This window comes from Oryx dammah, unplaced genomic scaffold, assembly GCF_014754425.2.
Source record: "Oryx dammah isolate SB20612 unplaced genomic scaffold, SCBI_Odam_1.1 HiC_scaffold_5, whole genome shotgun sequence".
NCBI classification, from domain to species: domain Eukaryota; kingdom Metazoa; phylum Chordata; class Mammalia; order Artiodactyla; family Bovidae; genus Oryx; species Oryx dammah.
The window spans coordinates 2,158,580-2,302,758 of NW_024070189.1; the positions used below are offsets into that span (position 1 = coordinate 2,158,580).

At 43.0% G+C, this 144,179-nt stretch overlaps 1 protein-coding gene and 1 pseudogene across 1 annotated transcript; both read left to right on the forward strand.

Annotated features, from left to right (window-relative positions):
• Nucleotides 1–4,991: 4,991 nt before the first annotated feature.
• LOC120864956 lies at nucleotides 4,992–5,143 on the forward strand (annotated as a pseudogene).
• Nucleotides 5,144–7,693: 2,550 nt separating this feature from the next.
• Nucleotides 7,694–87,803, forward strand: PJA2 (praja ring finger ubiquitin ligase 2). The gene is made up of 10 exons (XM_040239694.1): nucleotides 7,694–7,821; nucleotides 28,695–28,812; nucleotides 31,916–32,116; nucleotides 33,746–34,796; nucleotides 46,926–47,111; nucleotides 60,672–60,857; nucleotides 65,273–65,384; nucleotides 81,557–81,671; nucleotides 82,061–82,182; nucleotides 84,680–87,803. Exons 2-10 carry the CDS (start codon nucleotides 28,782–28,784, stop codon nucleotides 84,803–84,805), a joined length of 2,130 nt encoding a protein of 709 aa, XP_040095628.1. The 5' UTR covers nucleotides 7,694–7,821; nucleotides 28,695–28,781; the 3' UTR covers nucleotides 84,806–87,803.
• Nucleotides 87,804–144,179: the final 56,376 nt, after the last annotated feature.

A 144,179-nucleotide genomic window follows, 5' to 3' on the forward strand; every position in this document is an offset into this window, starting at 1 on the left:
ACTCTTAGGCTCCCAGAAGCTTTCTCAGATATGCGTGTGTGTGCTAAGTCTTTTCAGCCATGTCCAACTCTTTGGGACTCTGTGGACTACAGCCCACCAGGCTCCTCTGTCTGTGGGATCGTCCAGGCGAGAATACTGGAGAGGGTTGCCATGCCCTTCTCCAGGGATCTTCCTGACCCAGGGATCAAACCCGTATCTCTTACATCCCTGCACTGGCAGGCAGGTTCTTTACCAGTAGCGCCACCTGGGAAGCCCTTTCTCAGGTATAAGGAAGGTCAACTTCTAACAGGTGCCAGAATCTCAAGGTATTTCAGGACCTTCAGATGAGAAGAAGCCACTCGAATCTATCATCCAAATTTATAGATATCACAGGTGAAAACTGTAACACATCCCTGCTGTGACTTTCCTGGCCCTGAAAGGTTTTTTTGTGTGTGTGTTTTTTTTTTTTTAAGTTCAATCTGATCGCTTATGAAAAGCTTCAACACAACCAATTAAAAAGCCTATGTGATCAATTTACCACAGACTTATTTCACAAACAGATGAGTCTTAATTTGGCCATATTTGGTAGAAGTAAGGGTAATTTTAAAGAGAAAATAGATGTTTTAAGACTTTATGCTGGGAGGGATTCGGGGTAGGAGGAGAAGGGGACGACCGAGGATGAGACGGCTGGATGGCATCACTGACTCGATGGACGCGAGTCTGAGTGAACTCCGGGAGATGGTGACGGACAGGGAGGCCTGGCGTGCTGCGATTCATGGGGTTGCAAAGAGTCGGACACGACTGAGCGACTGAACTGAACTGAACTGAATTGAGTGAATATTAAATTCTAGTTTTATCCATGGAGGTCTGTATTTACTGGCTAAGACTCACTTTCTAGACAGTTACTTGTGAAGTTTAGTTTTTAAACAGACACTCTAAGTTTGTCTCTGAAGTTTATCAAAGTAATCTAACTTTGGATGAAGATCTGATTCACCATGACCTGCAATTGGGAGATGATGCGTCGTGGAAAAGATATCAGGTAAAAGACTCTTTATAGCCACCTTGGAAACCATGCCAGGCTTCTCCTGGATGAACTGCAACTCTTGTTTTTGACACCTGATTACAACTCAGGTGCAACCACACCAGGATGAGCAGACAGTGACATCTGAAACAGACAGATAACTCAAGATGCGGGACTAGGCCTGTATGCTGACCTTTGACAGTCGCTCACACTTGTGCTTATGAACCAAGTGTATTTTGTCTTTGTGCTCAATCTTAGACAAGTTTCAAAAATAAATCAAATGCTGTTTATGGCCAAATACCTATGTTCATTACTCCTCGATTGCCTTGTTGGATTTTTCCTCTCCAGGGCCCTAACTGGATGGCTCTCGGAAATTTTTAAAGAAAAGAAACTCTAGCACCACATAAGCTAATGTTATCACCAGTATAACTGAGACTTTCTGATCCAGCCGATTAATAACGCCTATTCTCAACCTGGCCATAAATACTCCTTTTAATGAGGTGTTATATTTTGGGTAGCTCCTAACAGGCCCCAATGGATTTTTTCAACAAGTTTATGACATTGACTCTCCCCAGGTTGTTTAGGAAGATATATAATTGGTTTCCCTTGGGCTCAAGGTCACCTACAAGTAACCTTGGAAACAGCCCCAGCCAGTCTGCCAATCTGCGTTTAATACAGCCACACTGAGCTCAATCAGTTTTCTAAAAGTATGATCATTTGGTCACAGTATTTGTTCCCTCACTTGGAACAGAAGATATTACTCATGTAGAGGCTTTAACAGAATTCACTCAGCAAGCTTTGAATGATAGTAATCAACCCATTAGGTTCTCAGTTTGGAAGTCTCCATGATGAGAAAAGCAGCCTCACAGAATTCACAGCCCTCAACACTTTAGCTGCTTCCCAAGGAGGGATTTGGCGCGCTGCCGTCCGTGGGGCCGCAAAGAGTCGGACATAACTGAGCGACTGAACTGAACTGAATGGAGAATTTGTGCTGTAATACGTACCGACTGCTGTGTCTTTATACCTGATGAGTCTTCAAATGTAACTAACCTTATAACCCACGTGAAGTGTCGCATCTCTGCTCGAAACGATTCTCTTCCCTTAGAGGAAGCACCAGGAAGATGCTTTGGTTTAGGAGGATCTTGGCTTAAGTTTTTGCTAATGATGTTGTTGATCCTACAGGCAATTTTAGTTACACTTTGTGGAACTTACAAGGTAATAGTTTCTTTTATGCTATGTGTCACTTGCTTATACTATGATAGTATGTTTATATTTTCAATCAAATGAAAATATAGATTATGCCAATAGTTCTCTATAAAATAATAGGCATACACAATGTACATGTGAGAAAAATTGGTTTAAGTCTTACTGGACAACCTAGAATTGACTGTCAGTCCTTGCCAAGCATTCTGCTTGTATAAATAACCCCATAAAAACAGAGAACCAACATGTTAGGACTTGGTGTCAAGGGATATGACAGACCCAGGGAAGGAAAGCAACTACCCTAGAAAATATTTGCTCACCTACTGCTTTCTGTCAAATGATGAATGATCAAAGGGGGGAAATTGTGAACTAAAATTCATATTTTATGACAAGACAAGAAACATTTAAATATAAAAATTTTTTGTTTACCGTTTGGTTTCCTCTCTCCCCTCTACTGCACATTACACAATGACCAAACCTCCTCCATCAGAAATACCTGCTCAACCATAAAAAGCAACATTTTCCTGGCATCAGTAAGACAGCTCCTTAAAAGATAACATTGCTTCTAGACTTGTAAGGGACCATGATGATGCTTAGATATGGATTATGTAAACTGTCAATAATATGTCATTTAATGCATATCCCTCTGCCTCAAAAAAACTTGTATTACTGTGCCTTGAATTCAAATGGGCAGAATAGTTCTCAGAGCTTTTTTTATCAATCAAAAATAAATGAGACTTTTTTTTTTTATCAACAGTGGTGTGTGGCCACTGAAATTCTGTTTGGTTAGCTTAGTGCTTATCTAATGATTAGACTGAGATTCCCTTAAATTTTCCTTGAATCAGTATGTCTCCCAGGGTTTGTTGAGTGTCTGGTATATGTGTTTGGGTCATGGTTCAACACGAAGCCAGGCAGTTGACAGTTTCCCCTTAGTCTTCATTTCTTACTTATTCAAAGCCTCAAGATCAGCCTTCGTTGTTGTTGTTCAATTGCTCAGTCGTGTCCCACTCTTTGAGACCCCATGGACTGCAGCACGCCAGGCTTCCCTGTCCTTCACCATCTCCCGGAGCCTGCACAAACTCATGTCCATTGAGTCGGTGATGCCATCCAACCATCTCCTACTCTGTCGTCCCCTTCTCCTCCTGCCTTCAGTCTTTCCCAGCATCAGGGTCTTTTCCAATGAGTCGGCTCCTCGCCTCAGGTGACCAAAGTATTGGAGCTTCGGCTTCAGCATCAGTCCTTCCAAAGAGTATTCAGGGTTGATTTCCTTTAGGATTGACTGGTTTGATCTCCCTGCAGTCCCAAGGACTCTCAAGAGTGAATATTTAGGGCCTTCTCAAGTCTTCCCCAAGTTTATGCACTGCTTAGCATAATCCTTGGCATGCGTGTTGGTTTCTGGATTCTTATGAATGTGTTGGAGCTTACAAAGCTTCTACAGGCATTCTCCAGCTTTTCCTTTTAGGCTTTCTGTTTAACCAATTTTGCTGCTCCAAACTGTTTCCACTGCCTAAGGTGTGGCAGAGTTAATCAATTCCCTCTCAGTGTTTGTTTGCTTGTTTTTTGACAAATGCTTCTGGGGAAAAAGTTTTTCCAGGCTTGCAAGTGAGATTTTCTGGGGAACCAGAAGATCGGTCAAATGATGACTCTTCTCTTGGAAATAGGCTCTGAAGGAGTTACAGCCTCATTCTGCCTTGTCTGGTATCTGCCACTATGCTCCTTTTCACCATGATTGTCAGCTATTATTTTCCAGTGCAACAGTGGAGCTGGAGTTGAGGAGATTGGATTAGAGTAAGCTATTTTCTTGAATAAATGCTTCCTAGGTTGCTGCAAGCCCTTGGTTGATTTCCAGAGTTCTGAAAAAGTTGACTCTGACAATTTTGCCAGCTTTCTCATCACTTTTATGGAGAAAATAATTTTCAGAGGTGCTGGCATATCCATTTTTGTGCTGTAACTCTAAGCGTATAATCCAAAGCCAGGTCCTCTCCCTTGTTGACCAATCCTCCACCTATTACATCTGTGGTTCTCAGACTTTACCTGCATCAGAATCACCTCAAAGGCTAAAATACAGATTGCTGGACTCCACACCTAGAGTTTCCAAGTCAGGTCTGAAGTTGGACCTACCTGAGAATTTGCATTTTAAAAACATTAATGCTGACTCGGTTGGTGTGGGGATCACACCTCAAGAACTACTGCATTACATCCTGTAGAAATCAGAAGTGGTGCCTTCATTTCATTGCCATAGGCAGTGCTTCCCCTCTCTGAAATCAACAATAATACATATAAATCATTAATACATATCTGAACTGAGGTGTTCAAGAAGACTCTTGAGAGTCCCTTGGACAGCAAGGAGATCCAACCAGTCCATCCTAAAGGAAATCAGTCCTGAATATTCACTGGAAGGACTGAGGCTGAAGCTGAAACTCCAATACTCTGGCCACCTGATTCGAAGAACTGACGCATTGGAAAAGACCCTGATGCTGGGAAAGATTGAAGGCGGAAGGAGAAGGGGACGACAGAGGATGAGATGGTTGGGTGGCATCACTGACTCAACAGACGTGAGTTTGAATAAGCTCCAGGAGCTGGTGATGGACAGGGAGGCCTGGTGTGCTTCAGTCCATGGGGTCACAAAGAGTCAGACACAACTAAGTGACTGACCTGAACTGATATACCTATATTTATCTATCTATCTATATTATACAATACATAAGTATTTAGTACTTACTACATGCTAGGTATTGAAACAGGGGGAAGGGGACATGGCACAACCTTTGAAAAAATGGCATAGCCCATATTTACCTGACAGGGGAGATACAACGATCCCGAAGGTAGTTTTTCCAAACTGGGGCTCGTCCATTGCACTCCGGCTGTGCTGATCTCTGCGATCTCCCTGAATGTGGGAAACACAGCTGCATGGTTTGTGGTAGTGGGGAACTCTCCCCCCAGGGGAAAAAAGGAATAACAGCCCAGGGATACAACATGAACAGATTATAACCAAATGGGTCCAAGTGTCAGATAAGTCAACTTCCAGTAGACCTTAATCCTCAATACATGCTCATTGTAACACATCAACAAGCTGAATGACAAACCCAGAGGCACCATGACAGTTCCACAGGAGCTAGTATATAGTGAGAGTGTAGCCTTTTGATTCTAGAATATATGGAGTGTTTTTCAAAGAGTAACATAGATCAATTCTGATGCCTTGGGACATGCATGCAGGATTTAAAAAAAAAGACTCACATAGTGAGAGTGATTCCTATTTTGGTTTTATTTTTCTCTCCTTTGATTACATCATGATAAAAATGCCATTTCTCTGCTTGCTTTTAAACTATGTTTCTAGTGCTTGGTAACCTTCCGTTTTTCACAGGCAGTAGGTTTTAGGCTTAGAGATTTTAGTAGAGAAAAATGCTCTTTAATTCTCAGAATTTAAAAACTTTGCTTTATGTTCACTTCTCCTTCAGTAGCTTTCAACTTGGGAGAGGTGATACAGGCTTTCAATTTACAGTAATTTACGAAGTCTCCCTCTTAAAGAAATTGAAGGAAAAACACATTTATTTAAAGAAAATAAATACTACTGTGAATGTATACACAGATACGATATGGAAGAGATTAAAACTTGGAAAACCCTGCCCCAACAAACAGGTTAGTGTATCCCATTGGATCGGTATAGTTAGTTCAGTCGCTCAGTCGTGTCCGACTCTGCGACCCCATGAATCGCAGCACGCCAGGCCTCCCTGTCCATCATCCTAAAAGGAGAGGAGGGAAATGTGACTAAAGTATCAGTTCTTCAAAGAGGAAGAGACTCAGATGGAGAAAGAGCAACACCTGTGAAACGGAGAAATCTCAAGCAGGAAATGGTTTTTTGGTAAGAAATGTACTACATCAGTGGGCTGAGAGTTTTGTTCCACAAACTGCCTAGCCAATTCTCATAGTCCAACTTTTATAGTAAATTTGGGATAATTTTGTTTTCATCAACAGCAAAAAAAAAAAAAAAAATTAGTCTGTGTTCACTGGCAGGAGATTTTGCAGTTGCCAGGGACAGCACAAGACGTGGGGTTCTTAACTCTTGGTGCAGGTGATAAGATAAATGCATAGTGGGCACTGGGCGTGTGTGGGGTGGGGGTGGGGGGGCTTGTGGAAGACGGGAGGAGAGAGGGACTGTAACAGAAAGACAGGTTCAGCATGGAAAGAGGACGTGCGCAGGGCCAAGAAACAATTCTGCACCAGGGACACGACCGACTAGACTGCTAGCCATGTTTAAATTAAGCAAGGTGTCCAAGGACTACAGCTGTTGTATTTATTTTGGTTTCAAGTGATGGGAGCTGATACTTACCAGCTCGACAACCCATCAGCCCCAAGGTGCAAACTGGAAGCCTCTGGTCAGGCCATGGCTATACAGAGGAAACGTAGGCATCCCCATATAACCCGCCCCCACCCCAAGAGAATCAGAAATGAGGGTACAGACGACTGCCTGCTGGACTGTGGGGTGGGAGGGGAGAAGGCCAAGGTGGGCAAGGAGGGAGAGCCGCCCTTCTTCTTTCTGCTATCTTCTCTTGGCCTCCCCATGACGCCGGGAGACCATAATCTTGTTAGTTAGGTCTAACAAGATTAAGAGTCAAATCCTAACAGTCAAATTAGGATTGACTTTGGAAACTGTGGTGTTGGAGAAGACTCTTGAGAGTCCGTTGGACAGCAAGGAGATCCAACCAGTCCATCCTAAAGGACATCAGTCCTGAATATTCATTGGAAGGACTAATGCTGAAGCTGACACTCCAATACTTTGGCCTCCTGATGCGAACAACCGACTGATTGGAAAAGACCCTGATGCTGGGAGAGATTGAAGGCGGGAGGAGAAGGGGACGACAGAGGACGAGATGGTTGGATGGCATCACCGACTAGCAAGCTCAGGGGGTTGGTGTTGGAGAGGGAGGCCTAGCGTGCTGCCGTCCAGGGGGTCGCAAAGAGTCGGACACGACTGAGCGCCTGGACTGACCGAGGACTGATTTTGACACCTCCCTCTCGCGTGCTGCGCCTTCATTTCTCAAAGCCTAACTGCGCCAGTCCTTCTCCAGATCTCGGCACTGCCTCCCTTCCCCTGAGACCCCGCCCTTGTCTCCCCGCTCAACCCACTGAAGGCCTAGCGGGCCCGGCCCGGCCCGGCGCCCCGCCCCCTCAAACGTCGCAGTGCTGCAGGGAAAGGGGGCGGGGCCGGGCGGGGGTGGGGTTTGTCCTTCCGCTCTAGGGCCAATCGGCGAGGCTCCCCCTTGCCGAGACAGGGGAGCGGGGGGCAAAGACAAGACGAGTGTTTTCCCCTTCTCCGCCACGTCCCAACTACTGACGCGGGCCCACTTCTCAGGTTCCGATTGGGCATGCGGCTTACCCCCCGCAGCGGTCTGTTAAGCCTATTGGTCGAGTCCGCTTTGGGGGCGGGGCTTGCGTGCTCCCCGCCCTCGCCTGCGCCGCGGCGCAAGGGGCGGGGCGCGCCGCCGCCGCCCGTGTTTCCGCCGCCGCCGGCTGCTGCGCGTTGGGCGGGGGAGGAGTCGGAGGCGGAGAAGAAGGCGGCGGCGGCGGCGGGTGGAGGACCGAGCGCCGTCCTCGCTCCGGAGCCGCTTCTCAGCTCGGTGAGGGGATTGCTTTCCTTTTCTTTAAATGAGGCTGGTCCCGGCGTCTGGCGTGCGAGGGTCACGGCCGGGAAGCTGCCGCCTCCGCCGCCGGCGCCGCTCCGTCCCGGCCCTCGAGCGGGGCCCGTCCGCGGCCCGCCGCGCCGGCCATGGTGGGTGGGGTCGCTGGCGGGGAGAGGCCGTCTTCGCCGCCTGGGCCCGGTCCTCCAGCGGCGGCCGCGGGGCCTCCGCAGGCCGCTCCGCCTCGCTGCCCTTGGCGGCTGGGCCCGCGAGCGCTGCCTGTCCCCGTCAGCGCGGCTGATGGGAGAGCGTCTCCCCCGGCGCGCCCGCCGCCCCCGGCGCCCCGTGGGGAGCCCCGCGCTCAGCCCGCTCCCCCACCGCGTGGGGCGCCCCCTCCCGCGCCCCCGGTCAGTCGCCCCGCGCGGAGAGCCCCCCCGGTCACCCCCCGGCCAGGCGCCCCGTTAGAGCCGAGCCGTCGGACGCCGCGGGCCTGCGGCAGCTCCGCGCCCCCGAAGGCCGCCCGCGGTCGTCCCCGAGGCTCGGGCGCGCAGCCCCGCGCCCCCGGCGCCCCCGTCAGCGCGCTGGGTCGGGGCCGGCCCGGGCCTGGCTCGGCGGGACGGCTCGTCGGGGGCTCTGCGCGCGTCCAGGCGCTGAGCGGCGCTCGGACCGAGGCCCGCAGGAGAGGGCCAGCCTTCTTCACTGCGAGGGAGAGCTGTTGAGAAGACTTCTCTCTCCAGGCCTTTTTTTTTTTCCCCTCTTTTTTCTTTTCTAACAGACGCATAGGCTCTGCGTTGAGTCGGCTGCTTCCGGAAAGTTGTTTTTTTAAAGGCCTAATATAGTCTTATTTTTTATCATGACCTGTTTGGTAAGTTAGATATCTTTGCATTGGCAGCCCCTTTTGGTGAAGACTATAGATAATTTGCAGAGTGTGTAAATAAACACGAAGATAAACATTTAAAAGATTTTTAACGAACGTTTGGACTTTTTTCCCGCATGTCTTCTGGAATTTATTATTTTATATGAAATAATTTCAATTTTTAAAATTCAGTTACAAACATGCAAACTAGATGTAAAATTTCAGCAATACAGAAAATGAACCATTAAACTACAATGTGAACATTCCTTTTTGTCCTCTAGTCTCATTCCAGAGTCTGGAACAGTACTGTACGTCTTCCTAATGTACACTTTTAAACACATATGCATACATGTAAAGTTGGGGGAGTTTGGTGGGAATATACTAAACACCTTGATATATCACTTGCTTTTTTCTCCAAATTATGTATTTTGGCCATCTTCCTTTGTAAATTATAAGTCCCCTTGGTACTTTTTAAAAGCTAAATAATATTTAAATAATTTCAATGGGCTTTAATTTACTTAACCGTTGCCTTACTGAAAGACATTTAAGTTAGTTTCTTTTTCTAATCACAAATAATGCTTTATTTGAATCCACGTTTTACAGTTACTTGTTTTTATTAATATCCTTTAAATTTTCTTTAATTTTAAAACTTCAAACAGCATGGGAAGACTGTAAGGTAAAAAGTGCACCTCCCACTTCCCCTTCTAGTTTTACCTTCATTCTAAGAGTCAGCTGTTCAGTAAACTTCCTCTTTATGTGATTGTTTCTGGAGCATGTATTCCTAGAAATTGAATTGCTAGATTAAAAACAGTATGCATTTAAATTTTGATAACCATTTCTCCCTGCTTAGTACTGTTTTCGAAGTTAATCTTATGCATTCTACAAATGAACTTTAGACTCAACTTGCAAATTAGATAAAAGATCCTTTAGGTGTTTTGAGTGAGGTTATATTGAAATTTTAGATTAATTTGGAACAAATTAACCTTTGTGATACTGAATCTCTCCCTTCTGATAGATATGTATGTATAGCATGTCTCTTAATTCACATCTTGCTTAAGGAAAGTTTTATAGTTTTATTCCATAAAACTCTATGTATGGCATACCATCTTGGTAGCTCTGCTGGATAGAAACTTTCAGTAACATTTATTTCTCATCCCCCAGTTATACCAAAGCTTTTGAATTTTTTCCTGCTTATCATGTGTCTAACCACTTAACTCAGAGAAGGCAATGGCACCCCACTCCAGTACTCTTGCCTGGAAAATCCCATGGATGGAGGAGCCTGGTGGTCTCCAGTCCATGGGGTCGCTAAGAGTCGGACACGACTGAGCAACTTTACTTTCCTTTTCACTCTCATGCATTGGAGAAGGAAATGGGAACCCACTCCAGTGTTCCTGCCTGGAGAATCCCAGGGACGGGGGAGCCTGGTGGGCTGCCGTCTGTGGGGTCGCACAGAGTCGGACACGACTGAAGTGACTTAGCAGCAGCAGCAACCACTTAACTGAGTTGATTTTCTGAAAATATTAACAGTTTTGTGGCTTTTAAATTTTATAATTTGTGTTTTCCTCATTACATTAGGACTTCCCTGGTGGCTCAGTTGGTAAAGAATCTGCCTGCAATGCAGGAGAGCTGGGCTCATTCCCAGCGTTGGGACAGTCCCCTGGAGAAGAGACTGGCAACTCACTCCAGTGTTCTTGCCCGGAGAATCCTCAAGGACAGGGGAGCCTGGTGGGCTGCAGTCCTTGGGGTCACAAAGAGTCGGACTGGACTGAGTGACTTAACACTTTGACTTTTCTTTCTCATTACTTTGGCTAGTAACATTTTTATACAGTGCTAAATAATAGCAGTGATAGTTGGCAACTTGGTGGAGGTTTAGACTTTAAGGGGATCTGATGTTGTAGCATCAATTACGATGTTTACTGAAGCTTTCTGATAAATGGAGAGCATAATAGGTTAAAATATTTTCTTGTATTCTTAACTTTCCAAGTGATTTTATTGTTGTTTTTAACTTCTGATGATATTTAAAAAAACCATAAATGGGTATTGAATTTTATTGATGTTTTTGATACCTTTTGAGTATTTGTATAGGGGCATCACCATTATTCCCTGGTTAGTATTTTCCCAAAAGAGCTGTTTTTTACAGAATCAATTTTATTGAGGATAATTTACTTATAATAAAATACATAGATTTAAAATGTACGGCTCCGTGTGTTTTGACAGATGTATACAGTCATGTCACCACTACCACAATCAAGAGTAGAATATTTTCTTTACTACAGTCAAGATATTGAATATTTCTCTCATCCCCAAAAGTTCCCTTCTACCCTTTTTCAGTAAGTCACTTTTTTCCCTCGGCTCTAGGAAACAGTTTGTCCTCTTTTTCTCACTCTAGATGGGTTTCATTTGTTCTAGAATTTTATGTAAATAAATTATGTAATGTATATTCTTCTGTGTCCATGTTTTTTTTTCACTGTGTTATTTTTAAGGAACATCCATGTGTTTGCATGTTAGCTGGTTCATGGCTTTCGTTGCTGAGTGGTAGTTTATGGGGTATTGATTCACCACAATAATGGACCATTTCACCTATGGATGGGTATTTGGATTGTCTCCAGTTTGGGATTCTTATGAATAAAGCTCTACAAACATTCATTCATGAATGTGTGAACACATATTTTCATTTCTCTTGGTTAAACACTTATAGATGGGCTTGTTGGGTTGTATTGTGACTGACTCTGTAATTGTAAGAACCAGACCGTCCCCCATTCCACAGTTCAGTGCCTCTGTGTTCTCATCAAACTGGGTTAATTTCAGCCCTTCTGGTGGGTAGGTAGCAGTGTGACACTATTTTAAATTTGTATTGATGTGATGTCTAATGATGCTGAAAACGTGTCGTTTATTATGGGTCATTTGTATGTCTTCCTTTGTAAAGTGTGTGTTCAGATCTTTTGCTGTCTTTGAACATTGAGTTGCTTGTCTTATTGGGTTGGAGGAATTCTTCATACAGTTTCCTGTAGAAGTCCTTTGCCCTGTACGGATGCACACACACTCAGTACAGTCTGAAGCTCACCTTTTAATTGTCCCAGAGGAGATTTTAATTTTGATTCAATTCATTGCATCAATTTCCCTTTTATAATTTGTGTCTCTGTGTCTAAGTTTGCTCAGTACAAAGTCAGGCGTACTTCCCCTTGCATCTTCTTCTTCAGATGTGACTGTTTGTATGTCAAGGGGCAGCAGTCTGTTTTGAGTGATTTTTGTATGTGGTGTGAAAGAAGGATCAAGTTTATTTTCCCAGTTCTAGCACCGCTTGCTCAGCAGTCTCCTGGGCCGTGTGTGTGGCTGTGCTTCTGGACTGTCCCCGTGCGCTCTGCTGTCTTCGTTTTGCTAGTGCCACTTGGTCGCTCATGATTGTTGTTGCTTTATAATAAGTTGTAAAGTCAGATACTGCAAGTTCTTCGACTTTATTTTCCAAAATCATTCTGGCTATTCTAGTTCCCTTTGCTTTCCCATAAAATTTTTCAGAAGTAACTTGTGGTTTCTCCAAAAAAGACTGAGGGGATATTAATTGAGATGACATTGAATACATTGATCAATTTGATAAGAATTGACATCTTAATATTGAATAATCATGTAGGCACATGCGATATCTCTGGTTTTAATCAGAGGTCTTCATTTTCCTTCATTTATATTCTATAGTTGCAGGACACAGAAGTTGTTGCTCTTGTCAGGTTTATATCCAGGTATTTCATCACTTCTGATAATATTGGAAATGATAATTTTCCAAAGTTTCCACGTCCGGTTGTTCACTGACAGTATGTAGAAATACAGTTGATTTTGTATACGGATCTTGAACCTCACAGCCTTGCTAAACTCACCTATCCTAGTAACTTTTTTTTCCTTTATAGATTCTTTCAGATTTTCTCATGTAGAAAGTTAGCCTCATTTGTGAATACAGAGCATTTTTGTTTCTTTTGTTTTCAGTTTGTATGTAGCCACCTCCCCTCTACCTTTTTTCCCCTTATTTCCCTGACGAGGACCTCCAGTATGATGTTGAATAGCAGTGGTAAGAACAGGTACCTTTGTCTTATTCGTAATCCTAGGGAAAGAAATCTTTCAGTCTTTCATTAGTAAGGCTACTAGGGCCTTTTATCAGGTTTTATTATATACTACATATTATAGTTAAGTAAAATAATCCTTTAATCAAGTTAAGGATGTCCCCATTCTGTTCTTAGATGAGAATTTTTTAATCATGCTTGGACATTGAGTGTGCTCAGATGTTTTAACTGTTATTTATTTAGGTGATCTTCTGATTTATCTTCCTTGGTGTGTTAATAAGAGGAATTACATTGATTTATTTTCAAATGTTGTGTCAACCTTGCATTCTCTAGATAGGCCTCACTTGGTTATGATGTATTATTTTCATAAGTTAGTAGGTTAGATTTGCTAATATTTTGTTGACTATTTTTTTGTATCTGTGTCCTTGAAAGATACATTTTTGTGTAATATTTTTGTATCAGGATAATGCTGGTCTCATAGACTTAAGTGTTTCTTCCTCTGTATTTCCTGAAAAATTTTGGATAGGATTACTATTTCTTTCATAAATGTTCATCAGAATTTGCAAGCTAACTTACCTGGGCCTAGGTTTCTCCGTTGAACAGGGATGGTTTGGTTGCCTTAATGGATATAGGATGGTAAGGATGCCCTAATTCTGTCTTTAAAACATAGTCAGCCTTTGACTATGAGTCACCCAACATGTGAGTTTTAGTAGTTTGGGTGTTTCAGGGATTTGTCTCTGTTAATTGTCGTGAAGGTGTTTCTTGCTGTCCCTTCAGTGGCTGTGGCATCCGGAATGATGGCCTTTCTTTCATTCCAGATGTTGTCAGTGTGACCTCTCTTTTGTCTTTATTAGTTCATTTCCAGGTTTATCAATTGTGTTAACTTTTCTAAAGGTCCAGCTTTTTATTTTATTAGTTTAAAAAAAGCTTTGAGATACCCTGATTTTAACTCTTTACTGTTTCTTCTTAAGTGCTTTGGATTTAAATCCACTCAGATTTTTCAGGTGTAAGCGTAAAAGGCTGTTGAGTTGAGACCTTTCTTCTTTTCCTTCTAAGTACTACATCACATGGTCTCACAGATTTTTATGTTGATATTTTCTGAGTTCTTTTGTGACTTTCACATTGACCCATGGGTTATTTAGATGTATGTTGTTTGATTCCCAATTATTTGGTGATTTTTGCCCATCTCTTTCTGTAACTGATTTCTAGGCTTAATTTTATTGTGATAGAAAACATACTTTGTATAATTTTGTTTGACTTCTTTGAACTTTTATAAATCAGAATATGGTCAGTCTTGGTAAATGTCTGTGCAATTCAAAATAATGTATGTCATGTTGCTTTGGGGCAGGATATTCTATAAAGTCTACATTCCATTTTAAATACTAAATTAATCATTTGTATTAAATATTCTGTAATTGTTAGGTCAAGTTGACTTGTGATGCTTGCTGAGGTTTTGTCTACTTGTTTTGTTGGTCACTGCAAGAAGAGTTGAAGCCTTCAAGTCTAATTGTGGGTTTGTCTATTTCTGCTTCATCTTCCAGCTGTTTTTACTTCATGTGTTTTGAACCTCTGTTAGGCACGTGTTTGTTTAGGAGTGTTGCATCTTCTTGGGGAATTGACCGCTTTATCATTATGTAGGACCCTTCTTTGTCTCTGGTACTATTTCTTCTGCAGACTACTTTTCTGATATTGATAGTGCTACTCCATCTTCCTTTTGGTTAGTGATTGCATGATTAAAACTTTCAAAGGCATTTATTTAAAAAAACACTTTGAAAACATGCATAATATGAAGATAAAAAGACTGAGTAAGTATCCAGTACCTTGGCCACCTCATGGGAAGAGTTGACTCATTGGAAAAGACTCTGATGCTGGGAGGGATTGCGGACAGGAGGAGAAGGGGACGACAGAGGATGAGATGGCTGGATGGCATCACTGACTCGATGGACGGGAGTCTGAGTGAACTCCGGGAGTTGGTGATGAACAGGGAGGCCTGGCGTGCTGTGATTCGTGGGGTCACAGGGTCGACACGACTGAGCGACTGAACTGAAGTATTGTTTGCAAGTACTCACCAAAAGTAAACTGATACGCCTGCATCAGCTGTAATGTTGTTCAAAATAGACATAAAGGAGGAAATATTGCAAGAAGTAAACAGGAAAATAGCATCAGAAGTAGGTCAGTTCATCAAGACAGCATGATCTTGTTGTGTTAATAATCCTAAGTGTATGTTTATCTGATAACATAGCCTCTGAATATGGAAGTTAATATAATTAGTAAAGGTAGGTATGCATTCATAACTGGAGATTTTAAATATGCATTTGGTATCACTGATAGAACAAATATATAAAAATGTCAGTAAGGAAATAGGAAATTTGAATGACATGATTAATCATCATCATATAATTGACATTAATAGAACATTTTATCTAAACCTGAAGGCTATGCTTTTCTGTTCAAGCACATGTGGGACATTTATCAAAATACTGTGGTCCTTAAAAAGTATCGTCAAATTTCACAGGATGGAAATTATATAGTACATGTTCTTTGAACCCTGTGGAATTAACTACAATTCAGTCTGGCCTGGGAAATCCCTTAGAGGAGCCTGGCAGGCTACAGTCCATGGAGTCGCAAAAGAGTTGGACATGACTTAGCAATTAAACACTTAAAAGACGCACATAATACAAAAGTAAAAAGCAGCTGAACACCAACAGCAACATAAAAATAACTAGCTAGGTCCATGGGGTTGCACAGAGTTGGGCACGACTGAAGCGACTTTGCATGCATGCATGCATTGGAGAAGGAAATGGCAACCCACTCCAGTATTCTTTCCTGGAGAATCCCAGGGACAGAGGAGCCTGGTGGGCTGCCATCTGTGAGGTCGCACAGAGTCAGACACGACTGAAGCAACTTAGCAGCAGCAGCAGCAGGCTCCAAATGTTTGAAAATTAACCAAGACATTTTAAATAGCGCATGAATCAAAATAAAGTCATGATGAAAATTAGAAAACATTTTTATCTGAAAAATAACAAAAAGATTACATCCGAGCTTATTAAGTGCAACTGAAGCAGTGCTCGGAGAGTACTCTATATACAGGCATTGCACTTCATGGATACTGTGTTTCTTTACAGATTGAGGAATTCATTAGTGCCACTTGTCCAGTAGCATTTTCTCACTGATAGAGTTAGCATATCCTTACCAATTGAGGAATAGAAGAAAACAGTGTTAATTTTCTGTATAGTATCAGCAACAACAAAAAATGCTACAGCTGATATAATACTCAGTGAAAAACCTTGTTTTATGTCCCCTATCTTTTTCTCTCTTTAACTACATTGGAATCCTAACCAGTGCCCTCAGGTTAGAAAAGGTTAATTTAAAAAAATGGAAAAAAATTTTAAAAGTGTTTGCCAGTAAAGTTTTAGAATATGTGAATTTAAAAAGATACAAGGGTATAAAGACAACTTGCAAAAATGTAAGTTGAGTACTAGCAACCAAAAGTACTTGTAGAAAAGCATCAGAATATGTAAGACACCTAAGAATAAATCTAATAAAAACTTTGGCAAAACTTCTACACTGAAAATTATAAAACAGTGCTAGGAGACATTTTGAAATACCTTAGTATGTGGTGAAATACTTCATCTTTATATCATAGGAACTCACTATTGTTAAAAAGTCAGTTTCCTCCAAGTTGAGCTGTAGGTTCAATATGATTTCACTTAAAGTCCCAGAATTTAAAGATTAGGATGAGATGGATTGCAAAATTCGTATCAAAATGTAAATCTCTCAAGACTTGCTATAAAGTTAGAGTAATTAACAAGTTAGAGTAATTAGAACAAGATGGACAAAAAGACCAGTGGAGGAATATGCGTGTTTACAAGTGGAACCTTCACGTATGTAGTATCTTGGATTATGGCAAAAGCTCCACTGAAGTTAAGAAACATGTTTAATAAATTGTGTTAGGTAAATTGGATATTGAATATTTTGGGAAAAACTGAACCTTGATTTCTACCTGATACTGTATTCATTTGAGTTGAATCTGTATAAGCTAAAATTATCAAGTTTCTAGAAGCAAACCTAGAATGTCTTCATCACCCTGGATTAGACAGAAATTTCTTAAACATAAAGTTGGTAAATTAGACTACACTAAGTTATGAATTTGTATTCATGAAGATGTAAAAAGAATAGGCAAGCCACAGACTACAAGAATATACTCACATTAAGTAAATCTGGTGAAAGACTTGTATCCAGAAAGTATAACCTAAAAATCAAAAAGAAAAAGGGAAGCAACACACTTTTTAAAATCTGCAAGAAAGCAGGCAGGTTCTTCACAGAAGACACCCAGAAGGTCAGTGTGCACAGGCAAAGGCACTCTGCATTATTACTCATCAGGGAAACGTCACAATGAGGCTCCATCCCATCACACCCCTGCCAAATGGCTGAAATTAGAGACCGACAATACCAGGTGTTGCCAAGGATATGAATCAATATCAGGTGTTGCCAAGGATATGAAACAACACTCTCATATATTGCTGGTGGGAATGTAAGTTGCTTCAGCTGCTTTACAAAGCTGTCAGGATCTGTTATGGCCAAACGTAGCTCTGTACTGTGACCCAGTAATTCCAGGTCATGGATACTCAAGAAAAGTTGGGGGAAAAAGCCCATACAAAGATGTTTATAACAACATGAATGAATCTCAGAAACGTTGTGTCAAGCAAAAGTAAATAGACACAGAAGAATTTATGATGCCTGATTCCACTTCTGTGAAGTTTAAAATCTGAAAAACTTAACTGGGGTAATGGAAGTCAGGAGACTGGTTGCCTTTGGGTTGAGAGGAGTCAGTGTCTTAGAAGGGATGAGAGAAAACCCTCTGAAGTGATGATAAATAATTTTCATCTAGGTGAGTAGCTAGATAAATATATGTAAAAATTCTTTGGATTGTAATGTATGCTTAAGAGTTTTGTATGTGAACAATTCTTCAATAAAACAAAGTTTTTATGGAAATTTCCAAACATGTCTATAGATTACAAGGAACCCCTATGTACATACCATCTTGCTTCAACATTTTGCCTTGCTAGTTTTTTGTATTTCCTCAACCTTCACTCACATTTTTTTTTTTTTGATAGTACACACATCTCAGTATCTATCACAGATACATTATTCTGAGCATATTTTGTGTTTTTTAGCATCAAATGACATTTGTTACCTTTTCGTATGCATAACATTGAATTTTTTATTTTCTTTGTTTCCTGTACCCTGGTTTTTTCTTTTTCTGGCTTATTGACATGAAAATAAATCTCTACAGCTTTTTTTTTTTAATTGAGGTGTAGTTGATTTACAGTGTTATGTTAGTTCTTTCCAGCTTTGCTGCTTAAAGCTGATTGATTTGTGTATCTCGAAGGAGGGTAGGTTGAGCAGCATTGTTGTTATTTGTGACACTTGAATCCGAGATCTTCCTATCTAAATGAGAGGTAAATTTGAGGAGTATTCTTCATCTCTTTTTAAAATGAATTAATATTTTATTCTATCATCTCAGTTTTCTTTTACTCTAATCTTTTCCTGCCTTAGCCAATTATACTTTAAGGTAAACCACAGAAATTATTTATTGTTCTAGTGTGTTGAGAGTTGTATTTCACTTCTTGCCTCAAAGATTGCTATTGATAGTCTTAAAAAATTTTTTTATAAGACTTTTCTTTAACAGAATGAGAAGTTTATAAAAACTTGGTGAGACACAAGCTTTACCAGAACAGAATTTGAAAATACAGTTTTTTGTCTATAAAAATTTTTAGGTTATTTGCTTCTGATCACTTACGTTTTGTGTTTCAGTTACATTTTGTAATGTGATTTTCACTGTACCAGTGCTCAGTCTTATTGTTCCTTTTTTACAATAGTTTGTAAAACTATCTTCAGAGAAGAGTAGTAGTTAAGAGTAGCAGGTAAGGGGGAGAAGGCAGTGGCACCCACTCCTGTACTCTTGCCTGGCAAATCCCATGGGCGGAGGAGCCTGGTGGGCTGCAGTCCATGGGGTGGCTAAGAGTCGGACACGACTGAGCGACTTCACTTTCACTTTTCACTTTCATGCCTTGGAGAAGGCAATGGCAGCCCACTCCAGTGTTCTTGCCTGGAGAGTCCCAGGGACGGTGGAGCCTGGTGGGCTGCCGTCTGTGGGGTCGCCCAGAGTCTTAGCAGCAGCAGCAGCAGCAGGTAAGGGAAGAGTAGTAGGTAATCAAGTATAGCCTTCTGTCTTATCTCTTGTTACTAGGGATAACAAACCCTTTTCATCTCAGAAGTTTTAACAGCTGTTCCTTAAAATTTCTCTCTGATTGAGGTATTATTATTGTTTCTAAAGTTGTTCATTTGCAGAGTTTGCTAGTCATACCTTGGCAGTTTTCTTGTGGTGGTGGTGGTCACTCACTTAGTCATGTCTGACTCTTGTGAGCCCATGGACTGCAGCACGCCAAGTTTCCCTGTGCTTCACTATCTCCCTGAGTTTGCTCAAACTCATGTCCATCAAGTCAAACTCCTGTCCATTTCATCCTGTCACCCCTTCTCCTCTTACCGTCAGTCTTTGCCAGCATCAGGGTCTTTCCCAGTGAGTCAGCTTTTCTCATCAGGTGGCCAAAGTATTGGAGCTTCAACTTCAGCACCATTCCTTCCGATGAATATTCAGGGTTGATTTCCTTTAGAATTGACTGGTTTGATCTCCCTGGTGTCCAGGGGACTCTCAAGAGTCTTCTCCAGCACCACAATTCAAAAGCATGAATTCTTTGGTGCTCGGCCTTCTTTATGGTCCAAGTCTCACATCCATACATGACTACTAGAAAAACCATAGCTTTAACTATACAGACCTTTGTCAGCAAAGTGATGTCTCTGCTTTTTAATACACTGTCTAGGTTTTTCATAACTTTTCTTCCAAAAAGCAAGTGTCTTTTAATTTGGTGGCTGCAGTCACCATCTGTATTTACTTTGGAGCTCAAGAAAATGAAATCTGAGACGGTTTCTACATTTTCCCCATCTATTTGCCATGAATTGATGGGACCGGATGCCAAGATGCTAGCTTTCTGGGTGCTGAGTTTTAAGCCAGCTTTTTCACGCTCCTTTTTCACCTTCATCAAGAGGCTCTTTAGTTCCTCTTTGCTTTCTGCCATAAGGGTGGTGTCATCTGCATATCCGAGGTTATTGACATTTCTTCCCACAGTCTTGATTTCAGCTGTGCTTCATCTAGCCGGGCATTTCACACGATGTACTCTGCAAATATGTTGAATGAGCAGAGTGGCAGTATACAGCTTTGATACACTTCTTTGCGAATTTTGAACCAGCTCATTGTTCCTGTTCAGTTCTGACTGTTGCTTCTTGTCCTGCATACAGGCTTCTCAGGAGGCAGGTAGTGGTCTGGTATTCCCATCTCATTAAGAATTTTCCACAATTTGTTGTGATCCATACAGTTAAAGGCTTTAGCATAATCAACGAAGCAGAAGTACATATTTTTATGGAATTCCTTGCTTTTTCTATGATCCAGCATATGTTGGCAATTTGATCTCTTGTTTAGCAGCCTGTAACTTTAAGTCTGTGGTTGGTTGCTTGATTTACTGCAGTTAGTTGAGGTAATATGTCCAGTTGCTTACAGTGATATATGGAATTAATATCACTTTAGTTCTCATTTATTGTGTGTATACTAGTTAGATGTACTAAATATTTTGCACTTGTAAATATGTATAAGCAATCATTGGTGCTTGTTGATAGAAAACATGAAAAATCTAGAGATACATTAAAAATAATACATAAGTGTCAGACGTAATGAAAGTATAAGCTTAAGTTGCTAATAGTGGATTCTTTATTAATCTCTTGGGATATTTACTTTGCCTTAGCAGCTGAAAATGGAAGGATGAGATAATGTTAGGGAGCTAGGTTTAAATGTAATTGGTTCCAGCATATATGAAATTGCTTTCTGGTGGCATTTGTCAGAGTTTGTCGTAAACCTATTTTGTCATGAAGTTTTTATTTTTGAATTTATAGCTTAAGTGTGGTAATAATTACAAAGCTTTGTGTGACTAAAAATTATTTTACTGAAAGGAAATATGGGCTAGGTAATTATAAAAGTTTGTTTTAAGAGAAATTTTAAGAACCGTTTCTAGGGCACTTTGATATATGTAAAGCTAAATATGAGAGAATACAAAATAAATATTTCAGAGAGCTTGGAAGAGTAATTAAGAATTCCCCCCCTTAAAATAGTTGGATCAAGCTGTATTTGTTTCTGAAATATTGTTTGTTCTTTTTTTTTTTTAATATATAATGTTATCTAAGCTTTAGATGTTCAACATTTGTGTTCATTACAAAGTGATCATCCCCAGAAGTCTGGTTACCATTCACCGTCATTTACTTGACCCCTTTCACCCCTTGTGCCCACCCCCTTAATTGACTTTTCTGTTTCTGCTGCTGCTGCTGCTGCTGTGTCACTTCAGTCACTTTAAAAGTAGATTATTTCTAGGCAATCTAATGAACGGGCTTCCCCGGTGGCTCAGATGGTAAAGAATCTGCCTGTAATGAGGGAAACCTGGACTCAATCCCTAGGTTGGGACGATCTCTTGGAGGAGGGCATGGCAACGCACTCCAGTATTGTCTGGAGAATCCCATGGACAGAGGAGCCTGGTGAGCTTTGGTTCATGGGGTCGCAGAGAGTCATTTCTCAAAGTGATCATGACCAAAAGTCTAGTTACCATTCATTACCACATACTTGACCCCCTTCACCCATTTTGCCCAACCCCTTAATTAACTTTTTTGTTTCTAAAAGGACACTTTTAAAGTAGATTATTTCTAGGCAATCTATTGAATAGGAGAAAATATTTGCAAATCATGTATTTGATAAGGGGTTAATATTCAAAGTGTATAAATAATTCATGCAACTCAATAGCAAAAAAGTAGCCGTTTTTCCAAAGAAGACATACAGGTGGCTCTCAGACACGTTGAAAGCATGCAGAGTCTAGGTGCTGCGCCACAGTGCAGGCACGGTCAGCAAGCGAATGGCGCAGATAATCCGTTCACACTGTCGTCCCCAACATGACACTCCCAGGTCTCTTACAGGGAGAAAATGCACTTTTGTGAGATGGTTTTAGAGAATCTTTGTGGTGGTAGATGGACGCATAAGAAAATTCAGAATCTAAGCACAGGTAATTTAAATCGGTTGTATTTATTATCTTATACAGGATAGTTTTGTGCAGTAATAGACGTAATAGCTCAGGATGTGTATTATATCATAGTTTCTGTGGGTCAGATGTTCAGGAGCAGCCTGACTGGATGGTTTTGGCTCAAGGCCTCATGAGGGTTACAATCAAGATGGAACTGAGTCATAAAAAGCCTTCAATGAGGCTGAAGAATCTGCTTCCTAGATGGTTTATTCGCATGGCTATTTCCAGAAGACCTTGGTTTCTTCTGCCTTTGGCAGAACCTGCCAGCTCCTCATCACATGGGCCATTCCTCAGGACTCCTGAGTGATCTCAGGGGACAGCAGCCCGCTTCTCTGAGAGCGCGTGAGCCGAGCGTGAGGGGGGAGCCACGGTGTCCTGTGCCTGGGTCTCGTACATCACGCAGTCACTGCTGTCAATTTCTCTTCATTAGAAACAAGTTACCAAGGATAGCCCACACTTAATGGGAACCAATGAGGTTCTGCTTTTTTAAGGAGAAGTATCAGAGGATTCGTGGACATGCTGTAAAACCACTACATTATCCTAACAGGTATGGTGATATTACACAAATGAGTAGCCTACATTGCAAAAATAACAGTAATGAATGTGAACTTTGAATATTACAGAGGCCGGAGCATTAGTTGACTACTCAGTGGTATGTGTGTGCGTGCATGCATGCGTGCTAAGTCACTTCGTTTGTGTCTGGCTCTTTCTGACCCCACGGACTGTAGCCTTCCAGTTTGCACAGAGTTGCCATGTGTAGGAGAACTGATTCTGAAGGCAGTTCAAGGTGTAGCTTGGTATGTGTGTATTCAACTTCAGTGTATACTGTGTTCATTTAGGTATATGAGCACTCATTATTCTGTTCACTTGAGTCTTTTGCTTTATTACTATTTTAGATTTTTAGTTTTCTGAATTACTTCTACTACTAGCTTTCATTTAATGTGTGTGAGTTGGAACTTGAATCTAAGTGTTCCCAACTCTTTGTTTCTTTTAACTATATTTCCGTATTTCCATCAGACAAAGGGGCACAGAGTTGTCATGCATTCATTCACCCCTTCATTGACAGCTGTTTAAATGTGTATCACTGTGTTACCCAGTACACTGGCACAGTTCATTTACCAGACGTAACACACTTACAGCAAGGTCTTTGTCTTTAGATTCACTCTTTCAGCTCTGCCGTGGGAGTGTAGAGCCCATGTTCAGCCTTTTCCTTGTGTTCTTTTGAAGATTGTTCTCATTACCTATCTATAACTGCTGGCATATTATCCTAGTTAAGGAGTAAAATGATGACACCTAAGTTAATAATTGGAAGATCTAGAATTAATACTTCCCTGATTAATTCCTTTAATTCTTAGACAACAGCACATTTGTATAGTTTTTTCTTTGTTTTGTTTTTGCAATTAGGAAGAAGTATGTGAACACTCTTAAGAATTTGAAATGAATATTTGTCACAAGTAGAGAGGAATCATATGTTATTATTAGATGAATAGTACTAGCAAAGGAAACATTTCTTTAGAGAAAAGAGACCAAATGTTCCCAATAAACTTTACGTACAAATCTGCCACTGATGAATTGTTTTAATCTTGATGTATAACTATGGTTTTTATTGTTCACCCTCTGCTCTGCTTTCTTTTCTCTTTTATACTTCAGAGATAGGAATGAGTAGCCCTGTTGTAGGACTTATCTATGGGAGAAGGCAATGGCACCCCACTCCAGCACTCTTGCCTGGAAAATCCTACAGACGGAGGAGCCCGGTGGGCTGCGGTCCATGGGGGTCTCGACTGAGCGACTTCACTTTCACTTTCCACTTTGATGCATTGGAGTAGGAAATGGCGACCCACCCCAGTGTTCTTGCCCGGAGAATCCCAGGGACGGCGAAGCCTGGTGGGCTGCCGTCTGTCTATGGGGTTGCACAGAGTTGGACACGACTGAAGTGACTTAGCGGCAGCAGCAGCAGAACGTATCTATATAGCTGTCCTGGATAAAATAGAGATAATTGATATCCACAGAGAGATTCTAGTTTACATTTTATTCATAAGACAAAAACTACTATTGAAAATGACAATGATGATAGAAGCAGCAGGGAACTAGAAACACAAGAAATCTGAAAAATTATTATAGAGAATATTAGAAAGCCAGAGATACAGAAGTGCATGAAGTCTATCATTCTGTACATTGAAAATGAGAAAGAAAAGTTTAGAGACAACGAATTAAACTCTGTGGGCCAAATACAGAGAAAAGAAGGAAAGAAAAATGAATAACTGAGAAAATGTTATGTGAGTCTTTAAAGCAACCCTTAGAACTTAGAACTGGACATGGAACAACAGACTGGTTCCAAATAGGAAAAGGAGTATGTCAAGGCTGTATATTGTCACCCTGCTTATTTAACTTCTATGCAGAGTACATCATGAGAAACGCTGGACTGGAAGAAACACAAGCTGGAATCAAGATTGCAGGGAGAAATATCAATAACCTCAGATATGCAGATGACACCACCCTTATGGCAGAAAGTGAAAAGGAACTAAAAAGCCTCTTGATGAAAGTGAAAGAGGAGAGTGAAAAAGTTGGCTTAAAGCTCAACATTCAGAAAACGAAGATCATGGCATCTGGTCCCATCGCTTGGGAAATAGATGGGGAAACAGTGGAAGCAGTGTCAGACTTTATTGTTTTGGGGGCTCCAAAATCACTGCAGATGGTGACTGCAGCCATGAAATTAAAAGACGCTTACTCTTTGGAAGAAAAGTTATGACCAACCTAGATAGCATATTCAAAAGCAGAGACGTTACTTTGCCGACTAAGGTCCATCTAGTCAAGGCTATGGTTTTTCCAGTAGTCATGTATGGATGTGAGAGTTGGACTGTGAAGAAGGCTGAGTGCCGAAGAATTGATGCTTTTGAACTGTGGTGTTGGAGAAGACCCTTGAGAGTCCCTTGGACTGCAAGGAGATCCAACCAGTCCATTCTGAAGGAGATTCAGTCCTGGAATTTCTTTGGAAGGAATGATGCTAAAGCTGAAACTTCAGTACTTTGACCACCTCATGCAAAGAGTTGACTCATTGGAAGAGACTTTGATGCTGGGAGAGATTGGGGGCAGGAGGAGAAGGGGACGACAGAGGATAAGATGGCTGCCTGGCATCACTGACTCAGTGGACATGAATCTGAGTGAACTCCAGGAGTTGGTGATGGACAGGGAGGCCTGGCGTGCTGCGATTCAAGAGGTCACACAAGAGTCGGACCCGACTGAGCGACTGAACTGAAAGCAACCCTACTAGTGCTATGTGATAGAAATTTTTTAAATGGCCAAAGAAAGTCTTTGTGAAATACAGAATACCATTTCATGAGAGAAAATCCTAGTTATTCTAGAAAGAAAAATTGCTTTACTTACAAAAGAACAAGAAATAAACTGGCAGGACAGTTTCTTAGCAGCAACATGGGACGCTTAGAAAGCAGTGCCTTTTAGAGGTTGGAAAAATGATTTTGTTTTGAACAGAAGTCAAGAGTGTGATGGAAAGGAAATATTTTGATATGTAAAGACTCAACTTTCACCTACTTACATAAAATTCCTGAAACAATTATTTGAGGATCTTCTAATAAAGACAAAAGGAACACACCCCTGTTCCTGAAACAAAGAAAAGAGGGGACATGGATTTCAAATCAGGGGACCTAACTCAGAACACAACCAGAAGATAGCCCAGAAGTGTAGGATCTTGACAGGAAGTAGACTTCGTTTTTATCGGGAAGTTGGAGGGCTCCAAAAAGAATCTTTTAGAAAGGAATGGATTTATGTTGAAGAAAAGCACGATTAAGAAAGGGGGATTCTAATGATTTCTGCACTCTTGCCACCTCTCTCTCTCAGCGGCATGGTCTGATGAGGCTTCTCTGTTCACCGTTCTACCTAAGACGCTGTTGTCAAGAGCCCCAGTCCCCTCCCTGTTGCTAGGCCCAGAGTCAGCTACAGATCCTTTCCACGTACTTCTTTTAGCAGCAGGCTGGCCCAGGGGATCGCTTCTCTCGTCTGAAGTGCTTTCTTCATTGGCATCCACACTCCTACTAGAGTTTTCTCTTTCTCTCACCTGCCTCTCTCACTGGTTGGTTTTCCAGGCAATTCTTTTTCCCTGACCTCTTAATTTTGGAGGGCATCTCTAACAAACCCTTTTTGAATATTAATCTATATCCTGCTAACTCCCAAATTATACTGGCAGTTCAGAATTCTCCAGTCAGCTCCAGCCTCTTATTGAACATTTCTACTTGGAGTGTTCTTGCCTGGAGAATCCCAGGGATGGGGGAGCCTGATGGGCTGCCATCTATGGGGTCGCACAGAGTCAGACACGACTGAAGCGACTCAGCAGTAGCATCGAGTAGATACCTCAGATTTAATACATCCAGAAGTAAACTCAGTATACTTTCTCCAAACCTGCTGCTTCCACAAATTTCCTACATCAGGTAATGGCCCATCTGTTTTTCTAGTTGCCTAGGCTGTAAAACTTAAGAATCAATCTCATATTCTGACCTTCCTTTATAACCTATATCAGAAAATTTTGTTGCCTCTGCTTTAAAAATATATCCACAATCTGGTAAATTCTCACTGCCTCTATTTTTACCCTGGCCCAAACCACTGTGATCTGGTGTCAGTATTTTCATAGCTTTCTAACCAGTCTTGCAACCTTTGACCATGTTCCCTTCAGTCTAAACACAGTAGCCAGAGTGTTCCTTTTAAAGAAGTGAGGTAATGTCTCTTCTGAAAACTATCTAGTGGTTTTCCATCTCACTCAGAATAACACCTGCATTTCTTACATTGGGCTTCCCTGGCAGCTCATCTGGTAAAGAATCCGCCTGCAGTGCGGAAGACCTGGGTTCAATCCTTGGGTTGGGGAGATCCCCTGGAGAAGGGAAAGGCTACGCACTCCAGGATTCTGGCCTGGAGAATTCCATGGACAGTCCATGGGGTTGCAAAGAGTCAGACATGACTGGGTGACTTTCAGTTTGACTTTCTCGTCTTGCCTTGTAAAGACTTATGTGATCAGTTCCATTTTACTCCCCCATCCGTAATTTACTTTGTGACCCCATCTGTTAACTTTCTTGCTCATTCCACCCCAGACTTCTTGCCATGGTCACTTCTGGGAATCCTCACTTCAAAGTCTCCTTCTGTACTGCTGAGGGTGTTCTTGCCCGCACGTGGAGCTCCCTCTCTCACGGGTGTTTGCCCAGTGATCCCTTCTTGGTGAGGCCTTCCCTAACTGTGCTGTTTTAAACTGCATAATCCCAGCAGCTCTTGAGTCCCTGCTCTGCTTTGCTCCATAGATGTTGTTTGTGGGCTTCCCAAGTGGCTCAGTGGTAAAAAATCTGCCTGCCAGTGCAGGAGACACAGGTTCAATCCCTGGATGGGAAAGATCTCCCTGGACAAGGAAATGGTGGCCTACTCCAGTGTTCTTGCCTGGGAAAGTCCCATGGACAGAGGAGCCTGGTGGGCTCCAAATCCCTGGGGTTGCAAGAAGACCGACTCCACTGAGCGGCTGAGTGCACACACACGCGTGTGTTGTCTAGCATCTGTTTCTTGTTGTGTTGCTTAGTGTCTGTACCCCATACTACAGATTTAGGAGGGCTTAAGATGGCAGGAGTATTTGTCTATTTTGTTCATTTTTATATCTTCAGCACTGAAGATATTGCCCGGAATATTGCCTTATCTCAAAGAAAAGGCTTTGGGTAGAATATCCACGAGCTTAAATCCATGGCCATGCTTTAAATCTGCCGTGTGTTGTGCTGTGAGTCTGTGGAGATGCCAGTTACTGCAGGGTATTTTTCTTATTATTAAAACAGTATTAATCAGAGCTTGTGTTTTTGCCAGTATGGCAGGATTATTGTTTTGATATTCCTTTCCCTTTTAGCTATTGTTAACAGTCTGACTTGACTCAGTAATATTAGAGCAGTAAACAGCCTATTGCTGGGTTTATAATTTATATGGGAGAGTGTGTATGTATACTTTTATATGTGTTCATTTATAGCTAGCTGTATGGCTAGACAGATAGCATATAGATTAAACTAATTTTCAGAGCTGCCATCTTCTGATAACTTTAAGTTGGTGGTGGGCAGTTAGCAGTAGCTCAGGTGTTAAGGTGTTTAAATAAAAAGCTGAGCTCTTGCCAAACTTCAAAAAGCACAGGTTGTAACTTTTAAAATACTAAATGATTAATTTCAAAACATGAAGTTTTTATATGTTACATGGTAAATTTTGTTTTCCTGATTTAGAATAGGTTCTTCTTTGGGATTAAAATATCTGGTCAATTGACTATTCTAAAGAATAGTCGATATATCATTTTTTACACTTACTGTCATAAGCCATTATACATTTTTCAAATGAAGTTTGTGTTCTTAGGGTTAACTTCTTTTAACAGTGGCAGGGCTAAGGGAACTTTAGTGTTTGATGGAGAAGCAAAGATAGCATAGTCTGTAATAGATGCCTGAAGTGCTGCACAACAGAAGTTTGCTCACATACCCCGTCCACACTCCTCCTGATATATTTGCTTATGTACTTATGAATTATTCATGTGTTATCATCACTGTCTTTCTTAAGGATGATATGTGCTTAAGGCAAGGTTTTCCAAGAGGATACTAAATGTTTTCCAATAGCCATCTTCATAGTGTTGAGATTTTTTTGATTGCCTTCTCAAATCCAGTGTACATTTCTGTGTTGTTATGGGCAAGCTAAGAACTTCACTAGAAGTGTTAGTTTTGCCATTTTGTTTTGTGCTTCTGTTTTTATTAATGTTGTGTTTAATCTGTGGTTTCTTTGTAGGAATCTTTTGCAGCTTATCCATTGTGTGAGTAAAAACTAAATCACATCCATAATTCCACTGAACTGGGTACACGGAAACTGCCGTCTATGTCACAGTATATTGAGAAAGAGCCAGCAGGTAAGCAGAGTCTGTGTTAGTTACTCTAGATGGAGGACTTCGTGTTTTCCCCTCTGGGTTCCTTGTGAACTGTATATGATGTTTAATCTTGGTCTTATTTAAGGCCAGTTTCAGTCCATGTACTGAATATTTATAAACCTTAATTTCTAATTTTTGATACAAAAATGAGTATAAATAGAAACTGTTATATTTTCTTTTCCTACCCCCTTGGCATCTATTGTGGTTTACACTTTGGCGACTATTTTTTTGGAGGTGTTGTTAAAGGTACTGGTTCTGGAATCACCAGTTCAGTCCAGTCGCTCAGTCGTGTCCGACTCTTTGTGACCATGAATCGCAGCGCGCCAGGCCTCCCTGTCCATCACCAACTCCCGGAGTTCACTCAGACTCACGTCCATCGAGTCAGTGATGCCATCCAGCCATCTCATCCTCGGTCATCCCCTTCTCCTCCCGCCTTCCATCTTTCCCAGCATCAGGGTCTTAGTCAGCTCTTCACATCAGGTGGCCAAAGTATGGGAGTTTCAGCTTCAGCACCAGTCTTCGAATGAACACTCAAGACTGATTTCCTTTAGGATGGACTGGTTGGATCTCCTTGCAGTCCAAGGGACTCTCGAGTCTTCTCCAACATCACAATTCAAAAGCATCAGTTCTTTGGTGCTCAGCTTTCTTTATAGTCCAACTCTCACATCCATACATGACCACTGGAAAAACCATAGCCTTGACTAGACAGACCTTTGTTGGCAAAGTAATGTCTCTACTTTTTAACATGCTGTCTAGGTTGGTGATAGCTTTTCTTCCAAGGAGAGTGTCTTTTAATTTCATGGCTGCAGTCATCTGCAGTGATTTTGGAGCCCAGAAAAATAAAGTCAGCCACTGTTTCCACTGTTTCCCCATCTATTTGCCATGAAGTGATGGGACTGGATGCCATGATCTTAGTTTTCTGAATATTGAGCTTTAAGGCAACTTTTTCACTCTCATCTTTTCACTTTCATCAAGAGGCTCTTTAGTTCTTCTTCACTTTCTGCCATAAGGGTGGTGTCATCTGCATATCTGAGGTTATTGATATTTCTCCCGGCAGTCTTGATTCCAGCTTGTGTTTCTTCCAGCCCAGCGTTTCTCATGATGTACTCTGCATATAAGTGTGACAATATACAGCCTTGATGTACTTCTTTCCCGATTTGGAACCAGTCTGTTGTTCCATGTCCAGTTCTAACTGTTGCTTCCTGACCTGCATACAGATTTCTCAGGAGGCAGGTCAGGTGGTCTGGTATTCCCATCTCTTTAAGAGTTTTCCACAGTTTGTTGTGATCCACACAGTCAAAGGCTTTGGCATAGTCAGTTAAGCAGAAGTAGATGTTTTTCTGGAACTCCCTTGCTTTTTCTGTGATCAGGCAGATGTTGGCAATTTGATCTCTGGTTCCTCTGCCTTTTCTAAATCCAGCTTGACCATCTGGAAGTTCACGGTTCACGTATTGCTAAAGCCTGGCTTGGAAAATTTTGAGCATTACTTTACTAGCATGTGAGATGAGTGCAATTGTGCAGTAGTTTGAGCATTCTTTGGCATTGCCTTTCTTTGGGATTGGAATTTGTGCTTAGAAGCAATTACATTTTTTGTTTTAATACCCTTAAACAGAAATATGTACCTTTCATTTACTGACTATTCCATATTCTGTGAGGAAATATTTTATTAGTTCCTGCATAGTATATGTAAATCCCCCTTGACTAAGCAAACTTATTCTATGTGTAGATGTGAGATAATGTCCTACTTAGTAAAAGATGTTAATCTTTGCTGTTATATATCGCTTAGGCTCAGAACTTAGTACTTACGTTCTTCAGATATTTTTGATTTTTCTTACCATGCATATAACATTGGTAGTTTTGAAAAGTTTGATTTGGCTCACCACTGTTTTCTTTTGGAGAGTTTTACTTGACCCTAATCTTTGGGGTATAGTTTATTGTGGTCCAGTTGGTTCTTTGTAGTACAGATAGCATTAAATAAATTACTTGTGAGAAACGTAGACAGCATATTAAAAAGCAGAGACATTACTTTCCTGACAAAGGTCCGTATAGTCAAAGCTGTGGTTTTTGCAGTAATCATGTGTGGATGTGAGAGTTGGACTATAAAGAAGGCTGAGCGCCGAAGAATTGGTGCTGCTTTTGACCAGTCCCTCAATCAGCCCTGAATATTCATTGGAAGGACTGATGCTCAAACTGAATCTCCAGTACTTTGACCAGTTGATGTGAAGAGCCATTAGAAAAGACCCTGACGCTGGGAAAGATTGAAGGTGGGAAGAGAAGGGGACGACAGAGGACGAGATGGTTGGATGGCATCACCGACTTGATGGACATGGGTTTGAGTAAACTCTGAGAAATAGTGAAGGACAGGGAGGTCTGGTGTGCTGCAGTCCATGAGGTCACAGAGTCGGACACGGCTGAACAACTGAACAGCAATTTGAGTGGAATTTATTCACTTTTAATGTAATTGAAACCATTATATTATATGCGAGTAATTGACTCAACAAATTTGTATTGAGCAGTTATACATAAGGTACTTAGATAATTTGAAGGATCGTTCTCCAATCCTTTAGCAGCTTTTACAGTATAGTAATTTGGCATGTGTAAAAAATTGGGGGTAGGTTATGTTATAAAAAGCTGCAATACCTTAAAGGAACCAAGAAAAGATATTTGGAGGAGGGATGAATGGGGTCACATAACTCTCAGAAAGTAATATTTCATGCTTACTTTTCAAGTTAGTTTTATATTGCTAGTAAGGGGCACTTGGTGTTCAGTAGCATATGATTTGACAGACAATAGCATCTGTGTCCATTGGCAGGCAGGCAAGCTGGCCCCTCAGGATGTCATTCTCAGTGAAGAAGAGTCCCACCAGAGTCACCATTTGTTGCAGGAAGGCGGACCCCTTCCAGGGCCCAAAACCGGGCTCTTGTCTAACACTCGGAAATGAATTGTCTGCGGAGACACATGTGCTGACAAAGCAAGAGATTTTATTGGGAAAGGGCACCCGGGTGGAGAGCAGCAGGGTAAGGGACCCCAGGAGAGTGTCACAACGAAAGCCATTGCTGTGCCTCTTTCTAACTCTGTTTTTCAGTGATGGATCAAGACTCTAGCAAGGCTGCCTGGCCGAAACCAGCAGGAGGGTATCAGACCATTACCGGCAGGAGATACGGCAGAAGACATGCGTATGTCAGCTTCAAGCCATGCATGACCAGGCACGAAAGAAGCTTAGGGCGGGCTGGTGACGACTATGAAGTGCTGGAACTGGATGACGCTCTGAAGGAAAATTCCTCAGGTATGCAGCCTGGAATTACTTAAAAGCTGTTAATGGCGATGTAAAAATTGATCTTGTGATGCTTGAAATAGTGAGTGGATTTTGTGTGTGTCTTGAGTATAAATGCTGTATATTTCCTATCAAGAATTTCTATTTTAAAGTTTTCTATTGAACTTAATAGTATATACATAGAAGAAAATAGAATACAGCCGGTCGTTACTCTGTAACTGCACGGCCATCGCAGTGATTACATTGTCACATTTCGCCAGAGGAAATGTTCAAGGAAAAGAAGTTTTTTTAATGTGCACTGAGTATATTCTCCCCTGCATATTACATTTAAATAGCTTTTTTTGTTGTTTGGTTTTATTTGTATCTCTAAATAATGTAACTTGGTTAATTTGATATTCTTAGAATCATATAAAATACAAAGGTCAAGTAATAGCTATTTATTTAAAATTCGTTGGTTACTCATTACTCACACAGTATTCTTCAGGTGTCCATGTACTGTGGCCCGCCAGACGGCTCAGTGGTAAAGAGTCTGCCTGCCAGTGTGGGGAGGCGGGCTCGGTCTCTGGGTCGGGAGGATCTGGAGGAGGAAGTGGCAGCCCACTCCAGTACTCAGGCCTGGGAAATCCCGTGGGCAGAGGAGCCTGGTGGGCTGCAGTGCACGGGGCGCAGAGGTGGTCACACTTTGCAACTAAAGAGCAACAACAGCGCACGTACTGTGACTGCACATCTTTAACGTCAGTTTCCTCTTATCCTGAGCAAACTGGACAATTCCAGGGTTCGTTTTTTTTTTTTCCTGTCATTTATGTACAAGAATATGAATTATTAGCTAAGGTCATTCTGCTAAAGAAGCCTTTTTGTGATATGACAAGACTTACCTTTAGTTATAATTTATAAAATTTTGTCTCAACAGGTCTTGGTGTCTTTATTTTTTTTTTTAAGTTATACATTACTGTAAAAGATAGTTGTGCTGAAAGTAATTTGTAGGGTATATAGCATTTTACTCTTGTCTCATAGTTCTTAGAAACTGTGACAGAGAATATCAATATATTGACTTTTTTGTTGTATGTTACAGCTGTAACATAACTGAAGTTAACTCATTGTAGATATATTATAACAGTTCATTTGGGGGATAGAAATTTAATATTATGTATCTGGTGACTGAGATATAATCTTCTGAATTGACATAGAACACAGTCTCACTTCTGTTAGCTCTGTTACCTGTTCTTATAGCTATTATAAACCCTTTAAAGAGATCTACGTGTGATAAAATAATTGAAGTTTGAATCGCCCGTTCCAGCCGCTGGAAGAGCGGATTGGTTACCCTAGGCCTTCTCTCAGCTCTCTCATCAGTCTCCCTTAAATATCTTGTATAGAACGCTTTAAGTATTAGGGTTTGGGTGAAAAACCTACAGAAGACGTCCGAGAGAGAGGATATTGAGAGGCTATACAATGGCATAAAAGAACTCATAGGGTAACCGGTCTGCCCCTCCCAGTTAAGTTAGGGAGTATAGAAGCACCAGTCAGAGAAATTCACTCATATTCTCAAATAGGTAATAAGTGGTATGGTTTCTAGTTAAAGAGTCATTATTAAATGTTATCTAAATTAGCCCCTCTAAATATGTTTTCTTTTGTTCTGTGAAGGTTCCAGTCCACTGGATCAAGTTCATTCTTCTGTACCCAGTGATCCTTTATTAGGAAAAAGTGAAGCAGAAATTCCCATTTGTGATACAGCATTGAACCAAACCATTGAGAGCACTCCATCCTTTGCTGCATTGCATCATAGCGAGGAAGGCAGGGAGCCCTTAGGAAGCAGCACGGATCTGCACAGTCACTCTGAGGGAGAATGTACTCCAGGAGTTTGTAATGCTTCAGGTGTCCAACATGGAGTTACATTGGCTCATACTGACTCTTACGATCCAGACGGCAGACGTGGAGAAGATAATGGCCATCTTCAGCTCTCTGCAGGCGTTGTGGAAGGTGGCAGCTGTCAGGCAGCAGTGGGTGATACGGTATTTGAGTTGGAAAATGGAGAGGCAGAGGCATACACTGGTCTTTCACCAACAGCTCCCTCTTTCAACTGTGAATTAAGAGATGAGTTTGGAGAGGTAGATTCAGCACCTTTAGCAGAAAGGTCTACTGATAATACTGAGTTTGTCAGTCAGAACAATCAGGAATTTCAGACAGCCTCTTCTGAAGATGAAGTGGTTAGAAAGAAACAACAAAATAATGCCAGCCAGGAGCGACAAAGAGAAAATTCAACTGAAGATTCAGCCTGTGCTCCCAGGCATATTTGCCGTGAACAAAACACCAGTGATAGGGGCAAAAACCAGGGAAGTTCTGTTGAGCAGGTGGTGAGGCCCAAAGTGAGGAAAGTGATAAGTTCAAGCCAGGTGGACCAAGAAACAGGTTTTAATAGGCATGAGGCCAAACAAAGAAGTGTTCAGAGGTGGAGAGAGGCTTTGGAAGTTGAGGAAAATGGCTCAGATGACCTCTTAATAAAATGTGATGAGTATGATGGAGAACATGATTGTATGTTCTTGGATCTGCCTTTCGCAAGAGTCACACAGAGGGAAGCAGAAGATGGCCAGCTAACAGCAGAAAGTGGAGCCCCAGTGAGGCAAGAGGCTGTGGATAACACATTTTGGAATGGCTGTGGAGATTACCACCAGCTGTATGACGGGGATGAAGATAGGTGAGTTTTGTGCAGTGCTTTGTGAGATTGCGTAGTCAGCAAAGCGCTTTATTTTCTAGTGCCGTTCACGTTTGGTGGGTGGGCTCTCTGACATGGTCATGGAATTAGCTATTTTGACTCATCGAATATTTTTATTTTCCCATTGCTAGCCATGCATACTGGTCAGTTTTCATAGAAACGCTCTCTGAGGTGTTTCAGTAGTTCATGGATCTTAAAAGTTCAGGTAATAACTATGCATTATTAAAAAATGATAGCGATACTAATTATTTCAATTCATGGTATTTTAGTTAATGCTGATAAAATGCAAGGTAAACATGTGTTGTATTTTAAAAAATTTCTTACGTTAAGCCAGTCTGGATTTACAATGTGGTTAAGATCAAGGAAATTTTGGTTGATAATATTATGTTAACTTTGCCAATATTTATTAATATCACCTGTTTATTCTTCTTGTTGCTGTTCCTATCAGTTTATTTTTTATTTATTTTTATTTAGCATTTATTTTGCATTAGTAACTATGTGGTACATTTGTTATTTTCCACATTTGTAAATGAAACTGAGGCATAAGAGTATTTACTAACTTCCTAAGGTCACAAAGCTAGTAAAAGGTGGACCTGGAATTTGATTGTCTACTTACTAACTCCAGGCTCTCTGTTCTTCACTGCTATAATTTACTATTTTGAGGAGAACATCTAACTTTTCTGGTAAGAAGCATTCTGATTCCTCTTACATAGATCCTTCTTTCCCATAGTGTAAGACAACAGAAAGAACAGAGAAATGAATTTCTTTGTCCAGCTGCTGACTTTTCAGTACCTCAGAGTCTAGACTTTTATCTACTCTTTTACACCTGCGGTCACGCTTGGAATGCTCAGTTGCAGTGCAATTTCAAGATTTTATCAATTTTAGAAAAATATTTTTTTTTAACTAGAAAGTTCTACAAAGGAAGAAATTTATCTGTGTGAATATGAATGCATTTTTATATATTTTCTTTCACATCATAAAATTAATAAAACTGTCTTGATTTTGGGGGATGTATAAATTAAGCTTCCATCCTGAAGCGTGTAGCTTGTGGCAGCGGCTGGAGTCTTTGTGCTGCCGCCTTGACTTTGAGGGCGTGCGCCGGCCTGGCTTCTCTTTCCCAGTGTAGACGCACAGTCTTCTACCCCAAATCCATAAAGTTCTAAAAACAGAAATTGACCACAAAACCCGACTACTCTTGATGGCAGATCAACATATGAACTAAAATTAGGCCCCTTTTCAAGTATTCATACATTTCACTGCAGAATGAAAACATTTGATTTCTGGTGCTGACTTAGACTCCATTGGTAATGTTAAGTAGTATTTCTAAATCTTGAGGAGGGGAGGTTGAAGTTCTAAATTCTGAAACATACTCAGCCCTCAGGTTTTTGGATTGGATTATGAACATCTGTTAGACCTTTAGATTACTATTAAAAGCACTTAATAATCCTCAATATCTTATGATTTGAAAGTATAAGGTTGGTGTACTTTTTTACCACATTTTTGCTTTTTTGAAGAAAATCATTTAGCTTGGCTATGCTTTCTCCACTATAGACACATTAATCAAAAATAAAAACCTCTTTAGTTTGCATTTTGTAGTCAAGCCTAATGTCATCTAATGAAGTTGCTGAAATATTTATGCTATTTGCCAACCACAAGAAAAAGGATAGTTTTGAGTTTGCGAGGTTTTTGTATTTTCTCCGCTTTATAAAACTTAAAGATGATATACTTGAAGCTACAAGTAGAACTCTTTTGTCAAGAAAATAAACTAAAATTTACTGTGACATTCTAAGGTATAGGATTTTTTTGGCCACTTAAAAATATATAGTTTATTCTTTATAAGTGGAAAATATTTTAAAGAATGTATGTTTGCTTCCCTGAAAAATTCCAAATGATCATAGAATTACATGTGAAACATTATACTTTATGGGATAAGCATTGCAGCTGGTGGAGTTGCTCTGAGCTGTTTGACAGGAACTGAGCACCACCTTATTAAATTAGAGCTGCAAGGGGAATTTTAATAGGCAGTGTATAATTACCAGACTTGGAATTAGACCAAAGAGCTAAGGTTCATACTCAGCTCTTTTGAAATATACCCTGAGAATGTTAATAACTGTTTGAGCACAAGATCGTGAGTTTAAAAGAGCCTTTTGCCCATGGCAGCAGATTTTAACCTTGGGCCTAATTGTTCTGAAAAGAGGTGTGCCATCTCCTGACCACTTCTTACAGCACTTAAGGTTTTTTTCTCAGAGTTTTTCTGTCCCTAGGCCTTAACCTTGCTTAAAAGGTAAGAAACCTTACCTTATCTAACGTAAACATGTCAGGACAACTTTGTGTTGTTGATGACTTTGGGAGAATGAAAGGAATATTACTTATAGTTGATTTTGATTTGATTTATTTAAAAAGAATTTCTTGAAATCCTCCTGAAGGTCACATTTTGTTCCAGGTACTCTGTAAATACAAATAATAATGATCCCTATTGCCTTGATCTTCATCAACCTTATGAGAAAGACAGGATATACAGATAGTTACCATGAGGCTAAATTAAGCTCCTTTCCTCTCCTATGTGTCAGTTGAAATCTGTGAAGAAAGCTCCTCTGATAATACTATCTCCCAACAAGTGAAATATCTATGAACAGCCACAGCAAATATCTATAAGCACATACTCTAATATTTTAGTAAAACTTTTTATCTTGTTTCCAAGTTCATAGTTTAGAAGGAATAAATCGGTGATAAATAATTTTGTTCCTCAGGCGTACCTAGGGAGTCATAGATTACAGTATTTGGATATTGAGGGAAAAGACCAGAAAGTTGTAAAAGGCAGACACAGTCAAGAAGAAGCCTGGCAGTCCAGTGGTTGCAACTGCATATTGCTGAGGGCCGGGGCTCGATCCCTGGTCGGGAGACTAAGCTCCCACAAGCCCCACGATGAGGCCAAAAAAAGAAAAAACCTATCTATTTGGGTCTTATTTATTAAATGAAGCCGACTTATAGATTTGAACAACTTCTATCGTATCATTTTATCACAACATAATTCAGTGTTAGGACTAGTAAAAAGCCCCAAACTGCTTAGATTATGCTTAGTATACTATTTTTGAGAATGCCAAGAATTATATAATCAGTTCAATCGCTCAGTCGTGTCCGACTCTTTGCCACCCCACAGACTGCAGCACACCAGGCCTCCCTGTCCATCACCAACTCCCAGAGTTTACTCAGACTCATGTCCACTGAGTCAGTGATGCCATCCAGCCATCTCATCCTCTGTCGCCCCCTTCTCCTCCTGCCTTCAGTCTTTCCCAGCACCAGGGTCTTTTCCAGTGAGTCAGTTCTTCCCATCAGGTGGCCAAAGTACTGGAGCTTCATCTTCAGCATCAGTCGTTCCAATGAATATTCAGGACTGATTTCCTTTAGGATGAACTGGTTGGATCTCCTTGCAGTCCAAGAGACTCTCAAGAGTCTTCTCCAACACCACACCTTTTAATATAATATAATTTCCTTCCAGCGTATTTTCAATAAAGTTCTAAAATTGTTTTTGATCCACAGCTGGTCAGATAAGAAAACTATGTAAAATTTCATTCTTCCCTAAGCTTCTATATAGTTGAATTTTTAGGGGTGGTATAAATATATAAATATCAGAGAAGACAGATCAATTCCTTATGAGATTTAGGGACTCAGAGGTTGATTTGGGCTGATTTTGCTTCTTATTTCTAACTAGGATTTGTATATAAAGTATTTTATCTAGAAACCACATATAGTTTTTTTTTAATTGGAGGCTAATTGCTTTATAATGTGTTGGTTTCTGCTGTGCACTAGGTGTGAATCAGCTGTAAGTATACATATATCTCCATATATCTCCTCCCTCTCGAGCCTCCTCCCCACCACCCCCATCCCACCCCTCTAGATGGGCACAGAGCACCGAGCTTGAACCCCTTTTGTTACACGGCACCTGCCCACTGAGTGTCTGTATTCCAGTGCTACTCTCAGTCTGTCCCACTTTCTCCTTCCCTTGCTGTGCACACAAGTCTATTCTCTGTGCTTGCATCTCTGTTCCTGCCCTGCAGATAGGTTCATCAGGACCGTTTTTCTAGATTCCATGTATCTGTGCTTTTAAATTTGCTTTTCTCTTTCTGACTTGCTCCACTGTGCATAATGGGCTCCAGGTTCATCCACCTCAATTCAGCCGACTCACATTTGTTCCTTTTTATGGGTGAGTAATACTCGACCGTATATGTGCACCACAGCTTCTTTATCCATTCACCTGTCGATGGACGACCAGTTGCTCCCGTGTCCTGGCTGCTGTAAACAGTGCTGCCGTGAACATTGGGGTGCATGTAGCTTTTTTTGAATTATAATAGAAAAACCACTTACATGAACGTTGGGGTGCATGTAGCTTTTTTGAATTATGATAGAAAAAACCACTTACATGCAAAGTCCATCACACCAAATGCCAGGCTGGATGGAGCACAAGCTGCAATCAGGATTGCTGGGAGAATTGTCAGTAAGCTCAGAGGTGCAGATGATACCACCCTTACGGCAGAAAGCAAAGAAACTAAAGAGCCTCTTGATGAAGGTGGAAGATGAGAGTGGAAAAGCAGACTTAAAACTCAGCATTCAGAAAACTAAGGCTATGCCATCTGGTCCCATCACTTCTGGCAAATAGATGGGGAAACAGTGGAAGCAGTGAGAGGCTTTATTTTCTTGGGCTCCAAAATCACTGAGGACAGTGTCTGCAGCCATGAAATTCAAAGATGCTGCTTGGAAGAAAAGCTACGACACACCTAGGCAGTGTTTTAAAAAGCAGAGATATTACTTTGCTGACGAAGGTCCATATAGTAGTCAAAAGTTGTGGGTTTTCCGTTAATCATGTACGGATGTGAGGGCTGGACTATAAAGAAGGCTGAGCACGAAAGAATTGATGTTTTCGAATTGTGGTGCTAGAGAAGACTCTTGAGAGTCCCTTGGACTGCAGGGAAATCCAACCAGTCAACTCTAAAGGAAATCAACCCTAAGTATCCGTTGTAAGGACTGATGCTGAAACTGAAGCTCCAGTACTTTGGCCACCTGATGCAAAGAACTGACTTATTGGAAAATACCTTGATGCTGGGAAAGACTGAGGGCAGGAGGAGAAGGGGGCGACAGAGGGTGAGGTGGTTGGATGGCATCACCAACAATAGATGTGAGTTGGAGGAAACTCTGGGAGGTAGTGAAAGACGGGGAAACCTGGCGTGCTGCAGTCCACGGGGTGGCAAAGAGTCTGACGTGACTGAGGAGCTGAACAGCGAACAGCAACAGAAACCACGTGTAATTTCATTCCTATGAAAAACTTTTCTTGGTTCACAGTTAAATCTGTAAAGAGCGTAGTATTTAAGTTACAGTTTTCTGCTTTTGAATATAGTTCTAAATGCTCATGGACGACAGTACTAGTGAAAGACCATGTGAAACGCTCAGTGGTGTTTTAGTTTCTACTCTGAGAAATTTAAAATGTTTACCTCATGTGCTTTTATAATCAAGAACAAATGAGTCCTCGTTAGTCCAAGGTTAATCTGTGTCCTGTTTGTTCTGCTGCTTGTTCTTGTTTAAAATCTTTTTCTTTTAGTTCCTTATCGTCATGTCACTCAGTCGATTAACTGTGTCTCTGCTTTCCTGGAGACACTGAGATAGTAGAATGTGATCATCTTGTTTTCCTCCCTCCATAAGAATACATATTAGCATACTAACATAAGTGAAAAGTGAAAGGAAAGTCACTCAGTTGTGTCCGACTCTTTGTGACCCGTGGACTGTAGCCCACCAAGCTCCTCTGTCTGTGGGATTCTCCAGGCCAGAACACTGGAGTGGGTTGCCACTCCCTTCTCCAGGGGATCTTCCTGACCCAGGGATCGAACCCAGGTCTCCCACATTGCAGGCAGATGCTTTACCCTCTGCACCACCAGGGAGGCCTGTACTAACATAATACGTTGTTATTGGTTCCTGTTTTAAATTTCTTCCAAAATTTTTTCTTCAGCGTTGTGTCTGATCCCTTGCTTATTTATTGTCCTTACCCCTAGGTTCCTTCAGTTTTTCTAAATCCTGGGGGCAACGTTCATTGATCTTACTTCCTCTTTTTATTACTTGCCTGTTTGTTTTCCACTGCTGAGTTTTCAGAATAAGTGTTTCACATCACTGCATTTTTTACTTCACTATCTACTCTTATTAAATGCCTCAAAATTTTAATTCCCTTTATTATTTCTATATTCTCTAGTTTCCATAGCTAATTGATTTTTTACTCTGTACACATCTTCTATGACTTCAGTGCTGCGATTGAGCTGTTTGCTCACCCTTTTCTGCTCCGCGGTTTCTCTTCCACTGATCTATGTTGGATGCTTCTTTGCTACATCTTCTTTGGGGTCTGCAATTTTTTTTTTTTTTAAAGATTAACCAGATAGTAAATATTTTAAGCTCTGTGGACCAGAAGGCAAAATTGAGGATATTATGTGGATACCTATATGAGCATTTTAAAATGCAAAAAACACCCTTAGCTTCCAGGCCATTGAAAAACAGATGGGTGGGCAGATACTGCTTTTGCACCGGGGTGTGATTTGCTGAGCTCTGGTGTAAAGCTGTCAGGGGACCAGGAGACTGACAATACTGTCAGTTTGTCTATTCAGTAAGACAGACCAGAAAGTATCGAGTAGATTTCCTTTGGTAGAGAAAGGAAAATGGTGGTGTGCTGGCAGGAAATCCTATTGAAATTCCTAAGAAGGTAGGTTATACAGTGAAAGAAGTTAATCACCACTTTTATTAAATGTTTGCCATTTTCTGAAAATTGTGCAAATCTTTTTATCTGTTTTTCATTTAAACATCACTGTAGACTTGAAAGGTAAACATTAATATCCTCATTTTACAGATGAGGAAAAGTGAACTCAGGGAAGTTCATTCATTGTCCAGGCTTGTACTATAAGTACTGAGCAGATCCTAAGTTAACTGTCAGACTTCAAAGCTTGCTCTTGCCATCATCATATTCCACCGTCAGGGTGAAAAAGGCTGTCATACATCATAGATGGAACTTCACCTGATGTTAAATATAGTATATTGTTTCTTCAGTAAAGAAATAATCTATGGTAGGTTTTTTGCTTTTGTAGTAAAAAATGTTAATCATAGTTAAATTTCCTTTGACTAGCTCTCTGAACCAATTTGGATTTTTAGAGCTACAAATGAGTAAAAGACATTAAATTGGGAAATTTGTCATAGATAATAATGTTCAGAATGAAATATTAATAGGAAATTATTGATATATTACTTTTTACCAATTGTATCATCCATGTGTTATTAATTTCTAGAGAACATACACTAAAGATTGTTGGTCCTTTTTAAATAAACTGATACCACTGAAAATTCACTATTTAAAATCATTTGATAATACAGTCTTAGTTAACTTCTAAGAGCGTACAGATACTTCACAATACAAGCAAATCTCCTTGGATGCTTTTCTGGTAAAAAGAAACTGTGAGTTTGCACTTACGAAAGGTGCCTTAAATGCAGCGCTAAAGAAGCAGCTGCATTTCAGTGGTTCAGACTGAATGAATAAGAAGGCTAGTCTATGAATTAGCTGAAAAACGAAAGAAACAGTGCTGTCGGGGAAGGTCTTGAAGGAACGGTCTGGCCCTGGTGATGGTGCAGACATTCATGGTGGTGGGAGAGGTGGTTGTGATGAAACTTCGTATTTGAGGGGCAGCATTTGTAGAGCGTGTTGGAAGGAAAGTGCCGATGTGAGAACGTACTCGCAACTGGGGTCAGATTGTAGTGAATCTTCAGTGCCACTCGAAGTTAACACTTTTTTTTTTTCTATACACTAATATTTTTTCGAGTGGCTAAACTATATATTAAATGGTACAACGTTCTCTTAATTATCATTATATATTTATTTTGATGTGAATCAGAAAAAAAAAAGCTGGCACATCACATTAGAAACTTTACGAATATTGCTTAGGAGATAACTAAAATATATTTAGCTAACAAAAAAAAGTATTGTTTAAAAAAATGATTTGCTAATAGTTGCTGATGACTGACTTTTACCAGGCCCTGTTAGAATGTTTTCTGTCTATTAACGCATTTACTCCTCAAATAAACTCAGTGTGATAGTGGATACTATTATTATATTCTTCTGATAGGTGACGCAGTAAAGGCACAGAGACGTTAAATAACTTTTCCACAGCTAATAACTGGTGAATTCAAATCCAGGCTAACTGACTCCAGAACCTGTGTTCTCACCTGCATTACCTTAAGACACAATGTTACTGGACAGCTGTAGCAAGAATGGTGAGGGCTGTAGGGAGATGGCTTATGTGTGTGAAATAAGCCTTAGTGGAGAGGAACTGTTGAAGTTCCTATATTGTTTTAATGTAAATCTATTATTTATAATATTTTATTATAAAATATAATATTTTTGGAGTAACATTATAAATGTACTGTTTGATGTAAATTGAAGTGATAGGAATATTCAGAATATGTTTTTTAATTGAGGGAGTTGGGATTAAATTTAGGGACACTAGCTAGGAATGCTTAAAATTCTCCAAGCCAAGCTTCAGCAATACATGAACTGTGAACTTCCAGATGTTCAAGCTGGTTTTCGAAAAGGCAGAGGAACCAGAGATCAAATTGCCAGCATCCTCTGGATCATCAAAAAAGCAAGAGAGTTCCAGAAAAACATCTATTTCTGCGTTATTGACTGTGCCAAAGCCTTTGACTGCGTGGATCACGATAAACTGGCAAATTCTGAAAGAGACGGGAATACCAGACCACCTGACCTGCCTCTTGAGAAGCCTATATGCTGGTCAGGAAGCAACAGTTAGAACTGGACATGGAACAACAGACTGGTGCCACATAGGAAAAGCAGTACGTCAAGGCTGTATATTGTCACCCTGCTTATTTAACTTCTATGCAGAGTACATCGTGAGAAACGCTGGGCTGGAAGAAACAAGCTGGAATCAAGATTGCCGGGAGAAATATCTATAACCTCAGAGATGCAGATGACACCACCCTTCTGGCAGAAAGTCAAGAAGAACTAAAGAGCCTCTTGATGAAAGTGAAAGAGGAGAGTGAAACAGTTGGCTTAAAGCTCAACATTCAGAAAACAAAGATCATGGCATCCAATCCCATCACTTCATGGGAAATAGATGGGGAAACAGTAGAAACAGTGTCAGAGTTTATTTTTCTGGGCTCCAAAATCACTGCAGATGGTGACTGCAGCCATGAAATTAAAAGACGCTTACTCCTTGGAAGGAAAGCTATGACCAACGTAGACAGCATATTAAAGAGCAGAGACATTACTTTGTCAACAGAGGTCCATCTAGTCAAGGTTATGGTTTTCCAGTGTTCATGTATGGATGTGAGAGTTGGACTGTGAAGAAAGCTGAGTGCTGAAAACTTGATGCTTTTGAACTGTGGTGTTGAAGAAGACTCTTGAGAGTCCCTTGGACTGCAAGAAGATCCAACCAGTCCATCCTAACGGATATCAGTCCTGAATATTCAATGGAAGGACTGATATTGAAGCTGAAACTCCAGTACTTTGGCCACCTCATGCGAAGAGCTGACTCATTTGAAAAGACCCTGATGCCGGGAAAGATTGAGGGCAGGAGGAGAAGGCGATGACAGAGGATGAGATGGTTGGATGGCATCACCGACTCGATGGACATGTGTTTGGGTAGACTGTGAGAGTTGGTGATGGACAGGGAGGCCTGGTGTGCTGCAGTTCATGGAGTCACAGAGTTGGACACAACTGAGGGACTGAACTGAACTGAGTTAATAATTAATAGTCTTAAGTCTAGGTATGGAGAAAACACTTGAGCCAGAGATTTTTAGGGGAAATGGAGAGAAGAGCTAGAATATAAGAGCCGTGGAACAGAAAAGATGGGAAGTAAGAGAGGACTTAAGTGTGGGGAGTGTGTGAAGAGTCACAGATCTATCCAGCTTAAGGACAGGATCATACCATTAGCAGATAAAAAATCAAGAAAGGGACTTAAATAGCAGATGAATTTTGTTATGAATACATAATTTTAAAAGGAATGTGAAAATCTAAAAAATATTTGGTGGGCAGTTAGTGGTTATGAAAGCTTAGTATGTGGTCAGGGCTGGGGATATATGTTTAAAAAGTTACTTACTTAGAGGTGAGTGTTACATGTAATGAGTAGCAGTGATGTAGGCCGGGTGTCTACAATCTTTCTTAAAGGGTCAGATATTAAGTATTTTAGGTTTTGCTGACTAAGAGGCAAAATCAAATATAAAAACCATTTTTGGCTCACATACCATTAAAAAATAAAACCGGCAGCAGGGCCAGATTTGGCTAACGAGATGCATAGTTTGCCAGTTCTCAACATAAGCGTCTTAAATATATTGATAGTTGATCATAGACATCCTTTTTATATTGAAATTTAGAGGTATTACATCAGTTATTTCACTAATTGACAAAAGTTCAGAAGTTTCGTATGATATCTTTCTGGACAGGACCTTACTCTGAGTGAAATGTTTAATAATGAAGTTTGCTTTTAAGCAAGGGTGTTAAAAATTTCCACAAACTAATGTAGAAATCTTACCCTGCTTCTTAAAGACAAACCAAAATTGGAGTTGGTAATTTAGCTATAAATTTGAGAAGCTTCATAGTCAAGGAAAGTTAGTTCAGTAACCTCCTTTAAAACTGTTTCTTTGTTAGATTTTGACAATGATACAAGTCTGAAAATGATTTGCTTGATCTTAGGGTATTCTTTGGGTCAGAGAGGGTTTTACAGAGTAGAAGCAGCTTTGGCGCTTACCCAGTGAAGGCCCACCTGTTACTCGCTATGTCAGGGCTTTGTTCTCTTCCTTCCCCAGGGTATCTGTGTCCTGCTGCCCATTGTTTTCTGAAAATTGGAAGTCGACTTTATTTCTTTACTTCTGTTAGCTTCTCGGAGCTCAGATCAGTGCTGCTCTCTGTTAATTGCATCTTGATCTCTTGGGTTCATCTGCCTGTAGAAGAAGACACTACCAAGTATCACATCCTTTCAAAAACATAAAGCTTGTTATTTTTTTGTTTTCTTAAAAGTCAGTGCAAGAAAAGGTAATCTTTAAGGGACTTCTTGACCAGAATGATTGATATGATTGGAAAGAGCATTTATAATTTATATTCAGCACTGTTAAGTAATATGGTGGCTTTTGGTAACGTAAGATGTGGCTTCCCTGGGGGCTTGGTGGTAAGCCAGGAACCCACCCACCAACGCAGGGGATGCAGGTTGGATCCCTGGGTCAGAGAGACCCCCTGGGGAAGGGGATGGCCACCCGATCGAGGATCCTTTCCTGGGAAAACCCACGGACAGAGGAGCCTTGGCGGGCCACGCCCTTGGTGTTGCAGAAGAGCTGGACACGACTTAGTGACTGAACAACAGCAAATACAAGACGACTAATGCTTTGCAAGTTGTTGGATGTAAACAAATGAACCAGTTAAATACATATAACTAAAAGTAATTTTTCTGAAATTTTTCGTTAACCCTTTTATCACTTATTTTATTCCTTATCTAAATATTCTGTTGAGATTTATTTTGTGTTCATAGTCCTTCCAAAGGACTTCAGTAAAGGTTTGTCAGCGCAGTTCTGTATGAATTTCAATCTTTCTCCATTGCAAAGTGTTTTTTGTAAAAGGAAGAGAAAAAAATAGGTAAGCTTTTTAAGCATGGTAATAGTGAAAATTTATTCACAGAGGATGTGATATCAGTTGTCAGTAGGTAATTACAAAGTTGTGGATAGGTCCGGTGAGTAACAACTCTTATTATATATTCCGGATACCATTTAAATTGTGATTATTAAAGTTTTGTTTAGAATATGTCTAAAATATAAAGAACCTATGTCTGAGCATCATGGAATTAGTTACTTTAATGAAGAAAAAATAAGTTGATAATTTCATAACTTGCCATGTAATATATTCATTTGAAAATGTTACATTCTGCTGAATATTTATCTCTATATTTATTTTAAAATGTGTTAAAATTGAATCAGCTCCTGATGAAACATCCAGAGCATCAGAAGTCCATTCTCTACCATAATGCCTGGTTAACACTCCAGATGATAAATACACTTGTAACGGCAGTTTTTTCTGTTCTAAACTTGCAGTTCAGAGTGCAGTGATGGAGAATGGTCTGCTGCTTTGCCTCATCGATTTTCTGGTTCAGAGAAAGATCAGTCCTCAGGCGATGAAAGCTGGGAGACCCTGCCAGGAAAAGAGGAGAATGAGCCTGAGCTGCAGAGCGACAGCAGTGGTCCAGAGGAGGAGAACCAGGAGCTGTCTCTTCAGGAAGGGTACGTTAGCAGGGGGACCTGTGATCGTTACGCGTGTCGCAAGGAGCGCCACGCAGCACACTCAGATGCTCGGTGTGTGTTAACCACAGTTACAAGCCCTGTGTAGGACCGGTAGCTTCTGCTCAATTTTGTTATGCTTTCGGTTATTTTCCAAAGAACAATTAACTTGAAGATACTGGTAATTACAGTGTCTTCAAGAAGTACAGTCTGTTTCCATTTTGCTTTATTAAAAGAAACCGTGGGCATTTCAACAATCATTTTGGTCAAGTCAGGTATGAGTGAGTCAGAGCCACCTGCTCCTCAGTGGAGATGCTGATGAGGTGGAAGGGACAGCCATCGAGGGGAGTCTGTGGTTTGTTCTTGGGGATGCAGGCAGTTGTACAAGGTGAAGTTTTACTGTTGCTGTCTGATTGCATTGGGTGATATCTCCAATTAGTGGGTTGATGTTAAATATCTGTGTTTTCCTAACTTTAATGGGAATGGTCTAGTGCAGAGCTTGTCAAGTTTATACTCTGAAGGGCTAGATAGTAAATATTTTCAGCTGTGTGTCAGTGTCTGCTGGAGCCACTCAGTTCTCTTGTTGCTGTGTAAAAGTAGCCGTAGGCAATGTGTAAATCAATGGATCATTTACATGGCTGTCTTCCAGTAAAATTGTTTTGTGAAAACAGGTGGCAGGCTGGAAATAAGCTGTGGGCCATTGTTTACCAGCTCTTGCTCCACTAGTATTTCCCGGGTAAGAGAGACACTGGTGTTTAGATTGATTTCATACATATAGAAAGAATATGTGCTCATATACTCATATACAAAGATTTTTTTTGTTTTAAATCACATTAAAGAAATTTTCCCCATTTTGTATTTTATAGGTTTCTGGTAAGAATGTTTGTTGAATTTTAAAGTCTCGTTAGCACCAGTGGAAATGACATAGTGATTTTTTACTTTTGTCCTAGTAATTGTGAGCAGTTATTCTGTTACTCAATTTCCTAATATTCAGCTGCCCTTACTACTTCTTATAATTAACCCAGCATGATCACCTAGTCATGGTTTATTGTTGTTTTAATGAGCTGCTAGATTGTTTTTGCAACGGCACCCCACTCCAGTAACTCTTGCCTGGAAAATCCCAGGGAGGCGGAGCCTGGTGGGCTGCCACCTGTGGGGTTGCACAGAGTTGGACACGACTAAAGCGACTTGGTCGTAGTAGTAGTAGATTCTTTTGGCGGCGTTTTACATAGGATTTTTACATTGAGAGCTGTGTGAATTTTCCCTATTTGTGGTTTTTTTTTTTTTGTCTTGATAAGTTTGATACTCTCTTTGCTAAAAGAGTATATAAATATATTAATATGCATTGTATCTCTTGGTGTTTAAATAGCTTCTTATTCCTTTAAAGGCTGTTAGTATTTGTGAAACCTTTCAGGTTAGTATTTTATTTTGAGGGAGTATTTCTTTGATAATTAAAATTTCTTTATGATGATAATTGGTTCTAATTTAGTCTCGTGAAATCTATTTTGGTAAATGTATTTTCTTAGGAAAAAACTATTTCAACTTGGAAAAACATCAAATTTTTACTTTTCAAAAAATATAAATTTCCAGCTTGAGATTAATTCTATAAGAAAATCTACAAATAAAAAACATTAGAAAATTTGTAAAGAAAGGAATGTACAAACAATTGGTTTTGATAATTGTTTTGATAACTGGTTTAAGTGGCATTTTTTTCCCTCTTCCTAACTTTATGTTTGATCATCTTTAATTATTATTAGTTAGTTTCAGTTCAGTTGAGTTCAGTCGCTCAGTCGTGTCCAACTCTTTGCGACCCTATGCACTGCAGCACACCAGGCCTCCCTGTCCATCACCAACTCCCGGAGCTTACTCAGACTCATGTCCATTGAGTCTGTGATGGCATCCAACCATCTCATCCTCTGCCGTCCCCTTCTCTTCCTGCCTTCAATTAGTTAGTTTACTAAGTATTAAATTTTCTGTATGTAATTGGTGAGATTTCATATGTAATGTTTGGTGTGTAAACTATCACGCAACAAACACTGAGCGAGCAGTGTGTGCCGTGTGCTGAGCATGCAGTAAGCGTTGTCCTGGACCCTGGGGTTGTGCCAGTGAACAAGGCCAGGCTCCTGCACGAAGCTTGTGTTATGCTGGCGGTGGCGGTGGCAGGCAATATGTAAGATGGAAATAATCGTAAATCACAAGCTTATAATCACGGTGAAGGGAATGAAGCACAAATGTCATAAAGCAACCAATAGGCGCTTATATTACTTAGAATGGTCAGGGAGGACTTCTCTTAGGAATTGACTTTTGAACTGAGTTCTAAAAGATGAGAAGTGGCAGTTGAGGGAGAGCTTTTTTTTAAAAATAAAAATTTATTTATTTTAGTTGGAGGTTAATTACTTTACAATATTGTATTGGTTTTGCCATACATCAACATGAATCTGCCACAGGTATACATGTGTTCCCCATCCTGAACCCCCCTCCCTCCTCCCTTCCCATACCATCCCTCTGGGTCGTTCCAGTGCACCAGCCCCAAGCATCCAGTATCATGCATTGAACCTGGAGTGGTGATTTGTTTCATATTTGATATTATACATGTTTCAGTGCCATTCTCCCAAATCATCCCACCCTCTCCCTCTCCCACAGAGTCCAGAAGACTGTTCTATACATCTGTGTCTCTTTCTGTCTCACATACAGAGTTATCATTACTATCTTTCTAAATTCCATATATATGCGTTAGTATACTATAGTGGTGTTTTTCTTTCTGGCTTACTCCACTGTATAATCGACTCCAGTTTCATCCACCACATTAGAACTGATTCAAATGTATTCTTTTAAATGGCTGAGTAATACTCCATTGTGTATATGTACCACAGCTTTCTCATCCATTCATCTGCTGACGGACATCTAGGTTGCTTCCATGTCCTGGCTGTTATAAACAATGCTGTGATGAACATTGGGGTACATGTGTCTCTTTCAAGTCTGGTTTCTTTGGTGTGTATGCCCAGCAGTGGGATTGCTGGGTCATAAAGCAGTTCAATTTCCAGTTTTTTAAGGAATCTCCACACTGTTTTCCATAGTGGCTGTAATAGTTTGCATTCCCACCAACAGTGTAAGAGGGTTCCCTTTAATCCACACCCTCTCCAGCATTTATTGTTTGTAGACTTTTGGATCACAGCCATTCTGACTGGCGTGAAATGGTACCTCATTGTGGTTTTGATTTGTATTTCTCTGATAATGAGTGATGTTGAGCATCTTTTCATGTGTTTGTTAGCCATCTGTATGTCTTCTTTGGAGAAATGTCTGTTTAGTTCTTTGGCCCATTTTTTGATTGGGTCATTTATTTTTCTAGAATTGAGCTGCAGAAGTTAGTCCCAAACAGGATAAACCCAAGGTGAAACACCCCAAGACACATATTAATCAAATTAACAAAGATCAAACACAAAGAACAAATATTAAAAGCAGCAAGGGAAAAACAACAAATAACACACAAGGGGATTCCCATAAGGATAACAGCTGATCTTTCAATAGAAACTCTGCAGGCCAGGAGGGAATGGCAAGACATACTTAAAGTGATGAAAGAAAATAACCTACAAGCCCAGATTACTGTACCCAGCAAGGATCTCATTTAAATATGAAGGAGAAATCAAAAGCTTTATAGACAAGCAAAAGCTGAGAGAATTCAGCACCACCAAGCCCGCTCTCCAACAAATGCTAAAGGATATTCTCTAGACAGGAAACACAAAAAGGATGTGTAAACCAAAACCCAAAACAATAAAGTAAATGGCAACGGGATCATACTTATCAATAATTACCTAAAATGTAAATGGGTTGAATGCCCCAACCAAAAGGCAAAGACTGGCTGAATGGATACAAAAACAAGACCCCTATATATGTTGTCTACAAGAAACCCACCTCAAAATAGGGGACACATACAGACTGAAAGTGAAGGGCTGGAAAAAGATATTCCATGCAAATAGAGACCAAAAGAAAGCAGGAGTAGCAATACTCATATCAGATAAAATAGACTTAAAAGCAAAGGCTGTGAAAAGAGACAAAGAAGGCCACTACATAATGATCAAAGGATCAATCCAAGAAGAAGATAGAACAATTATAAATATATATGTATCCAACATAGGAACACCACAATATGTAAGACAAACGCTAACAAGTATGAAAGGGGAAATTAACAACAACACAATAATAGTGGGAGATTTAATACCCCACTCACATCTATGGACAGATCAACTAAACAGAAAATTAACAAAGAAATGCAAACTTTAAATGATACAATAGGCCAGTTAGACCTAATTGATATCTATAGGACATTTCACCCCAAAACAATGAATTTCACCTTTTTCTCAAGCACACACTGAACCTTCTCCAGGATAGATCACATCCTGGGCCATAAATCTAGCCTTGGTAAATTCAAAAAAAATTGAAATCATCCCAAGCATCTTTTCTGACCACAATGCAGTAAGATTAGATCTCAATTATAGGGGAAAAACTATTAAAAATTCCAACATATGGAGGCTGAACAACATGCTTCTGAATAACCAAGAAATCACAGAAGAAATCAAAAAAGAAATCAAAATATGCATAGAAACGAATGAATGAAAACACAACAACCCAGAACCTGTGGAACACTATAAAAGCAGTGGTAAGGGGAAAGTTCATAGCAATACAGGCATACCTCAAGAAACAAAAAAGTCAAATAACCTAACTCTACACCTAAAGCAACTAGAAAAGGAAGAAATGAAGAACCCCGGGGTTAGTAGTAGGAAAGAAATCTTAAAAATTAGGGCAGAAATAAATGCAAAAGAAACAAGAGACCATAGCAGAAATCAACAAAGACAAAAGCTGGTTCTTTGAAAGGATAAATAAAATTGACAAACCATTAACCAGAATCATCAAGAAACAAAGGGAGAAAAATCAAATCAATAAAATTAGAAATGAAAATGGAGAGATCACAACAGACAACACAGAAATACAAAGGATCATGAGACTACTATCAGCAATTATATGCCAATAAAATGGACAATGTGGAAGAAATGGACAAATTCTTAGAAAAGTACAACTTTCCAAAACTGAACCAGGAAGAAATAGAAAATCTTAACAGACCCATCACAAGCATAGAAATTGAAACTGTAATCAGAAATCTTCCAGCAAACAAAAGCCCAGGTCCAGACGGCTTCACAGCTGAATTCTTCCAAAAGTTTAGAGAAGAGCTAACACCTATCCTACTCAAACTCTTCCAGGAAATTGTAGAGGAAGGTAAACTTTCGAACTCATTCTGTGAGGCCACCATCACCCTAATACCAAAACCTGACAAAGATGCCACAAATAAAGAAAACTACAGGCCAATATCACTGATGAACATAAATGCAAAAATCCTTAACAAAATTCTAGCAATCAGAATCCAACAACACATTAAAAAGATCATACACCATGACCGGGTGGGCTTTATCCCAGGGATGCAAGGATTCTTCAATATCTGCAAATCAATCAATGTAATTCACCATATTAACAAATTGAAAAATAAAAGCCATATGATTATCTCAATAGATGCAGAGAAAGCCTTTGATAAAATTCAACATCCGTTTATGATAAAAACTCTCCAGAAAGCAGGAATAGAAGGAACATACCTCAACATAATAAAAGCTATATATGACAAACCCACAGCAAACATTATCCTCAATGGTGAAAAATTGAAAGCATGTCCCCTAAAGTCAGGAACAAGACAAGGGTGCCCACTTTCACTACTACTATTAAACATAATTCTGGAAGTTTTGGCCACAGCAATCAGAGCAGAAAAAGAAATAAAGGGAATCCAAATTGGAAAACAAGAAGTAAAACTCTGTTTGCAGATGACATGATCCTCTACATAGAAAACACTAAAGACTCCACCAGAAAATTACTAGAGCTAATCAGTGAATGTAGTAAAGCTGCAGGATATAAAGTCAACACACAGAAATCCCTTGCATTCCTATACACTAATAATGAGAAAGTAGAAAGAGAAATTAAGGAAACAATTCCATTCACCATTGCAACGAAAAGAATAAAATACTTAGGAATATATCTCCCTAAAGAAACCAAAGACCTATATATAGAGAACTATAAAACACTGGTGAAAGAAATCAAAGCGGACACTAATAGATGAAGAAATATACCATGTTCATGGATTGGAAGAATCAATATAGTAAAAATGAGTATACTACCCAAAGCAATCTGTAGATTTAATGCAATGCCTGTCAAGCTACCAACGGTATTTTTCACAGAGCTAGAACAAATAATTTCACAATTTGTATGGAAATACAAAAAACCTCGAATAGCCAAGGCAATCTTGAGAAAGAAGAATGGAACTGGAGGAATCAACTTGCCTGACTTCAGGCTCTACTACAAAGCCACAGTCATCAAGACGGTATGGTACTGGCACAAAGACAGAAATATAGATCAATGGAACAAAATAGAAAGCCCAGAGATAAATCCATGCACCTGTGGACACCTTATCTTCGACAAAGGAGGCAAGAATGTACAATGGATGAAAGACAATCTCTTTAACAAGTGGTGCTGGGAAAACTGGTCAGCCACTTGTAAAAGAGTGAAACTAGATCACTTTCTAACACCATACACAAAAATAAACTCAAAATGCATTAAAGGTCTAAACGTAAGACCAGAAACTATAAAACTCCTAGAGGAGAACATAAGAACATAGACAAAACACTCTCTGACACAAATCACAGCAGGATCCTCTGTGACCCACCTCCCAGAATATTGGAAATAAAATCAAAAATAAACAGATGGGACCTAATTAAACTTAAAAGCTTTTGCCCAAAAAAGGAAACTATAAGCAAGCTGAAAAGACAGCTTTCAGAATGGGAGAAAATAATAGCAAATGAAGCAACTGACAAACAACTAATCTCAAAAATACACAAGCAACTCTTGAGGGAGCGCTTTCTAGGCAGTAGGAAGGGTCTGAGCAGAGGCGCTGGAAAGGAAAGGGCGTGGATGCCAGAGGACAAGGGGCTGAAGCAGGTGAGCGACAGAGCAAGATGAGAGGGCGTGGGCTGGAACTGGGCTGAAGAGCACACAGCAGCTGGAGTTGCTCAGAGAGCAGTGAGAGTTTCAAGTGTGGAGAATTAACTGATTTAATAACACATTTTTAAAAGATCAAACAGCTTTGTGGAGATTGAATTGGAAAGGGACTAAAGTAAAAAAGAAGCTAAGAGTGAGTTAGGCTGTGAGGGGTTATCTGATAGTGAGAATTTTAAAAGGTAAACAAGTTTGGGACTATTTTTGAGTTAGGATTGGTGTGTAAGAGAGGGAGAAGTCAGTCAATTATGCCTGCGTATTTTGTTTGAGCATTAGGTAGACGTTAATGTCATTGACTAAGATGAGGAAGCCTGGGGAGAAAATATGGGAAGTAGGAACCCCTTTCTGGAATTTTAAGTGTGAGTTAGACATGCATTGTAGGTGGCAGGAGACATGTGGATATTTAGCTTATAAGTTTAAGGGAAGTGTCCTGAATTGTAGTTAGATGTACAGATACATGCATACAAACAGAAACACATTTGGAAGTCATCTAGTGCTTGCATTAGTATCCTGTAATAAAAAACACAGTAATTTGATTTAGAAAAATAGAAGTCAGTTGGTGAGAAGGAGAGAACTAACACGCTGTACAGCAGTGGTATTTCCGTTGATGGGAAAGGTCAGCGTTGGAGTGTATAGTTTGGGAGAGGTCCGAAAGTTAGCTTTTGACATAAGGTAAATTTGTATGGTAAAATTTTAAGGATAGCTATTATAAGAATAAATACAGAGTATACGTGTTAGAAACCTGTATACAAGGAAAAAAGAAACTTGAGACATGGAAAAATAACATTTAAAGTCAATCCAAATAACAGTAAATAAAGGAAGAAAAAGCATTTAAACATGGAAGAAAAATAGAGATTAAAGCATGTAAAAAAAAGTTCTGTAATATAAACTGTTTACTCTCTGCTTGTGAAAGATAAAGCTTCAAATCAGTTAGATTTTTAAGTTAAATGTTGTTTATAAAACCCACACTTACAGCATTAGCATACAGAAAGATTGAAGGTTAAAGGACAGAAAACGATATTTCAGGGAAATGCTGACTGAAGGAAAATGGACTAGCCACACTAGCGTCAGCAAAGCAAGCTTAGAAGAGCGTCACTGGGAAGGCCGGCGGCCTCTGCGCGGTAAGGCAGATTTTCCAGCAAAATGCAGCAGTTTCAAACTTGAATGTGCCTAATAAGATAGACTCAAACAATTTAAATAAAAATTTAATCAAACTAGAGAATACTGACAGATTTTCTGTCATATTAGAAAAATTTTAAATACCTTTCTGAATTTCTAATTCATGGATACAAAAAATCAATTGCAGATTTGAGGAACTCATTTAAACAAGGTTTAATGAACACTGCATGCTGTGGAATACAAACACACAAGAAGTGAACGTGTACTAGAGACTGCACAGCACAGATTGACACATTTCGAAGAATCAGGATCCTGCAGACCAGTTTCTCTGACCATCATGCAGTTAATCTTATAAATAATACATGTGTGTTATATAAAACCCCCTTAGCATTTGAAATTATCCGTCCTTATAAAAAACCAGTAGGACAAAGAAGAAATCATACTAGAAGTTTAAACAGCATGCAACTCAATGATAGTGAAAACACCGCCAATCAAAACCTGTGGCATTATAGTGGAATTGATATTTACAGTTACATTTTTCTTTATAAATACTTACGTTAGGAAAAAAACAAAAGCTGAAAATGGAGTAGCCATGCATTTAACTTAAAAAATAGAAAAGGAATATTAGAATAAATAAACTAAGGTAGGATAAGAATCGAGTTAGAGAAGACGAGAACAAAAGTCAACGTAATTAGAAAACAGTAACAGCAGGGAGAATCAGAGAAGCCGGAAGCTGATACTCCGCAAAGGTAAGAACCAGAAGACGTTGCAGTTGGTAGTGAGCAGGAAAGTACAGATGATGCAGATGGGTGATCTGGGAGTGTGGACGGGGACAGAGCTGCAAAGCCAGCAGAGGCCTGTGGACCAGGAAGAGCACTGTGAACTCAGGAGCAGTGCCCTCGAAGACTCAGAGGCTGACGGGTTCCCAGAAGAGTGGAGTTCAGCAACACTCGCTGCCCTAGATAACGTGATAACTATTTCAGATACGTAGTCAGTGGTTTACACTCTTTCCATGGAGAAAACAACCAATCCAAATGGTTTTAGAGCTGAATTCTCTTAAATTCTCTCTAGACTTTCAAAGGTCATATCATACTATTCAAGAGAATGAGAAAAGAACTGTTTTTCCAAGTCATTGAGATAAGGCCAGTATAACCCTAGTACCAAAGGGTATGTGAAGAAAATTATAAGCTTATGTAAGTCATTAAAGTATACAGCAGACTCTTAAACAGAATTATTGGAAATCTGAATTTGTTAAGTGTAGTTTTTAACAGATAAAATTGTTACCAATTTGAGTTTATTCCAGGTATGTAAAATAGTTTCATGTAGAATACCTATAAATGTTATCACCACATTAGCAAAATACAGGAGAAAATTCAAATGACAGATTCTGTAGGTTTTTTTTTCCTGTGGGGTAAAAAAAATCACTTGTAATGTTCAGCATCTCGTAATGATAAAAATTCAGAAACTAAGATCAGAACAGAATTTCCTTGCCCTCATAAAACCTATCTAAAAAATAGAAATAATTTTCAATAAAGAAGCATTGAAAAAAACTCCCCCCTTAAGATCAGGAGTAAGACAAGTGTACCATTTCTATGGCCATTGAGGGGGAAGTGTTAGCATGGCAGGATGGGAGATTAGTAAAAGATAAAAAAGATGGAAAAGAAGAGAGCCAAATTAGGAAATTGTTCTTAACAGTGTAAAGTCTTAATGTGCAGAGTACATAGTGAGCTGGAAATCAGTAAGCAAAACTTAGTCTGATTGTGAAATGATCAAAACCTTAAGCAGATAACTCACTGAAGAGGAAATATTAACAGTGAATTAAAAATATCAAAAGATGCTTAGATCATTAGTAATCAGGGAGTGTACATTAAGAACACAAGGAGGGGGACTTCCCTGGTGGTCTCGTGGTTAGGACTCTGTGCTTCTCACGCAGGGCGTGCAGGTTCAATCCCTGGTCGGGGAACTAAGATCCCGCCTGCTATGTGGTGCAGCCAAAAGATAACAACAATGATGAAGGGGTCACAAGGAGGGGTCTTCTTTTAATCACCTGCTGTGTTAGCAGTGTCAGATGTTTTGGAGGATGTAGATCAGTTCTTACACGCTGCTTGTTGAGGTGGATATTACCCCAGTGTGTGTTAATAAGAAAAATTAATGTATTCATACATAGAGTATTACACAGCAGAGGTAATGAATGGGCCATAGTTACATACAGAAACATGGATGAGTCTTAAAGATAGTATGCTGAGTGAGAATAACCATTCCCGGGAAAATGTGTATCATACCTATTTCATAAAGTTTAAAAACAGGCAGTAGTAAATGTCTTATTTAAGTATGGAAAAATAGTGAAAACATCTTTCAGACAAGGGGATAGAGGCAGTGTAGAGCACAAGGGCGTGCTGGTCAGTGCCGACGTTCTTCCTGGCTTGGGTGACTGGGCTCCGATTGCTCAGTATAACATACTGTGTAACTAAAATAGGTGGCATATATTTTGCATTTGAAAAAAAAAGGAATTGAAAAATAAAGGGAATTGAAGGTGAGAAAATGGAGATACCCAGTTCTTTACAAAAGGGAAGAGATTCCAGGTGGATTTTGGGCCTAGAAAAGGGTTGTCCTCACCCCTAAAAACTGAGAAGCATGACTGTTTGCTTATAGAATGTTCAAGGAGAAAGTAACTGACTGATAATTAGAGCAAAGGTAAGTGAGATTCTTGAGAAGACGGTCCAGAGCTCAGGAAGGGGACCTTTGGGTTGAGAGACCCCTCCACTGTGGCTCGTGGGGAGCTAACAGCCGGGCCTCGGTACTTCTGTTGTCCTGTCGGTCTCTTTTTGTTTTTAAGATCAGAATTCCTTCTGTCACACTATCAGGCCAACTCGGTCCAGCCACAGTGCCCCCCTTCTGGCCTGACCGGTCCTGTGTTAAATGGCAAGTGACCGTGTGGCATGCTGAGACACGCGCCACACAGCACTGAGTCTCTGTTTCACAGCTGTGTTGTGATGAGTTGTGAGTGAGAGAAACAAATGGTTGAGCAAGATATGTAGCCAAGGATTATTTATATAGTTGAAAGAGTATTAATGACATCATCATTTAGATTCAGAATAATTTCTTATTTTAGTTTTCTTCTTTGAATTTAAAAACCTCATAAATTAATATTTCTTATACTGAATAATTGTCAACCATGTATTTGAGTTTTATGTTAAATATCTGAATTACAGCATAACAGTCATTTTGATAGCTGTATAATAAGAAAAAATGTATTTCTTATAGGTGTATATTGAAATAGACATTTTCAAGGACTGTTCTAGGCTTAATCTCTGAATTGTTTGACTTTTAAAAGATTTCTTTTTCAAGGGTTTATTATTACATTTGCAGCACAGAGAGAGAACCTATTAAGTGTCAAGCGCATGTTACAGGGAGTGAGGCTCTGAGGAGTGCCCTGGGCTCAGTTGCTCAGGCGTGTCTGACTCTGCGACCCCATGGACAGAAGCCCACCAGGCTCCCCTGGCCATGGGATTCCCCAGGCAGGAGCACTGCAGTGGGTTGCCGTGCCCTCCTCCAGGGTAATGAGGAGAGACAACAGCGTGTCACGCCCTTGAGAAGTTGCCAGCCTAGGAGGAGGCAAGTGAGTCCTGGGAGAGGTAGAGGACTCTGTGCCAGGTACGCTCAGAAAGCTGTGAAGAGAGGTCTGCTGCGCAGAGACTTTTAGCTTGATTTGTACTTTAAAACTGCTTGAGGCTTAATTTTACTGAAACTAAATTATGCACAAGAAAGCATCTACTGTCTTTATGTATTAGACGTTAAAACTTTAACAAAATAAGCATATTTTGGTATGCTCATTTCTCTCGTTTTATTAGACTAAATCATAAAAGCATGTTCTTGTGAAGTGTAGTTGAGGAGCAGAAGTTAGACATTAATGGATTTAGGTTAGAAGGAGATGGTTTCTTTATATCTACAATGTGCTGCTTCTTGCTGTGGGCACTGGGTACATCTGTTCCATAGATGTTCTCGTCCCTACACCTGACAGGGAGTAGAGCCCTAACTAGCTGTTCTTCAAGTGGAGATCCATAAACTCTGGCATAGCATTATTTCTCGTCTTAAACCCAAACCAAAATGAAACTTTGCTGAGACTATATTATTTAACCTCCTTTTGGTATACCAAAAGGTATTTTTTTGTCAAATAAAATGAATAAGAAGATTCTACCAGTATAATTCTCTTATTTGTAAATTTGAAAGTAGCTTTTGTTCGGTGTTTGCAGCCTTGAAATGCCGTTTTTTCGTATGTATTATAATTATTAATTTTTCTCAGTTTGGTCTTTGGGTCCAAGTTTTTGGTGTTTTGGCTTTTGCATGAGCATTTTCTTTAATGTGTATGTTGTGAACTTTAGCAATTAATTTATCTTTGGCTTCAAAATTTTGCATCATGTTTAGAACGACACTGAGATTTTTGTGGAAATTTCTCTTGTGGTTCTTTTAGTACTTGTGTTTTTTAGAGGTATTGAAGGCAGACATACATTTTTGTAAAGTAGATCTGGAATTTATTTAAGGCAAATAATGACATCAGAACGTAACCACCACCACCACCCCGCCATGTGTGTGCCCAGCGGTCTCAGTGTCATTCATCAAATGGTCTTTTCCCCTATTGTTTTGAAATACTTTCATTTTTCTTATCTTCTTTATCTGTGTCATTGATTTGTCTATCCTTGTTTCTGTTAGCTTATTTTCTAATGGATGAATGACTAATAATAAACAAAGTGATAAGTAAAAGGAAGGTCTATAAGGAAAACAAGCAGAATGCTGCATCAGCAGTGACTGGTGAGCTGCTTAAAATGAGTGGTCACGACAGGCTTCCCTTGAAGCAGCGACATTGCCTCTGGTCTGAGCAGCAGGCAGGGAGTGGGAGTGCACGCATCTGGTGGAAGGCATTTCACATGGAGGGGGTGTTGGCGAGGTGGGCTGAGCTCCGCAGCTCCGGGAGGAGAGCGCGCAGCGGGAAAGCAGTGCAGGTGGGGGCGGCGAGCCCAGGGGCAGGCTGCTGCTTTGCAGGGTTAGTAGGCCAGGCCGAGCAGCGTGGCCTTACTGTAACTGAGGGGAGCTACTCGAGATCGGGATATAACCATTCAGATTATCTAGGGTGAGTTTTTATTTTTCTCCTGCAAAAAGAAAATAGAGTATAGATAATATATATCAAATAAACGGATTCACATCTAAAGAAGGCAGATTTTTTAGAATCATGTAAGTACCAAAAATTAGAATTTAAATAAAGTATCTACTTGCACTAAAGAGAGCTCTTTAAAGAAAACATTTATGATATGTTTTAAAATAATAATATCTTTTCTTCCATGAAAATGTTTGTGATAGGGAACAAACATCCTTGGAAGAGGGAGAAATTCCTTGGTTACAGTACAATGAAGTCAATGAGAGCAGCAGTGATGAAGGGAATGAGCCCGCTAACGAGTTTGCGCAGCCAGAGGCTTTCATGTTGGATGGCAACAATAACCTTGAGGATGACTCCAGTGTGAGTGAAGACTTGGACGTGGACTGGAGGTATGTAGCTCAGTGTGCGCACCATGCTCACTGCTCACTGCGTAGGATTCGCTCATGATTCTAAATTATGAAAACTGGATCTCTGACACTAAGAAATATTTCGATTTTTCTCATCTGTCAGTCTTCCTCTCCTTCCAAGCTCATTTCAGATATTGCTTCCTACATGAACTCTAGTTATTGACCTCTTCCTTCTTTGACCATTAACTCTACGGATGCTTAGCTTGTATCCTAGTTATTCACATACTTGTTTGAGATTTCTGACTTTTAAATTTGGTGTTAAAATTTTTTTATGACAAATATATATCGTGTGTGCTGATCCCCTTAATATAGCACTTAATATAATCCTGTAAAAAAAAAAAAGTCCATGATGAATACTACTTGAAGAATTTCAAAACCTGTGATTGAATCAGAAGAATCAAGACTATAATTTTCCTTCTGTATTTGCAAAATACAGTTGTACCTTCCCAGAGATGTTGAATGGATTAAATTTACTTCATGCTGCAAAGAATAGTGAGCTTCAAATAAAAGCAACATATACATTAAATGGATTGTAGAATTGTTACTGCTTGTGATAGAATGATCAGAATTTATCTATTTTGGTTTATAAACTTAGACTTTTTTTTCAAGTGTGCACAGCCCTCTGGAATAATTACTCAGATGTAGAGAGAATGTTTGTTCCAGCTACTCTGTTTTTGTTACTTTTTCTGGAAAAAATTATGGCTTGATACTACCCTTATTTTCTTCTCTGCACAGATATATTTTTTAGAATTTGTCTTATTTTTCCAGTTAAAATTCCATTACAGAAAATTTAGAAAAATAAAGGTAAGAAAAACTCATTCAGACCCCTGGTGATATATTTTTAAGGCCTCCTTTGTGTCTTCAGTTTCTCTTTCTGAATGTTTTTTCTTTGTACTTCTCTAAATTTTTCCAGACACGAAACACAGTGTTTCCATGATTCTGCTTGCTGACCCTTTTCTCCCTCCCTCGGGGAAAAGTCAGAGCAGATCTTAGTGACCCTGTTACAGGGGGAAGAGTCAGAGCAGATCTTAGTGACCCTGTTACAGAGGCAGAAGTGGGGTTTCTTCACAGCCACACAGTTAGTTTGTAATTCATCCTACAGGCTCTCTTCTGAGACCTGTTTTCTGTCTTCCCAAGCATAATGGAATCAGTGGCCTCACCTAGTCCTGGTCTGGGTGACCTTGAACACCCCCTTTGTTTCTCTCCTCCTTCAGGCCTGCCCACTCCCCTCTTCCTGAGCTTGTTCATTCTGACTTTCTTCCTGATGACATTACGCACCGTCGTTTCTGACAGTGCTCAGCAGGATTGTGTACTCAGCATCATCTGTGCATGTTGGGAGACACTTATGGTTTCATATGAGAAATACTGTATAAATGCTCCACCCTACAGAGGCATGAAAATTTACTTGATTATTTCCTTATTGAAATAGTGCAGTAAATTTTTCACCCATAAAACTTGATCTGTACATGAGATTGTTTCTTTAGGACAGATTAATAAGAGATGGTATTACTAACGTGATATTTTTTAAATTCTTGATATGTATATTTCTAAATAACCTTCAAAAAAGGCTTCCCATAAAAACTTGAAGAAATGATTGAGGTCTTTATTGAATGAATTTTAACTTAAATTTGAAAGCTTCTACTTCATAGATGATTGTTCTGGATATGGCTGTTGTATTAAGATTGTAAAGACATTACTGATTGCTCCCCAAGTTGTGAAGCTTCAAAGTAGTTTGTTTTTTTCTAATATGGAAACCAATTTAGCCTTGATTTTTAAGACAAAATTTATGAAATTACTGTTCTGAATTTTGTCTAAATATGGCAACACCTCATTATTTGCTTTGGTGGTATTCTGTTTGATTTATGTGGTAGTAGCTAAATGTTGATAAGGTAAAAATATGGTTTGATTTTCACATTAAAATAGCATGTCATTTTGGCATCTTAAAGGAATGCCCATAGTAAACAGCAGCAATTCCTATGTGACTCCAAAATTTAATGCTTTTTTTTTTCTTTTCAGTTTCGCCTCTGCATAGAAAAAAAAAAGTCTTTGGCTTTTTATTTTAGCTTAAAGGAAAATGGAAAAAATCCTCTATCAAAAGTTGGCTTGCTTTTTTGTTTTCATTAAGTCACAGAAGTGCTATAGGATAACCAGAGACTATTTCACAGATTTATGTGGTAGGAGTTGATGTGCAAAAAACATAGATTTTAGATTTAGACACATCCCAAATGTACCATTTATTTATTCTTTGATAACAACTTAAGTTTTCTCTTGGTTAGAAATTGAGTTACCATTATTAACTGAATCGATGAAGCAGGAACTCTGTCTGAGTCAGAGGCTGCCTCATTCCCCGCCGACACCGCTCATCCCTTCAGGCTGATCCCCTGGCTGCTGGAGCTGAACTCCAGCAGGGTCTCTTAGGTTAATTTTGTCTGATGGCATGGTTAGGTGTGAGTTAGGTGGCGTTAGCAGGCAGACCGTAGGAGCAAGGTTCTGTTCTCAGTGCGTGTCAGAAGGCACATGGTGTCAAATCGTCCCATGATGACATTAATTCTGATCACTTTGTGAAGGTACTGTCTCTGAGTTCATCCCTGTACAGTTGCCATTTTTACCATCAAGTGGGAAGATGGACCTGTTTCCTCTCAAACTGTCCATGGAGCTTCTCATCTGAGACGGTTATTACCATGGTTTTTACCAGATGAACACTACTGGAATTTTTAATGTACACTGATCGTTCTTCAGTTACCAGAGTACAACCAAATTATGCTCTGAGTGTCTAGGTTTGTTTAGCTTAGACAAGAAAAGAATTTTAGGGGATAATTGATTCTCATCACTTGAAAGAGTAAGGGGACATAGTTTGTGTTGCTTCGGCAGGCAGAGCTCGAGCACTGAACTCGTACATTTCACACTTGCAGTGCAGGCTCTGCTCCGCCACGCACGCCTGCTTCCTGAACGCCCGATCTGGTGCCGTCTCTGCACAGCACCTGTGTGCACTTGCTCATCTAATTTGTTTTATAGACAGACAGTAACAACCCAATAAAAATTTCATATTGTTTAACAATAATTCAGTTAAATGTGACATTAAATTCCTGTCTGTCTGACTCCAAGTTCCTTCCTCTCTGACCTATATCTCACTGATAGGTGAAGGAGTTAACAGTGCAGAGGAGGTTGGGTTCAGTAATCTAAGTTTTAATTCTAATTCTGAAATCTGTGATTGTGTGAAAATGCCCGTTCCTTTTGTACCATATGATGTCTGCTGATTTCTGGATAATACTAAGCTTTAACATAGTCTTCATAGAAATACTTTAGATCTCTGGGCCATAGATTTGTAATTTTAATGGAGGCACAGAGGCACATCATAACTATTTTGAGCTAGCATAAGTAACTGGGTGTTATTGACTGTGATACTCAGTTTCTGATAGGAATGTGGAGGTCAACAGAAGCTTGTCTTTAACTAGACGAAATAAGCCCAGTTTTGGAGATGTTGCATTCGAGGTGGTAGGAGTTCATTGAGGTCAAGTGCCCCACAGAAAATTAAAAATATAGGTCAAGAACTCGAGAGAGAGTCTGTATTAGGTAAAGGCTTAGGAATTATCTGCACAAAGGATGATTGAAGGGATGGAATTCCAGCAGAACAAGATTTAGAAAGATGACTGAGGATATCTTATCTGTTCTGAATCTTGAAGTATTTAGTATTTCCAAGTCTAGAGGAAAGGGAGGAATCTGTGTATATATAAACGTGGAGGGGAGAAGATGAGAACCAGAGTAAGAAAGACATAATATCTTCTTCAAGTGGCTTACAACCTTCAGAGCAATAGAAGTGAGCAGTTAGGAGCTCAGACCTTTTTCAGACTGAATGGTAAAGGAGAAACCCTAGTCCTTAGAAAAATAGAAGAGAAATTAATGAGAAAAACTTGAGAAAATAAAGTATTCTTAAGCCAGAGTGATTAAGGAGTACAAGGTAAGAGAAGAAAAAGAGGCTTTGACCAATGACAGAATTAAAATAGATGGAGCAGTTCTTACCATGTTCTCACCAAAATTCAAATTGGAAACCGAAATAAAGGGGAAAGACATGGGAAAGAATTGGTAGATAAAGAGTGTTACCGTTATCCCAGCCGTACGCGGTTCCCAGAGCTGGAACTAGAAACGGCAGAGAATTTTCTCACAAACTCTGTGCAGTGAGTGTGGCAGCCTCTTAGGGATGGGAATGGTATCTTAGCTCCTTACACCTAGCATTTTATTTTCTGTTGGGTTCTTCTCGCCCCTCACCCCACAAGATTATATTAAAATAGTTTAAGGTTTTCTGCTTGCGTGTTTATTGGCTTGTCAGTATGCTAGTGTATAATTATGTCTTCACCATTAAGGTTTCCCAAATCACGGTTGTACTTTTTTTCCCCCAGCTTGTTTGATGGCTTCGCAGATGGACTCGGAGTTGCTGAAGCTATTTCTTATGTGGATCCTCAGTTCCTCACTTACATGGCGCTGGAAGAGCGCTTAGCCCAGGCTATGGAGGTATTTTAGTGCTCTGGTACCCATATATGGCTGGTGGGAGGCACAGTGATAAAAATTAAAGATTTTTCTAAACTGCTTTCAAGAAAAGGTGAATAATTTTCTTGCCAGTATAATAGCAATTACTGAGTAGTGGTTCAGGGTGTATATAAATTATACTTGACATCCTGCCCATTTGCCTGAAATTACAGTATTTTCCAGTATCTACTGCAGAATATAGTATATTTGTTTTTTTACATTTAGGAAATATACTTCCTCTATTGAATTATACAGGTCTGTGAATCTGAATATTTTTTATACACATACACAAAAGTATGTTTGTTAAATGAAATTAAAGATATCTAAAGATGTATTTCAACTTACTTCCCTTTTTTGGTTCGTATGGCTTCTGAATCTGTCTGGCTGCTTAGTGCAGTTGGGAAATTTACTCCCCCTCGTCCCCACACACGCACATAGCTCGTAGACATGCACGTTGGGTGCCTGTTTGTCTTGCCTTCTTTGCTTTGTTTGACCAAAACACAAACAGCTTCTTCAAAACTGTATTTGCCTGTGGTCGAAAGTCCAGGCTTTTTCACGTTTGGGATCTTGCATTGCACCAGTGGATGTCATTGTTCAGAAGTCTTTCAATCACTGTCTCCGTGGCGATTTCCAGTGGAGGCATGGTAATGAGGTGAATGAGTCAAAAGTAAAAGAAGGGCGAGGAGTGAGAGAGCTTTGAGGAGCACTGCAATGGTGTCTTATCGTGAAACCCCATGAAGTGGGAAACCGGGACCTGCTTGCCTACAGGTGCGCGGGCCCGTGCAGGCTGCCTCTGCCTTGGCATCAGGGAGGCGTGTGTCATCCTCCACAGGGACCGTCACTCTCAGTTACTCCTTAGAGTGTATGTCTTTCTCAGAGTGACTATAGGAGAAATCCTATGTGTTGTGGTGATTGTTTTGAAATGTATAGAAATACCCAGTCACTATGTTGGTAGTGTACTAATGAACTAATACACTGTTGTAGGTCAATTATACATTGAAAACAAACAAACTCAGGAAAGGAGATGAGGTTTGTGGTTACTAGAGGCAAGGGGTTGTGGGGAAGCAGGAATTGGATGAAGGCAGGCAGAAGCATAAACTCCCAGTTACACGAGACGATGGCAGCCCACTCCAGTGTTCTTGCCTGGAGAATCCCACGGACAGGGGAGCCTGGTGAGCTGCCCTCTGTGGGGTCGCACAGAGTCGGCCACGCCTGACGCGCCTTAGCAGCAGCAGCAGACAGTCGACGACTCCTGGAGATGGGATGCACAGCATGATAAATGTAGGCGGCGCTGCGTATGGTGACAGCATATGTGAGGACTGCTAAGAGGGTAAAGCTTACGATTTCTCATCACAAGGAAGTAATGTTTTTCTGCTTAATTTTTCATCTGTTGAGATGATGGGTGTTGACCAGACTTGTTAGGATAAAGGTTTCATAATGTTATCTATGTCAAATCATCATGTTTTATATATCAAATTTACATGGTACTGTATATCAATTATATTGCAGTAAAACTGGGAGGGGGAATAATACTATATACTAGAAGAAAAGTTAGAACATCACGAGACAGAATTATATATTCTTAGGACTTTTCCCAGGTCGTATAACTTGCCTTGCCAAATTCTGACCCGAAAACAGTGGCACAGCATGATAACCTACATCAGAAATAGAATATGTAAAGATTAAAGATTACTAACTTCCTTGGGTTAAACAAATTTTAAGTGACCACACAAATACATCAGTATTAGAGTCTGGTTTTGCAGTGCTTAGATAGTTTTTTCCCATTATGCTAGTGGTTTATGATCTCCTACAATGTGATAATATCTTTAGAAAGATGTTTTGAAAATTAAAAACTTTATTATAATTTGTTATTAATGAGAAATATGACGTTTGGCATCTTGAAAGAGCTAGAGAGGCTTGTCCCGAGGGTCATGCTGGGTAAAGGCAGTAGCTGCGTGGCAAAGACCCGAGCAGGAAAGAGCCTCGCACACCCAGGGAGTTTAGACTCTCTCACTCCTGCCCTCCGCTCCCAGGGAGGCCCCGTGGCTGCGCACTCTCAGTCGTTCTTACCCATCAGATTAACGGCATTAAATGTTTCCCTTCCCCACAGCATAACCGCTTCTTCAGATTGAGTGCTCAGCTTTATTTTATTTGGATTTGACTGAGACATGTTTCACTTCTAGAGAACCAGTACCGTTCCTTCTTCCTGTCAGTCTCAAGAAATCTTTATTTTCCTTGGTCTATCATGCACTTACTTAATCATTTTGGAAAATGAACTGAAATAACTTATAATTGAGGATTTTTCCTTTTAGTTTCAACACTAACATTTTGTAAATAAGTGAAAAACAGGTATGAATAATAAGCAAACTGAGCACTTTGCTTTTGATTTTTTTTTTCTTAGCAACCGTCTCTTTTTGGCAGTGGCTGTTTTCATTTCTGTTATTCTTCCAATACTAGACTGACCTTTCTTTTTACGTAGTGGCTATTGGTTAATACACTGGCAATAAACATTTGCCTCATATTTTTCTCAGATTTGAGCGAGAAATAGGGCAAAATACTTAAGGTTTTTAACTGTTTGAAACAGTGTTATTAAAACTTTTTACTTAGTCTCCCCCAAATTTAAGTATTCCTTTGTACATCTTGACATTGACATCTAAAGACTTTTAGCATAAAACCTAAGTAATATTATTTAACCTATTATACCAGTTTGCAGTAAAAATATCTTCAGGAATTTAAATGTAAAAAAAAAAAAAACTGGTGTAGATTGAGTTAAAGTTGTTTGTGGTATAAGGAACAAACTTACAAATTTTACATATAATTACTTAAACATAAACTTTCATTAGAAATGCATCTCTTAATGACATAGAGGCTTTTTTTCCCTTCCTGATTGAGTGAATTTATTTATAGAGTGAGACATAAGTCAGCATGAACTTTATTTTGTTGTGTCCAAGTCGCGAAATCTCCCAGTGACCACCAGGGAGCTGATATCCGATGCAAAAGCAAGAGAGTTTTTATTACCAAGCTCGGGCTGGGGCTCCCACCGATACCGACACAGTGGCTATAGGGAGGAGCCCCGAGTTCTGGGTTACATTGCTTATATAGGGTATTCTCGCGCGAGAAATTTGAAAAATGGGAGTTTCCGAGTTGGGAGACATCTAATTGGTTACCTTCTGTGGAAGGGTTAGGTGTTGGTTTCTGATTGGTTTTTATTTTCCCGGGCTGGCTCCGGGTTCTGATTGGTTTCCATTTCCCGGGCTGGCCACGGGTTTTGATTGGTTCCCATTACCTAGGTAGACTACATTAAGTCAGGAGATTTTGGTCTGGGGTCTGATTGGCTCGAGGGTGGTGGGGTGAGGTCAGGGGATTTCCAAAGGCTCTTGGATTTTCAGAGGCTCTTTTCCTGGAACCTTACAAAATGGAGTTTTTCTGTTAACAAAATGGAGTAGCTTAGGTCCTTCAATTTCTGCTTTTCATCTTTATGAATGAAGGTTGAGAAACCTTATTCAGATAAATCAGTTGGTAGGGATGGAAGGAGTTTATCATTAACATTGTCACTGAATTCTGAGGTATTTGCCAAAATCCCCAAAACTTGTTGAGAGCCTCCTTCAGTATTTTTTTGAAAGTGGAAGATGGGAAGTCCTCCACGAAGGTCTGTTATTCAGACATTATAGCTCAGTTTGACCCCGGTATTTCAGATTGCCCCTCTGAATGGGAAAGAAGTATGCTTTTATTTATAAAGTGGAAAAGAGGAGCGTATAAAAAAGGAATGTAGAGTAGGAGAGCCAGCATGATACTGGGATAGGAAGTGCATCGTTAGGCAGATTCCTTTGAAGAGAGATTACATAAGAAAGTTAATGGAAATTTGGTCTTTTCAAGACTCCATACCCATAAGCCCTGAAGAAAATCCTTACATATTTACAGAGCACTGCATATAGACTGGGGTGTAGGCCTTAGAAAGATAGTAAATGAGATAAACACATAGACTTTTGAGTTAGAGTGATTCTTTTGGCAGTGTGACCTTGGATGGTTGACTTAACCTCTTTAAGTTGTAGGTCCTCATCTACAAAATGGGAAAAACAAAGTTTTCCACTTAGCAAGATACCTGGTATCGTCATAAGCTCTCAGTAAATGACTCTATTCAAAGATGCCTTCAGATTATCAGCTAGCCAAGTGGTAATCGTCTAACATCATGAATTAGTGGTAATCACTAATCTAGAATTAGTGGTCATTCAGAGTCCGTAATAAATCATTTGGTATAAGTCTTCATTCTTTAAAAGCTAGATTATTTTATTCTTTAGAAACTAGATTCTGTGCTGACAAAGGATTGTGCTGCTTTAAGGCTGTTGAGGCCATCTACTTGTCTTTCTGACACTTGGGCTAACATCTGAATATATATTGTACTAAGGTGTAGACAGATTTTTACGGATTTTCGTAGCAGTGGCTGTAAAGTGGTCTTTCTTGCACTTGTTGCTTATAAGTGACCCCAGACCATCTTAAATATATGTAAGTGCCAAGACAATAAATTATTTTTACATATATTGAAATTTACAGATGAGTTCTTGCAGTTACCTTGAGAAGTACATAGGGAATTGAAGGGCATTCATGATTGCAGCTGTAGTTACTCATGAGAAAGAAAGGAGAAGTAACAGGCTCTTACTTTCCGTTTCCCTGTCTCTTTATGGGAAAGTTTTAATATAAAGAGAGCTCATAAACAAACAGAAGGGATTCTGTTACAGGGAAATCCATCTGGGGAGGGTATTCCAGGCTAACTGTGCTTTAATACACGTTTGTGTCACTGGGCTCATTACTCCTTTCTGATGACTGCAGTGTGTAGTGCTAATAAAGACCTGAAACTTCAATATATGTAAAAATCACTGTAACAAGGGATTAGAATGAAAAGGGAGTGTTCAGTAACAAAGATCGTCCTAGAGAATATAGAACAAGCACACACAAGGAGCAGCCACCACCAGGACCACCTAAGGAAGAGTCCGCACTGTGCTCCGTGGCTGGGGTCTACACCTTGGTGGAGATGGCACAGCCGTGGTTCAGTGAATGGCAGAGAAGGCACTGCGGTCCTCGGCTGGCAGAACTTGGGGCAGACCAGCCCTGGAGGGTGATGTCTGGCTGGAACGCTGTGTCCGCGGTGGGGCTGGGGAAGCCTACTGGCCACGTGCTCTGCAAGAGCTGGGTGCTAGGGAAGCTGTGTGCGCTGCAGGAGTCTGCTGCTGGAGAAGGCTGTTTGTGCCACAGAAGCTGGTTGGGCTTCTCACGAGGATCGGGAGCAAAGTCCTTTCCCTGCTGCTCGGTCTCTTGAGCAGTCTCTGTGAGCAAAGCTTGACATGATAGCTGTCAGGAGGGAAAATATTTAATGGCCCAAATCCATTTTCACAGAGCTTATTAAAGTAGTGAATTTAGATCTGAGAAATGAGAATCGGTTATTGGAACAGTCCGTATATCTTTGACTGCTTGGAGTCTGTATACCCCTTTCAGCAAACGTTTGCGCTCCCGTCCAGTACACAACAGTTAGGTTTCTGTCTAACAAGACGACAGGAGTTTTCACTCTTCCCCCGATGAGCAGATGCAGAGCCCCAGGAGTCCCTGCGGTCATTGCTGGCAATGCTAATGCCTCCACAAGTTAGGTCAGTCGTGCTGAATGTTCTTCCCCATAAAGATTAAATTGTAAAGTTGACTTCTGTATAAAATAAAAATAGGAAGGATGGAAAAAATGGTTAGATGCAGATAAACGTAAACATACACCAAGCAGATGGAGCGTCTGCAGAGCCGCTGGCCCCCGTTGCCGTGTTCGGCCACGGGCTGTAACTGGCAGCTGCAGTGTCCTTTCTCCTTGCTCTCCCTGCCTTCAGCGAGGGTCTGCCTGGTTAGGGTTCTCTCCTTGGTGGTGGGACCCAAGCCTGTGGCTCTCTGGAGCCTCGTGTCCTCAGTCACCTTGCCTTTTCTGGCTGCTGTAGTCTTCTGGTGACTTTACTGTCGGAGATAGAAGTACTAAGAGATGTGGGCCCTGCACGCAGCTATCCCTCTACAGGATGTTCAAGGAGAGGAAAGTGGTTTGTGGATGGTCAGCCGCTCCTGCTGGTAAAGGAGACTCAAGTAGCATGGGGATTCAAAACAGTTACATCTGAATTCAACCACAAATCCTCATTCTGAGCTTTAGAATCCTGTTTTTAACCAGTTAGTGGTATAATATCTGAGAAACTTGACAAGACTTAGAATTAATTTAAAATGTATGTTTGATTTTTAGAAATAAGAGATTTTTTTCCAGGGCTATCATGGGCACACTCTGGTTCTCAACCTGTGCTTCCCTTTGGAAGTTAGTGGGCCCAGGTTTGTCCTTTTCCCCTTGTTGGCCTGCAGGGACACTCGGAAGGGCCCCTCACACATCAGTTTTTGCAGTCGCCGTCACTTCCGTAAGGTCAGGTGGGGCAGGCAGCTGGGTTCCCCAGGCACGTGGCTGCATTTGGCCACAGACAGTTTAGTTCTGATGCCACTGCAGCCTGTGCCTCGAGGGCCTCCCACTCCAGGTGGTAAGGTGCTCAGCACTGAGCTCATGCCGAAAGAACCCGCCACACAGTCCGTTCTGCCTTCATGGGATCGCGCCTGACACCAGATCTGTGTGTGTCTGGGCTCAGCCACAAGAAACAGTAGTTTGAGCAGGATAAGAAATCCTAACTACAGTTAGACTGCATGTGTGTGTACCCGATTGTTTCCGACTCTGTGTGGCCCCATGGACTGCAGCCCGCCAGGCTCCTCTGTCCATGTGATTCCCCAGGCAAGAATACTGGAGTGGGTTGCCCTGCCCTTCTCCAGGGGATCTTCCTGACCCAGGGATCGAACCTGCTTCTCCGGTGTCTCTTGCGTTGGCCTGCAGATTGTTTACCACTGTGCCTCATGGGAGGCCCGAGTAAAGTGAATTCTGAAGAATATAGGAATAGCAGATTTAAGGGATAGCCTTAGGGCTGATATGAAGCACTCTACCTCTCTGCGCACAGGGTTAAGATCCAGACGGTGTTGAAGAGGACGCAGCTGTGGGTCTTAGACAAGTGTTTGTACTGCTAGGCTGGCAGAACTTGCTGGAAATATGCTCTCTGGTTTTTGGCAAAAATCTGGCTTTGGAGTGCTGGAGAAGCGGTTCCCAGGGAAGTGACTAACTGGAAGCACTCCTACTATAAAGCCACCCAAGATGGGTGCCGGGGAGGCTGCTGGCACATCACCCTGCAGCTGTGAGGCACAGCAGAGAGGGAATGTGCTTCTGGAGCCAGGTGCTAGGGAAGCCGCTCCCTGGAGGAGCCGGCGAAGCCCTGTGGGTAGAGACAGAAAGTCTTCCTCCCCACTGGGGGCAAGCCCACCAGAACCAAGCCTCAGGCCTTCCCTCCTGTCTCTCCAGCGCCCTCTACTGTCTGTCGGCAAGTCTAGCATCAGACTGGGGTTCAGGGTTACTTCAGTTCAGTTCAGTCGCTCAGTCGTGTCCAACTCTTTGCGACCCCATGAATCGCAGCACGCCAGGCCTCCCTGTCCATCACCATCTCCCGGAGTTCACTCAGACTCACGTCCATCGAGTCCGTGATGCCATCCAGCCATCTCATTCTTGGTCGTCCCCTTCTCCTCCTGCCCCCAATCCCTCTCAGCATCAGAGTCTTTTCCAATGAGTCAACTCTTCGCATGAGGTGGCCAAAGTACTGGAGCTTCAGCTTTAGCATCATTCCTTCCAAAGAAATCCCAGGGCTGATCTCCTTCAGAATGGACTGGTTGGATCTCCTTGCAGTCCAAGGGACTCTCAAAGAGTCTTCTCCAAAACCACAGTTGAAAACCGTCAATTCTTCGGCGCTCACCTTTCTTCACAGTCCAACTCTCACATCCATACATGACCACTGGAAAAACCATAGCCTTGACTAGACGGACCTTAGTCGGCAAAGTAATGTCTCTGCTTTTGAATATACTATCTAGGTTGGTCATAACTTTTCTTCCAAGGAGTAAGCGTCTTTTAATTTCATGGCTGCAGTCACCATCTGCAGTGATTTTTGGAGCCCAGAGAAATAGTCTAACACTGTTTCTCTGTCTATTTCCCATGAAATGATGGGACCGGATGCCATGATCTTAGTTTTCTGAATGTTGAGCTTTAAGCCAACTTTTTCACTCTCCACTTTCACTTCCATCAAGAGGCTTTTTAGCTCCTCTTCCCTTTCTGCCATAAGGGTGGTGTCATCTGCATATCTGAGGTTATTGATATTTCTCCCGGCAATCTTGATTCCAGCTTGTGTTTCTTCCAGTCCAGCGTTTCTCATGATGTACTCTGTATAGAAGTTAAATAAGCAGGGTGACAATATACAGCCTTGACGTACTCCTTTTACTATTTGGAGCCAGTCTGTTGTTCCATGTCCAGTTCTAACTGTTGCTTCCTGACCTGCATAGAGATTTCTCAAGAGGCAGGTTAGGTGTTCTAGTATTCCCATCTCTTTCAGAATTTTCCACAGTCAAAGGCTTTGGCATAGTCAATAAAGCAGAAATAGATGTTTTTTTGGAACTCTCTTGCTTTTTCCATGATCCAGCGGATGTTGGCAATTTGATCTCTGGTTCCTCTGCCTTTTCTCAAACCAGCTTGAACATCAGGGAGTTCACGGTTGACGTATTGCTGAAGCCTGACTTGGAGAATTTTGAGCATTACTTTACTAGCATGTGAGATGAGTGCAATCGTGCGGTAGTTTGAGCATTCTTTTGCATTGCCTTTCTTTCGAATTGGAATGAAAACTGACCTTTTCCAGTCCTGTGGCCACTGCTGAGGTTTCCAAACTTGCTGGCATATTGAGTGCAGCACTTTCACAGCATCATCTTTCAGGATTTGAAACAGCTCCACTGGAATTCCATCACCTCCACTAGCTTTGTTCATAGTGATGCTTTCTAAGGCCCACTTGACTTCACATTCTAAGATGTCTGGCTCTAGATGAGTGAACACATCATCATAATTATCTGGGATGTGAAGATCTTTTTTGTACAGTTCTTCTGTGTATTCTTGCCACCTTTTCTTAATAGCTTCTGCTTCTGTTAGGTCCAGACCATTTCTGTCCTTTATCGAGCCCATCTTTGCATGAAATGTTCCCTTGGTATCTCTGATTTTCTTGAAGAGATCTCTAGTCTTTCCCATTCTGTTCTTTTCCTCTATTTCTTTGCATTGATCGCTGAAGAAGGCATTTTTTTTAATCTCTTCTTGCTATTCTTTGGAACTCTGCATTCAGATGCTTCTATCTTTCCTTTTCTCCTTTGCTTTTCGCCTCTCTTCTATTCACAGCTATTTGTAAGCCCTCCCCAGACAGCCATTTTGCTTTTTTGCATTTCTTTTCCATGGGGATGATCTTGATCCCTGTCTCCTGTACAGTGTCACGAACCTCATTCCATAGTTCATCAGGCACTCTATCTATCAGATCCAGGCCCTTAAATCTATTTCTTACTTCCACTGTGTAATCATAAGGGATTTGATTTAGGTCATACCTGAATGGTCTAGCGGTTTTTTCCCTACTTTCTTCAATTTAAGTTTGAATTTGGCAATAAGGAGTTCATGATCTGAGCCGCAGTCAGCTCCCGGTCTTATTTTTGTTGACTGTATAGAGCTTCTCCATCTTTGGCTGCAAAGAATATGATCAGTCTGATTTCGGTGTTGACCATCTGGTGATGTCCATGTGTAGAGTCTTCTCTTGTGTTGTTGGAAGAGGGTGTTTGCTATGACCAGTGCATTTTCTTGGCAAAACTCTATTAGTCTTTGCCCTGCTTCATTCCGCATTCCAAGGCCAAATTTGCCTGTTACTCCAGGTGTTTCTTGACTCCCTACTTTTGCATTCCAGTCCCCTATAATGAAAAGGACATCTTTTTTGGGTATTAGTTCTAAAAGATCTTGTAGGTCTTCATAAAACCGTTCAACTTCAGTTTCTTCAGCATTACTGGTTGGGGCATAGACTTGGATAACTGTGATATTGAATGTGGTCCACTGGAGAAGAGAATGGCAAGCCACTTCAGTATTCTTGCCTTGAGAACCCCATGAACAGTTTGAAAAGGCAAAATGATAGGATACCAAAAGAGGAACTCTCCAGGTCATTAGGTGCCCAATATGCTACTGGAGCATAATGAAGGGATGGAGCCAAAGCAAAAACAATACCCAGTTGTGGATGTGACTGGTGATAGAAGCAAGATCCGATGCTGTAAAGAGCCATATTGCATAGGAACCTGGAATGTCAGGTCCATGAATCAAGGCAAATTGGAAGTGGTCAAACAGGAGATGGCAAGGGTGAACGTCGACATTCTAGGAATCAGCGAACTAAAATGGACTGGAATGGGTGACTGTAACTCGGATGGCCATTATATCTACTGCTGTGGGCAGGAATCCCTCAGAAGAAATGGAGTAGCTATCATAGTCAACAAAAGAGTATGAAATGCAGTACTTGGATGCAATCTCAAAAACGACAGAATGATCTTTGTTCAGGGTTACTAACCGTGTTTATTAACTTCTACAGAAAACCTTTCTTTACCTTTTCCTTTTTCAGTCCTGACTTTGCTTTGGCCCTATGCTGTGTTGTAAGTCTTCTCAAATTCTTTTTGGAAAGATGGTTGTTGAAATACCTAGGCTAGATTATGAGGAGTATACAAAAGATTTTGTTTGCCATCCAAGGCAACGCAGTGTTAACCATCAGGCAGAATCCTATTCCTACCTAGAAAGCCTAGTGTATTTTGTATTGTGGTAACAGGCATGTAATGTGAAATTTACCATTCTAACCATTTTTAAGTATATAGTTAAGGGGCATTAAGTACATAAACAGTAACCACATCCCTCTTTTTCTCATTCTGTGGCAGCCTTCATTCTCCTGTCTGTCCTATGGATTTTACTACTTTAGGTACCTCGTATCAGTTCAGTTCAGTCGCTCAGTCGTGTCCGACTCTGCAACCCCATGAATCCCAGCACGCCAGGCCTCCCCGTCCATCACCAACTCCTGGAGTTCACTCAGACTCATGTCCATCGAGTCAGGGATGCCATCCAGCCATGTCATCCTCGGTCGTCCCCTTCTCCTCCTGCCCCCAATCCCTCCCAGCATCAGAGTCTTTTCCAATGAGTCAACTTCCCATGAGGTGGCCAAAGTACTAGAGTTTCAGCTTCAGCAGCATTCCTTCCAAAGAAATCCCAGGGCTGATCTCCTTCAGAATGGACTGGTTGGATCTCCTTGCAGTCCAAGGCACTCTCAAGAGTCTTCTCCAACACCACAGTTCAAAACCATCAATTCTTCGGAGCTCAGCCTTCTTCACAGTCCAACTCTCACATCCATACATGACCACTGGAAAAACCATAGCCTTGACTAGACGGACCTTAGTCGGCAAAGTAGTCTCTGCTTTTGAATGTGCTATCTAGGTTGGTCATAACTTTTCTTCCAAGGAGTAAGCATCTCTTAATTTCATGGCTGCAGTCACCATCTGCAGTGATTTTGGAGCCCAAAAAAATAAAGTCTGACACTGTTTCCACTGTTTCTCCATCTATTTCCCATGAAGTGATGGAACCGGATGCCATGATCTTCGTTTTCTGAATGTTGAGCTTTAAGCCAACTTTTTCACTCTCCTCTTTCACTTTCATCAAGAGACTTTTTAGTTCCTCTTCACTTTCTGCCATAAGGGTGGTGTCATCTGCATATCTGAGGTTATTGATTTTCTCCAGCCAATCTTGATTCCAGCTTGTGCTTCTTCCAGTCCAGCATTTCTCATGATGTACTCTGCATATAAGTTAAATAAGCAGGGTGACAATATACAGCCTTGACGTACTCCTTTTACTATTTGGAGCCAGTCTGTTGTTCCATGTCCAGTTCTAACTGTTGCTTCCTGACCTGCATAGAGATTTCTCAAGAGGCAGGTTAGGTGTTCTAGTATTCCCATCTCTTTCAGAATTTTCCACAGTCAAAGGCTTTGGCATAGTCAATAAAGCAGAAATAGATGTTTTTTTGGAACTCTCTTGCTTTTTCCATGATCCAGCGGATGTTGGCAATTTGATCTCTGGTTCCTCTGCCTTTTCTCAAACCAGCTTGAATATCAGGGAGTTCACGGTTGACGTATTGCTGAAGCCTGGCTTGGAGATTTTTGAGCATTACTCTACTAGCATGTGAGATGAGTGCAACTGTGCGGTAGTTTGAGCATTCTTTGGCATTGCCTTTCTTTGGGATTGGAATGAAAACTGACCTTTTCCAGTCCTGTGGCTGGAAAAGCCATGCCCTCCTGCAGGGACCATCCTGACCCAGGGACTTTACCACTAGCACCACCTGGGAGGCCGTGGTCCACCTTAAACCAGCACAGCCTCATATCAGGGATGCAGTGTGCGCCCGTCTGTGATTGACCCGTTTCACCTTGCACAGTGTCTTCAGTGCTCCCCCTTGTTTCAGCGTGTGTCAGAACTCCCTTACTTTTCAAGGCTGAATTGTACTCCACTGTTTGTATGTACCACATTGTTCCAACTTTATTGGGATATAATTGACATGTAACATCGTGTAGGTTTAGGGCGGACCACAGGGCTTCCCGGGTGGTGCTAGTGGTAAAGTCCCCGGGTCAGGATGGTCCCTGGAGGAGGGCCTGGCAGCCCACTCCGGTGTCCTCACCTGGAGAATCCCATGGACAGAGGAGCCTGGCGGGCTGCAGTCCGTTGGGCCGCACAGAGTCTGACACTACTGAAGCGAGTTGGCACACAAGCGTACCAGGCACACAGTATGTTGGTTTGATACACTTGTGATTATCACAGGAGAGTTGCTACCCTCCGTCAGCTCACGTAACTACCATCTCTGTCTCGTGAGAGCATCTGAGACTCGCCTCCTTTCCTGACTTCGGGCACATAGTCCAGCATTGTCACCTGCGGTCAGCTGGCCGCCCTGGATGCCCAGCCCTGGCTTGCCTTGCACCTGGAAGCCTGCTGTTTCCGCTCTTGTGCGCCAGTGTTTGCTCCGTGTCACGCTGACTTTTGGTGAGTGGTGTAGGCTGTTGTTCAGTCGCTGAGTCGTGTCTGACTTTTTACAGCCCCATGGACTGCAGCACACCAGGCTTCCCTGTCTTTTACCTTCTCCCACAGCTTGTTCAAACTCACGTCCGTTGAGCCGGTGATGCCATCCAGCTGTCTCATCCTCTGGTGTCCCCTTCTCCTCCCACCTTCAGTCTTTCCCAGCATCAGGGTCTTTTCCAGTGAGTCAGTTCTTCACATCAGGTGGCCCAGAGTACTGGAGCTTCAGCTTCAGCATCAGTCCTTCAGTGAATATTCAGGGTTGGTTTCCCTTAGGATGCACTGGTTGGATCTCCTTGCAGTCTGCAGTACTCTCAGGAGTCTTCTCAAGCACCGCAGTGCAGAGGGACTCAGCTTTACGCGCGTGGCGCTCCCTCTGCCTGTGACGTCTCGGTCCTCCCAGCACCGCTTACTGAGGAGAGTGTCCTTTCCCCATTGAGTCCTGGCTCCTTTCTCAGGTCCTGTGTTTTCCAGGGTTTATTTCTGGGTCCTTGATTCTGTTCCACTGTTGTGTGTGTCTGTATCTTTCCAGTTCCATACTGTTTTAATCACTGTGTTTTATAGTACCAGGAAATGTGATGCCTTCAGCTCGGTTCTTTGCTTTGGCTATTCATGATCAGGGTCTTTTGTGGTTCTATACAAATTTTAATGTAAAGTTAGGTTGCCTGAATAATTCCTTTTTTTTTTAATGTAGACTTTTTTTTGTTATAAACTTTCCTCTTAGACCTGTTTTTGCTTCATCTTGTAAGTTTTGGCATACTGAGCATGTGAACGACCCATTGGTTGTTCAGAAGTATTTTAATTCCGTGTAGTTATGAATTTTCCAGTTTCTTCCTGTTGGTGGTTTTTTATTTCTTGCCATTTTGGTCAGAAACGATTGTCAGTGTGACTTCAGGCTTATCAAATTGTCAAGACTTGTTGTGAGCTAGGCTCTCACCTGGAGGCTGCCCGTGTGCACCCAGGAGCGTGTGCCCGCTGCTCTGGGGAGCGCTCTGCATCTGCCTGTGGGGTCTCTGTCACCTCCAGCAGAGCCCAGGTCCAGGGCTTCCTGTCTGTTTCCTGTCTGGGTAGTGTGTCTGCTGCTGAAAGTGAGTTCCTGAACTCCCCTGATACTACCTTATCGCTGTCTAGTCTCACTTCAGGTCTGTCTTACTTGCTCACTATGCTGAGGCCTAATCTCACTTCAGGTCTGTCTGTCTTGCTCCCTGTACTGAGGCCTCTGCTATTCGGTCCCTATTTTTTATGGTTGTCACATCCTCTTGATGAATTGATTGTTCATATAAGAATTGTCTTTGCCTCTCACTACAGTTTTTGGCTTAAAGTTCCTTTTATCTAATGCAATATAGCTGCCCCTGCTCTTTGATTTCTCTTGAACAGAGTGTCTTTTTCCATCCCTCCACTTTGAGCCTGTGTGTTTCCTGAAAGCTGAGGTGAGTCTCTCACAGGCACGTATGGTTGGTTGCGTCGGCTTCTCTTTCTCCTTTTGGCGCTGTGTGCCTTGGTGAGAGGCATGCAGAGAGTGGTCTGTAGAGTGGAGGGGAGACTGGTGGGAAGCCACCAGTTCTCTCCTGCCCACTATTGTCTGGCTGCTTGGTAGGCCCCTTGTTCCTTTCTCCCTCTCCTGTTGTCGGCATCGTGACTTGAGTCCATTATCTTTTGTGTAGATTATGTAGATGTATCATCTACACAGAAATCTTATGCAGATATTTGCTTTATGATTTCTGTGAGCTTTGCCTAAGACATCTTAATAGCTTATTTTTGCTGGTAACAACTTCAGTTGCATGCAAAAATCTCTGCCCTTTTATTCCCCCCTTAAGTTTTTGATGTTCCATTTTCTCTTTGTATATTGAGTATTCTTTAGCAAGTTATTGTAGTGTACTTATTTTTAATACTCTTATCCTTTAACCTTAATACTAAGTAAAATGGTTAATATACTGCCATATTACCATATCAAAGTATCCTGAATTTGATCATATACTTACCTTTACTAACCAGTTTGTTCATTCATTCATCCGTAGATATTTGGTTTACTTCTACCTTTTAGATCTTGTGAGTATAGGTCCTGTCTGCAGTTGTAATTTAATTGTAGTCAAAAGGGCTGATCAAGCCACAAGAGGAGGAGGCGGCCGACTCCTACTGGACGGTCGTATGAGCTGCTGGTCTTCCTGTCTTTCTTAGAAGAGTGACTTTTTCCAGACATTTGAGTCCTTAAATAAAGTTCACAGCCCAGATAACTGGGAGTTCGGGCACATCTCAGTGAGGTCACAGGTTTAGTCCAAGAGCACCACAGAGGAGTGAGGCGCACAGGTGTTGTGTCCCTCGGTGCATGCAAAGTTAGGTTTATGCTGTGCTATATTAAGTGTGCGGTAGCAGCGTGTCTGAAGAAATGTGTGCGCCTGAATGTGAGAGTGCTTCATTGCTGGAAACACTGACCGTCATCTTAGCCTTCAGGGAGTCACAGTGACAGTGAAGTTGACTGGTCCCAGATCATCAGAACAAAGATAATAATAGAAAGTCTGGAATGTGAGAATGACTGAAATGGGACACAGAGGCATGAAATGAGAGGTGCCGTTGGAAGGGGCACTGATAGATTGGTTTGAGGCAGGGCTGCCGGCAGTCTTCGGTCTGTAAAAAATGCCGTATCTGCCAGGTGCAGTGAAACGAGCTGCGCCAGCGCTAGTGAGCTGGCACCGTGGGTGCACGGGCTCCGTGCCAGGAGTAGACGCTGCCATTCAGCAGCGCAGTGGTTGCTTCCCTCCCTTGAACATCTTGTAACCTTGGCCATATTTTACTTTCATGAGTTGAACCTGTCCAAAATATTACTTTCTTTCATGTGACTGATCTCACACAGAAACTCACAAGTTAGAAGAGAACCACTGTTGTGAAAATATAAGTATGGTAGTCAAATAAATGGTTATTGAGACAAAATAGATTTTTGTTGTATTTGTAAGAAATAGGTTTGTTTGTTTTCCCCGTGTTGATGATATTTTTGGTTCAGTGTGGAACCAAAGCAAAAGAAACCAACAGGAGGAGGAGTGATGTTGGATGTGAGTTTAGATGATACCTTTAAACATGGCTTTCATTGCTGCTTAAAAAGTGTATCTAACAGAGTGTTGTGACTGTCCATTTTCAGACTGCCCTGGCACACTTAGAGTCTCTTGCAGTGGATGTCGAAGTGGCCAATCCACCAGCCAGCAAGGAGAGCATTGATGGTCTTCCAGAGACCCTCGTTCTTGAAGATCATACTGGTAAGAGCAAAGTTTATCTCTAATAAACGTGTCAGATGGCACGGTGCATATTCAAGTATGTTAGCCAGGGCACATGGAAGATAAAAATACTGTCAGACATTTTCATTAGATTTTCTGTGAAACTTAGTTAGGACGAACTTACTTAATGGAATTTTTAAATTTATCAGGTAACAGGTTGGGCAAATGTTCTCCAGTCAACTTTTCTACAAAAGCAATGTTTATTAAATTCCAAATTGTCATGCATTAAGCAGAAATACATTTGCCAATTAATTGATCAAATTCTGGTTCTTCCATCTTCTGTAGTTATCATTTATGAGTTAATGTGTTGGATTTCAATTTTATTAAAACGGAGCTTTGTGGGACTGATAAGTCGCATCGTCGGTTTTCAGCTATCGGTCAGGAGCAGTGCTGCCCAATCTGCTGCAGTGAGTACATTAAGGACGACATAGCAACAGAGCTGCCCTGCCACCATTTCTTCCACAAGCCTTGCGTCTCAATTTGGCTACAAAAGGTGAGCTGCAGGTTTACTTGTTTAGAATTAATATTTTAATGATTTCTTCTACAAGTTAATCATGATAGTAGTGTTCTTTAACCTGTTACACTTAGCTATGTACTCAAAATATTTTTTAATTTAGTGTTTAAAATTGGGTACCTTTTAATGATTACAGATTAATGGTAATATCAAGCTATTTTACCTTACTAAAGTGTGACTCGCTCAGTTGTATTCATCTCTGTGACCTCATGGACTGTAGCCCGCCAGGCTCCTCTGCCCATAGGATTTCCCAGGCAAGAACACTGGAGTGGGTTTTGCCATTTCCTTCTCTAGGGAATCTTCTTACCCAGGGATTGAACCTGGTTCTCCTGCACTGCAGGCAGATTGTTTATGTCTGAACCGTCAGGGAATCCCTTTAACTTACTAACATTTTCTAAAAAACAATGTAAGAAAATGATGTTAGGATAAAACTAGTTAGATCTTTTATTGTATTTCTGAAATCGGATGTTTTAAAAAATATCTTAAGCCAGGAAGTCTTTGGGACTATTCAGAGTACTGTAACATTGTACAGATCGTCTGCTAACATGAGACGGTATCTCTAAAAATGAGGATAAACAAGGTCTTACTGTGTCGCACAGCAGCTATAGTCAGTATCCTGTGAGAAACGGTAATGGAAAGGAATATGAGAAAGAACACACAGATTCGCCATATAGTAGAAATTAACACAACATTGTAAATCAACTGTGCTTCAATAAAATATTTAAAATGTAAAAATGTGTTTGATAAATATTTAATAACCTACCAAGTACCTCTGGTGCGATTTTTATATACTGTTTTTTAATGTTTACCCAATAATTTTTAAGTGTATTTGAATTACTTAAAAAAGTATTCTTTAAATCTCAGTGAACTCTGTTCTCGCATAAAGGATATTTGCATGCAGTTCAGTGGAAGCTTTCCCAGCTTGGTTACTTACGGATACGGCTCTCTGTCTCCTCCATGACCGCTTCCTTTGATTGCCTCTCTCTCACATCCACCCTCTCCGTCCTCCCTTTCCTTTCTTTTCTTTTGCTTTGGTCTTGGTCCCCTTCACTGCCACTTCATCTCTGTCAAAATTCGAGTTAATATCTCTCAAATCCAGTGCAGAAGTGTTCATTATTCCTTTATAATACCTGAAGCTTTTGCCCAGGCTTTCCAGGCCTTCTGGGATCTAGTCTGTCCTTCAGATTTACTCCTCTGCACCTTTACTCATGCCTAGCCTTGTGTGATCATCTCCTCACTCTAAACATAGAGGTTCTGGGAGGCCCGGCTTGCCTTCCGCCTTTTCTGTTCTTAGCATCCCTTCCGTCAAATGCCCGCAATAGTGTCAGAGCCGCAAGAAGGGCCTCGTGTGGTCTATGCTGCTGTGAGTCCCTCCTGGGTGGCGCACACGCGTTTCCCTGCTCCATCCTGATAGCTCAGGGACATGTTGGTGTCCTCACTCTCGTCTCCGGGTAGCTGTCACTCCCGCAAGGTTCCACGGCCAGAGTGTGCGTGGCTGAGCCTGGGCTCCTCTATCTGACTCTCAGATGTTGCTCTTCGGCTCCATCTCTGTGGCAAGTGCATAGTGCCTGTTGCTGAATTAAGTTCTTGTGTTGTACATATTACTTATGTTGTACAGTCTTGAATTGTGAATGGTTTTGCCTTAACCCTAGGTCGTAGTTTCTTTATTCTCTTTCCTGTCAGGGAGCAGCATGGTGTGAAGCCTCTCCTCTGGGGAGAAGGTTCCCAAGATACATATCTTTGTCATCTTCAACAGCATGATTTCTTCAACCTGTTTTCTATCGGGGAGATCGCTGGGAAAGAGAAGATTTATGAGGGGATTATCTGTTGCCAGATGGCAATCTCTGTAATCTGCCGTTGGCCCTAAAACCACGCACTCCCAGTCTAACTGCTTTCCCTGCTCCACCTTCCCTCACTGATTTGATTATTCAGAAGGCACCTAACTCTCCTTAACTTCCTGAAAAGGAAGTATATGGCTTATAAAGGGCTGCCGTCCATCTGCTCTGACGTGTCTGTACCACACTAGAGTGAGGCTTTACTGTATATGTGGGTCCTAGGGGCTGATCTGATGTAATAAATATGTGAATTAAGTCGGTCCCTGGTTTCTCTTAGTCCGTCCATCATGGATGCGTAATGGTTCCCTTCAGAGGAGGACGTGCCCTGCGACTCTAGCTCACGCCAGTGTTAAGTGGGGAGTAGAGTGGATGCTCAGCGAGTACTCACTAAAGGAGGATGAGTGGCCTAGAGCACACAGACCTGATTGGTCCCCTCAAGGAAGTCGAGAGTCTGACTGGGATGAGGGGAAAGCGCCTCAGAATTCTGCTTCTCTGTATTTGTGGGTTGACGTTCGTTTGTTTTTACATTATTTGACTTTTTTAGGGTAATGCTACTGTTCTGACACTTCATAGCAATTCAGACCTTGCCGTTTGCTGGCTGCGAACTTGCTTTTTCTCCCCCTCCATTTTTCTCTCTCCAGTCCGGGACCTGCCCCGTGTGCCGCCGTCACTTCCCGCCTGCTGTGATGGAAACGCCCGCGGCTGCTTCCTCTGAGCCTGATCGTGACGCCCCCCCTGCAAGTGACAGTGCTGCAGAAGCCCCCTAAACCTTCCCACTTGAATGAGATCAGTCTATCAAAGTAAATCTGCAGATTCCTTCTAAATCTGATGTGCAAATAATTATATATAAATATATTAAAAATGCTATATATAGTCTATGCCAGAGTTTAGAAAGAGAATATTAACCTTTCTAAACTTAAGTTTAGGTTTTGCAGAAAATGCTCAACATTCCCAAGCTGAATGTTGTGGTAGTGCACCCGTTTTCTTTAGTTTAACATGTTGTTAATTGTAAAGTCAAGCTTATCAGTTAATTCTCTCCAGAAGAAATCATCATCCATGTGGCACACGTTGTTGATTTTGTCTGGAGTACTGCCACTAAGTGATTATGATTAAGCTTTCCTATTTGCATCAGATGTGAAGATTGTGATTACAACAGCAGTAAAATTTGGTTTCGTTGGAAATAAAAAGGAATTATAAAGCATGCTTTTTCTTTGGTCCCTTTGCTTCATCAAAACCTCTTGGTTCGTAATACTGAGTGGTTTTGTAAGAAGGTGTCTCTTCTTTCAAATTAAGGCTTTTTAGAATGCCAACCAGAACTTCCAGCTAGAGCATCGCAAAGTGCTTCTATCCTACCTGTGGTCTCTTCACAATGGTCAGGTAGGAAATTTGTCATTATATCTGAACTGGTGGACGCGTGTAAAGTAAAGTTAGTAAAGAAAAGTGACCAATCTCCTGTGCTCAGTGCTTGGTGCGGTGAGACGAATTAGATGGCCTTATGAGATCCTTTGTTTGTCTAAAGTTATACTTGAAGGTCCAGAACACTCATGGCACATTTATGTAATAAACATTGGATATAGTTAAAGGTAATTTTCACTCTGTAACATTTTGGAAAGTCTGAAAAAGAAAGCATGAAGTGCTTTAAAACACTCATTCTGTTGTATCCCAAAGGAAAATCTGAATCCTTAAAAAAACTAGAAAGTTAATTGTACTATCTTGTATAAAGCATCAAATTGATGGAGTACAGGACAGATTTGACCACAGTTTTTTACAACATATCTAAACCTTCCTCTGTTATAATTTATTATTTTAAAGTATTGCTGGACAGAGATTATTCATATTACATTATCAGCCTTTGTTTCTCTGCACTAATATATTTTGGTAATTCACCCAGAATTAAAATAGTGTCAAATGAAGCTGTAGATGAAAAAGGAATAGACTGTATGATTCCCTAGTAACTGTGTGAACAGAACTGAACAGGTAACACAGCTCTGGTGTTCATTTCCTTTCTATAAAAGGAAAGATGCTGACCTCAAATTTATCCTCTGAAAGACACCTGTTCACAAGCTTTTACACAAGAGAGGAAATCAGCTTTCCTCACATTTTTTTTTTTTTTAAAATGGGAAACCTGACCACAGAGTCATCTCTGTAAGTATGAAACCAAACTAAGACTGCACAGCTCTCTGTTTAGGTCGTCCCACCCGGTAGGCAAGTCTGTATCAACATGGACATGAAATTTAACTTAGATATGCTTTAGGAGCCAAGACCCGAGAAGGATGAGGAGTCTTAGAATGCTACATTTGAGCAAGTAAAATAGTAAAGCACGTGGTGAGTGTACATCCATCAAAGGAGTACGTTGATAATTTAGTTTGGACACTAAAACAGGAGTGTTTATATGGCTTCCCAAATGCAAAGTTTATGTTTTATTTGTGTAATTTCTCTGAGTGTTTATGTTCCATTTCTTTTCTCCATTCTTAAAAATAAATGAATTTTCACTGTTGGCACATTTGAGGCTTAAATTATAAGGAACATAAAACTTGCATTCTAATTTTTGCATATATTGTAAATGTGTCTGGTATTTACAGCAAAGTACTGTGTATCCTTTTATGGGTAAAACAAAGCTGAGCGTTGCATGCCTGCACTGTGGTGGCTTCGTAGTTTAGAGGTCCTGTGGGCATCTGTGGCTTCGGAAATGCTCACATTCGGGCCTTAATGTTGCATTAGGGAGCATGCTTTCCTTCTGATGTATATAGTCACTGTTGTATAAACTAATCTTTGCTTGTTTTCTACTCCGTGATCTTTCCATACCGTATTTCATTGATAATCAGTTAGTGTCAAGGGGTCAAATCAGATTAAAGTTAATTCTCATGTGTATATTGTGGAAATTTGTGGTTAGTGTGATTTTTGTTGTTGTTATTTGTTTCCTTTAAGTAATAATGATCAGTTGTGACACTTACTGGTTAAAATGACATTGTTACAGGTTTTCTCTGTAATAAGCCACACATTATATTTGGGCAGTATAAAGGGACCTTGGTTTTCTTCTAGATAGCAGCTGTCAGAAAGAAAATATTTCTTCTTTGCCTATTAAGATTTAGCTGTTATCTGCCAGTTGTTAAGAGGTTTTGGTTCCAGATTCAACCAGCAGTGTTGAGAGCTGAACTTGAGAGCTGTTGTACTTTTTGCTTTCCATCTGTTTCTGCCCTTCGTTCTTGGCTCCCTACTGTCTATAAACAGCTGCTGTGAAGGAGAAAAGTTCAATAAGAGTTGGCTTAAAAATTCTGTAAAAAATAAAATTGAGGTTTTAGAATTGTCATTGTAACAAGCTGATATAATCTGAGGCTGACAAGGCAACTAAATTTTGAAAAAGTAAAGAATATATGATGGTAAATTAGAAGTGTTAGTATTAATTAAAATATTGTTTCTCTTATTTCTCTATTATATGTTAAGTGACTTGACCTAATAATTTTATTTTTTTTTAAAGTTTTCTTCTTTCTTGTAATATGAATGCTGATATTTAAAGGTAAATCTATGTGGTTTTCTTTTGTGTTTCTTGTTTATCTCTAAGCTAACTAAGTCTTTAAGATTATTTGTGATCTGGATTTATATATAAGCTGTTAAATATATGTGAACTGTTAAAATGGAATGCAAGCTTTTCAAAAGCCCAGGTCTAAATGTAATGATTGGTTTATTGTTCTACAATCCCAGACCATCATTTTTCGTGTAAATCATAAACAATAAACAGGATATACTCAGTGGTCATTTCTAATATTTAATTGTGTAGTCATAGCACTTCTATAACGTAACCTCCTCGAGGATTTAGTGTTAATAGCAAAGAACACAGGTCTTAACAGGAAGTCTGGAATAGGCTCCTGAGCAAATGATTTTATAGTCCTTCCGCTGTGATCCAAGAAGGAAGAGGCTAAAAGAGAACTCGGCTGTACAGAAGTGGTTGGTGGCCTTGCAGAGGGTGAGCCACTCAGCGCCCCTACAAGGGCTGGATTTCATTATCACGGGAGCGTCACCTGCATGCTCCTACAGATAGCACGTGTGAAGCTAGGCAGAAAGGTCTGGTTCCTTCTACGTGGCCACCTCTTCATATTTCCCCTCAGGCTTCATACTTTTCTCAGATCTTGGATGATACCTATTCTGGACCAGCTGGCATTGACTGTTTGAGTCTCTCACATATAATGCGTTGCTTAGAACTAAACACAGTTCTGTGGTCTGACTAAAGCAGGATTCAGAAGCATTATTGCCGCCATCAAGGTGAATCTCATATGACCATAAGGACTGGTGTATGGTGACATTATCATTATCATTACCGCCATTTTCAGGCACATGTATCACATTATTGTCTTTTGCTAAACCTCAAGGTATTGCTGGTTAAGCCAGGCTGGTTCCTAATAATTACTCACACAATTTGCCATTAACCTAATTGAAGGACTACATTCATCCTTACTAAAATTAACTTGTAAAGGTCTGTATGAACTCTTGATTCTTCTCCCAGCCTGTGTCAGTCCTAATTTTGATGAAGTATGCCTTTGGTGTTTAGAGGCTTTCTCCAGGTTACTGATAAATACTGAACAAAACAGGATGGAATACAGGCCCTCTTCAGAATGCCACTGTAGACAGCCCTCTAGGTTACCTTGACCCACCAATCAGTGCTTTGGGTAAAGTTGTTCAAGCAACTACTAGTCACTTAGATGCTTACGTTTCCTAAAAGGACACTGTAAGAATAAGAAATATTGTCCTGTTTGGTTGACAAGCACTATGGAAGTAGCCTAATCTTGCTAGTATATTAAATCAAGAAAGCAAATGAAGTTACCTGGAAATGGTTCACTCTTAGTGAAAGCATGCTACCTCCTTTCTAACTGCTCACATTGCCATCTGTTAACCTTCTCTCTAGAAATTTGGTAAATGACCAGTGTCAACCTCTTTGGAATCTACCATTTTTCTTCAAAAATTAATGATACTTGAATTAGCGTGACCTTAACAAGTCACTTGATCACTCTGCTTCTGTTCTCTCTATAAAGTAAGGACTCTGAATTAAAGGTTCAGTACTGCTTGTTCGTGCATGGGTCAAAGTTTGAAAAAGATGTTCTTTGTTGATGTGCAGAGTGAGGGGGAAACACAGTGGCTTTCTATCATTGTTTGATGCTAGCACTGCCTTTTAGGATTGATGAACATTTTAGCTAAAAACCTTAAAAGCATCTTAATCACTTCTTAGGAGCCCAAAGAGTTTGACATGGAAACTTTATTAAATCAAAAGAAAGAAAATTAATGTCAGTTTTACTAAAAGGCTACATGCCTAGATCTGGGGTCGCAAAGAGTTGGACATGACTGAGCGGCGGAACTGAACTGTACATGCCTAGATACGGCAATTTATTCCATTTTCTTTTTAAATTTATAATCATATGCAACTCGTGAGTGAATATTAGAGGGAAGAGGTCTAATGCAGGGGAAAATAGTGCATTTTAGCCCTTCACTGTCAGAGACATTCAGTAAGCCACCATGATTTCTTTTTCTTTGATAATAAAACAGCAATTCTTCAGATTGAGAAAAGTGCATTTTTACATTCTAAGAATAGTTCCAATTTACGAGGTATTAAATATTAGACATTGTTTTAGGGTCTCTCTTTTAGCTAATCTTCATAATGAGTCTGCAGAGTAGTTTATGTTGTCACAACTTTTACAAATGAAAAAATTGAGTCTTGGTTCCGAAGCAGAAACCCCAGGGTTCTGGGTGGTTCACGCCACCTTTCTGGGTAGTAACAGTGGGATTGGTGTGAGTATTTAACCAGGTTGTTTGAAATGATGTCTGAGTTTTTAAAATGGGAAAGGAAGCCTGTTTAAAATTCTGAAAAATACTTTGTTAGTTTTTCCTTTTCATATTACATTACTAAATTGTTACAGAAAGACATTTTTGCCTTAAGTAATGTATTGCTGACCAAAGTTCTAATGTCCTAGTTAGTGAAGTTTCTTAGTCACCATTAAATTCTATGAGAACTTCCTCCCTTTGCCTAATTTGTAGGAATCCTTAAGTTATTCTGTGGAGGCTGTCTCTAGCCTGAGAGGTAAGTAGTATCTTCTTGTCTCTTCAGCCAGTGAGACCTCACTGATGCAGACAAATGCGTATAAGTGACAAGCCCGGCTCTTTCGAGGCCGTTGGAGTCCTTGCATCAGAAGCTGTGGGCGTTTGCCTCCACACTTGCAGTCAGTAGGAACAGACATATGACACAGGGTTTCCTTTTGATTTTAGTCCTTAAGTGATATTTTAAATTCTTGCCAGGCATTTAAATCTGTGTCCTAGTTCTCCTATTTTATTCCCATTTTCTTGTTAAAAGACCTCAGATGTTACAGCTGTTATAAGGGGCCTCCCTACGTACCATTGTGCTGATTGGCCTTTGGCCACCACAAGTACCTCTTCTTGGTCTGGACCAAGGAGCCTTCATTCCTGGTATTGCAGTACCTTCGGTTTGGAGCCACGAAAGAATGTCAGAGTTTTCATTTTAGTTTAAATTCACATTTCAGGCAGATGATAGAAATGGGGAGCTTACAAAATCAACCTTGTCTGGAAAGCAAGCGCTAGCCTAGATTAGATGATGAATCACAAGTGAACTGTGATTATGGCCCACATCTACTTGAGTAAAGAGCCCCTGAAAGAAGACGTTTAAGTTTTTTAGTAAAAATTACTTGTCTTATAAGAATAATATATTAGACACAGCCTGGCAACCTCCCTGAATCTGTGGAACCAATTTCATCAAATCCAACAAATGAACTCTGTATCTTGACCTGCTGTCTAATAAATGTTTACCAGGTGCCTCCTCTAGCACTACTGTGAACAAGATCTCCAGCCTCCCTGGCCGCCTCAAGTGTCTTGTATTGAGGAGACTCGACTACGTATTTTCCCCAAAGCAGCCAGATGCTCCGTGTGGGAAGGGGTTCCTCTTGGCCTGGGGTGTGCCTGGTTTTTCTGTGATTATCCAAGTGAGAAACAACCAAAGCAGGGAGAAAGACCAACACGTGCGGAGCCCTGGAAGGTGACCAGCTTCCAGCAATTCCTTTCATTCCCCAATGACTTGTAGCTCTGTTACTGTGTTTATAAGTTGAAGATCTTCTGGAAGTTACATGCCCTATGGCCTCCAGAAGGTCCTACTATCTACCAACCCAGGAAGCTGGCAAGAGCTTTTCTCCAGAGAGAGGGCTGTGGCTGTGATAGAAGCGAAGCGTGACTGTCTCTCCTTCCCCGTGCCGTGCTGTATGTTTCCTTCTGCTCCCTGTGCTCGGGGGCGTTAACATAGCGGCATCCAGTTTGTTTTTCCCCAGAAAATGGAACAGAAAGCAAGCAATTCTCAGTCACCAGCTTCCTGCTGGCTGAGTAACCTCTGGTACAAAATACTGTGTGAGTTTTGCTCACGATGCTGCAGGACCAAAACTTGTTAGATGTAGACTTAACTCCCCAAAGTCATCGAAAGGTGAAGTACCGGCCGAGGGTCACATGTCTGGCGAGGATGCGAGTCGGGGTTCAGCCCAGTGCTCCTCAGTGCCTTGTGCTGCTTCCTGCACAGGTCAGCGAGCTCACACTCACGGTGAGCATAAAGGAAGTAAACTTCAGCTTATGTAAGGGGGGGTATTAAAGTCCCTTAGACTCTGAATAGACTAACCTGTCTGTTCAATAGCCTAACCTAGCATTTGGAGGAAGAAAACTACTCAAGTTGGTAATTATCATTATTAATAATCACAGAGAATAAGCCTTAAAGAGGCTAGGGAGAGGATCCTAAACATATTAAACCGAATTATAGTCTACGTAAAACGGTAGGAGGAGTGAAATCACGTTTAGAATCAAACCCCATTCCTGCCAGAGACGCTCAGAGGGCTCAAACACGCCTTGTGCACCCAACAGAGACAGACAACTGTCTCTGGGCGTCTCCTGAGGAGATGCGGGTCAGCAGTGGCCTCCCGCAGGGCCAGGGGCTCTGGGTGCAGCAGACCAGGGTCTGGCATATGCCCTCTTGGAGGAGGTCGCCATTAACCCCACCATGGAGCCGCCAGAACTTCCACAGGACTGGCGAAGCAGACTCTAGGAGGGCACAAACAAAACCTGGTGTGCAGCAGGACCCAGGAGAAAGGAGCAGTGACCCTATAAGAGACTGACCCAGACTTGCCTATGCGTGCCCAGGAGCCTCTGGCAGAGACGTGGGTGGTGGTGGCCTGCTGCAGGGCTGGGGGCACTCCCACTGCATGGGATCTTTTGCCATAATACTCATTACCTCCACCATAGTTTGGCCTCAGGTCAAACAAGAGGGAGGGAACACAGCCCCGCCCATCAACAATATTGGATTAAGATTTACTGAGCAACCTGCCTCCAAGGCCAGGGGCAGCCGGGAGGAGCTACCCCGAGTCCAAGGTCAGGGGCGGTGGCTGAGAGGAGTTACCCCGCGTCCGAGGTCAGAGGCGGCCGGGAGGAGCCACCTCACGCCGGAGGCCAGGGGCGGTGCCCGAGGAGCAACCTGAAGAGCAGTGGCTGCGCGGGCGTAGGAGGGCCTAGAGGAGATATCCCAGGTTGAAGGTCAGGAACAGCAGCGGTAAGGAGATACCCCTTGTCCAAGGTAAGGAGCAGCGGCTGTGCTTTCCTGGAGCAGCTGTGAAGAGATACTCCACGCCCAAGGTAAGAGAAACCCAAGTAAGATGGTAGGTGTTGCAAGAGGGCATCAGAGGGCAGACACACTGAAACCATACTCACAGAAAACTAGTCAATCTAATCACTCTTAAGACCACAGCCTTGTCTAACTCAATGAAACCAAGCCATACCCGTGGGGCAACCCAAGACGGGTGGGTCATGGTGGAGAGGTCTGACAGAATGTGGTCCACTGGAGAAGGGAATGGCAAGCCACTTCAGTATTCTTGCCTTGAGAACCCCATGAACAGTATGAAAAGGCAAAATGATAGGATACTGAAAGAGGAAGTCCCCAGGTCAGTAGGTGCCCAATATGCTACTGGAGCTCAGTAGAGAAATAATTCCAGAAAGAATGAAGGGATGGAGCCAAAGCAATACCCGGTTGTGGATGTGACTGGTGATAGAAGCAAGGTCCGATGCTGTAAAGAGCAATATTGCATAGGAACCTGGAATGTCAGGTCCATGAATCAAGGCAAATTGGAAGTGGTCAAACAGGAGATGGCTAAGAGTGAACGTCGACATTCTAAGAATCAGCGAACTAAAATAGACTGGAATGGGTGAATTTAACTCAGATGACCATTATATCTACTACTGAAGGCAGGAATCCCTCAGAAGAAATGGAGTAGCCATCATGGTCAACAAAAGAGTATGAAATGCAGTACTTGGATGCAATCTCAAAAACGACAGAATGATCTCTGTTCGTTTCCAAGGCAAACCATTCAATATCACAATAATCCAAGTCTATGCCCCCACCAGTAACGCTGAAGAAGCTGAAATTGCACGGTTCTATGAAGACCTACAAGACCTTTTAGAACTAACACCCAAAAAAGATGTCCTTTTCATTATAGGGGACTGGAATGCAAAAGTAGGGAGTCAAGAAACACCTGGAGTAACAGGCAAATTTGGCCTTGGAATGCGGAATGAAGCAGGGCAAAGACTAATAGAGTTTTGCCAAGAAGATGCACTGGTCATAGCAAACCCTCTTCCAACAACACAAGAGAAGACTCTACACATGGACATCACCAGATGGTCAACACCGAAATCAGACTGATTATATTCTCTGCAGCAAAAGATGGAGAAGCTCTATACAGTAAACAAAAACAAGACTAGGGGCTCACTGTGGCTCAGATCATGAACTCCTTATTACCAAATTGAGACTTAAATTGAAGAAAGCAGGGAAAACCGCTAGACCATTCAGGTATGACCTAAATCAAATCCCTTATGATTATACAGTGGAAGTGAGAAGTAGATTTAAGAGCCTAGATCTGGTAGATAGAGTGCCTGATGAACTATGGAATGATGTTCGTGACATTGTATAGGAGACAGGGATCAAGACCATCCCCATGGAAAAGAAATGCAAAAAAGCAAAATGGCTGTCTGGGGAAGGCTTACAAATAGCTGTGAAAAGAAGAGAAGCAAAAAGCCAAGGAGGAAAGGAAAGATAGAAGCATCTGAATGCAGAGTTCCAAAGAATAGCAAGAAGAGATAAGAAAGCCTTCTTGAGTGATCAATGCAAAGAAATAGAGGAAAACAACAGAATGGGAAAGACTAGAGATCTCTTCAAGAAAATTAGAGATACCAAGGGAACATTTCATGCAAAGATGGGCTCAACAAAGGACAGAAATGGTCTGGACCTAACAGAAGCAGAAGATATTAAGAAGAGGTGGCAAGAATACACAGAAGAACTGTACAAACAAGATCTTCATGACCTGGATAATCACGATGGTGTGATCACTCATCTAGAGCCAGACATCCTGGAATGTGAAGTCAAATGGGCCTTAGAAGGCATCACTACGAACAAAGCTAGCAGAGGTGATGGCATTCCAGTAGAGCTATTTCAAATCCTGAAAGATGATCCTGTGAAAGTGCCGCACTCAATATGCCAGCAAATTTGGAAAACTCAGCAGTGGCCACAGGACTGGAAAAGGTCAGTTTTCATTCCAATCCCAAAGAAAGGCAATGCCAAAGAATGCTCAAACTACTGCACAATTGCACTCATCTCACACTCTAGTAAAATAAAGCTCAAAATTCTCCAAGCCAGGCTTCAGCAATACGTGAACTGTGAACTTCCTAATGTTCAAGCTGGTTTTAGAAAAGGCAGAGGAACCAGAGATCAAATTGCCAACATCCACTGGATCATGGAAAAAGCAAGAGAGTTCCAGAAAAACATCTATTTCTGCTTTATTGACTATGCCTAAGCCTTTGACTGTGTGGATCACAATAAAGTGTGGAAAATTCTGAAAGAGATGGGAATACCGGACCACCTGACCTGCCCCTTGAGAAATCTGTATGCAGGTCAAAAGCAACCGTTAGAACTGGACATGGAACAACAGACTGGTTCCAAATAGGAAAAGGAGTCCGTCAAGGCTGTATATTGTCACCCTGCTTATTTAACTTTTATCCAGAGTACATCATGAGAAACGCTGGACTGGAAGAAACACAAGCTGGAATCAAGATTGCTGGGAGAAATATCAATCACTTCAGATATGCAGATGACACCACCCTTACGGCAGAAAGTGAAGAGGAACTAAAAAGCCTCTTGATGAAAGTAAAAGAGGAGAGCGAAAATGTTGGCTTCAAACTCAACATTCAGAAAACGAAGATCATGGCATCAGGTCCCATCACTCCGTGGGAAATAGATGGAGAAACAGTGGAAACAGTGTCAGACTTTATTTTTTGGGGCTCCAAAATCACTGCAGATGGTGATTGCAGCCATGAAATTAAAAGACGCTTACTCCTTGGAAGAAAAGTTATGACCAACCTAGATAGTAAATTCAAAAGCAGAGACATTACTTTGCTGACTAAGGTCCGTCTAGTCAAGGCTATGGATTTTCCAGTGGTCATGTATGGATGTGAGAGTTGGACTGTGAAGAAGGCTGAGTGCTGAAGTATTGATGCTTTTGAACTGTGGTGTTGGAGAAGACTCTTGAGAGTCCCTTGGACTGCAAGGAGATCCAACCAGTCCATTCTGAAGGAGATCAACCCTGGGATTTCTTTGGAAGGAATGATGCTAAAGCTGAAACTCCAGTACTTTGGCCATCTCATGCGAAGAGTTGACTCATTGGAAAAGACTCTGATGCTGGGAGGGATTGGGGGCAGGAGGAGAAGGGGACGACCGAGGATGAGATGGCTGGATGGCATCACTAACTCAATGGATGCGGGTCTGAGTGAACTGTGGGAGTTGGTGATGGACAGGGAGGCCTGGCGTGCTGCAATTCATGGGGTCGCAAAGAGTTGGACACGACTGAGCGACTGAACTGAACTGAACTGAACTGAGTGAGCATGGCCCGGAACAAGACCCAGTTACCCCCTCAGTCTCTCCCATCAGGAAGCTTCCATAAGCCTCTTATCCTTCTCCATCAGAGGGCAGACAGACTGAAAACCACAATCACAGAAAACTAAGCAAACTGATCACACGGACCACAGCCTGTCTAACTCAGTCAAACCAGGAGCCATGCCATGTGGGGCCACCCAAGACGGACGGGTCATGCTGGAGAACTCTGACAAAATGTCCACTGGAAGAGGGAAAGACACCCCCTTCAGTATTCTTGCCTTGAGAACCCCATGAACAGTAGGAAAAGGCAAAAAGATAGGACACTGAAAGATGAGCTCTCCAGGTCAGTAGATGCCCAATATGCTACTGGAGGTCAGTGGAGAAATACTTCCAGAGAGAATGACGAGAAGGAGCCAAAGCACAAACAACACCCAGGGGTGGATGTGACTCGTTATGGAAGCGAGGTCTGATGCTGTAAAGAGCAATATTGCATAGGAACCTGGAATGTCAGGTCCGTGAATCAAGGCAAATTGGAAGTGGTCAAACAAGAGATGGCAAGGGTGAACGTCAATATTCTAGGAATCAGCAAACTAAAATGGACTGGAATGGGTGAATTTAACTCAGATGACCATTACCTACTCCTGTGGGCAGGAATCCCTTAGAAGAAATGGAGTAGCCATCATGGTCAACAAGAGTCCAAAATGCAGTACTTGGATGCAGTCTCAAAAACGACAGAATGATCTCTCTTGGTTTCCAGGGCAAACCATTCAATATCATGGTAATCCAAGTCTATGCCCTGATCAGTAATACTAAGGAAGCTGAAGTTGAACGGTTCTATGAAGACCTACAAGACCTTATAGAACTAACACCCAAAAAAAGATGTCCTTTTCATTATAGGGGACGGGAATGCAAAAGTGGGAAGTCAAGGAACACCTGGAGTAACAGGCAAATTTGGCCTTGAAATGCAGAATGAAGCAGGGCAAAGACTGATAGAGTTTAGCCAAGAAAATGCAGTAGACATAGCAAACATCACTAGATGGTCAATGCCAAAATCAGATTGCTTATATTCTTGGCAGTCAAAGATGGAGAAGCTCTATACAGTCAGCAAAAACAAGACAGGGATCTGTGGCTCAGATCATGAATTCCTCATTGCCAAATTCAGACTTTAATTGAAGTAAGTAGGGAAAACCACTAGATCATTCAGATATGACCTAAATCAAATCCCTTACGATTATACAGTGGAAGTAGGAAATAGATTTAAGGGACTAGATCTGATAGACAGAGTGCCTGATGAACTATGGACGGAGGTTCATGACATTGTACAGGAGGCGGGATCAAGACCACTCTCAAGAGAAAGAAATGCAAAAAAGCAAAATGGTTGTCTGAGGAGGCCTTACAAATAGCTATGAAAAGAAGAGAAGCAAAAGGCAAAGGAGAAAGGAAAAGATATACCCATTTGAATGCAGAGTTCCAAAGAATAGAAAGGAGAGATAAGAAAGCCTTCCTCAGTGACCAGTGCAGAGAAATAGAGGAAAACAATAGAATGGGAAAGACTAGAGATCCCTTTAAGAAAATTAGAGATACCAAGGGAACATTTCATGCAAAGATGGGCTCAATAAAGGACAGAAATGGTATGGACCTAACAGAAGCAGAAGATATTAAGAAGTGGCAAGAATACACAGAACTATACAAAAAAGATCTTCATGACCCAGATAATCACGATGGTGTGATCACTCACCTAGAGCCAGACATCCTGGAATGTGAAGTCAAGTGGGCCTTAGGAAGCATCACTCCAAACACACCTAGTGGAGGTGATGGAATCTCATTTGAGCTGTTTCGTCCATTTCAATTCTTGTAGATAATGCTGTGGAAGTGCTGCACTCAATATGCCAGCAAATTGGAAAACTCACCAGTGGCCACAGGACTGGAAAAGGTCAGTTTTCATTCTAACCCCAAAGAAAGACAATGCCAAAGAATGTTCAAACTACTTCACAATTGCACTCATCTCACACACTAGCAAAGTAATGCTCAAAATTCTCCAAGCCAGACTTCAACAGTATGTGAACCATGAATGCTAGATGTTCAAGCTGAATTTCGAAAAGGCAGAGGAACCAGAGATGAAATTGCCAACATCAGTTGGATCATCAAAAAAGCAAGAGAGTTCCAGAAAACATCTATTTCTGCTTTATTGACTATGCCAAAGCCTTTGACTGTGTGGATCACAATAAACTGTGGAAAATTCTGAAAGATATGGAAATACCAAACCACCTGACCTGCCTCTTGAGAAATCTGTGTGCAGGTCAGGAAGCAACAGTTAGAACTGGACATGGAACAACAGACTGGTTCCAAATCGGGGAAGGGGTACATCAAGGCTGTATATTGTCACCCTGCTTATTTAACTTCTATGCAGAGTACATCATGAGAAACACTGGACTGGATGAAGCACAACCTGGAATCAAGATTGCCAGGAGAAATATCAATAACCTCAGATATGCAGATGACACCACTCTTATGGCAGAAAGTGAAGAGGAACTAAAGATCCTCTTGATGAAAGTGAAAGAGGAGAGTGAAAAAGTTGGCTTAAGCTCAACATTCAGAAAACGAAGATCATGGCATCTGGTCCCATCACTTCATGGGAAATAGATGGAGAAACAGTGGAAACAGTGTCAGACTTTATTTGTTTGGGCTCCAAAATCACTGCAGATGGTGACTGCAGCCATGAAATTAAAAGATGCTTGCTCCTTGGAAGGAAAGTTGTGACCAACCTAGATAGCATATTAAAAATGCTGAGACATTACTTTGTCAACAAGGGTCCGCCTAGTCAAGGCTATGGTTTTTTCAGTGGTCATGTATGGATGTGACAGTTGGTCTATAAAGAAGGCTGAGTGCCAAAGAACTGCTACTTTTGAACTGTGGTGTTGGAGAAGACTCTTGAGAGTCCCTTGGACGCAAGGGGATCCAAACAGTCCATCCTAAAGGAAATCAGTCCTGAATACTCATTGGAAGGACTGATGCAGAAGTTGAAACTCCAATCCTTTGGCCACCTGATGGGAAGGGCTGACTCATTTGAAAAGACCCTGATGCTGGGAAAGATTGAAGGCAGGAAGAGAAGGGGACGACAGAGGATGAGATGGTTGGATGGCATCACCAACTCAATGGACATGAGTGTGGGTAAGCTCCGGGAGGCCTGGTGTGCCGCAGTCTGTGGGGTCACAAAGAGTCGGACACGACTGAGCGACTGAGCTGAACTGAACCTGAGAAAAAGATCTCAGCAGATGTAGACGTTTATGTTACTTTCCAATCCACTGCAGACAGAATTGTGCGTCCACCGATCTCTCGTCATTCCCTGTGGTTCCTGCAGTACCACTGGCCAGTATCCACCTCTCTGAGTAAGCAAGAGCAATACTGCGGTCAAAGGAAGCCTGCTGTTTGCACACTGATCAGGCCAGGGTGGAAAGCGGGTTGTGATTGAATGGGGCTGTGTGTCAGGCCCCTGCTGTCTCTCGCCCTGAGCACATGGCCTCCTCTGTCCTAACTAGTGACTGTCCTGGATAGCCAGCCCTTCGGTTAATGAATACCCACGGCCTCATCGTCTCCAGAAACAGGAGGCTGGGAGAGCACTGCCCAAGCGACTTGGCCGGAGGTGCCTTTCCTATCCATAGACTGCTTTGTCCTTGGATGAATGATTAACAATTAAATTATATTACCTCACCTAAGGAGGAGGCCGTGGCTTGCCCATGATCATACAAGCAGAATACTGGAGCTAAGACTTGGAGGGGGTTTTCTGACCATGCCCACGATTGTTTCTGCTTTCTTGCCCAGGGTCATCCTCCGATGAGTCAGGGCAACAGCAAGCGTAGATCAGATACAGGTCGTGTTTGCCTCTAAAGCTGCTTTGTGCCCGGGTCCTCAGCTGCCTGCCAGCCAAGTAGGGAAATAATGACAGATACGCAGATAAGATTTTGCTTATGAATCCCTACGTTTACTCTTCCTCTCTGGGCCCATTTTGAGTTAGGAAAGGCTTGGGGTGAGGAGGAAGAAGGCAGTGGCAGCGAAAGGAGCCAGAATGAGACAGGACAGAAAAGCAGCGTCTGGCTCTAGAACCTGAGGAATTTCTCAGCAGGTGTTTGGTGCTCTTGCAGCACAAGCGCTAAACTTCTGGAGAGTTCTAAGATACATGTCATGGGTGTCAGCAGACAGTTTAGTAACATTTGGAAAGGTGGCTGAGGAACTAAAGGACATTTAGCAGGTATATGCTCTATACCCGTTCTCGGTCTGCAGGGGACTTGGTAACTAACATTTCACCACACTGACAAAAGAATGCCCACATGTATGTTTGTGTGTAACAGTGATCCCTGTTCCTCAAAAAGGGCCGTGTCCCTAGGACAGCTGTTTTGGCTTCGACCTCCTCCGCCTGAGACATTCTCACAGGCCCTCCTGAAGCCGAGTGGGTCTCCCACCGTCGAGGGTCAGAAATAGGCTTTGTCCGACTTGACCTTGAGTCTGAGCCGCAGGCTGGAAGGAGGGGCGCGGAATCCAGGCTCCGGGGGACAGAGAGGGAAGGCCCTTCCGCCCTCGGTGCGAGGGCGCCGGCCGGGGCCGCCTCCCGGCCCCCAGCCCTCTGTCCGCTGCGGGATGGTCCACAGTCAGCGCAGCGCTGTGCAAGCCCCCTTCCCGGCCGGCGTCCAGACCCTGCTGTCGGGATGCTCTGCTTCCGGTCACCGTAAAAGCTGAGCCACTCTGGTTCAGGAAGACACTGCAATTCGTGTCCTAAAGGAGCTCGTTTCTCCTCCCCTGGTTGGACTCCCTCTGCAGAAAATTCTACCTCTCACCTTGGGCCCGTTTTCCCCTGTGGTTCCTGCCTGGAAACTCTGAGGAAGGCCTCGTGGGAATCTGTTTCTTCAGCTCCAGGCAGGAGGTGAGGTGTACTTCATTACTTCCGGACTGGAGCCCTGCCTGCCTTTGCATTTCTGAGAGCTTGCTTTTTACAACAGGCCCTTTAGGAAAATGAAAGTACAGGGTGGAATTTTTGAGCTTTTTAAGGATAATGCTGATTAGTCATCCCTGGAAGATGGTGATTGCTTCGTGGTCCTGAAGGAGGGAACCTGCTGGGTTTAAAAAAAAAATCACATTTGAAGGGAATGCTTTGTCTTGTAAATTGAGTAATGGCCTTCTCTAGCGATCTGTTAGAAGTAAGAGATGATGTCCCCAAAAGGGAGGGTAGGCTTCACTGCACCCCAGGAGAGCATCTTTTTCTTTTCAAACTTAAGGTTGTATATACAGACTTAAGGTGGTTTTGTGCAGAGTTTCTTGAGCCTGGGAACTGGGAAGCTGAGGCAGCACCCACACACTCCAAATCAGAAAGGAAGAAAAGCACCCTCAGTCCTGGGGACTGCGGAAGAAAGGCACGGCCGGTTTCTCCCCATCTCTCCCTCCTTCCTGGCCTTTGCTCCTCTCCGTCATCGGCCGGCGGGCTCAGTTTAAACCCAAACCCACGCGTTTATCAGCTAGCGGCTTGCCGGACCTCCACGCCGCATCTGTACCCCGCGGCTGCGTTCTCATCTCTTTCCACCCTGGCCTTGGGCCCGCTAAGGTGAGCGGCTGGACAGACGGACCCTCTGGGCCGGGTCAGCGTGCGCCCTGGACCCGGCGTCTGCCCTGGGGCGCGTCCTCAGCTGCCTTGACCGTAGGCCTGTGGAGACGCGCGTAGATCCCGGCTGTTACATCTGCGAGTCGTTCTGGGGCCCAACGCCCGGCTCTGGTTCCAGGAGGATGGCCTGGCCGTGAGTCTCTCCCGCTGACCGACAGCATGTTTCTTTTGAAAAAGGAGACAAGATTAGGCCCCAGAATCATGCTAATAGGGGGCACCTCTGACTCACACCAGAAACGGAGCCAGTTCAGTCTTGACAGAAGCCGCTCAGCCTGTGGCCCTCGGCCGGCACCCATGGGTGTCCTTTCCCTGTTTCACACCCGCCGCTGGCAGCCAGGGCAGCCAGCCAGCTCTAGCGGGTCATCACTGGGGTGGCTTGCCGTCTTCTCTGAGGACCCTGAGACCCCTGCCCCACTGCACCCGCAGACCCTTTGCATACACGGCCTTTCCTGCCTCCAGTCACGGTGATACGGTCTCTCACAGGCTGGTAACAGGCTGGTCTTAAACCATGCTGGACCAGGGGTCAGAGTTTCTTGTACCAAAGGAACTGCTTCCTCCGTCCAGCAACATCCCTTTCTGATGACGGTGTGTGGAAGGCAGGGGTGTGGTCCCAGTGGAAAGAGATCAGTTCTAGGAATGAAGTAGTTGCAGCCTCAGGAGTTCTAGAGAAGATGCCGTTGGAAGATGCACTGTTCTGTTTATGCCATAAAATTCAGAACAGGACATCTCGCGTATCTAGAGGGTGAGTTTTTGTTCGCATTTTCCTGCCTGCTCTGGGCAGGACCTGCAGGTGTGGTCGTCATCCGTGAAGCACAATTCAGCCTTTGATGCAACCATGGGAAGCTGGTGTCCAGTCTACATCAGCAGTGATGAGGTAACCAGCGTTAAGTAATAGAAGGAGGAAGCTGCAGAGGCAAGAAGACCTATGTTGTGTCAACGCAAGCAGGTTCTGATAGCTGTGGCGTCATGAGTTATGCTACTGCTAACACTTCCTCACAGTGGGAAATAGGAAGTTAACCAGGAACATTGCATATGATGATAAAGAACATGAATAAGTGGTTTCTGGATCTGGACCGGAAGAAAGGGTTCCGGCATAGTATGAAAAACCTTCACATGTGCTGATGGGTCATCAATATGTGAGTACACCTTCTTTTCTCATTATTGGTGCTAAATATTGATGGATGAATCACAATACCTCACATGGGCCCTTGAGTTTTATAATGTATTTTTTAATCAGTTATTTATATAGACAAGGGCCCAACAAAGGTATTTTCAGAGCTCTTCACACCTTAGGAAATGCCTTGGAGAAAAGTATTTGCTCAAAGAATAAAGCCATTCTCCCATCTTACCTTTATTAGTAATGAAGGTGATGTTTTGACCGCTGTCTGCCACCCTTCTGTCTTATTCCTCGGTTTCTTTAGAATTTGATCAGGGAAGATGGGTGCTGTTTATTCAGACACTCTCAAAGTCCCCAGTAGTAAGCATTCAAAGTTAGTTATTGACTTCCCTGATGGCTCAGCAGTAGAGAATCCGCCTGCCAGGGCAGGAGGTGCACGTTCGATCCCTGGGTTGGGAAGGTCCCCTGGAGGAGGGCACAGCAGCCCACTCCAGTATTCTTGCCTGGGAAATCCCGTGGACAGAGGAGCCTGCTGGGCTACAGTCCCTTGGGTCGCAAAGACTTGAATACACGGAGTGACTAAAAACAACAAAGCTTAAATATTACAATTTTATAAGCTTTCAGGTTACTTTTCTTTTTTTACTGTTGAGGTATAATTGACATATAACATCATGATAGTTTCAGGTATACAAGATAAGGACTCACTGTAGGCATATGTTGCAAAGTGATCACCACTGTAAGTCTAGTTAGCGTCCATCATCACACATAGTTACAAAATTTATTCCTTATGATGAGAACTGTTAAGGTTGGCAAATATTTTCTCCCATTCAGTACATTGTCTTTTCATTTTGTTGATGATGTCCTTTGTTGTGCAGAGGATTTGGGATTTGATGTAATCCCATTTGTCTATTTCTACTTTTGGAGTCAGATCCAAAACATCATGGCTAAAACTGAGTCAAGGAGCTTACCGCTTATGTTCCTTCTAAGAGTTTTATGGTTTCAGTTCTTGTACTCGAGTCTTTAAATCCATTCCGAGTTAATCTTTGTGTACAGTGAAGGTGGCGCTGGTGGTGAAGAACCCGCTGCCAATGCAGCTGAAGTAAGAGACGTGAATTCGACTCTTGGGTGGAAAGACCCCCTGGAGAAGGCAATGGCAATGCACTCCAGTATTCCTGCCTGGGAGAATCCCATGGACAGAGGAGCCTGGCGGGCTACAGCCCATGGCCTCGCAGCGTCAGACGCAGCTGAAGTGCCTTAGCACGCACACGTATGTTGTGTCAGCTGATGGTCCAGTTTCATCCTTTTGCGTGTGGCTATCCTGTTCCCAACACCATGCACTGAAGAGACTGTCCTTTCCCAACGGTACCTGTTTGACCCTTTTATCGTGAACTTATTGACCATATATGCAGGGTTTTGTTTCTGGACTCTATTCTGTTCCATCGACCTACTTATGTGCTTGTATGCCTATCAGATACAGTTTTTATTTTGTTTTATTTATTTATTTATTTATGGCTGTGCAGATTCTTTACCACTGAGCCTCCAGGGACGCCCCAAATACTATTTTGATTACTACAGTTTTATAATATGGTTTGAAATTAGGGAGCATATGCTGCCTCCTTCACTCTCCTTAAGATTTATTTTAGCTATTGAGGGTCTTTTGTGGCTCCATACAAATTTTAGTACTGTTTGTTCTACTTTTATGAAAAACATCATTGGAATATTCATAGAGATTGCATTGGATCTCTAGATTTCTTTGGGTAGTATGGACATTTAACATTGTTAATTCTTATGAGCATAGATGTCTTTTCATTTATTTGTGTCTTCTTCAATTTTTTTCGTCAATGTCTTATACATTTTAGTGTACAGACCTCTCACTTCCATGGTTAAATTTATTTCTAGGTATTTTATTCTTTTTGATGCAATTCTAGATGGGATTATTTCCTCCATTTTTCTTTCTGATAGTTTATTATTAGATTATAGAATCACAGGAGATTTTTGTATATTGATTTTATATCCTTCAACTGTACTATATTCATTTATTAGTTCAAGCAGTTTTTTTAGTCTAATAGGGTTTTCTATATATAGAAATCTAATAGGGTTTTCTATATATATTATCATGTAATCTACCAATAATGACAGTTTTAATTTTTCCTTTCTGGTTTGGATGCCTTCATTTATTATTTATTTATTTATTTTTGCCTAAATGCTCTGGCTAGGACTTTCAGTACTATGGTGAGTAAAAGTGGCCTTGTCTTATTTCAGATCTTAGAGGAAAAGCTTGCAGGTTTTCAGTGTTGACTATGATGTTAGCTATGGACTTGTCATTTATGGCCTTTATTATGTTGAGATACGTTCTTCTATACCCACTTTGTTGAGACTTTTTATCATAAGTCGATATTGAACTTTCTCACATTCTTTTTCTGCATGTACTGAGATGATAATATGGGTTTTTATACTTCATTTTGTTAATATGGTTTATCGTGTTGATTTATCAATGTTGCATCATCCTTCTATCCCTGGAATAAATATCATTTGATCATGGTGTATGACTATTTTAATGAATTGTTGAATTTAACTTGTTAATATTTTGTTTAGAATATTTTAATCTATGTTCATTATGTGATATTGGCAATAATTTTCTCTTTTGTGTTCTTTTCTGGTTTTGGTATCAGGCTAATGCTGGTGTTATTAAATGAGTTTGAAAGTGTTTTCTTTTTTGCTGTTGTTATTTGTTTCTTGAAAGAATTTCAGAAGGAGTGGTATTCATTCTATGAATGTTTGGTAGAAGTCTCCAGTGAAGCAATCAGGCTCTGGACTTTGATTTATTGGACAGTTTTCAATTATCAATTCAATTTTGTTGCTAGTAATTATTTTGTTCATCACCGAAAGATGAACTCCCCAGGTTGGTAGGTGCCCAATATGCTACTGAAGAAGAATGGAGAAACAGCTACAGCAAGAATGAAGAGGCTGAGCCAAAACAAAAACAATGCCCAGATGTGGATGTGACCACTGATGGAAATAAAGTCTGATGCTGTAAAGAACAATATTGAATAAGAACCTGGAATGTCAGGTCCATGAGTCAAGGCAAATTGGAAGTGGTCAAACAGGAGAGGGCAAGAGTGACCGTGGACGTTTTGGGAATCAGTGAAGTAAAATGGACTGGAATGGGTGAATTTAACTCCAGTGACCATTACATCTGCTACTGTGGGCAGGAATCCCTTAGAAGGAATGGAGTAGCCATCATAGTCAAAAAAAAGAGTCCAAACTGCAGTACCTAGATGCAATCTCAGAAGCGACAGAATGATCTCTGTTTGTTTCCAAGGCAAACCATTCAATATCATGGTAATCCAAGTCTATGCCCCACCCAGTAATGCTGAAGAAGCTGAAGTTGAATGGTTCTATGAAAACCTGTAAGACCTTCTAGAACTAACACCCCAAAAAAGATGTCCTTTTCATCATAGGGGACTGGAATGCAAAAGTAGGAAGTCAAGAAATACCTGGTTCAGTTCAGTTCAGTTGCTCAGTCGTGTCTGACTCTTTGTGACCCCATGAACCACAGCACCCCAGGCCTCCCTGTCCATCACCATCTCCCAGAGTTCACCCAAACCCATGTCCATTGAGTCAGTAATGCCATCCCACCATCTTATCCTCTGTCGTCCCCTTCTCCTCCTGCCCTCAATCTTTCCCAGCATCAGGGTCTTTTCAAATGAGTCAGCTCTCCGCATCAGGTGGCCAAAGTATTAGAGCTTCAGCTTCAGCATTAGTCCCTCCAATGAATATTCAGGACTGATTTCCTTTAGGATGGACTGGTTGTATGTCCTTGCAGTCCAAGGGACTCTCAAGAGTCTTCTCGAACACCACAGTTCAAAAGCATCAATTCTTTGGCACTCAACTTTATAGTCCAACTCTCACATCCATACATGCCCACTGGGAAAACCATAGCCTTGACTAGATGGACCTTTGTTGACAAAGTAATCTCTGCTTTTCAATATGCTGTCTAGGTTGGTCATAACTTTCCTTCCAAGGAGTAAGTGTCTTTTAATTTCATGGCTGCAATCACCATCTGCAGTGATTTTGGAGTCCAGAAAAATAAAGTCAGCTACTGTTTCCCCATCTGTTTGCCATGAAGTGACAGGACGGGATGCCATGATCTTACAAATACCTGGAATAACAGGCAAACCTTGGAGTACAGAATGAAGCAGGGCAAAGGCTAATGGAGTTTTGCCAAGAGAATGCACTGGTCATAGCAAACACTCTCTTCCAACAGCACAAGAGAACTCTACACATGGACATCATGGTCAATACTGAAATCAGAGTGATTATATGCTTTGCAGTCAAAGGTGAAGAAGCTCTACACAGTCAGCAAAAACAAGGCCAGGAGCAGACTGTGGCTCAGATCATGAACTCTTTATTACCAAACTCAGACTTAAACTGAAGAAAGTAGGGAAAACTGTGAGACCATTAAATCAAATCCCTTGTGATTATACAGTGGAAGTAACAAATAGATTCAAGGGATTAGATATGATACAGTGCCTGAAGAACTATGGTTAGAGGTGTGTAACACTGAACTGGAGGCAGTGATCAAAGCCATCTCCAAGAATAAGAAATGCAAAAAGTCAAAATGCTTGTCTTAGGAGGCCTTACAAATAGCTAAGAAAAGAAGAGAAGTGAAAGGTAAAGGAGGAAAGGAGAGATATACCCATTTGAATGCAGAGTTCCAAAGAATAGCAAGGAGAGATAAGAAAGCCTTCCTCAGTGATCAATGCAAAGAAATAGAGGGAAACAGTAGAATGGGAAAGACTGGAGATCTCTTCAAGAAAATTAGAGATACCAAGGGAACATTTCATGCAAACTTGGGCTCAATAAAGGACATAAAGGGTATGAACCTAACAGAAGCAGAAGATAATAAGAAGAGGTGGCAAGAATATACAGAAGAACTATACAAAAAAGGTCTTAATGACCCAGATAACCACGATGGTGTGATCACTCACCTAGAGCCAGACATACTGGAGTGTGAAGTCAAGTGGGCCTTAGGAAGCATCACTACAAACACACCTAGTGGAGGTGATAGAATTCCAGCTAAACTATTTCAAGTCCAAAAGGATGATGCTGTGAAAGTGCTACATTCAATATGCCAGCAAATCTGGAAAACTCACCAGTGGCCACAGGACTGAAAAGGTCAGTCTTCATTCCAACCCCAAAGAAAGGCAATGCCAAAGAACGTTCAAACTACTTCACAATTGCACTCATCTCACACACTAGCAAAGTAATGCTCAAAATTCTCCTAAGTCAGGCTTCAACAGTTTGTGAACCAAGAACTTCCAGATGTTCGAGCTGGATTTCGAAAAGGCAGAGGCACCAGAGATGAAATTGCCAACATGCACTGGATCATAGAAAAAGCAAGGGAATTCCAGGAAAACATCTACATCTGCTTCATTGACTTTGCTAACGCCTTTGACTGAATGGATCACAATAAACTGTGGAAAATTCTTAAAAGAGATGGGAATACCAGACCACCTGACCTTCCTCCTGAGAAATCTGTTTGTGTGGGGCCCTAAATGGGAAACCTTAAAAAAGAAGGGCTAGCTCTGCGGTTTAGAGCTAAGATGGCACCTGGCGGAAGAGATGAGGGCGTGGCCTAAGTTGCCTGTCAAAACTTTTGATTGGCTCTCTTGATTTCCGAGCACGTAGACAGCGTGTGATCACCATAGACTCCTGTTATAATGACGGCACATGATAATTTGACCTTTAATGTGATTGGTGCAACTATGGAAAGTCCCTCGCAAACCACCCCCCCACCCCTTGCCTTTATAAACCAAGAGCTTACAACAATAAAGCGGAACTGCTTAGACGGAACCCCTGTCGCATCTGATTGTCTCTCGCTTGCTGAGGGGCTGGGTTGGCGGACAGCAGGCTCACCTCTCCTCAGGACCCCTCGGCTTTGCTGAGGGAAGTTCCACTGCCTCTCTCTTTCTGCGGAGTGCCCCCCGCATGTTTGTAGGTCAAGAAGCAACAGTTAGAACCAGACTTGAAACATCGGACTGGTTCCAAATCAGGAAAGGAGTACGTCAAGGTTGTATATTGTCGCCCTGCTTATTTAACTCATATGCAGAGTATATCATGAGAAACTCTGGGCTGGATGAAGCACAAGCTGGAATCAAGATTGAAGGGAGAAATATCAATAACCTCAGGTATGCAGATGACACCACCCTTATGGCAGAAAGTGAAGAGGAACTAAAGATCTTCTTGAAGAAGGTGAAAGAGGAGAGTGAAAAAGCTGTTTTAAAATTCAGCATTCAAAACACTAAGATCATGGTATCTGGTTCCATCACATCATGGCAAATAGATGGGGAAACAATAGAAACAGTGAGAGACTTTATTTTGGGGGGCTCCAAAATCACTGCAGATGGTCACTGCAGCCATGAAATTAAAAGATACTTGCTCCTTGGAAGAAAAGTTAGGACCAATGTAGACAGCATATTAAAAAAGAGACATTACTTTGCCAACAAATGTCTGTCTAGTCAAGGCTATGGTTTTTCCAGTAGTCATGTATGGATGTGAGAGTTGGGCCGTAAAGAAAGCTGAGCACCAAAGAATTGATGCTTTTGAACTGTGATGTTGGAGAAGGCTGTTGAGAGTCCCTCAGACTGCAAGGACATCCAAACAGTCCATCCTAAAGGAAATCAGTCCTGAATATTCATTGGAAGGACTGATGCTGAAGCTGAAGCTCTGATACTTTGGCCACCTGATGCAAAGAACTGATTCATTTGAAAAGACCCTGATGCTGGGAAAGATTGAGGGCAGGAGGAGAAGGGGATGACAGAGGATGAGATGGTTGGATGGCATCACAGACTCGATGGACATTAGTTTGAGTAAGCTCCGGGAGTTGGTGATGGACAGGGAGGCCTGGTGTGCTGCGGTTCATGGGGTCACAAAAGTTGGACACGACTGAGCGACTGAAGTAAATTAGTCTGTTTAGGTTTTCCAATTTTTCATAATTCAGTCTTGGAAGATTACATGTTTCTGGGAAGTTGTCCATTTCTTCTATGTTGTCAAGCCTGTTGGCATATAATTATTTGTAGATAATCTCTTCGTGATCCTTTGTATATCTGTGATGTCTGTTGTAACATCTCTTGTTTCATATGTGACTTTATTGAATCCTTTTTTTTTTTTTTTTTGATGAGTCCAGCTAAACTTTTGTATCTTTCAAAGAACCAGTTCTTAACTTAATTCATCTTTTCTTTTCTCGTTTTAGTCCCTATTTCTTTCATTTTCACTGTTATTTCCTTCCTTCTACGATTTTGTTCTTTTTTGTTCTTTTTTTCCTGGTTACTTGAAATGTGAAGTTTGTTTGAGATTATTTTTACTTTTGAGGTGCATACTTACCAGTATGAACTCTTTTGGAACTGCTTTTGCTGCATCCCATAAATTTTGGTATGTCGAGTTTCTGTTTTCATTCTTCTGAAGGTGTTTTTTGATTTCTCCGTTGACACACTAGTTGCTCCGTATCATGCTGTTTAATCTCCACATGTTTGTGGAATTTCCAGTTTAGTCTTGTAATCGATTTCTGGTTTCATATCATTTTGATCAGAAAAGATGTTTGTTACTATTTTAGTCTCTTTAAATATATTAGGATTTGTTTTGTGACCAAACATATGCTTTATCCTGGAGAAAGTCTCATGTGCTCTTGAGAAGACAGTATTCTGCTTCTTTGGGATGAAATGTTCTGTATGTATCTATTATGTCTACTGTGTCATTTAAGGCTGATACCTATTCACTGATGTAAGTGGGGTATTAAAGTCCATTACTATTATTGTACTGCTATCTCTCCCTCTATCAATATTTGCTCTATAGATTTAAGTTCTCTTATGTTGGAGCGTAAATATATTCAAATGTCATATCATTTTCAAATGTTTTAAAATGTCAATCATTGTTGGCTTAACCCCTTTATAATATGCAATGCCCACCTTTGTCTGTGATTACAGTCTTTGTTTTAAAGTCTATTTTGTTAAATATAAATATGCCACCTCAGCTTTCTGTTGCTTTCCATTTACATGGAATATCTTTTCTGACTCTTCACTTTTAGTCTGTGTATGTCCTTCCGTTTGATATGAGTCTCTTATAGGCAGCATAGAGATGGGTTTTATCTTTTAAATCCGTGCAGCCAGTCTACGTGTTTTGATTGAAAAATGTAGTGCATTTTAGAATGTGATTGTTGATAGATGCACACTCAGCCAGGTTTAAAGTTGTTTTCTGGTTGCTCTGCAGCTCCTCTCTGGCCCTTTCTTCCCCTCTTGCTCTGTCCCTCTGTGGTTTGATGACTCTTAGTGCTCTGCTTAGCTTCCTTTCTCATTATGTTCTGTGCATTTACTATATTTTTTTGCTTTGTGCTTACCATGAGGCTTACATGTAACAACCTGTATTTATAACGGAATATTTTAAGTTGGTAACAGCTTAAGCTTGAACATATTCTAAAGCCCTACATTGTTCTCCTCCCCTACCACAATTTGTACTTTTGATGTCAAATTTTTATCATTTTATATATCCCTTAAATAACGACTGTGTGTGCATGTATGCGATCACTTCCGTTGTGTCCAGCTCTTTGTGACTGTATGGCCTACAGCCCGACAGGCTCCTCTGTCCCTGGGATTCTCCGGGCAGAAGTACTGGAGTGAGTTGCCATGCCCTCCTCTAGGGGATCTTCCCGACCCAGGGATCAAACGTGCAGCTCCTGCACTGCAGGCGGATTCTCTACTGCTGAGGCACCAGGGAAGCCATAGCTTTAGTTATTCTTGCTACTTTGTCTTTTAATTTTTATACTAGCTTTATAAATGATTAATCTACTACCCTCAGTATATATTTACTCTTACCAGTCAGATTTACACTCTCACAGGTTTTCTTGTTATTATTCCTTCTCAGCTTAGATAAGTACTGTATCATTTCTTTTAAGGTCAGTTTAATGATGATGAACTTTTGCTTGTCTGAAACCCTTTATCTGTCCTTCAGTTCTGAATAATAACTTTGCGAGACAGAGTATTCTTGGTTGGAACTGTTTTCCTGTTAGCCCTTTAAATGTATTAATATTATGCTTCTGGCCTGCAAAGTTGCTGCTGAAAAATCTGCTAACAGTCTTATGGGAGTTCCCTTGTGCATAACAAGTTGATTTCCTCTTGAAGCTTTTAGATTCTCTTCTTGTCTCTAACCTTTGACATGTTAGTTATAATGTGTCTTGGGCCTCTTTGGGTTCATCTTATTTAGGTCTTTAGGCTTTCCGGATCTGGATGTCTGTTTCCTTCCCCAGATTAAGGAGCTTTTCAGCCACTATTTCTTTAGGTGATTAAGGAAATGGCAACCCACTCCAGTACTCTTGCCTGGAAAATTCCATTGACTGAGGAGCCTGGTAGGAAGTCCATGGGGTTGCAAAGAGTCGGACATGACTGAGCGACTTCACTACTTTCTCTTCTCTTACTGGGAGTCCTTATAAAGCAAATGTTTGATGTTGTTCCAACAGCATCTGCTTGATGTTTTTCCATAAATCCCTTAAGTTATCTTCACTTTTAAAAAATTCTTTGCTGTTCTGATTGGGTGAGTTCCATGCCCTGTCTTCAGGTTGAGCGATCCTTAGTTCTGCTCATCTCATCTTGTGCTGAGCCCTCTCTGCTGTATCTCTCAGCCCCGCTGTTGTATCCTTCAGCTCTGTGATGTCTGTTTGGTACTTTCATACATTTTCTGTCTCTCAGTTGAAGTTCTCACTGTGTTCATCCATTTTCTTTCAAGTTTAGTGAACAACTTTTTGACCGTGACTTAGGACTCTTTATCAGGCAGATTGCTTGTCTCCTGTTAATTTTTTTTTTTTCCTGAGATTTTATTTTAGTCTTCCTTTGGAACACATTCCTGTGTTTTCTCACTTCTCTTGACTGTGTTTATTTCTATGTATAGATGAAACCACCACCTCTCCCAGTTGTGAAGGCGTGGCCTAGTGTCAGAGATGAAGCTTATTCACCCTTGTCCTAGCTCTTGGCTGTCCCTTGAACCTTTGAGATTGTCCAAGTGGCCTATTTGACTTTTTGCTAGCTCTCAGTTTTTGAGGGTGTTCCAAGACCTGTCAGGGTCCTGAGAGGTGGGATCACAGCACCTAGATTCAGGCTGGTTGGATGCCACGCCTTCAGGCAGCAACTTTAAAGTATGCAAATATGTTATGCAAATATGAGTCCCTTAGCACTGCAGTGGTTTAGCCCTACTGGCCGCCGGAGCAGGCGTCCCGGCGTGTCTCACCTCATGGTGAGTTTGTTGTCTCAGCCTCTCTGACCCACTTCAGTGTGGCCTTTTCCTCGTCTCCCACACGTGCCGGAGCTGCTCATCTAGTTTCCAGCCCTTTTTCTGGGGAGACTGTCCCACGCGTGGCTGTGGGTCCAGCATGTCCGTGGGAGGAGGTGAGTTCCGGGTCTCGGCGAGTTGCCGTCCTCAGGTTGCACTTTATGTTTCATTTTTCTCCTTCCTTTCCATTCCCAGAAGCTTATAAGCTCTTCTCTGAGCCCTGCAAGATGCCTGGAATTTTTTTGTTTTGTTTTTATGATTATTCCAGAGACTTGGACAACAGCACAGAAAGAAACCCCCTTCCTTCTTAATGTCCTTCAGTAGATTTTGAAAGTTCTTGGCTTCCTAGACCTCAGCTGCTATGCTCTGAAGGCCCACAGGCTGAACCTGTGCCTGGGCCCTGACCTGAGGGGAAGATGACGGGAGAGATGTATTCACAGGTTAAAAATCAAGATGCCCAGAAAGAAGGGCATTGATTCAAAATGTCAAGGGTTATAGGAATGAAGGTATTCAACTTAGCAAAATTGGAAGCAAACTACATGTTCACTGAATATAAGAAGGACATGATAAAGTAAATCGTCATTAAACCGATTAATAAACCAAGATGGAGTACTTTGCCCTTATGTTAGGGAGGCCAGCTGGAGACATGGAATAAGACTTCTGTGAAATAAAATAGAGAGGAGAGGAGGCAACCCTATTTTATAAATGTGCATTTTGTGGTAATACCTGAGGAACATTTGGATCGGAAAAGGGAATGGGAATAAACTGATAATAAATAATATGTTCGAGTAATTGGATTATTAAATTTCTTGTTGCTTTACTTTATATTACTTTAATATAATTTAATAAGTGCTTTCTTTCCAAGGGAGACTCAGCTATTGCCTTTCTCCCAGCAATCTGCAGCCTGAGTCGCGGCTGAGTCACGGCTGATTCACGGCTGAGTCACGGCTGAGTCATGCCTGAGTCACACCAAGCAGTCTTGTCTCCTGTGACACTCTAGCTCTTTCGTCTCTAATTTGTTGTTCCTCACAGTATGCTTTTTGTGTCATTTAAAACAGCCTTTGGGGACGGAGCTATGGAATTTGCCTTGTAAGCAAATTCCTGGGTGATCCTCATACTCACTAAAGTTAAGGGCAAAATAATTTTTTAGGCAAAAACCCTCAAGAAAAAGCACACAGGGGTTTCTGTGACCTGTATTATCTCTTAAAGCAAAATGAATCCCCTGGAATTATGCCGTGCAAGTATGTGTGTGTGTGTGTTTAAAGACTCGGTGAACGGAGTGTTGTTATCCTCAGATCTTTCTTTAGAAATTTTTATTTAAAATTTAATAATTTCCCCCTGGAATGTTGTCTTCTGAGCAAGCTGTCCTGTCATGGGCCTGCTGTGTGCTCTCCCTCCAGTTTGAGGCCTGCCTTTCAAAGTTAGGACCGACGGCTGAGGGCACAGCTCACTTTGATTCCTGATCTCAAGAAAACAGCAAGCATGAGACTCTGGAGCCCTAAGGCTGGCCAGGCGGTTTCAGCGTTCCTTATTTCTCTACCGTGCCCAGAAGTACGCAGTCGTCAGCCCACGGCTTCCAGGCCTCAGACCAAGGACGCAGCCCATCCTCTGCTGCCCCCCGCCCCCCCCCGTCCCGCAGGGAGCCCCCGGAGGAGCGCCGCGGGCAGGGAGCTCCTCTGGCAAGGGGTGTGCTCTCGCCCTCCAGAGACTCACCCAAAGAGTGACTGTCCCTCAAGGCAGGAGCTGAGAGCCACAGGTGCTGCCCAGTCTTGCCAACGTTTCACCTCAGAATGGGAAGGCGGCTTCTGTAGGGCAAGAATTTCCCCAGTCTTTTCCAGGAATGTAAGACATGAGCAAGCATGTTTTCTAAGACCAGCAAGGCCTTTCCTGGGGTTTGGGGCTCTCGCGTCCTGCTAAACCACAGCCCCCAGCACGTGAATGCAGCGTCCCTCACCTCCTGTGTGTGTGAGCTATTCAAAACACTCATGCTTTCCTTTATAATCATCTGTAATTCCTGTCAGGATAAAATAATCATCTGGATTTTCACAGAATTCATGAATACTAATCAAATCACTAATAACCCACTCTCCTAAACAGTAGGGGTTCCATTAAGTAGCACACTGAACACAAGGTCTAAATTTATTTTCAGAGCTTTGAAGATAAATTTTGAAGCCTCCCACACCATGATCTCTCCTGTAGCAAAGGAAAAGGAAGTTTGAGGGTCCAGTTGCCAGGGCAGCCAAGGAGGCCAGAGACCTGGGCTGGGAGGCCCTCTGCAGGTTCCTCTATGAGGTACAGTTAGTTGAAGAAACAGGCTGAGGCTCCCCCAAGGCTGGGCCAGCGGTGGTCGTTGCCTAGGCCTGTCGCCTCCGTTGCCCGCGAAGGGGAAACACTTTATGTTGGGATCGGGTTCTTTAAGCATGCACGCTCGGCCGTGTCCGAGTCATCACTGCCTATTGGGCTGCAGCCCACCAGGCTCCTCCGCACATGGGACTCCCCAGGCAAGCATACTGGAGCGGGTGGCCATTCCCTTCTCCAGAGGATCTTCTGGCCCAGGGATTGAACCCGGGTCTCTTGTGTCTCGATGTATGTATTGCTTCTTTAAAGCCATGCATCATCCCTTCATGCATTACCTTCAGCAAGAAGCTTAAGAGAGGACCAGACCACTACTGGAAACCCTCAAAACTTCCTTCTCTTTCTTTCTTTCCAATCAAACAGAATGGTTCACTTTTCAGTACGAAAGCTATTGTTTAAAGCGCAAAAAGTTTCCTTTAAAAAATCGAAAGCTCCAGTCTTCCTTTTTCCTCCCTGCACTGCAGTTTGTGCAGAATGAGGAAGGCCCAGGCACCAGGGTGGAGGGGCCCTGAGGCCCACGTGGGCACGGTGTCCGAGGAGGAGGGTGGCATCTCTGGCTGAGCCTGGTGCCGCAAGCCAGGGTGGGGCCTGCAGGAGCAGAGAGGGCCCTGCAGAGAAGGGTGGTCCGAGCCCAGGTTGAGGGGTGTCTGCCAGGGAGCACCGGGCCAAGCTGGGTGAGGAGGGCGTCCGCGCAGAGGCGGCCCTGTGTCGGAGCAGAGCCCACGAAGAAGAGAGGGCAGGGTGTCCCCGGTGCTGCAGAGACTGGTGATCCCTTGCACAGGGAGGCTGATAGCTGCATATACCAATGATATGGAACCCAGACTTTTACCTCTTGGGGAGGGAGTTGCAAATGGGGAGAGGAAGAAAGGAAGGATCAGCTCTCTGGTGCTGACTGGACTTGGGTAGGTCAGTGGGAATCGTGGTTTTCTGTGCACACAGATGCAGAAATACAGATGGCAATGCAGTGTGTGCACGCATACACACATACATCGCCTGCCTTCATCCAGTGAGATGCCAGGAGCAATGATGATCCCGATACCCAGATCTTGGTCTCAAAAAGCCATCTGCCACTAACAGAGACCAGGGCTTACTGGAGAAATGGCTAATCTTAGGGCTAGGCTAGGGAAAGTACGGAGTTTCAGGAAGTGATAGTGATCAGAGATTGATGGTCACAAAGATGCAAAAAGTGGCTCCTACTGGCAGATGGAGGACGATTTGTGCATCAGAATAAGTAATGCTGGTGAAAGACTATGACGCATTAAAGGAAATGCAAAACTATAAATCAGGAAACAAAGAAGTGAGAATTTGATTTAAAATAGTATAATTACACTATTTCAGAGTACTTCTCCATAAAACGCTTACTGCAGAAGGGAGAATGGTGACTTTGCAGTGGAAACATCTGGCAGATACCACCTCATCCAGGGGCCAAAGTGAACAGACGCCATCCATCAGGAGACAAGTAGAGATCCATGCCACCTGATAAGAGGCCTTCAGAAGAACTGCTGTGATAGCCCGACTGAAAATGCATAACATGAACCCAACTACACATAGACATCAGGAAAACCCAAGTTGAGAAGCCCTCCAAAGACAGCTGACCTGTCACCTTCCAAAGGTTCAAGGTCAAGAAAGTCAGAGAAAGACGGGGGAATGGTTCCAGACTAGAGTCTCAGAGACAGGATCACAGAATTCTGTGTGCGGTTCACAGTGAGTTCTGGAGAAACGGGTCCAGACTAGACAGGGTCTCGGAGCCAGGATCGCTGGATGCGCCTGCAGTTCAGAGTGCGGTCTGGGGAGGATGGGGTGTGTCACCCTCTGGCTCCTCCAGGTGGTGCCTGACACAGTCGCTACCGCAGCCACCTCCTGTATTTTGTCGGAATCGGGAGAGGTCTCTTGAGTAGCCTCCCCACAGCCCAGCTTGGTCATGCCCGTTACTCTTCCCGTCACTGTGGCCTGAAGGATGTGGTGCAGGAACCGGCCAGGCCTGATCCAGGGTCTCAGCGCCCCAGCGGAGCTGTGCAGACTGGAGTGGGGAGAGGCAGGCCAGTCGAGAGCAGCATGCAAGGAGGGAGCAGCAGTGTACTCTAGGGAGATGGATGTGTGAAGGTCCCTTTAGCACACCGCGTGGGCGTGTGGCCATAGCCCTGCACGTCTCTTACTTTCACCATCGTGCAATGTTTGAAAATCTGTGATCTGAATAAGCTCTTGGCAGTTTGGCAGTGGAAAAATAATCCCTTCCTATTGTCGGTTTCCCAGTATTTCTATCCAATTTGAGTATAAATCCTGGCGTACACTTGAATTAGTAAGCAATGCTTTGTTCCCCCATACACGTTCAATCGTTGTTCATATGTATTTTCATATCTGTAAGGAAGCATGGTTTGGTTTGGAGTCCAACATATTTGTTTTCCCAGAGCCCTTTAAAAATCGAAATTTCTCTATGGCTGAGAAAGTAGGTGGTAAGTCGCTTTCATAGTTTCTGTGTCCTGGCCTCTCATTATAACTGACTCTTTCAGCTGTCTCATAGATTTTTCCTACAATGAGATAGATTCTATTTGCTTATGGATGCTAAATAAAAATATATAAGCTATTTTCCTACAATCCTGGGCCTTAGCCCATCCACTATTGAGTATTATCATTTAAGATTTTATGAGTTCCTGGTCTTACGTTTAGATCCTTAATCCATTTTGAGTTTATTTTTGTGTGGTGTTAGAAAATGATCTAGTTTCATTCTTTTACAAGTGGTTGACCAGTTTTCTCAGCACCACTTGTTAAAGAGATTGTCTTTCATCCATTGTACATTCTTGCCTCCTTTGTCGAAGATAAGGTGTCCATATGTGTGTGGATTTATCTCTGGGCTTTCTATTTTGTTCCATTGGTCTATATTTCTGTCTTTGTGCCAGTATCATATCATCTTGATGATGGTGGCTTTGTAGTAGAGCCTGAAGTCAGGCAAGTTGATTCCTCCAGTTCCATTCTTCTTTCTCAAGATTGCTTTGGCTGTTTGAGGTTTTTTGTATTTCCATACAAATCTTGAAATTATTTGTTCTAGTTCTGTGAAAAATACTGCTGGTAGCTTGATAGGGATTGCATTGAATCTGTAGATTGCTTTGGGTAGTATACTCATTTTCACTATATTGATTCTTCCGATCCATGAACATGGTATATTTCTCCATCTATTAGTGTCCTGTTTGATTTCTTTCATCAGTGTTTTATAGTTTTCTATATATAGGTCTTTAGTTTCTTTAGGTAGATATATTCCTAAGTATTTTATTCTTTTTGTTGCAATGGTGAATGGAATTGTTTCCTTAATTTATTTTTCTACTTTCTCATTATTAGTGTATAAGAATGCAAGGGATTTCTGTGTGTTGATTTTATATCCTGCAACTTTACTATTGAATGGGAGAAAATAATAGCAAATGAAGCAACCGACAAACAACTAATCTCAAAAATATACAAGCAATTTATGCAGCTCAATCCCAGAAAAATAAACAACCCAATCAAAAAATGGGCCAAAGAACTAAATAGACATTTCTCCAAAGAAGACATACGGATGGCTAACAAACACATGAAAAGATGCTCAACATCACTCATTATTAGAGAAATGCAAATCAAGACCACAATGAGGTACCACTTCACACCAGTCAGAATGGCTGCGATCCAAAAGTCTACAAGCAATAAATGCTGGAGAGGGTGTGGAGAAAAGGGAACCCTCCTACACTGTTGGTGGGAATGCAAACTAGTACAGCCACTATGGAGAACAGTGTGGAGATTCCTTAAAAAATTGCAAATAGAACTGCCTTATGACCCAGCAATCCCACTGCTGGGCACACACACCAAGGAAACCAGAATAGAAAGAGACACATGTACCCCAATGTTCATCACAGCACTGTTTATAATAGCCAGGAAATGGAAGCAACCTAGATGTCCATGAGCAGATGAATGGATAAGAAAGCTGTGGTATATATACACAATGGAGTATTAGTCAGCCATTAAAAAGAATACATTTGAATCAGTTCTAATGAGATGGATGAAACTGGAGCCGATTATACAGAGTGAAGTAAGCCAGAAAGAAAAACACCAATACAGTATACTAACACATATATATGGAATTTAGAAAGATGGTAATGATGACCCTGTATGCAAGACAGCAAAAGAGGCACAGATATGTAGAGCAGACTTTTGGACTCTGAGGGAGAGGGAGAGGGTGGGATGATTTGGGAGAATGGCATTGAAACATGTATACTCTCATGTAAGAAACAAATCGCCAGTCTATGTTTGATGCAGGATACAGGATGCTTGGGGCTGGTGCATGGGGATGATCAAGAGAGATGATATGGGGTGGGAGGTGGGAGGGGAGTTCATGTTTGGGAACTCATGTACACCCGTGGTGGATTCATGTCAATGTTTAAACCGAACAAAACCAATACAGTATTGTAAAGTAAAATAAAGTTAAAAAAAAAAAAAGATTTTATGAGTTCAAGCTTACACTGTTTCAGTAGTATCATACCAGATTTCCCCATCCTGAGTCCCTTTTATTTCTGATGACTAGATAAATAAGTGAGACACAGATTCTTTGAGTCCAGCAAAGGAGGTTCTAAAGAGCTTTAAAAGTGAAACTGATGCTGTCAAAGCAGTTTCCTGTTTCCCCCTGTATTTTCTGTTACAGGAATATCGTGTTGAGATCATCTTTATAGAGTTTTAAATATAAAATTAGCACTTAGTAAGTAACAAAGTTTTAGCTGTGAAGATGTCAAGGTTTGGAATAACTGTATTAAAGGCCAGTTCAGAAAACCTACTTGCTCTGTCCACATCAGATATTGTGTGTCATTTTCTATCTTTCTGGTTCTGGTATTTGCAGTGATTTTAGTCATAATTAGTAATACATGAAGATAGTTATTAATGATGTTTCAAATCCTTAGAAATAGACTCAGTGGAGTGCCCAGCATTTCTGTGATGACTTACACAAGCATCATTAAATCTTCTATACAGTGTCCTGCCTCTCCTGAAAGAGCAAACTTGAAAATATTTAGCTTCTCAAAACAAATTTCCAGAGGTTGCTGGGAGGTAGATTGGTTGGAAGAGATGAATTAGCTACCCACATTTCAGTACTAATTACAGATAACAGGTCCCCTTGACACCTCCACCCTCTGGCTTAATTGTATTCCTTACAGATAGTTTGGCCCAGACAAAGTCAGAAATCAGAGGTTGTGAGTGCTGGAAGCAGCTTTGGAGATCATGCGAGAAACCTCACAACTGATGGTTTGAATGTTTTTGAGGAAATATCTGAGCAGACCCCCTGAGAACATGCACATTAGAACATGCGTGCAGGACTCCTGGGATCCCCAAAAGTGGAGCTGGGTTTCTTGAGCTTGGAGGGTCATTGAAATAAAATGACTTGCTCAAGACCATAGCACAAGCTGATGGACTCAGGACCTGAGCCTGAAATTCTCGGGAGTCCAGCCACCCCCGAGCTCATTATCTAGGGCCCTGCTGCTGCCCAGTTGGTGTGGGGGCTTAAAAGAGAACTATCGCCTAAGGGGCCTGACAGCCATAAAGTCACTCTCCGCTCAACGTGAAGCTTCAGAGTTCTTCCCAGTTAACCAAAATTTACTCAACTGGTAGCACAACAGTTTTACTCCGCAGAGGCCATTGCTGACTCCATATCTCTGAACCTGACCAGAAAATCCCCTTTCAAACACTCTGCTACATTTAATGTTGCTTCCCACCAATCATATAAATGTCTGGTTTTCAGACTCCAGGATACAGAACATCCAGCAATGTGCTGCTAATACAGGGCAGGTAGACTGCAAAGTGAAAATGCAGATCTTGTGAAGATGCAAGATCAGGAGGTTGACAGAAGTGAGAACTGCTCAGAGTCACATGTGCTAACAAGGCTTTGATAAATGACGCCTGTTGGAGTCTGACTGAATGACAGCTGAGAGGCGAGGAAGCCCAGAAGGCTGACCGGCTAATAAGCCCCACATTTGGATATGAAAGGGTGTAAGGAACCCTCAGAGAGGCCATTTAACACATTTTTGTTAAGTGATCCTCTCTGCACTGATACTGTGAACAGTCAAGAATCAAATGAAATACAGTGTATGCTAGAGTATAATTTTGTTGGGAAGTTATACCGAAATCTGCACGGTTCTTAATTTCCCTGAATCCCGTGGGAACTTGCTTTGTTTGCGTCATTTATTGTGAAATGTTGGTCCCTGTTTCATGTAAGTTCGTTTTAAATCGCTGGTTTCTTTCCCTTATTCGTTATCCTTCGGTTATGTACACATCCTGCATTTCACTCTAACCTCACGAAGCAGGAGCTGCTTTTGTGTCTTGATCTTTACATCTGTCTGATTCCAAGTCACAGAGTTCCTTGGGAACTGTCATTCTGCAACTCTCCTGCTAGGATTTTTCGGTCAGGCTCATAGATATGGAGTGTCAGTGATGGCCTCTGGGGAATAAAATTGTGCTACAAACTGAGTAAATTTTTATTAACTGGGAAGAACTTTTCTGCAACTCCATGCACAGTGTAACTCAATATTGTTTTGAAAAATGGGAATGTCATTGAAACCAAAGGGCATGGACATGAAATAGATGAATCCTGGATTATTTATTGAATGCCTCTCCCAGATAGAGTTTCATAAAGTCCTATGTAGTTTCAGTAATTTGTAACTATGCATGTTTCTGCTTCTAGACCTTTCAATTATTAATGATTCTGCAGCATAAAATATCCTCCAAGACATTTAACTCTATTCAGTAATTAATCTAAAAAGGAACTATAAAATTAACCTTTATAAGTAGATTGTTTGGGTTTATCCAGCAGCATGGAATTACTGTTAATGTGAACAGTTGATCCATTTCTTATTGGGATGTAACCATGGCCGTTAACTTTAGGGCTCATATTAGGCATCTCTTCTCTGTCTTAGCTGTTCGTGGTTTCTCCCCCGACACTAAAGCTGAGAGCCAGTGGTCAAGTAGGGCTACTGGCACAGCGACTACGTAATTTATCTGAAATGTTAGTGCTCTGTCACGTTCAACTCTTTGCGGCCCCGGGGACGGTAGCCCGCCAGGCTCCTCTGTCCACGGGGTTCTCCAGGCAAGAATAGTGCAGTGGGTAGCGATTCCCTTCTCCAGGGGATCTTCCAGACCCAAGAATTAAACCTGGGTCTTCTGCATTGCAGGAGGATTCTTTACTGTCTAAGCCTCCAGGAAAGCCCATGATTGACCCAAACTGGGGCATTAGTGAGAGGCGTGCTTTCAATACAGACACCAGGACAGCAGCTGTGCACAGAGGTTACCCCAGTCCACCAGGATGTGTGGCCCTGTGCCTGCCGGTGGCCTGTTTGCTACTGTTGCTCAGGAACCAGGGCCCCCCGCCCCTTGTTCTTACAGAGCTCCTGGCGCACACACAGCCCCTCCCCTGGGAGCTGGGTCTCGGCTCATCAGTGCACACTGTGCCCAGGGACAGCTTCTCCAGGAGGCAGGCTTTGCTGTCAGAGTCTGCACAGGGTCCTGGGCTCGCAGACACTCAGCTCTCTTCCTTCCTCACTTGTCGAGGTCTTTCTAAGAGACCAAAGCTGCAGGACATTCCAAGTGTGAAAACAGACACACTTCACTTAAGCATGGGACACTGAGCTCTGGGTGTGGGTGTGAATGAGAGAGAGATTTAGATGTAGAAAAGGGTTTACAAAAGGCAGAGGAACCAAAGATCAAATTGCCAGCATCCATTGGATCATTGATAAAGCAAGAGAGTTCCAGAAAATCATCTACTTCTGCTTTATTGACTATGCCAAAGCATTTGACTGTGTGGATCACAGCAAACTGTGGAAAATTCTTAGAGATGGGAATACCAGACCACCTGACCTCCCTGGTACCTCAGACGGTAAAGCGTCTGCTTACAATGCGGGAGACTTGGGTTCGATGCCTGGGTTGGGGAGATCCCCTGGAGAAAGAAATGGCAACCTACTCTAGTATTCATGCCTGAAAAATCCCATGGACCAAGGAGCCTGCTGGGCTACAGTCCATCGGGTCGCAAAGACTCGGACACAACTGAGCAACTTCACTTCACTTCACTTGACCTGCCTATGCAGGTCAGGAAGCAACAGTTAGAACTGGACGTGGAACAACAGACTGGTTCCAAACAGGAAAAGGAGTCTGTCAAGGCTATATATTGTCACCCTGCTTATTTAACTTATATGCAGAGTACATCATGAGAAACGCTGGGCTGGAGGAAGCACAAGCTAGAATCAAGATTGCCGGGAGAAATATCAATAACCTCAGATATGCAGATGACACCACCCTTATGGCAGAAAACCAGGAAGAACTAAAAAGCTTCTTGATGAAAGTGAAAGAACAGAGTGAAAAATTTGGCTTAAAGCTCAACATTCAGAAAACTAAGGTCATGGCATCTGGTCCCATCACTTAATGGCAAATAGATGGAGAAACAGTGGAAATAGTGACAGACTTCACTTTTGGGGGGCTCCAAAATCACTGCAGATGGTGACTGCAGCCATGAAATTAAAAGACGCTTACTCCTTGGAAGAAAAGTTATGACCAACCTAGATAGTGTATTAAAAAGCAGAGACATTTGCCAGCAAAGGTTCGTCTAGCAAAAGCTATGGTTCTCCAGTAGTCATGTATGGATGTGAGAGTTGGACTGTGAAGAAGGCTGAGCGCCGAAGAATTGATGCTTTTGAACTGTGGTGTTGGAGAAGACTCTTGAGAGTCCCTTGGACTGCAAGGAGATCCAACCAGTCCATTCTGAGGGAGATCAGCCCTGGGATTTCTTTGGAAAGAATGACACTAAAGCTGAAACTCCAGTATTTTGGCCACCTCATGCAAAGAGTTGACTCATTGGAAAAGACTCTGATGCTGGGAGGGATTGGGGGCAGGAGGAGAAGGGGACAACAGAGAATGAGATGGCTGGATGGCATCCCTGACTCGATGGATGTGAGTCTGAGTGAACTCTGGGAGTTGGTGATGGACAGGGAGGCCTGGCGTGCTGCGATTCATGGGGTCACAAAGAGTTGGACACGACTGAGTGACTAAACTGAACTGAGAGAGAAGGCGAGAGACAGGCAGACAAAAATGTCCAGGAGGAAACTAAAATGGAATCTTCTTGTGAGTCCTGTCCTTTTGCTGACTAACGGTGTGATCTCAGACCTCTTCAAGCCCCAATTTCTCTGTAAGTAAAAGGGAAGCGATACTCGTCTCTATCATGATCGTTCTAAGGCCTAGAAGTCTGCTTATTGTCCCCTGCATCTAGCTCTCCCTTCTTCCTCTCAGTCCTGGGGCTCCCCCAGAGCTGAGCGGGCACCCCCCAGCAGCCACCGCTGGTGCCGCCTCTCCCACAGCTCTGCCGAGGGTGGAGCGCACCTCTGCACCTCTGCGGCATGTCTTCACTGGCCTGCAGGCCCTCCCTCCCCTCTGCTTCCCTCTCCACCTGCTCAGAAACAGCAAGGACTGGAAGAGGCAGCCTGGACTACACCTTCTGCCTGGCAGAGACGGTGAGTTCCACAAGAACGTGGAGAAAAACCAGTTTTCACTGCCCTCGGGGGCCTCATACCCAGAGCCTAACTCGGAGAAGCAGCGGTGGCGGTTTGAAAGCTCAGTGGGCTTGGAGTCAGAAGGGCTTGGTGTGGTCCTGCTCTGTAGCTGGCAAGTCTTGGGCATCCCTAAAGCCTACTTTTCTCATCTTGAAACTTAAGGAGAAATAATACCTGAAAGATAGGTGACTAGCCTGAGGAACTAAAAAGCCTCTTGAAAGTGAAAGAGGAGAGCGAAAAAGTTGGCTTAAAGCTCAACATTCAGAAAACGAAGATCATGGCATCTGGTCCCATCACTTCATGGGAAATAGATGGGGAAACAGTGCAAACAGTGTCAGACTTTATTTTTGGGGGCTCCAAAATCACTGCAGATGGTGACTGCAGCCATGAAATTAAAAGACGCTTACTCCTTGGAAGAAAAGTTATGACCAATCTAGATAGCATGTTGAAAAGCAGAGACATTACTTTGCCGACTAAGGTCCGTCTAGTCAAGGCTATGGATTTTCCAGTAGTCACGTATGGATGTGAGAGTTGGACTGTGAAGAAGGCTGAGCGCCAAAGAATTGATGCTTTTGAACTGTTGTGTTGGAGAAGACTCTTGAGAGTCCCTTGGACTGCAAGGAGATCCAACCAGTCCATTCTGAAGGAGAACAGTCCTGGGTGTTCTTTGGAAGGAATGATGCTAAAGCTGAAGCTCCAGTACTTTGGCCACCTCATGGGAAGAGTTGACTCATTGGAAAAGACTCTGATGCTGGGAGGGATTGGGGGCAGGAGGAGAAGGGGACGACCGAGGATGAGATAGCTGGATGGCATCACGGACTCGATGGATGTGAGTCTGGGTGAACTCCGGGAGTTGGTGATGGACAGGGAGGCCTGGCGTGCTGCAATTCATAAGGTTGCAAAGAGTCAGACACGACTGAGTGACTGAACTGAACTGAAAGGATAAAGAAAGAAATGCACCATGCTGATTATTTTTCTTTCTGAGTCACAGTTCATCACCATGAATTCTTTCATTGATTTAAACATTTAAGGTGCCCAGCGCTATCCATGGTGCAGTGGCTTATTAATAGCATTGCATAAGATGCTGAAAGTTTGTAGCCCTCATGAGGGTGGAGAGTAAATAGACAGGAAACTATGTGTAGTGATGAGTGTTATGTAAGGTAAGGTGGTGTTTTATTTATTTTAAAAATTTTAAAAAAGTATTGCAGGGGTTTCTTTTTAAAATTCTGTTTTATATCCCTGGTGGCTCAGCGGTAAAGAATCTGCCTACAGTGCAGGAGACATGGGTTCGATCCCTGGGTCGGGAAAATCCCCTGGAGTTGGGCATGGCCGTGCACTGCAGTGCTCCTGCCTGGAGAATCCTGTGGACAGAGGAGCCTGCTGGGCGACAGTCCACGGAGTCACAAAGAGTCAGACACGACTGAGCAGCTGAGCATGCTTGCATTTTAGGTTGGAGCATAGTTGATTAATAATGTTGTGTTAATTTCAGATGTACAATAAAGAGATTTAGTTATACATATGTCTGTTCTTTTACAGATATTTTTCCAGATACCTTTTCAGACACAGATATTTAGGTTATCACAGAGTGTTGAGTAAGTGCCCTGTGCTATAGAGTAGGTCCTTGTTATCTATTTTAAATGTAGTCGTGTATGTATGTTAATCTCAAACTCCTTACTTATGCCCCACCTTACCTTTCCCATTGGGTAAACATATGTCTGTTTTCTAAGTCTGTGAGTCTGTTTCTGCTTTGTAAATAAGTTCACTTGTATTTTTTAAAGAGTCTGCAAATAAGTGATGTCAAATATTTGTCTCTATCTGACTGACTTCACTTATTATGCCAATCTCTAGATCCATCCACGTTTCGGCAAATGGCATTGTTTCATTCTTTTTAATGGCTGAGTAACATTCTATTCTATGTATGGACCACGCCTTCTGTATCCGCTCTTCTGTCAGTGGACATTTAGGATGCTTCCTTGTCTTAGCTATCGTAACCAGCACTGCAGTGAACATTGGGTTGCAGGTACCCTTTTCGCCATGGTTTTCTCCAGATATATGCCCAGGAGGGGTGTTGCTGCACCATCTCACAGCTCTGTTTTTAGTGTTTTAAAGAACTGCTGTACTGCACTCCAGAGTGGCTGTACCAGTTTGCGTTCCTACAGACAGTGTAAGAGGGTTATCTGGTTCCCTCTTCTCCACACCATCTCCAGCATTTATTGTTTGTACACTCGTTGATGATGGCCATTCTGACTGGTGTGATATCTCTCTGTGGTTTTGATTTCATTTCGCTTTCTTTTCATTTCTCTAAATAATTAGCGATGCTGAGCGTCTTCTCATGTGCCTCCTGGCCACGTGTCTCTTCTTTGGAGAATGTCTGTTTAAGTCTTCTGCCCATTTTTTGATTGTTTGTTTAATCGATATTGAGTCACATGAGCTGTTTGTATACTTTGGAGATTAATCCTTTGTTGCTGGCATTATTTGCAAATATTTCCTCCCATTCTGTGGGTTGTCTTTTCATTCTGTTTATGGTTTCCTTTCCTGTGCAAAAGCTTTTGAGTTTATTGGGTCTCATTTGTTTATTTTTGCTTTTATTTCCATTACTCTAGGAGAAGAGTGATGTTTCAGAGGTTGATTGCAGGCCATTATGGGACATGGTCAGAAAGGACTCTTGGACATTTCTGTTGAGAGTGAGCAGGCAAAGGAACTTGTTTGTGAGGACCTGTGGGGCAAGGATTCTAGACAGAGGGAAGGTTTGGGACAGCAACCATGGTGGGAATCACATAACTGACTCACAGACCAGAAGGGAAGCGGCCGTGGCTGGAGCAGGGCGAGGAAAGGGCGGCTGGGCAGAGGCCCAGTCAGCCGCAGGAGAGGCTGGGCCAGCGCCCACACAGTGCGTGGAGTTAGCACCAAGCACTGTGATGCGGCACCAGAGGGCTTTAACCAGGTGTCGCACAGATAGCGCCCCCGCGTGCCAGTGCGCAAGCAGACCAGGCAGCCCATACTGTTCTACAAGTCAAGCAGCTTCTTAAAATAGGGGAGTGGTTCTAGCTGCTAGTCATCTGGGAACACCCAGGGTGTTATCAAGAGAAATGTTTAAACCCAGGTCAGACACCATTGCCAAATCCTTTTCTGTCATTAGTATTTAAGGTTAGCAGCTTAGAGTTTGATGTCAGAAACACTTGGCTTTGAATCCCATTTTCTCTGGCATTAGATGTGTTATCTTAGGACATGCTACCTCTTGGAGTTTCATTTATCATCCATAAAATGTGGAAAATAGCGTCCATCTCAGCAATGCCATTATAAGGCTTCAGTGAGATATTATATGTAAAATGCCTGACCCAGTACAAGTACCCAGCAAGCAGTATATGGATTTAGTTTTACATAGTCCTGGGATTCACTGAGACGCTACTCCCCAGGTGCTGAAGTGGGGACTGAGGGCTTCAGGACTATCCCCTCCCCGGCCCAGCCCAAGTCCTGGTGTTGTTCAGTCACTTAGTCGTGTCCGACTCTTTGGGGCCCCATGGACTGCAGCCCACCAGGTCCCTCTGTCCTTCACTATATCCCAGAGCTTGCTCAAACCCATGTCCATTGAGTCAGTGATGCCATCCAACCATCTCACCCTCTGATGTCCCCTTCTCCTTCTGCCCCCAATCCCTCCCAGCATCAGGGTCTTTTCCAATGAGTCAGCTCTTCACATCAGGTGGCCAAAGTATTGGAGTTTCAGCTTCAGCATCAGTCCTTCCAATGAATACCCAGGACTGATCTCCTTTAGGATGGACTGGTTGGATCTCCCTGCGCTCCAAGGGACTCTCAAGAGTCTTCTCCAACACCACAATCCCAGAGCATCAGTTCTTCAGGACTCAGCCTTCTTTTTGGTCCAACTCTCACATCTGTAATGACTACTGGAGGAGGCCTACTAAAACCCTCTTATCCTCCCACCCACGCCCTTCCCTCAGGGCCCCTGCTGACCACCCCTCCTCTAACTCTTTTCAGTGTTACTGCTTGGAGCTGAGCTCTCTGAGAGAAGGAAGTATTTATCACTCTTCACAGTGTTGCCAAGGTGCTTCAGAATCTAGAGAAGGTGCTTAACAATGCATGCCTGGTGAACGAGAGAATGAACTAAGAGAGAAACAGAGCATTTGGTTGGTCACCTCGGCCTCTCTGATCCCATTTCCTGCGTTTCTTTCATTTGCCCTGGAATCCCTTGTCCGTCTTTCTCCAGCTTGAGATCTAGGAGGCTAAACCAACAGGGTCCCTTGCTGTCCGGCTTCTGATGAGCTTAGCGGGTGGGAGCCCTGGAGGAAAGGCAGTGGGGTCTGGACCAGGAGGCTCTTTCTGCACAGCTGCTTCTTCTGTGGCCCTGTGACTGCTCCATCCACCTGAGGCCAAGGAGTGCCTCCCTGCTCTTGCTGGTCCTGCAAATGTCTCTACCGGCTCCCATCACCCTGCCCACACCATTGGGAGCAGTCTATTAAAAAAAAACCCTCAAAGTATCAGCTCTGTATCTGCCATTTCTTCCCCAAGGACCCTGATACCATGCCAGATAGATCTGAATGCATCCTATTCTAGAGCAGGACTTGGGCCTTTCTGGTTTAGGGAGAGCAGATCCTATCACTTCCCTTGGTAAACCTCCGCTGTTTCACAATCACACCAAACGGCTCTGCGCCTGCTATAACTTGGGCAAACAGGTTATGCTAAAGCTGTCCATTGCTTGAGGAACTAAGCAGGTTGTTTAGAGAAATTGCAGAGTTTAGCAGACATGAGCCATCGCTGACAGTTAAATGTTTTTAAGAAGAGTAAGATAAAATGTCACTTCACGGAAGAAACTAAAAATACCTTACAGGGCATATTGGGCATGATTTTTCTCCTATTCTGAGTCGCCAGGCTGTGGGTGTTGAAAACTCTTCAGAAGATTTGGTCTGTCATGTCTAGGTGGTGGGTGGCAAAAGAAATTCTAGGTTAAAAAATTACAAGACATCTACTCCATTGTTTCTTGCTTAAGTGTGAATTGCAGACTGTCGGATCCAGATGCTATGAGCTGGCGTGGTCAAGGCCAGTTGGCAGCTCCCCAGGAGGCCACGTTACCTGTGGAATGGCCTGTACAAACCAGCCCCTTCCTGGCTTTCAGGAACCACCTCGCACTAACTCTCATGAAGACAGGGTTTCCCTATCAAATACAGCCCTAGAAATGGCCACGGTAGGCTTAATCAATCAGAACTCCTATAGGAAGGAGCAGGAAAATATTTCTCATTGATGTGTCCAAAGAGGAGAATGTTACCGATAAAGATAAAAGAAAAGCAAAATGAGGAGATGAAAAGACGTCTTATTGGTTGACCTGGGAAATTGTTTTCCACTGACCCTAGCTCAGTGAACACTTCCCTGATTTCACAGCGTGGAGCTTCTTGGACACTCCATGGAGAACCCAGGTATTTTTCATAGTGAACAGCTCTTCCTCACTTTGCACACCACTCACGTTTCCCTACCACCTTCCTGCCTTCCTGCAGGATGGTATTCAGTGTCCTTTGGCTAATGACCTCCACCAAGTGACCTCCCCCAAAGCAAATACAGCTCACAGATCCCAGCTCTAAGGTGCTCCTCGCTCTGGGAGCATCAGGCTCCCAGGGGGTCACTCCCCGGAGGGGAGGGGACCTCGCGTTTGGCCAGGCCGACCAAGTGCAAGCCGAGTCTGTGCAAGGAAAGCAAGATGTGCCCGTAAGTTGGCCACTGATCTCCCAGCTTTCAAATGAATCATTTTGCTGATTTGCTCATTCAGCCAAGGTTCTAGGCATTGATGATAAGATCCTTGAACCAATCAAACAAATTTAATTCTTTCATCATGAAAAAGAAAGTTAAGATAATAAATGAATAAACAAAGCAATTACAGAAGTCCAATCCCCTTCTTGTGCCCTGGTTTCAAAGAGAAACAAGGAAAGTAAAGCTTGTAAAAATTAGAGCCAGGCCCTGGGCCCGGCACTGGTTACAGCCCTCCTCAGATGCAGACTCACTTCTCCCAGAGAGACTCTGAAGCTATAGCTGAGAAAGCAGCCAAAGCAGCAGGTGCATTGGGGCTTAAAGTTAACACATGGTTTAAGGCTGCAAGAGCCTCTGACTGGTAGACAAAACGCAGTCCTCTTGGGCACATAGGAACCCACGTTTTCCAGAAATTCCTACAAGGAATGCGTGTACTCTCAGAAACATATTCCAGGTGTGAGGACCTTCAGTGAAAAGGTGCTTGCTTTCATGTCTAAGGCAAACTTGTTTGTCTTGTACTATTCTCAGGAGGAACTGAGGCCAGCTGTTTACCTTCATTTAGAAAATAAATTTTCAGATGACTGTAGGTTAACAGCACACAATTCCCTAAAAATAGCTTCCTGCTTCATTTCATGACTTTATTCATATTATGGAAAATACAAGATTTTTTGGCAAATAAATATTACTTCTGAGCATTTCTGGCAGGTATAGGGTTTGATTCTAAATGCAATTTTGCCCCTCCTACCCTGATGCTGGGAAAGATTGAGGGCAGGAGGAGAAGGGGACGGCAGAGGATGAGATGGCTAGATGGCATCGCCAACTCAATGGACATGGGTTTGGGTGAACTCCAGGAGCTGGTGATGGACAGGGAGGCTTGGTGTGCTGCGATTCATGGGGTCGCAAGGAGTCGGACATGACTAAGCGATTGAGCGACTGAACTGAAGTATTGCATGGAAGGAGGTTTGTCCACATTGTCAGTCTGCCTCCCCTTGCAGAGATCCTGACTGGCTCAAGACCAGGGAAAGCAAAGTTTAGGCAGGGAAAGAGAAGCGGGTGCCTGATGACGAAGCCCTTCTTGTCGCAGCTGCCCTCGTGTTCTGGATATTTGAGTCGGGCTTTGCTTTGGAACCGCATCTTGCTGTTGGTACAAGTGGCTCCCGAAGGTGGCTGCACATCTGACCCACCTGGGGAGCTTGTGAAAGGACAAATATTTAGGGCCTGCTGCTGCTAAGTCGCTTCAGTCGTGTCCGACTCTGTGCGGCCCCATAGACGGCAGCCCACCAGGCTCCCCCGCCCCTGGGATTCTCCAGGCAGGAACACGGGAGTCGGGTGCCATTGCCTTCTCCAGTGCATGAAAGGAAAAGTGAAAGTGAATTCGCTCAGTCGTGTCCGACTCTTCGCAACCCCATGGACTGCAGCCTCCCAGACTCCTCCGTCCCTGGGGTTTTCCAGGCAAGAGGACTGGAGTGGGTGCCACTACCCTTGGGTATTGTGATTAGTAAGTTTGGTGTAGGGCCCAGGAATCTTTAGTTTGAAACAATGTCTTTAAATGATTCTAAAGTAGAGTCAGCACCAAGAACGGCTGACCAGCAGAGAAGAGCGTCTGGGGATCCCCTTGGAAATGTCAGCGCCGCGGAGCTCCCTCCAGAGGACGGGCCCAGGCCCAGGTTGCGCCCTAACGTCGGCCGGCGAGCCTCAGCCCCGCCTGCCTCTCCCGCTCCGATCCTGACTCTGTTCCCAGGGGCGTCACAAGACCAGTTTCCTCCCTCCTCTCCTGCTGGCCATTGTGATGGGGGCCGGGGAGCAGAGAGGGTCCTCAGCACCTTCTTTAGTCTTCACGTGCCGGAGTTTCTGGGCTCTTCGGACACTGCCTGCAGTGGTGAGGGTGTTTAGGACGCGGTGCCCTGGAGGCCACGCTTGCTGGGGCTGCAGTTTTCTTCCGTGATACTCCCGGTGACACGCACACCTCCGATGGCCTGTGCTCCTTCATTCCTTCTCCTCTCCTGGAATGCGGTGCCTCCCTCTCCTCCAGGACACACCACTGATTGGATTCATCATGCCGCAGGAACAGCTGTTCAAGACCCGCAGCACAAAGGGATTCAGCAAATGTGTAAAAGGTCAGACAAGGTGGAAGAGAAGCAGGGGAGTGTCACCCTTAACTGCAGGATACATTACACCTCATCAGCGGTGTTTATACTGAAAGGAAAATAAAGCTATGATTGCTCATAAACAGAGAACCCTCGGCGTAAGCTAATAAAGGCTTACACGCTACACGATGAGCCTGAATCCCATAACACATTGTAAAATACTTCCTCCACATGGTGGAGAGGCAAAGTTGTCAAACCAGGTCTATAAATGTTCAACAACAGACATATCCTGTGGTTCTGCCTGGTAATCGTATTAAAACAATACAGCTTTTTAGCTTTGCTTCTCAACTGATTGAAAATACTCCAAAGACGTACTATAAAAAGACAAAGATGTGTGTGAGTGGAATTGAGTGGAGTTACTGAAACAAATGTGAAGATTGATTGAAGGCACACGGAAACTGGATTTCACCTCAAGCCCTGGGATGGTTCTGTGAACTTTAGCTAAATATCTTGAAGGAAAAGGCAATCTTAGCGACCTCATGTGTGTTTGTATATGATTAAGAATGAAGCATTTCTGCACATTCAAATTGGATTTTTGCCTCGAGTACTTGGTTGGTTCTGTGAATTTTACGTAAAAATCTTTAAGGAAAAGGCAATCTCAACATCCTAGTGTGTGTGTGTGTGTGTGTGTGTGTGTGTGTGTGTGTGCGCGTGTGCGTGCCTGAGCATGCCAACATGCACAGATGATATTTTATTTTTAATTAAGAATGAAGGTATTTCTGCACATGTTTGTTAATCAAAATCTGTAGACATTTAAAAAATAAAGATGCCCTTTAAGGCCAGATTGATTTTCATAGAAGAGGGAACAAAAAAGTTAAGGAGGCCAAGCAAAGCTCCTATGCCTTTTCTATAGGCTAACTGGTTGTATCTCCCCAGACTCACATGTTGAAACTTTGGCACTTGGAGATGGGAGCTTTGGGAGGTGCAGAGGCCAGGAGGTGGGGCCCTTATGAAAGAAATCCCACCAAGCTCTCTTCCTGTTTCCACTCCATGAGGACACAGTGATACGAGGCTGCTTATGAGCCAGGAAATGGGCTCCCTCCAGACTCAAATCTGCCAGAGCCCTGACCTCAGGCTCTCCAGCCTCCAGGAATGGTGAGAAGGACATTCCTCCTGTTTACACGCCCCTGGCCCATGGCATCCTGTTCAGTTCAGTTCAGTTCAGTCGTTCAGTCGTGTCCGACTCATTGCAACCCCATGAATCACAGCACACCAGGCCTCCCTGTCCATCACCATCTCCCGGAGTTCATTCAGACTCATGTCCATTGAGTCAGTGATGCCATCCAGCCATCTCATTCTCGGTCGTGTCTTTCTCCTCCTGCCCCCAATCCCTCCCAGCATCGGAGTCTTTTCCAATGAGTCAACTCTTCGCATGAGATGGTCAAAGTACTGGAGTTTCAGCTTTAGCATCATTCCTTCCAAAGAAATCCCAGGGTTGATCTCCTTCAGAATGGACTGGTTGGATCTCCTTGCAGTCCAAGGGACTCTCAAAGAGTCTTCTCCAAGACCACAGTTCAAAAGCATCAATTCTTTGGCGCTCAGCCTTCTTCACAGTCCCAACTCTCACATCCATACATGACCACAGGAAAAACCATAGCCTTGACTAGATGGACCTTAGTCGGCAAAGTAATGTCTCTGCTTTTGAATATGCTATCTAGGTTGGTCATAACTTTTCTTCCAAGGAGTAAGCGTCTTTTAATTTCATGGCTGCAGTCACCATCTGCAGTGATTTTGGAGCCCCCCAAAATAAAGTCTGACACTGTTTGCACTGTTTCCCCATCTATTTCCCATGAAGTGATGGAACCGGATGCCATGATCTTCGTTTTCTGAATGTTGAGCTTTAAGCCAACTTTTTCACTCTCCTCTTTCACTTTGATCAAGAGGCTTTTTAGCTCCTCTTCACTTTCTGCCATAAGGGTGGTGTCATCTGCATATCTGAGGTTATTGATATTTCTCCCGGCAATCTTGATTCTAGCTTCTGTTTCTCATGATGTACTCTGTATAGAAGTTAAATAAGCAGGGTGACAATATACAGCCTTGACGTACTCCTTTTCCTACTTGGAACCATTCTGTTGTTCCATGTCCAGTTCTAACTGTTGCTTCCTGACCTGCATACAGATTTCTCAAGAGGCAGGTCAGGTGGTCTGGTATGCCCATCTCTTCCAGAATGTTCCACAGTTTATTGTGAACCACACAGTCAAAGGCTTTGGCATAGTCAATAAAGCAGAAATAGATGTTTTTCTGGAACTTTCTTGCTTTTTCCATGATCCAGCGGATGTTGGCAATTTGATCTCTGGTTCCTCTGCCTTTTCTAAAACCAGCTTGAACATCAGGGAGTTCACGGTTAGCCCCTGAATTGACGGAGACAACCTTCCTGGCTTTACAGCCCAGCGGCACGGCAGGTGCCCTCGGGCCATGTAGAAAGTTACGGTTGGTGCCTCACTCTGGCTCCTTGGAGAGCAGCCTCGGTCTATGGTGGTTGCTCAACAGGAGACAGTTAATACTGAACAGAACAGCTGTGAATATTATCACAGCACAGCTAAATCCAATCTGTTAAAATTTTCCAAAGGCAGCAGAAACAGGAGCATCTGTTACACTGTCTGTTATTAATACGTGACGGACGTCGAGGCGTGGTGGTGCGTACAAAGGGATGGGCATACCAACACGTGGCAGGAGACAGATGGCACGCTCCTTTCAGCGTGTTTTCTTGTCAGCACGGAGAACAAATGCTTCTGCTATACTTTAATTTGTAAAGTATATATTTATCTTTAAAGGGAGAATGTCTACCACATAAAGAAAAAAATTTAATAGTAGCTCAATGTTCCTTAGAAATGATTTATCTCTTGTGCAGTGCTTTCTGAGCCCAGTAACCAGTTTTATTTGGAAATTGAAAAATGACAGCGAATTATTTTTAAAGCAGTTTTTCTACTCGTGGCCTGTAACCCCTGAAAAAGTCGGCCCACTATGACATACACAGAGAGCCACAAAACCGTCATCACCTAGATATATTTCTTAAAGAGGACAGTCTAATCAGATGTTCGATGATGCCTCTGTGACCAGGATTCTGAAATGGATGTGACTATTCCATCTTACTACCTTTAGAAATATGATTTACAGCTCCCTTCTGCTTATTTTTCACTCTGTGTGTCTATTATGTTTCCTTTTAAAGGTTGTATTTTTTTTAAAAAAGCAACAATTTGACTTAATGTAAAGCCAGAAAAAGAAAGTGGCAGGCTGGCAGAAACAATTTGAGGTAGAAAATCTATTTAGGGAAGGTACATTTCAGATCCAAGGGGGCCATTTCCCCAGAGCCTAGAGGCACCTCCTGCATCCCTGTGACCTGTGGCCTCCTGCTGTAGGGAGGGCGGGAGAAAGGCCTGGGCTTTGTGCCCGTGGGGCAGGGGGCGGTCTCCTGGGCCTCTGTGACGTTCCCTCTTGCCTTCTGATCTCTGACCTCTGACCTCTGTCCTGGTAGCTGGAGCCGGGAGCAGTGCAGATTGGTGCAGCCTCCTTCCCAGCGGGTTCCTTTCCGACTTCCTTCTCAGGATCTAAGGGAGGAGGGCCTCTGTCCACTTAAGCCCCTGCTGAGAAACAGCGCGTGACTTGTCATCTCTGCCGGAACAAAGCTCAGCCCTGGGAGTGGACTCCGGATCGCCCCCAGTTGACACGTGACTTGCCTCGCTGCCCTGACTTCGCTGTGTCGCTCCTGAAGGGCCGCGTATTTCGCCGTGGAAAGCCCTCCTTGGTTTCCTGGCCAGTGTCTCCGCTGCGGGAAGGGACTCCCCGGCGCCCGGCTGGGACCCTGCCTCCCCTCCTGCTCCGGTAGCCTCGCGCCTCCGCCACAGCGGCCCTTTCTCCCGGCTGGAGGCAGGCTCTGGGCGCTCAGCCCAGCCCTCTCCCGCGCGCGGTGGGCCCCGCTGCTCCGCGCGCGCCTGGCCTCTCCCTCGGGGAGGAGCGCCCCAGGCCGTTGCAGCGTCTCGCGTTTCCCACCACCCGACGCGCCTGGCACGGACGCGCCGCGGCGGGAAGGCTGGCCCGCTCCCCGGCCCAGTGCGGCCGCTGCCCTCAGCCCCGGGCCGCTGAGACTGGGGCTCCAGCCCAGAGCACCGAGGGCCGAGGCAGCCCTCGGATGAGCGCTTGTCGAGACCGCAGCGCAGGCTGGCTTCCGCGGGGCGCGCCCTTCCGCGGACTGCGGGCGTTCACGCGGTCTGCTGGCCTCCCTGCTCACTCCGCGAGCGGGATTGAAGCCCACCGCAGCTCAAGGGAAACGCTGCAGCCCCAGAAACGTCCCCGAGGGGGCCTTTCCAGCAGGAAACCGGGGGTCTGTTTCGAACGGGTCACCTCCTGTGCGGGCCCTGCACCGTCTCCTGACCCCCTACCTCCAACTCATCCTTCCCAAAGCCACCCCACCACCCGGCCCTTTGTCAGCTTTTTGACTTCTGGGTATGGAACCTCTTAACTCTCTTTTCTAAGGGCTAATTTCCCATTGAGACATGAAAAGCATGAAGATAGAGCTGTACACATTTTCTCTGAAAAAGCAAACACAACCAGCTGAAACTTGCTGATAATTAATACATTTTACTTCTTTATAATCACCTCACTTTCATTAATTTATTCATCCATAGAGTCAAGCTATGGTTTTTCCAGTGGTCATGTATGGATGTGAGAGTTGGATTGTGAAGAAAGCTAAGTGTCGAAGAATTGATGCTTTTGAACTGTGGTGTTGGAGAAGACTTGAGAGTCCCTTGGACTGCAGGGAGATCCAACCAGCCCATCCTAAAGGAGATCAGTCCTGGGTGTTCATTGGAAGGATTGATGCTGAAGCTGAAACTCCAGTACTTTGGCCACCTCATGCAAAGAGCTGACTCACTGGAAAAGCCTCTGATGCTGGGAGGGATTGGGGGCAGGAGAGGAAGGGAACGACAGAGGATGAGATGGCTGGATGGCATCACTGACTCGACGGACATGAGTTTGAGTAAACTCTGGGAGTTGGTGATGGACAGGGAGGCCTGGCGCGCTGCGGTTCGTGGGGTCGCAGAGTCGGACACGACTGAGCGACTGGACAACGTGCGTGGCATTTTCTCAGTAGCTGGGAGAGACATGAAGAGGAAAACACTCCTGCTCTCATGGTGAGGCGCGGGGGTTGAGGGACACTAAGCCGTGAGCTTAGCAAATGAGTGAATCACGCTGTCTGTGATGGACCGAAGGCTGGAGCGAGAGTCCAGGGCCTCGACAGCCCTCTGCCACAGTTGTGAGTAATGAGGGTTCAGGCGGTGTCTGAGCAGATTGGCCGAGGCGACGGGGCCCCGGGGGACACGGTGGGGGGGGGGGAATAGCAGTACAGGCAGGGGGTGAGATCAGAGGCGCCGGGGGCGTCTGCGAGTCTGCACAGCAGCAGGGAGGCAGTGAGGAGGGTGAAGGGCTGCAGGCCTGTGCGACGACAGCGCTGTTGTAAAGACTTCCAGGTTTTTATTTTGATCAGAGTAAAAGCCATTTTCCTTTACTGGAAGAGAAGACAGGGTGCTTTGAGGTGCCTGCCCTCGCTGAAGGCAGGACGTCTCTCTTCACTCACTGTAACAGCTATCAAGGGGAACACTCAGCTCTGTAAACACGCCGTGTTCTAGCTGTCACAGATGTTCTCAGGTCAGCCCAGATATTAGACACAGGAAAGAAGAAGGAACGTTACTGGAGGCAGAGAGCAACTCTGCAGCTCTAGCAAAGCACGTCTTGAGCATCACAGCGTGCAAAAGGGGCTTTCTAGTGGAGAGAGCCGTTCAACAAGAGATGCTGGGCAGAAAAAGGCAGTCACAAAGTGGCTAAGGAGGGGGTGCGAAGGAGGTCCTGAAGACCGACATTTATGGCCTCATGTGTCCATGTGCTGTATAGGACATTAAACAAAAAAAGCAAAATGTAAAGGAAACAAACTTCATGACTGTCATTCCAGGCGCTGCAGAAAGTCCTTGGATAGAAGTCATGGCACCGAATCATGTACAGACAGTATATTGGCCAGGGTGACGGTGTGGCTTGTAAATGAAGAAGTTATGACTGTTTGTCAAAAATCATGAAGCTGACAGTGGGATGAGTAGAGGAAGGCCATGTGACTAAAGGTAAAAGGAGGGGCAAACGCAGATGGCCGCTAACCTGCCTGCTTCCATCTGTTAAAAAGCAACAGTGTTTGCTCACACTTCAGCAGATTCCGCTTGATAAACTAACCAGAAACTCAGAGAGAAGGCTGAGGCCCTGATTTTTGCATGTTGCTGGCAAACTGTCATCCTTACTCGAATGGGTGAATTTTAAGGAGGAAAAGTAAGTCCTGCAAAGCCAGACTTGCTTCTTCCACCCTGCAGCGGATAGCGCAGGGTGCTGGGTCGTTTCCAGCATGAGTGTGGGCAGAACTGTGAAGGGGGCAATGTGTGTCCCGTGACTCTGAACCCTGAGACGCTCCTGGTTCCCACTTCCCTCGCCCTCCCGCCTCCTGTGATCCCACGTGGCACCGCAGGGCACTGCCTCCTCGGTGTGCCGGCCTCCGCACCCTTGTGGTGGAATCCCCGGGAGGGGAACAGCCGGAGAAGTTGACGGAGGTCAAGGGCAACGTGGACTGAAAGGTGTCCCCTGGACTCAGTGATGAGGAGGCCGTTCCTGATCTGGAAGAGCAGTGTTCATAGAACTCATGTCCAGCTGCATGAGAGTTGCAGAATGAGTGAGTGGTAAGGATCGAAGCCGGTAGGTATAAGAAACCCGATTGTTCAAAGAAAGTGTAAGAGGAGGCGTTTAGATTTTAAGCCAAGGACACGTGGAGTATGTTTAAGTATCAGATGTTAATGGAAAGGAGCCAGTCGCAGGGACCGGTTGATGGTACAGCAGAGGAAGGGAACAGTCAGTAGCACAGGCCCTGAGCCCTGCTGGGGTTTTAAGACCAGGTGGTAAATGGTTCTGGCCTGTTGCTGAGGTCCAGCAAACAAGTGTGAGGAGAGGGTTCTGTCTGCTCCATCTCATTCACGAAGCTCCAGCATCAGCTTTAAGTAGGACCTTGAACGCTGGAGCCATTAAACAAATCTGGGAGAAATGGCCCATCACCTAACATCATACGTGAGAAAAGATTCCCTCTGCTCTAACACATATGTAACATGTTCTTAATGTTCTCGGAGGTTCTGTGAGTAATACTATGATAAACCACTCTAACCATTTCTGAAAGCCATTTCCACATTAGCATTATCCAATTGATTTTCATTATCTGGGTACTTTTTCTTTCTTCTAAAGATCTTTTGCATCCACTCCACCTTTAATTGTTTTAAAAACAAACCATCTCCAAGCAAGACATTTACAGAAACATAAATTAGTTTGACCCAATCTCAGAGCTCTGTGATTTCAGGAGAGCTCACTGCTGACCAACAAAGGCCTGAGCTAGAGTGAAATACAGGTCAGCATTGCTGTTCAGTTACATCAGGGTCAACAGTTTAATTTTCAAAGAGAAGTGCAGAATATGCAGGTGGGACAGGATCTCCTGGCACCGTCCAAATCGGGGCTCTAATTATCCATTCCCGCGTGGTGTTTAAGTCTTGTGAGCTTCGGAGGCTCCTTGCATGCGCGCATGCTAAGTCGCTTCAGTTCAGTTCAGCTCAGTCGCTCAGTCGTGTCCGACTCTTTGCGACCCCATGAATCGCAGCACGCCAGGCCTCCCTGTCCATCACCAACTCCCGGAGTTCACTCAGACTCCCGTCCATCGAGTCAGTGATGCCATCCAGCCATCTCATCCTGGGTCGTCCCCTTCTCCTCCTGCCCCCAATCCCTCCCAGCATCAGAGTCTTTTCCAGTGAGTCAACTCTTCTCATGAGGTGGCCAAAGTACTGGAGTTTCAGCTTCAGCATCATTCCTTCCAAAGAAATCCCAGGGCTGATCTCCTTCAGAATGGACTGGTCGCTTCAGTCCAAACCTTTGCAACCCCACGGACTGTAGCCCACCAGGCTCCTCTGTCCATGGGATGGTCCAGGCGGGAACACTGCAGTGGGCTGCCATGCCCTCCTCCAGGGTCTTCCCCGCCCAGGGATGGAATCCACGTGTCTTGCATCTCCTGCATTGACAGGCGGGTTCTTTACCGCTAGCGCCACCTGGGAAGCCTGTGGACGCGTCTCACCTCCCCCTAAGAGTAAGCATGTGCAGCGAATAGCCCTCCCTCCACGCAGCCTGGGCAGCTGCACGGGGCCCCGGACTCAGAGCCCTGCCCCGTATGTCAGTGCGGTCCTCGCCGTGCTGTGGGTGCAGCCGCCCAGCTCTCCGGCTAGGGACCGGCTTCAGCTGCCGCGCGGGGCAGCAGCCATGCGTCTCATGCACTCAAGCTTCTGTCGCTCGCATAGAACCTGCCTTATTTCTGACTGTTCCGTGTTCCACCAGACATTGATTTCCACGTTTCAAGAGAAGACTTTCCTCCTGACGCTCAGCGAGGCTTTCCTAATTCTTTTAAGAATGCTGTGTTTTTGTACCTACAAATAATGTCAGAGCTGGGTCCTGTTGCTTTATGGATTCAAACATGATGTAGGCCAGTAGAGAGGACAGTTTCACTGTATTGCAAGTGGCCTGGGCTCCTAAAGCAGGTCCTTCCAGTGAGTTTGGTCTGATACTAGACTGACTCTCATCGCAAGACTTCTAATTTTCTTAAAGCATTCTGCCAGTTCGTTAGGTAAAATATTCCCAGCTACTGGGTTTAGGAAAGTACTTGGGTGAATCCCGCATGTGTAAACTGTTGCTTTGGTTTGTGCTGTGGTGAAGGTCATTGATGGTTTGATCTAAACGTGGTCCGTCTATAGCCTCTCAGATTGGAGACTCAGAAGCTACCTGGCTTGGTGTGAACACGTCATACCAGACCCAACAAATGCTCTTAAGTGCAATTATATTTAGCGCTGAATTTTAGAAACAACTAGACCTAGAGTCTCCTGGAAGCATGGTGGATGAGAGGCAGTCCAGAGGGCTCGGGGCAGATGACTCAGAGGAGCCTAGTACCAGGCCGCCAGAGTCTGTCTCACTGGTGTCGGCCGGGGCTTCCTCTGAGAAGGACTTGGCTTGCCCTCTAGACATATGGGCAGGGCTGTCCCAAAGAATGCAAAAAGAAAAGCTGTCTTCATTTGGGTTCCTCCTGTAGCTGACCCTGAGACAAACTTAAATGCAAGGAGGCTACCTGACGGCTGAGACAGGAGGCAGCAGGAAGTGGGGGCGTGCAAGGGAGGAGAAAGAGGCCTGAAGGGCGTGCGCACACCTGTTATCAGCGGGGGTCAAGGCTCAGCCCTGCTGGCATCCTGGGGACAGCGTGGCACACACATCAGCTGTTCGCCTCTGTGGAGGGCAGCGAGGGCGCCGTGATGCCAGTCCATCAGCTCCCTGTCTTTCCTGGTTGCGGCCGCTTCCTGCTGCTCAGGCACTGGCGGCAAGGAGAGGAAGTGCTCGGGCTGACAGAGGACAGCGTGTGTGCAGGGGAGATGCCAGCGGTGTGGATGGGGTGTGTCTGCATCTCGGGCCCCCAGAGCAGTGGGAACCAGGTCCCCACGTGGAGAGAAAAGAGCCTGTCTTAGTCCATTCAGGCTGCTGTGACAAAATCACCGTACCCTGGGCAGCTTATGGGGCCTCCCTGGAGGCTCAGACAGTAAAGAATCTGCCTACGATGCGGGAGACCCGTGTTCAGTCCCTGGGTTGGGAAGGTCCCCCGGAGAAGAGAAAGGCAACCCACCCCAGTCTTCTTAGCTGGAGAATCCCGTGGACACAGGAGCCTGACGGGCTACCATCCATGGGGTTGCAAAGCGTTGGGCATGAACTGGGTAGCTTATAAACACCAAGCATTTGTTTCTTGCAGTTTTGGAGGTCGGGGGTCCGAGATCATGGCGCCGACACACAGGGAGTCTGGTGAGGTTCCACTCGCAGGCTGCAGACGGCCAACTTCCCACCGGGTCTCCAGGGCTGGGGGACTGCAGAGCTGTTCGGGGTCTCTTTTTTATGAGTACTGTTTCCATTCCTGGGAGCCCTACCTCTCAGATTTCAGGATGTAGCCTGTGGGAGGAGACAAACACACAGACCACGGCACAGAGACCCCGAGGAGGCTGCCTCAGCTGGAGGAAGCTAAGGAGGTGGTGTCTGTCCTCCCCACCCCTCTGTGCCACGGGACACACGCTAACGTGTCCAAACCTGTTTAAATGAACACACCTCGCTCTGGCAGCTGTGTGAAGTGACCAGGGCTCTTACGTTGCTGATGGGAACGCGAACTGGTCCAGCCACTTTGGAAGCCAATGAGCAAGTTCTTGCAAAATTACCACGCACTTCCCATATGACCCAGCAACCCCACTCCTGAGTTATTACCCAAGAGAAAGAGCTAAACACACATGTCCCCAAAAAGACCGGCAAGGCAGCTTTAGTCACAGTGTCCCCACGCTGGGAAGAACCTAAACGAATAAACCGTGGAACGTCCGTTCAATGAAGCACGTCTCTGCAATCAGAAGATGCGGAATACTGACAAGGAGGACAGCATGGATGAGTCTTCCAAGCGTTCTTCAGGTGAAAGGACTCAGATACAAAGCGGCATTCTGAAAAAGGCAAAACCACCGCAGCAGAAGACAGATCAGAGCCTCGCAGGTGCTGGGGTTGAGCGTGGCGTGGATGGTCCTGTGTGCAGATGAGGCCTCAGTAACCTCGCCGTAGCACACACTGAGGCCTTCAGGGTGGGGTGCGGCGCAGATGGGGTGGGAGAGGCACCAAGTCGGGCCCTGCCTCGGGGGAACCTGAGAGAGATGGTGAAGGGGAGCCTTTTCTAGAGTGGGTGTGGGGCCCTCTGTCCTCTGTCTGTCTGGACAGTACCCACCTTACAGAGCCAGGACGGGAGTGCCTGCTGCTCGGGAGTCCCCTGAGACCGTGTGTCCACAAGGCCTCCGACGGGCAGCAGAGCCAGTCTGCCCACCGGGGACCCAGCGCCAGCTCCGCCCTCCCAACTGCCAGTTGGCTCGCCCCCCACCCTGGGAGCCCGAGTCCTCATGGAGACACCCTCGTTCAGTACTAGATGACATCGTCAGGGTGATTCGGGATTGGCTGTGAGCAACGCGGACACCGGCCTGCTGCAGGTTCTTTGCAGTGATTTCCACTTGAGGTCACTCAGGGCCTGGACTGAAAACTTGGAAAACAAGATGAGTGGAAAGAGAGGCCTCTGGCCAAGAGCGCGGGGTCGCTGCTAGGGTCACGGGCGTCCCAGGCTGTCGTGAGCCGGGAACGCAGCCAGAGGTCTCTGTCTCGACTGGCTGTGCCACTTGTCTGCCGCCTGCCTCTGACCTGGCTTGAGTTGGCGGGTG

Coding starts and splice junctions, on each gene's coding strand:
- PJA2 (XM_040239694.1), top strand. CDS start 28,782: ATGTCACAGTATATTGAGAAAGAGCCAGCAG. Junction 34,797..46,925: donor TATGACGGGGATGAAGATAG/GTGAGTTTTGTG, acceptor CTAAACTTGCAG/TTCAGAGTGCAGTGATGGAG. Junction 65,385..81,556: donor GCTTAGCCCAGGCTATGGAG/GTATTTTAGTGC, acceptor GTCCATTTTCAG/ACTGCCCTGGCACACTTAGA.